This window comes from Macaca fascicularis, chromosome 5 (genome assembly GCF_037993035.2).
Source record: "Macaca fascicularis isolate 582-1 chromosome 5, T2T-MFA8v1.1".
NCBI lineage: Eukaryota > Metazoa > Chordata > Mammalia > Primates > Cercopithecidae > Macaca > Macaca fascicularis.
Window position 1 is genome coordinate 141439779 of NC_088379.1, and position 144179 is coordinate 141583957.

Here is a 144179-nt window from a genome sequence, read left to right on the forward strand (position 1 = left end):
ATTCATATGGCTGCCTAAAATCTATAGGAGTAAAACTTGTCCATACTTTTTTAGAAAACAGTAATAGTCTTATGTTGTTTAGGAGCAAAGTGATACATTTGAGATTTTGAAATTTTATGCTAGCAGTCTTCCTAACACACAAACACACAAACTCACACACAGACACAGACACACACACACAATTGGCAAAAAGAAAATTTAATCTGAGTCACATCTAGGAAAATATGGCCATATTTAGAATAAATTTACTAAATCGTGAATTACTAGTCCACTAGCTAGTCCAAGACAATATAATCCAGATATCTATATACAGCAATCCCTGGAGTGATTTTTTACTGGTCTTTAAAGACATTCTGAAAATGAAGATGACAAAACACTTAAGTGAGAATGTCTGAACATGAATTTCTAAATTCACATAGAAATTTATCTTTTTTATTTGTCTTTGAGACAGAGTTTCACTCTTGTTGCCCAGGTTGGAGTGCAGTGGCATGATCTTGGTTCACCACCACTTCTGGCTCCCAGGTTCAAAGGATTCTCCTGCCTCAGCCTACTGAGCTGGGATTACAGGCATGCGCCACCATGCCCAGCTAATTTTGTATTTGTAGTAGAGATGGGGTTTCTTCATGTTGGTCAGGCTGGTCTTGACCTCCCGACCTCAGGTGATCCGCCCACCTCGGCCTACCAAAGCGTTGAGATTACAGGCATGAGCCACCACCTCCGGCCAAAATTTATCTATCTTTAAAACTAAAATAAATAAATAATTACAATATTAATTTGTGACTCTATACAGTGTTTAATCATCAATTTGTAATTTTCACTCACCAAACATGGCCTACCCAGTACCTGGATTTGACCTCATTTGGACCATTAAGTGAGAGAGAGTTGGGCTTCATTGATTCAGTATAGTGAGGTGTTGAGCAGGGCTTGGGATTTGCTGCTACTCTGGTGCTCTACAGTGACTTGCAATGTTACTATTATAGGATCCTGGGCCCCGGGACTGTTCTCTGTCCCTTCTCCAAGTGCAGGGTTATAGTTGTTTATTTTTTATTTTTATTTTTTTCTCTTATTCTATGAGAGAAGCTTCCAGGTAAGGCCGAGGTCATGTTCCTTTCCCACAGCTGCAGGCATTGTTCCTTCACACCTGCACCACTGACAGAGGCTTTCTGCATATTTCTTCTTCCCTGTGTCTTTCCCATGAATACTAGGTGGACATTCATGAGAACATGATCTGCAAAGAGCTCTTTTGTCTGCTGCTCTAAGGGATCTCATACTGTCCCACTGTCCCACACCTGACCTTTAGCAATTTGTTTAAACTTTATCTGATTTCTTCTTGCCTACTCTTACAGTGGCCTACACTATGTTCTACCACGTTGTCTCGGGAGTCACTGCTTGTGCCTGGCCATTGGTTGCCCTAGGACCTCAGCTTTCTGTCATTTTTAAGAACAGTACTGATTTTGCATGTTATTCAGCTTTTTTTTTTTTTTTCCCAAGGTGCAGAGAAATATTCTTTTCAATTTTCTACATCCTAGAGAAAAATGACCTATGCATTTTAATCAATGAAACCTTTATTTTAAAAGGCTTTTGAGTTAAATTAGAAGAATTTCATCTGGAATTCCAATTAATGTGACACTTGGTTCGACTGTAAATCAATAAAGTATTAAATAGCCTCATGACAATTTTAATATTTATAATATATTGTAAAGATAACTTGAACACTGGCTTTATATACAATACTTTTAAAAGCACATGAGAATTGTGTGATTTTATTAACCTTTCTACATATGTTGTTTTGTGTGGAAATAGAACACATAATTTTTCGAAACAATTTCTGTCATTTGAAATGGTCTGACTTAGTTGCAATACTATATTTCTCTGAGGTGTTAAATACTAAGTCTTTAGGATGGAAACAAATATGTGGTATAAATACACAATGAAATATTATTCATCCATAAAAAACGAATGAAATTCTATCATTTGCAGTAACATGGATGAGTCTGGAGGATATATTAAGTGCAATAAACCAGGGACAGAAAGGCAAACATTGCATGTTCTCACTCATATGGGACTAAAATACAGTTACTTTCATGGAGATATAGAATACAATGGTGGTTACCAAAGGTGAGGAAGGGTGGTGGTGGAGATAGGAATAAAGACAGGTTGGTAAATTGACACAAAAATACAGTTAGATAGAGAGTTCTAGTGTTCAATAGCACTATAGGGTGACTATAGTTATCAATAATTATTGTATAATTCAAAATAGCTAGAAGAGAAAATTTAGAATGCTCCCAACACAAAGAAATGATAAATATTTGAGATGATGGATATCCTTATTACCTTGATTTCACCATTCTACGTTGTATTAATATAACAAATGATCACATGCAACTCATAAATACAATTACTATGTATTACCAACAAAAAAGATTTCCACCACAATACTTCTGATACAATATTTTGACTAAGCTTATTGCACTTATGAACCATTTTATTTGTTGAATCGATTTAAGACCATCTATTATATGGTACTATACTGCTTAATCATTCTCATTCCTCATAGTTCCTCTCTATATGATCAAAAAACATTTTTTCTTTGCAATCTAAATACATCCTTATCATTCTTATTTTGTATCTTTGTTAAATGTTACACATTCTTCCCCACCTAACATTATTCCTTTTCTCTTTATTTTTCCTAATATTTTCTCTCAGGATTTAACTAAATTATAATATGCTTCATAAATATTTCCCCAATTATTTTATTTCACAATATTCTCTCTTGGCTAAGTTATCACTTTAGTATTCTGTAGTTCATAGTTTCTAATTAGTAATCTAATTTGGCATATTTCTGTCCAATTGTTGATGTGTTAATCATGTCTCCTCATGCAGAATATGAGGCTCCTGGAAAGCAGGTAATGCATATATTTTAATTAAAGTATATAATTCCCCAAGAGTATAAGTACTAACATAAACACTCAGCACCATTTAATAGCCACTTATTAATTAATCATTTGTTAATTATATAGTAAAATTACATAAATATTTTTATTGTGGCATAAAATAAAATTTGTGTCTGCACACATAAAAAATTTAGTAACTGTAAGGATCAAGGTCAATTCAGCGAGAAAAAAATATATATATAATTGGATCAGCATACTTATAAGATGTATAGCCTGAATCATTGTAACTTTATTGTTTTTAATCACTGATTTAGTAACATTGTTCTCACTCATATGTGGGACTATAACTGTTATTTGTGAATAAGAAAATATACCTATCTTGATCTAAATGAACAAAAGTTCACAGATTAAAAGCTGGTTACCAAAGAAAACATATAACAAAGCATTAAAATGATCTAAGTAAACTCAAATTCTTCTAAGAAGTGAGTCATTGCTTTCTGAATTGATAACAGGAATTACATTTAAGATCAACTTTGATGTAAGCTTGACTACCAAATCATAAATTAATATCTCCCAAATTTTACTTCATATTTTATTAAACTCATTTCTATATAGATATTTGAATATCTACAACATAAATTCTTTTTTTTTTGTATTTGTAGTAAATTTTTTATTTTTGTATACCTTTATATTTATAGAAAAGTTTGACAATGACATGAACCCGGGAGGCGGAGCTTGCAGTGAGCCGAGATCGCCCCACTGCACTACAGTCTGGCAACAGAGCCAGACTCTATCACAAAAAAAATAAAAATAAAAAATAAAAAGACTAAAGAATCCCCATACAACAAAAAGCCTCGTTATCTGAACATCTTACACAATATCAGGCATGGTTTTTTAAACTACAACTATTTTTCCACAAAGTTCGATTCTCTAAGCTTTTGTAAGTTTTATTTTGTTAAAAAAAAAAAAAAACTAGTTGATTTTTGAGCCACAAATTTGTCTTTATATCAGCATAGATTTTGTACTATAATATGCAAAGTTAAGACTGTGGCAAATCAAATAGATTAACATGCATTTAATAATGATGAGTACATTTATCCAAATGTCTAAATCATATCGTTAATAGAAAAATATCTTTGCCTTAACATTTCTTTCTTTATATTATACCTTAGTGTGTATTTTCAGTAGTACAATTGTAATCATATTATAACAATTGTAAAGGTTTAGCATTTTTGTAAACTGTGACTCTGTAAACTCTGACTGTGGACAGAGAGAAAGAGAGAGGGTTAGAGAGAGGTAAAGTTAAAGATGGAAGAAGGACTAAAGAGATACAACGTTGTTGGCTTTAAAAATGGAAAAAGGAAGCCATGAGCCAAAGAATGCAGAAAGACTCCAGAGGCTGGAAGAATAAATTGCTTCTCCCCTACAGCCTCCAGAAAAAATCAAAATAAATAAAAAATAAAAACCAGTCCAGCTAACACCTCAATTTTAGCCCAAAGAGGCCATATCATACTGCTGATTCGCAAACAAGATAACAAATTGGTACCATTTTAAGCTTTTAAATTTATAGTACTTTAAGGCAGTAAGAGAAAACTAGTATTCTCTCATTTAATAGATTGTCCACAACCATCTAAAGTTGAATTGAACAACAAAGTGAAATAAAGTCCAAGAAATGTTCAATTTGATTGCTATTGTTAGCATGACTTAGCACCAGAGTGCTGGTTGGATTCATTTTACGAATTCCTAAGAAAATAACTCTATCATTGCAGGAGATCTCTCACTCACATATTCATATAAATAATTGTTTTTGCTTGCTTAGTCTTTGTGGCTTTCCATAGGCATCAGTAGTGCCCTTCCATGTTTTTTTCTCCTAAGTTTTTTTTTTTTTTTTTTAATTGCCCTCGGCAACCTTGAAGCTGATCTGAGGGAATTATAGGCTATCATTTAAATCATGTAGTATACTGCTAATTAGTGGGAGCCATCCTCCTCTCTCTTCCTGCCTATGAGAGAGTATAGAGTATGAAACTAACTGTTACTTGAAAGTTTGCTCAAAACTCATCATTTGATCTCCTACTTAATCATTTTGTATCTTCTATGAATCTTTCTTTCACAATCCTGCATAATGGTCAATTTAGATTCTAAAGAAAATTCTTATCTATTGTTTTGAGATCAGGTCTGGTATTTAAATAGTATCAGTTACAAATGATTTTGGTTACAAATAACAGAGTACTCACCATTGCAGATATTAAAGGAATTTAATAATTTTACACAATTAGCGATCACAAGATAGGAAATGTCATACTTGGCACGGTGCCAAAACAATGTTATTAAGAACCTTGCTTTTTAACTTTTTTTATTAAATTTTACTTTATATGTTTCTTTTTTAATAATTCAGAATGTTTGTCTGTAGGATAAACTAAGCCAGAAGAACAGGTGAAGAGATTGAAAAGCTAGAATATTCTTATGCGTCTGCCTTTGCTATCAGGAAACTAAATACATTCCAGAAATATTGCCGTGTGAAACTTCCTTTTATAACTAATTAACAAAAACTATGCTATATGACTGCTTTATCAGAAAATGAATGAATATATTAAACTTCTAATTGAGACTGAGCTAAAGTTCACACCTCTATAATGGTTAATTTTATAATAAATACTGACTGAGAACATAAAGGAAGAATAATTTTGGTGAAAGATTAATCCTCATCATTCAATTATGCAAAAGGTATAAAATATAATGTTTCAAAATATGTGATACATGGATTAGATAGGACATAAGAAATTGTTCCTAAAAAATCAGAAAAATAAATTACATGTTCCTATTTTCGAGATACTATAAACAACTAAAACCAAAATTCATTATTCATAAATTTTTATATATTCAAAACATTGTCATTATTATTTTGTGATAGCTAGACTACCAGTTATACTATCAAGGACACACAGAAAATATCTTTTCTTCAAATTAGCTTTTATCAAGTTGTCTATAGCTCTAAGACACACATTAGTTTACGAGAAGATGATTTATATAGATTCCAATAATAGTCTCGCTGTCCTGGATACCAATCAATAGAGACTCTTTCTATTATTATTCACTTGACTTTGTCATTTATGCTGACATACAGCCAAAGATCAGTGTGCAAGTTCTTAAAGAGAGTTTTGGCATGTGAAAATAATGCTTTTAAAAAGAACTTTCAATGTTAGTAAAGTATATTTTAAGAACCTAATAGAATCAACTTACAATGTTTTAAATAACAGCAAGATATCTATCTTCTTTACCTCATTTAGATATTCCCCCATAAAGAATCTTCCTCATTAACTCTTTGCCAGTTTGAACTGGTTACCTACTGAATACAATTGAGTGCAATTTTTAAATTAATAGTAGTAGTGAAAAATATGCCTATTGTGTGTGTGTGTGTGTGTGTGTGTATATATATATATATATATCACAGAAACAATAATATTCTGTTACTGAAATTGTTTCAAAATTATTATTATTATTATTATTATTATTATTATTTTGAGACAGAGTCTGGCTCTGTCGCCCAGGCTGGAGTGCAGTGGCATGATCTCCGCTCACTGCAAGCTCCGCCTCCCGGTTCGCACCATTCTCCTGTCTCAGCCTCTCAGTAGTTGGGACTACAGGTGCCCGCCACCATGCCCGGCTAATTTTTTGTATTTTTAGTACAGACGGGGTTTCACCATGTTAGCCAGGACAGTCCGGAACTCCTGACCTCATGATCCGCCCGCCTTGGCCTCCCAAAGTCCTGGGATTACAGGCGTGAGCCACCATGCCCCACCTCAAAATTATTTTTAAGCAAAGTAAGTTGTATTGTTGGGGAAAAGGAAGGGGGACAAACTGAAGAGTTTGAGAATTACACTCCCAATAAAATATATTCTCTTGTACTTCCATACTTCTGTCCACATTCCTACTCAATCATCGTTTTTCAGATAAGTCTCTTACATGAGGTCTTCATACTTTAATAAATCAACAAAATCAATTTTGAAGATAAAAAAATTAAATATTGTTAAAAATTGTTCAATTTGCTAAGCTTATTTTACATGGAGGTAAAATAAGCAAAAGTACAGAAAAAAAATTACGTGTGTGTGTGTGTGAGTGTGTGTGTGTGTGTGTGTGTGTATTGGTTATTGCCATTATTTTATTTTATTTTGAGACTGGTTTTTGCTCTGTCACCCAAGGCTGGAGTGTAGTGACATGATCATGGCTCAATGCAGCCTCAGCCTCCCAGGCTCAGGAGCTCCTCCTGCCTCAGCCTCAAAAGTAGCTGAGGCCACAGGTGCATGCCACCACACTTGGGTAATATTTTTAATTTGTACAAATGAGGTCTCCCTGTATTGCCAGAACTGGTTTTGAACTCCTGAGTTCAGGCAATCCTCCTGCTTCAGTCAGCCCAAAATGCCAGATTTTAAGCATGAGCCCTGGTGCCCAGCCTTTGTCATTCTTTTATAAAATAATTTAAAAAGCAATGTATTTCACCTGAGGTCCAAAATATTCCAGGCTCCTTCATGTAACTCCAGGCTTACTTATAAAAAAAAAAAAGTCTAATAATGGCTCCTAAGAAGATTCTAATCATTGAATTAAAAAATTCATGTATGTTATACAAATTTTATTAACATAAAAGAATATAAAAATTATTTTTGCAACCTGAAATGCAGTAGATATAAAACAAACCCACAAACAGAAAAATACCCAATATTTTCCACATGGAGGCATAAGACATTGGAAAACTATTTTATAAGGTAACTTCCACAAGCCTTGAGAAATACAAATCTCATAATTTAAAAAAATGTGAATACACTCTGTGGCTTTGGGATGGAATCATCATAACTTAATGCCTTAGGCCAATAACAACTACAAAATAAAGCATTGTATTCAAGTCTAGTTAGCAAGTAGCTGTGCATTTTTACTATAGTGTTTTAATCTTCATCTCATCACAGCTGAAAACTTGAAATGTTTTGACATCACAATTAGTATATCAGGAAAGGAAATGGGTATGATACTAAATCCACTACGAAGAAGTTCACAAATAATTGAGAAATCCCCTGCCTCCATTTTTTATAATATAGTACACCTGCTTTTTTCAAGTATCGAGGAAATAAAAAATATAACAGATTATATATATTTATATAATGTAATATGAATATTATATATAATATATTCTACCACCCAGAGATAATTACATTTTACATTTCATAAATTTCAAAATATTTTATGTTTTAAAATATTTCATATTTCAAAATATTTTATGTTTTAAAATATTTCATATTTCAAAATATTTTATGTTTTAAAATATTTCATATTTTAAAATATGTTATCTTCTCTCTTATAGACACACATAATCTTTTTGTTCATAAATTGCTTAAAAATATTTTTGATATGTGTACAGAAATTCTTGCTTGTTTCTGTGACAGATCTTATTTTAAATTAGTGAATAGATATCTTAAAGGGTTACTCAATGGTCCTAACAAGACTATTTTATTTCCCAGTATACTACTCACTTCCCACTCTGCCAAATGACTGTTTCGCATATCTTCATTTCCTTTTAAACTTTCCAATACACCTTAAACTTTCCTTATATCTATCTAATGTTTGTTCCTCATAATTAACAGAGAAAATATAAGCATTCAATTATCATCTAATCATGTAACTGCCACCAAATCAATCAGCAAACCAGTATCCATGCTCAAAATGAATAAATCTCTTTTGTCTTTATCAAAGAGATGTCCCACCCCAAATCCCATAATAGTTTAAAATTTTTTTCAATGCCTAGAATCAAATAGACGCAATAAAAAATGGTAAAGGGGATATTATCATCAATCCCACAGAAATACAAACTACCATAAGAGAATACTATAAACACCTCTACACAAATAAACTAGAAAATCTAGAAGAAATGGATAAATTCCTGGACACATACACCCTCTCGAGACTAAACCAGGAAGAAGTTGAATCTGAATAGACCAGTAACAGGCTCTGAAATTGAGGCAACAATTAATAGCCTACCAAACAAAAAAAGTCCAGGACCAGACAGATTCACAGCTGAATTCTACCAGAGGTACAAAGAGGAGCTGGTACTGTTCCTTCTGAAACTATTCCAATCAATAGAAAAAAGAGAGAATCCTCTCTAACTCATTTTATGAGGCCAGCATCATCCTGATACCAAAGCCTGGCAGAGACAGAACAAAAAAAGGGAATTTTAGACAATATTCCTGATGAACATCGATGCAAATATCCTCAATAAAATACTGGCAAACTGAATAAAGCAGCACATCAAAAAGCTTATTCACCATGATCAAGTCGGCTTCATCCCTAGGATGCAACTCTGGTTCAACATACACAAATCAATAAACGTAATCCATCACATAAACAGAACCAACAACAAAAACCACATGATTATTTCAATAGATGCAAAAAAGACCTTTGACAAAATTCGACAGCCCTTCAGGCACTAAAAACTCTCAATAAACTAGGTATTGATGGAAGGCATCTCAAAATGATAAGAGCTATTTATGACAAACCCACAGCCAAAATCATACTGAATAGGCAAAAAACTGGAAGCATTCCCTTTGAAAACTGGCACAAGACAAGGATGCCCTCTCTCACCACTCTTAGTCAATATAGCGTTGGAATTTCTGGCCAGGGAAAACAGGAAAGAGAAAGAAATAAAGGGTATTCAATTAGGAAAAGAAGAAGTTAAATTGTCCCTGTTTGCAGATGACATGATTGTATATTTAGAAAACGCCATCATCTCAGCCCAAAATGTCCTTCAGCTGAAAAGCAACTTCAGCAAAGTCTCAGGATAAAAAATCAATGTGCAAAAATCACAAGCATGCCTATACATCAATAACAGATAAACAGAGAGCGAAAACTTGAGTGAATTCCCATTCACAACTGCTACGAAGGAATAAAATATCTAGGAACCCAACTTACAAGGGATATGAAGGACCTCTTTAAGGAGAACTACAAACCACTGCTCAATGAAATAAAATAGGACACAAACAAATGGAAGAAAATTCCATGCTGATGGATAGGAAGAATCAATATCGTGAAAATGGCCATACTGCCCAAGGTAATTTATAGATTCATTGCCATCCCCATCAAGCTACCAATAACTTTCCTCATAGAATTGGAAAAAACAACTTTGAAGTTCATATGGAACCAAAAAAAAGCCCACATTGCCAAGACAATCCTAAGCCAAAAGAACAAAGTTGGAGACATCATGCTACTTGATTTCAAACTATACTGCAAGGCTACAGTAACCAGATAGCATGGTACTAGTACCAAAACTGACATATAGAACAGAGGCTGCAGAAATAACACCACACATCTACAATGATCTGGTCTTTGACAAACCTGACAAAAACAAGAAATGGGGAAAGGATTCCCTATTTAATAAATGGTGCTGGGAAAACTGGCTAGTCATATGTAGAAAGCTGAAACTAAATCTCCTCCTTACACATTATACAAAAAAATAATTCAAGATGGATTAAAGACTTAAATGTTAGACCTAAAACCATAAAAACCCTGGAAGAAAACCTAGACAATACCATTTAGGACATAGGCATGGGCAAGGACTTCATGTCTAAAACACCAAAAGCAACGGCAACAAAAGTCAAAATTGACAAATGGGATCTAATTAAACTAAAGAGCTTCTGCACAGCAAAAGAAACTACCATCAGAGTGAACAGGCAACCTACAGAATAGAAGAAACTTTTTGCAATCTACCCATCTGACAAAGGGCTAATATCCAGAATCTACAAAGAACTTAAATAAATTTACAAGAAAAAAACAAACAACCATTTCAAAAAGTGGGCAAAGTATATGAAGAGACACTTCTCAAAAGAAGACATTTATGCAGCCAACAGACATATGAAACATGCTCATCATCACTGGTCATGAGATAAATACAAATCAAACCACAATGAGATACCATCTCATGCCAGTTAGAATGGCAATCATTAAAACGTCAGGAAACAACAGATGCTGGAGAGGATGTGGAGAAATAGGAATGCTTTTACACTGTTGGTGGGAGTGTAAATTAGTTCAACCATTGTGGAAGACAGTGTGGCGATTCCTCAAGGATCTAGAACTAGAAGTACCATATGACCCAGCCATCCCATTACTGGGTATATACCCAAAGGATTATAAATCATGCTGCTATAAAGACACATGCACACGTATGTTTATTGCGGCACTATTCACAATAGCAAAGACTTGGAATCAACCCAAATGTCCATCAGTGACAGACTGGATTAAGAAAATGTGGCACATATACACCATGAAATACTATGCAGCCATAAAAAAGGATGAGTTTGTGTCCTTTGCAGGGACATGGATGAAGCTGGAAACCATCATTCTCAGCAAAGTAATACAAAGACAGAAAACCAAACACCGCATGTTCTCACTCATAGGTGGGAATTGAACAATGAGAACACATGGTCACAGTATGGGGAACATCACACGCTAGGGCCTGTCAGGGTGGGGGACTGGGGAAGGGATAGCATTAGGAGAAATACCTAACGTGAATGATGAGTTGATGGGTGCACCACACCAACATGGTACATGTATACCTATGTAACAAACCTGCAGGTTGTATATATGTACCCTAGAACTTAAAGTATATAAACACACACACACACACACACACACACAATTTTTTTTTCAATGGATTAAAATAACAAAGTTTATTCTTCACTCTTACTATAAGTCCATCAAAGAACTGCTGGTTCTTCTGTTTTCAAACCATAATTTTCCTTACAGAATCCAAGCTCAGAGTATCTAGTATCTGGAATATTGTCTACCAACATGGAAGAAGAGAAAAAGAAGATACAAACATGCACTAACTCTTAGAGCCTTTGCTCATAGGAAACACACATCACTTTCCTTCACATATCATTGGCAGAGCAAGTTACATTGCCACATATGACTTCAAGAAGATAGTGAAATATAACCATAAATCATGTACCAGGATGAAGAGAAAGCTGAAATACCTGTAAATATTTCTAATCACTTCTCCAAGTATCCCAATACATCTCCAGGAACTTTGCAACTAAACTCCTTCCCCAGCGGGTGCCACCTTCTTTATGAAATTATTGTGTATACATAAAACATATATTAGTAGTTCTCATCTTAAATAAAACAATAAAGGGAAAAAAGATGTACAAGAGAAAAATTCTTACTTTCCCTAAATTACACCATAGCATCATTGCCAAATTTATTCTGCTATTATGCTAAACTAAATTTTTTGAATGCCGTATAACTTCCTGTCACATATCTTCATTTCCCCTTCTCTTCAATCCTTTTAATCAGGTTTCTCTTCCTATCATTCTAATAAAAATGTTGCTTACCACAGTCAACAATGCATTTCTTTGGAAATTTCAATAATTTATATTTTATCCTCACCTACTTGAACTCTTACAGGTTATGGAAAGTTCCATGTAGCCTTGCAACGTCTCACCTCAGTTATGAGTCATGTTTTCGTTAACTGGTTTGCCTAAAGAACCCATGTATCTGCAAACTCAGAGTTCAGCAACATTGGGATTTACTATCTCAAGGTCCACCACCAAAAAGTAAAGATGGAAATGGTGAATAAATGCCCCAGTTTCTCATATTTTAGATGAACTATTCTTAAGACCATTATGGATGATACATAGGGTTCAAATTTAGTTAAACCTGCATTATCTGCATTATGACACAGTATTCATATCTACCTTATCACATAATATTCATTATATAGGTAATGAAGTTTTAACTAAATTTGAACCCTGTTAGGTTATTAGTGCACCTGTTACTGGCTTTTTCTAAGTCTCTGTTTCACTCTTCCTATTACCTCATTCGATAATACTTCTAGGTTATTCCTTATGAAATAATTATTCCCAAACCCTTAGCTCAGGAACTGAGTAATGCAAATGAAAACAATTGATATTAAGAGTGACCACAGAAAAGAGACACTCAGAATGGCACTCTGAACCTGGATCTTTCATTCCTCAGATAGAAGCAAGGGCTGACTGTCATTGACATGGCTAGAACTCCTAGCACACTGCAGCATCAGCGTGGAAAGGAAAGCATTGGTGGGAAGGAAAGCATTGGCTTATGCAGAAGCTCTAGTACTTGAATGATATGGGGACAAAATTAAGGATTGTGAAGATATGACTAAGCTGACTAATTTAGAATTTTTGGAAAGAGAGAATGATATGCTCAAGTTAGCCAACTATTACCTACAACATGTTTTCAGACTTGGAAGGTTTGAATGGAAATATATAAAGATATCTTCATCTCCTCCAACTATACAACAAACTGCTGAAAATCAGGCATGAACAATTATAATGGGAATAGCAGAGTTGCAAACAGAACTGAATTTTAAGTCTTAAGTGCCAATATATGATAAAATAAGAGTTCTGAAAGTTGGATATTTAAATTAGTTTCACAATATGTAGTATAGAAAATAATAAAACTGTGCAATTAAATATGTATAATTTTTAATTGTCAACTATATCTCAACAAAGTTGGAAAAATTAGATTTTTGGAGTGCTTTATGTAACATTGTATCTATATTTCAATTTTTAGATTAGCATCAAATGAAGCTACAACTAGGCAGGGACCTATTTGTAATACTGAGGCCATGTTTGATAATAATTGATGATTGATGGTGATAGTTGTAATTAAGAGGAAAGGCTAACATTTACTGAAAGATGATATATGCCATTTTTTTCCTACTTTGTATGCAAGAGTGGTTATTTTAATACAATTCATGGATGGAAACATAAAGCAAAGAGCCCTTACAATTTTTGTCCCAAAACTAAACAATTTAGAAAAATTGGAGTCAAGATTTTTACCCAGGTATGTTTGTTCCACTGCACCGTCTATTAAAAAATGATTTGTGTCATGTAAAAGAGCATGGACTTTGCCTTAAGAACGTTTGGAACCCTACTGGAAAATTTCAACAGCCTTGATTTAGGAATTTGGAATTTATTTTAGTATTGAGAAAGAGAATATTGTCCTGTTTTTGAATATTTGTGTGAATATTAATGTGAAGATAGAGAAAAGTAGACATGTAGCAGTGAGGCTTATGAATAGAAATTATAGTTCTTGAAGATTGATTGGATATGGAACAGGATGTAATCAGGTATAATATTCACAGTATTATTCAAAAACCAACACAGCATTAAGTACCAATCAATCAGATTGAATGTCAGATCAATCAGAATAGACAAAAGCAGTTTTACAGTACCAGTCTATTCTGGCTCATTATCAACTTAGATAAAAGAAAGAGACAGGAAGTGTGTAGTTCATGTTTCTGACTTAAATGAGTGGGTGGACAGTAATCTAGTCTTTCTGACTGGGACGTACTTTTGTACTGAATTATAATGTGAGTTTATTTCCTTCAAAGAATAGTTTCTTTGTCTTTACCATTTGAAAAGAAGAAAATAGTATTAATTTGTTATAGATTTATCATGAATATAAAATAAAATACAGCATTTTCTCTATCAATTGCCTAGAAAAATTAATCCTAAGTGCTTATTTTTTGAAGAGCTTTACTTTATGCAGAAAATCTGTATTTAAAATAATAATGTTCTTTCAAAATTTTTAAAGATTATACTCTGAAATATATTTACCTGGAATTAAATAGAGAATTTATTTATAACAAAGGCATGTATTAATAGTAATACATATTAAAATAGATGTGACTTCAATGCCCAAATATAGAATATTTTAAAAAATTATTATAAATTAATATAATGCTATATAACCACACATATTGCTGGAAGTATAAAATATATATGTCCACACCAAAAAATATGTATATTCATTTCATAGCTATTAGTGCATGCACTTATTATCTTGCAGATTGTCTTAATCCAGCTTTCTCTCCTCAACAGAGTATCTAAATTAGATATTGACAGCAGATCACAAAAGAGCAATGGAAATGCAACGAAAATTGATACTGCACAACTTTCTGGGATTTTTTCACTTCAAATTTTTCTTTACAACACTAATAAAATAAAAGTGTGCATAAGAATCCAGGAGAAACATATATTTTTATGGAATAAAAAAATGATATAACATTTCAGGATAGTTGATCTATAACAATAAAAATTAAATGTACATACATGTATTTTTAAGTGTGCTCAAAGACACACATCAACAGACACCCATTACATTATTATTTTTAATAGTATACAATATTAAAATCAACTTAAGTATACATGGGTAGATAACAAGTGATAAATTTTGTATGTTCCAGGATGAATACACAACAAAATACGACCCAGCAGTTGAAATGAATGAGTTAAACACAATTGCTGACCTGCGGAGATGTTCACAATATATTGTTAAGTGACAAAAGGAATATTTTAAATATTAGATAGCGTGAATAATTCCTTTAGTGTAGCTGAGAAATAAATTCTATTCTTAGGACTCCAAGGCTGCTCTGTGTGCCACTATACTCCATTGCCTTCTAGCCATATTAACAAAATTAGCATAAATATAACCCTTGTGCCTTAGATTCTCCTGATGCTAAGAACCCCTGATTAATTTCGGATTGGGGCATGGGTGCCTAGCAATATAGATCATCTTTAATTTGACTTGAGCTTCTGCCCAATACCCCAAAGAATAAAATAAACCAACAGACTTATTTGTTTATCATGTCAAATGCATCCATATGCCCTTATAAGGGAATGCTTACAACATAATTTAAGAAATAATTCTAACTACAGGAAGACAATATAACTAAATATTATACTTATAATGGAATAGTATGACAATCTTTTAAATAATTAGATGTGTAGGAAAACACTGGAGAAGGAAGGGGGAAAGGAAGAATGAAAGAAGGGAAAAAGCAGGCCGAGAGGGAGGTAAGGAAGGATGACTAATTTTAGTTTTTAGTCTTCAGATATGATTCTCCCATGCCTTTTCTAATTTATTCCACACCTACACTTTTTTAAAAACATGCTATAAGCCAATTAACTGAACTCCTCTCACATTTTCTGTTTCCATGACTTTGTTCTTGTTGTACCCTTTGTAGAAATATCCTTTTCCAAATTTCTGAATATGTTAATCTTACCTGACCTTGAAGAGCAACTCAGTGTCTACCCATTTCTCAAAGCCATTCATGATTGATCTCTATCCCAACCAAAGCCTCACTGTAACAAATTCTGAGTAAACACAATCATACTTTATCTGATCCATTTAATAATGTCTAACTTGTTCTACAGGGGCTGGTGAATGAGTTGTTACTTTTCTTGGCCTCTAAATAAATAAGATTTTTCAATATTCATTCTAGGGATATTAATATTTTTTTTCTTTGGACTGTATGTTTTTGCCTTTAAAATTTTATCTTATTTGAAATATATCTGATTTGTATTTAGAGTTTTAATGAATTGCCCCAAAATTCATCTACTTTCTGCCTAAGTTGTCACAAAGCTGTACCTAAGCAAAGTTTAATTTTTGCTTATTGAAACAACAGTTTTTTAGTATTGTTCATATATATGTGTGTGTGTATATATACATCAAATTAAATTATCTTTGTTAGCAATACCATCATCACTGATTGAAAGATGTTTCACACAAAATTTTAACTTTATCTTATTAATCCCATAAATGTGATAAATCTATGCAAGCGGCTCACTGAATCTCTGCTTTGAGGAATTCTAAAGGTTTAATATAGGCAAAATAAAGGTTATCTTGTACGTTATGACAGAAAATGGGTTCAAAGCTTGCCTCTAAATGCAAAACAGTTTTACCTAATTTATATATGTATATGTGCGTGTGTATATATATGTGTGTGTATATATATGTACATGTGTGTATATATGTGCGTGTATATATATGTATATATAGGTGTGTGAGAGTAATATATATGTATATATGTGGAATGTGTTTGTGTGTATATATACTATTACTTAGAAAATAAAATGAGGTTTCTGCTGGCTTCACTCTGTGTATTTTAAAGAACTATTTTTCCTGAGGTACTGGAATATAGGATTTATATTGTAGATTGTTAGGAGATTTGCTCTATTTTTTGTTTCATTTTTTTACTATCTAACAACATTTGGTTACTATTGCCAATACCCCCTTTATAAACATCATAGCTACCCTAATAGTTCCCATCCCACCAAATGGCACTCCTGTGCACTCTGTGCAAGGCCTGCAGCATCTGACCCTGTCGTCTTCTAAGCTTATTTTTTAAACTATTTTCTATGTCACTATGCTTTAGCCACACTAATCTTCCTTTCACTTGAGCCTGAAAATCTCCTTTGTATATTAAATGATTTGCACTTGTTGTGTGTATTTTTTGATGCTTTACTCCAAATGAAACATTACACTTCCTTCTTTGCTCTATGACTCAACCATGACTTCCATAGAAAACGTTTTCCTGGAGACCATATCTGATAATCCTCACCCTTGAGGTCATTCTTACTCCTTTTTCTAACAAGTACTATTTATTTTCTTTGTAGGACTTACCACTGAAATAACACTGGTTGCTTATTTAAATATCTTTCAGCTTCATCACAATGCAAGGTCCTTTTAAATAGAGGTGTGTATTGTTTATTGTTGAAATTCCAGTGTCTAGAATAGAGTCTGGTACAGAGTAGCTGTACAACAAAAAAGTTAATGTCTAAAGCCATCTATCTATCTATCTATCTATCTATCTATCTATCTATCTATCTATCTATCTATCTATCTATCTATCTGTCTGTCTATCTGGAAAAGTTGTAGTGTTTTTGGTATTATTGATGAGGGTGAGGAGCTGTTGTGATGCAGAAATTGGAACAGTTCCGCATGTCAAAATATGTTTTTTAAGGTATAATACTATTTCTTATTCTAAATCTTACATTACCCTATTCTAAAGATAGCACAATTAGTTTTAGATTGTTATACACAGAAACACTTAGATATAAGGAGAGCAATATAATTGTTTCAGTAAATAATATTACCACATTTGCTGCTTATTGAGAACTATCTACTGTAGATTGCACAGCTTTTGCATAGATGATAGTGAAGGGCACCACCATTTGGATTATTCCACAGACAAAGGAAAACATACTTACTGCTCTGTAATGATGGAACAGCTGCTGGAGAAGACTAATCATTGCTAGTTATTGCAGCTTTTCCAACTTGAATAGGAACCCTGAAAGAAAAACGGGGAAAGTGAGAGAGCAAGAGAGAACAAATTACTTGTAAAGAATTCTAAGTCTGAAATAATGTGATTTCAAACAGGAGTGTGGTTGTGAAAAAGAAGACATAGATATAATGTAGAAACATGTGAATATTTACTATTTATTCTTTTCTTTATCAGAGGATATCTATCTTCATATATCTATGAAGACACAATAAAAGAGAAATTTAACTAAAAAATCACGTCTCTTTCTTTCATCATCGCACACAAAGCAGAGGAGGGAAACATAGACCCTGCAATGAAAATTATGAGCTATACTACTGCCAGCTGTCTTGAGTGGCTTGCCCAGTTTTTGAGTGCTTAAAAGAAAGTTGTAAACAACACGTCACCTGCTTATTCACATGGGACTTTGATGTTGGAACACAGTATCTGTTTTGGCATGAATAAAATTCACAGGTTTACTTCATTAAGCTCCTATGGGAAGTTGAGCTACTAAAATTATTTTGATCTTAGTTGTATGATTTTAAAAATAAGAGCACGAGAAATACAATGAATAAATGTACAGTTAATCCTTTGTATTTTTGGGTTCCACACCCACATTTTCAACCAACAGCAGAATAAAAATATTTGAAGAAATTGTAGGTAATATGTACAGGCTTTTTTTTCTTGTTGTTATTGTTTACTTGTTGTTAAACAATACAGTATAATTATTGACACAGCTGTGCATAGGTGCAAATTATACCATTTGATATAAAGAGCTTGAGTATACTCAAATTTTAGTATACAAAGGAGGTCCTGCAAAAAATTATCCAAGAATACTGAAGGATGAATATATTTCACTTATAACAAAAATTCCTGTATTTAAGTCACTCCTGAGCACATGTAGCTTGTTGTATGGTTGCCAACAGAAAAAAATATTGGTCTAATTTGTCCACTAAGATGGTTATAACAACCATGCTACAAATAAACTATTTTGTTAATCAGAATAACTATCACTGAATAAATAAATTTGGTTCCTATATTAATTTAAATAAGTATTATCTTTGAATTGACTCGATACCTTTTTAGAAATATTCTTTTTCCCTTTCACACTATTATCTATGAAGAATATTTGTCCATGTACTACTCTAATACATCTTCTTTGGTGGAATTTTCTAAGAAGCTAAAAACACAAATCTAATCACACAGACTAATTTGCACTGTTCCTACTTAGCAAATATTAACTAAAACTATTAAATCTGTAGATTGCCAGCAAATTTTCAGTAAGTCATTTAATTCTAATAGCAGTAAGATAAATGATTACATTTCTTTTAAATTTTGAGGTGTTTCCTTTTTTTTTCCCCCTCAATGACTAAAATATTTCTTTTTTAAAAGTCAAGAGGAAATAAAGTACACTTATGGTCCAGGCTTCTGTTCTTTAAATTGCATTTATTTTAAAGAGAAATGCTTATAGGGCACATTTCAGTTACATGCGGCATCAATGTTAATGACATCGATATTTTATAACAGCTCAGGTTTAAGATTAAAATAACAGCTATTAACTTAATTTTAAAAATATCAATTTCAAACATTTTTCTTGCAGCTTGTTAATAACACCCCAAGGCATATATATATCAAAAAACTAAGAGATATCTGTAAAGTCAATTTTCTTCATTTGCTTCACACAGTCAATAAGCAATTCCTGTTGATTATGTGTCAAAAATATATAAAACACATAGATGTCTCTGCTTTTTGGTTGTCATATATCTTACCATCCTGGGCTCTCATAATAGCATTCTAACATGTTTCTCCTTTCCCTCTCATGACTTTCATTTATTTTCCAAATATACTAGCCTTATAAAAATAAATTGTGGAATATTATCTAGGACAGTTTGCACAAGTTTTGAATTCTCTGTTTCTTTATAGTTGCATAGAAAATACCTGTAAAATATTTATATATTCAATTCCTTTTTTTATTTTTCTAATAATTTATTGATGTAAAATCATATAACATAAAAATATTATTTTAAAATAAACAATTATGTGGCATTTAGTACATTGACAATGTCATACAACTAACTACTTTCTAGTTCCAGGCTATGTCAAGTACAGCAAAGTAAAACCCTTTAACAATTAAAGAGCTAGTTTTTTGTTTTTGTTCTGTTTTTGTTTTTGTTTTAATTCCCTCTGTCCCCAGCATCAGGCAATCACTAACTGGAGTTCTGTCACCATGGATTTTCTGGATATTTCATAAATGGAATCATGGAATACGTGACTTTTTATGTCTCACTTATTTCACTTAGAATGTTTTAGAAATTCATTTATGCCGTAAAATGTATCAGTATTTTATGTCTTCATTCATTATGGATAAGAGATATTCTATTGTATGTATATACCATAGTTGCTTTTTTCCACTCAACCACTGATGGACATTTAGGCTGCTGCTAGCTTTTGACTTGTAAATACTGCTGCTGTGAACATGAGTACACAAATATTTCAAGTGGCTGCCTTTCAATTTATTTAGACATAAACTTGGAAATGGGATTGCTGGATGATATGGTAGTTCTATTTTAATTTTTTGAGATGGCTCCATACTGTTTTTCATACAGACTGCCCCATTTCACATTCTTGACAACAGTGCACAAGTTTTCCAAATTCTCTACATCCTCATCAATGCTTATGACGTGTTTTTTAGTTTTGAGGTGGGGTGGGGGTTGGTTGTTGCTTTCGTTAAATACTAGCCATCCTGAGGGGTGTGAGGTTTGGATCTCATGGTTTTTATTTGTATTTCTCTAATAATTAGTAATGATGAACATCTTTCCATATATTTGTTGGTCATATATATCTCTTTGGAGAAATGTCTATTTGAGTCCTTTGTTAATTTTTAAAATTCAGGTTATGTGATGTTTTGTTGTTGAAATTTAAGAGTTCTTTATATATTCTACACATTGAATCCCATATCCCCATTATAAATGCATGATTCAAAAATTTCTGTCTCATTTTCTACTTGAGAATTCATTCTGTTGATTGTGTTTTTTGATGAATAAAAGTCTGTACTTTTCATGAAGTTCCAGTTGTCTATGTATTCTTTTGTTGCCTATGCTTTTGGTGTTTTATCGTTGCCAACTCAAATGTTATAAAGTTTTTCCCTATGGCTTCATCTAGGATTTTATATATACATATATATAAAATGTTCTTCATAGATAATAGTGTGAAAGGGAAAAAGAATATTTCTTAAAAGGTATTGAGTCAATTCAAAGATAATATATATATATGGATTATATATATGGATTAAATGGTCTTTAATCCATTTTGAAGTAATTTTTGTATATGCTGTAATATCTGTAAGAAAAAGGTCAAACTTTACCTTTTTGTATGTGATATCCATTTGTTCCCAGTACCATTTATTGAAGGAATTGTCATTTCCCCATTGGCTGGCAATTTTTTTTTGAAGGCCATTTTGCCATAAACAAGAGGTTTACTTCTCAGCTTTGTATTTTATTCAATTGTTTAATTTGTCTTTCTTTAGGCCAAATCATATTGTTGTGATTACTGTATTCTTGTAATATGTTTGAAATTAGAAAGAGTGAGTCATCCAACCTCTTTTTCAAAATTGTTTTGGCTATTCAAGGTCACTTGAGATTCCATATAAATTTTTATATTTATGAAAAATTGCTGATAAACTGGTAATTTAATAGACATTCATTGAATCTGTAGATCACTTTGGGTAGTGTGGACATCTTAATTGTTACATCTTAACAATGTAAATTCTTTTAATCTATGAAGATGGGATGTCTATTTCTACTTATTTGTGTCTTCTTTAATTTCTTTCAACACTCTTTTGTAATTTTCCATGTACAAATCTTTCACCTCCTTGGTTATGGTTATTCTTAAATATTTTATTCTTTTTCATAATATGTAATATTATATAATATTACATAATATAATACACACACACACACCCCAAATCCTGGTCATCATAGCAGATATTTTGTAAATGTCAAGGGCTAGGGTAGGGGATGTGAGTTTATTACTCTTACAGAGTAGGAGAATAAGTTTATTATATAATATATTATGTAATATTACATAATATTGTAAATAAGAGAACTACCAGATGATATTAGAACACCTTGCTATGTTTCAAGTAAGGAAACACTAAAAATAAAAATAAAAAATAAAAAATAAAAACCAGTAATAGGTGCATGTCACAAGGACAAAGGTACGACTTTAAATAGGTTTCTGGAGGCCAAATCTGGGATAATATAACCAATGAAAGTGATGCATTATAAACTTTGAAATAAGATGGAAATCTATTTCAATATATAGATTTCAACACCTATTTCAATACCTATAACAAATCATAGATAGATAGATAAGTATATGGATAGATAAAAAGTGATTTAGTCCATTTTCTGCTGGTATAACAGAAAACACACTGAACAATTTATAAACAATAGAAGTTTATTCGGCTTATGGTTCTGGAGGCTGGCATCTGATGAAGACCTTTGTCATGTTATGACAGAAGATGGAGGAGAAAGAAAGCACATACAATAATGGAGAGAATATGAGATAAATGTATCCTCTTATCAGGAACTTTAATAACTAGTGTACTCCTGAGATAATGGGCAAAGGGCTAATGAATATTCTTTGTATTAGTCTTACAATTTTTACAAGTTTAAATTTATTGAAAAATAAAAGTAAAAACAGAAAAGTAAATTTGTTATAATTTTTCTATTCCACAAGTATTTCACAAGAGTTGATCTTTGATTTTGTTTTGCTTTGCTCTTTTTTTAGGATTTCTTTTAGAAGTAAAATATTTTTATGTTTCACTCTATATATTTTTTCTTAATTTACAGTATAATTTTTTTTCTAAAATAGGGTATAGAAAAATTATTCTAAAGGTGTTTGAGAAAATTTCTCTTACTTTGGCCTTGATTATAAACTTGTGTTTTTTTTAATGATACTCTTTTCCGTTACTAATTCCATAATCTTCCTTTCTAGTTTGTCATAATCAAACCAGATTAATTATGCATTTGTATTACTCATCCAATTTTGAGCTAATTAGATTGTAAATAGCTTGATCTCTTTCATATTTTAATCTCTATTTTAAAAACTTATGCATAGTTAATTAATGTAGAAACACTTACTGATAAATTAAAATTACGACATTGTACAGATTTTTCAGATGCGTAAGATACTGTTTCCTATCTTCTGAAATTATCACAAGTTGAAGGATGATAATGTTAAAACAGGTGCACTTATTACACTTATTTCACCTTCTAACACAATGTTAATGCTTTTATGATGAACACTATTTATGCAAATACCATATGTTTCAAGCTGATATGTTTGAAAATATAGTCATGGGCAGCCTCCAGTAACGAAAAATGATCTGCATATGCACAAATTAATTGAAACACATATCCACCTGTGTTTCAATTGGCTCCACTCTTACATTACCCTAACACAGGCTCTGCTATATTCAAATAATAATCAATTTTTGAATTAATGGAGGAGGATGTATGTTTTAAGCAGCAGAAGGTAAAGATTTCTACCATGTTGATCAATTATCTTCACATCTTTTAGCTTAAGGAAAAAGGAAAGAGAAAAAGAAACACACACACACACACACACACACACACACACACACACCCCAAATCCTGGTCACCATAGCAGATATTCTGTAAATGTCAAGGGCTAGGGTAGGGGATGTGAATTTATCACTCTTCCAGGAGTTGAGTCATGGAATGTAAGGGAATGTCAATCTCTATTTAAATTTTATGTATTCTGCAAAATATAAAAAATATCTGCACAAAGTGAAATCATTTAGTATACTGTTTTTCCTCTTTGAAATACTTTACCCTTCTCATATCTTATTCTTGCAATCTACAACCTATTGCAAATTCAATCTCAATTCTGCAGCTTTATTGACCCTCACCTAAACTTTAATATACTTTCAACTCTGCCCTCTGGGATTATACTCCCTAAGCAGTATGACCTTCTCTTAGAGTTTCATGCTTTAACTGAAGCACACCGCTTTCCTTGAGCATTATTTTACCTTTAGTCCTATCATCACTATCAATACCACTGATGATTATTCTCAGCCAAATTTAAGCTGTCTTTTTCTCCATCAAAACAACATTTACTCTTACACTCCAAACCTTCTGGAGGTTAATTCAGAAACATAATTTTAGGTTTCTCAATTATCCTCTACATTGCTCCCCTATTTCTTTTTACTTTTTTTCTTTATTCTTTCTTCCTTTTTTTTATTGAGACAAGGTTTTACTCTGTCATCTAGGTTGGAGGGCAGTGATGTGATCACAGCTCACTGCAGCCTTGACTTCCAGGCCTCAGGTGATCCTCCCCTCACCTCAAACCCCCAAGTAGCTGGGACTACAGGCACACACAACCACACCAGGATAATTTTCCTATTTTTCTTAGAGACGGAGTTTCACTATGTTGCCAGGGCTGGTGTCAAACTCCTGGGCTCAAGCAATCTGCGTGACTCAGTCTCCAAAAGCCCTATTACAGGTGTGAGCCACCCCGCTCATCCACTCCCTTTTTGAAACAGTTTCTTGAATTTTGCCACCTAAGCTCTATTTACCTTATTCTGTTGTTTCTGACTCCAGCTTCTTGATCTCTTGTCTCGATTACCACCTCTATCTTTCTCAACATTGCCTCTCAAGACTTAGTGCTATGCTTTTCCTTTTCAATTTCACCTCTTCCATGTTAACAGCTTTCATTACCATCTATATATCATTTATATACCAGTGGTTTTCAAATATGTATTTAAACTTCTTCATTGACTTTCAGATTCATATTCCCAACTGTCTACTAATACCTAGAGGAGCTAAAAGTTTTTCTGACACAAGATGGAAACTTAAATATATGTTAAATAAAGTCCAAATTTACCTGAAACTGAACGCATTCCAAATTTGGGATGTCAACTGCGTATCTTCACAACGACAAAAAATTAAATATATATCCTCTGGTGTCTCCTATCTCAGTGACTGACACTACTATCCATCTTTATAAGCATGACAGATACTGAGAAGTAACATTTATCCTCACATATCGTATGCTATTTTTCACTAAGTCTTATTTCCCAAATGCCACTAAAAAAAACTTTATATTTTTTGAACTCTCAGCACGAGTTCAAACATTCCTCACACACTCCGCCATCTTTTACTATTGACCTAGGTTATAACTTTGCCACTTTCAACTCCTGTACACTACAAAGACAATAATATTTTATATTTTTTCCCCAAAATTCGATGTTCCTTTTTCTTTTTTTCTTTTTTGAGATAGAGTTTTGCTCTTGTTGTCCAGGCTGGAGTGCAATGGTGTGATCTCGGCTGGGTTTAGAGGTACGCACCACCACTTCTGGCTAATTTAGTATTCTTAGTAGAGACTGGGTTTCTCCATGTTCGTCAGGTCGGTCTCGAACTCCGGATCTCAGGTGATCCCCCTGCATTGGTTTCCCAGAGTGCTGGGATTACAGGCATGAGCCACCGCACCCAGCCTCCGTATTTGTATTATTTTGCCTAGGAGACTTTTCTATTGTTTTCTCACACTCTTAATTATTTTTCTACTTAAGTTCCCTTCATTCTTTAAATACCTGCTCAATATTATTTACTTAAGAGCTGTTTCTTACCTAGCAAGACTAAAATGGATACTTAGAATTCGTGAGATCACAGCTTTGTGAACTTTCATTCATCTAACTTGCACCATTTACTTTTATGTACTCATTATACTCTAGTATTCACAAAAGAATGGTGTCTTATCGGACTATTTTATCCTCAGCGACTACCACAGTTCCTGGCACATAATGGGAAATTAACTACTGTTTATAGCATCAATGAATAAATGAGGAGCCATAAATGCTTTGTTATGGGAGGATATAAATATTATATGTAGTTTATATTATCCAATAAAATGGAACACAAGATTCAGCTAGATATAGCATTAACAGAATTCTAGCTTTGAATACTAGCAAAATCCACTATGTAATTTTTTAATGTTTTTATTTATTATTTTTGTTGTTTATTTGAGACAGTGTCTCACTCTGTTGCCCAGGCTGGAACGCAGTTGTGCGATCTAGGCTCACTGCAACCTCCACCTCCCAGGTTCCAGCGATTCTCCTGTTTCAGCCTCCAGAGTAGTTGGGATTACAGACACCTACCACCATTCCCAGCTAATTTTTGTATTTTTAGTAGAGACGGGATTTCACCGTGATGGCCAGGGTGGACTCCTGACCTCAAATGATCCACCCCCCTCGGCCTCCCGAAGGTTTGGGATTACAGCCATGAGCCACCACACCTGGCCTTGTAATTCTTATATAAGAGGCACACAGGGCATAGTTACATGAAGAGTATAAGGGATATAAGATGCAGAGGTTTATTATTATTATTATTATTATTATGTTTTGCAAAACAATTAGATATGTTCTTTATATTGGAAGCTTGCAGATATTGAAAATATACCATTAATTCAACTCACTGAAGGTATTTCTACAGAGAATTAGGATTATTTTAGTTGTTTCTTGCAAAACTTAATATAGTAACTGAAATTAGAACATAAGTTCAGAATGCTAAAATATCAGTAACCTGAAGTAGAACAAATTAAATCTCCTAGGATTAGGAAAGGGATTTGTTTCAGGATCTGGGATGTAGCTGAGTCTGTAAGGAGTGTTAATATTTTATGTGTGTGTATTCGAAAATACTAAGAATAAATAGCCAGGTAAATAATTACAGATTGTTTCAATGTCTTATGCGAGGTTTATAAAAGTCTTATTTGTAAATAATTCATAGTTAAATCCTTTGATGCGTATCTGAAATGTAAATGTTTGGGCTGTTTATTTAAAGTGATCCACATGGATTACATACCAGATGTTCAGGTGACAAGAGTAGATAATTCTGCTCTAAAATTTAGAAGCTCATATCAATTTCTTCTCAGTGTGAATGATGGCCTCAAGATGTTAGGCCAGAGAAGTCCCTATGACCTAAAATTAATTATAATGTTTATAAAGCCTTATAATGGTGCCTGATATAAAGCAGCTGATTTATAATAGTAAATTGATGATGCTGATAATTATTAATATGCTCTCAGCCAATAATAATAATTAACGTAGAAAATGTACATTCATTTACATATTACATCCTCATTAAAAATATTGGATTTAATTTTAATTGTATGCATCTGAACATGTTTGTATGTAATTTGAACAGGTTTATTGTAAAATTTATTGAAAAAAGTTCATGGAGTAATTATGTAATATTCTACAACTTACTTTTGCTGATTATATGTGTCATTAAAGGTTAACTCTGATTATTCAAGACATAAATAAGTCAAGAGTATAGAGTAGGTCAAGAAGTTTTACAGTTATTTACATGTAAAAAGCTAAGCTTCTTACTTCAAGGTGTCTGGATTATATTCATGAATTTAATTCCAAAATATATTTTAGACTTTCACTATATTCAATATGTAGTAAGAATAATTGAAGAGTGGGAAAATTAATCAAATTGTATCTTTATTCTCAAGAAAATTCAACATCAATCAGAACAGTCAGGCTTCTGTAAACCTGTGAAACTGGCAATTAATCATGATGCTCCTAGAAGTGAAATACACAGAAAGGTGCCTTAGCCTGTTTTTGCTCCTATAAAAATACCATAGACGGGCTAATGTATAAAGAGCATAAATTTATCTCTCTCAGTTCTGAAGGCTGGGAAGTCCAAGATCAAAGCACTGCCAGTTTCACTATGTAGTGAAGGCCCATTTCTCATATAGGGCAATATATAGGTGCCCTCACATGGCAGAAAAGATAGAAAGGGTAGAAGTGAATGAATGCTGTATTCTCATATGACAGAAAAGCAGCAGTGCAAAACATGGCCTAAGCTAGTACCCACCAGCCCTTTTATAAGCACTAATATATTCACGGGGATGAAACCCTCATAATTTTATCACTTCCCTCAAAGCCACACCTCATTATATCACCACCATGAGGATTAAGTTTCAATATAAATTTTGGAAGAGACACATTTTCAAACATAGTGGAAGCCTACTGACATTTTTCTTGATTTGTATAAGCAGAAAGTTTTAGGTCAAGTGAATAAAAATGTAACCTGGATTATAAAAACAGAGTCACAGCTACTCAGTCAATTCCCAGGTTTGAGCCACTTTATAGAATGAGAAACTCTTTAATAAAGAGGAGGCCAGATACTTATAAGAAAAGACCCAAGTATGCTACCATAAATTTATGCTGTTATTCTTTGCCAGGATAATGGTACACTGGGGAAACATATAATAATTAGGCTTAAATGGATACTAATTTTAAGAGTCTCTGTACATCATTGTGGCCTACCAGTCAGAGTAGAGGCTCATGAAGGTCAGGTGTTCCATGGAGTTTTAGCTCAGGTTTAACTTACAGTGGACCTAGTAGGTCCCCAAATCTACCCTGTGATTAGTTCTCCAACTCCTGAAAGCATAAATGAATAGGTGTATTAAGCAAATGGAAGAATCTCCATATTGGTTCCTTGACTATGGAAAGAGGGCTATTATGTTGGGAAAGGCCTTGTGTAAGGTCCTCAACCTGCCTTTATCTAGAAAAATAGTAAACCCAAAACAATGTCATATTCCTGGAGGGACTGCAGAAATTAGTGCCACCATTAAGGACTCGAAAGATGCAGGAGTGTTGATTCTCACCACATTCCCATTTAACTCTACTCTTTAATCTGTGTACAAGACAGAATTTTGTAGCATCATAGTGGATTATTGTAAACTTAACAAGATTGTGACTCCAACTGCACCTCTCTCCAGATGTGGCTTCATTGCTTCAACAAATTAATATATTCTCAGGTACCTGATATAAACGTTTGATCTGGCATTTTATTTTCCTCTCAACACCTGTTAGTAAAAATTTCCAGAAGCAGTTTGCCCTCAGCTGGCAAGGCCAGCAATACACTTTCACTTTCCTACCTCAAGGGTCTATCACCTCTCCAGCTCTGTGCTGTAATTTAGTTTGCAGACATCTTGAACACCTTTCTCTTCCACAAGATGTCACACGAGTCCATTACATTGATGAAATTATGCTCATTCAACCTTGTGAGCAAGAAGTAGTCACCAGTTTAGAATGACAGGTAACATATTTGAGTATCAGAAAGTGAATAATAAATTCAATGAAATTTCAGCTGCTTTCTGTCTCAGTGAAATTTTTAGGAGTCTAGCAGTGTGAGGCATGTTGAATATATCTTCTAAGGTGAAGGGCAAGTTATCTGGCCCTTCCTATAACCAAAAGAGAGGTGCAATGCCTACTGAACATTTTGAATTTTGGAGGCAGCAGGCATGTCAGTGTGTTAGTCTAACTCATTTACTGAGTGACTTTAGAAGCTACTTGTTTTTGAATGAGGCCCCGAACAAGGAAAGACTATGCAACAGGTCCAAGCTGCTATGTGAGCTGCTCTGTCACTGGTTCATGTGATCCAGTAAATCCAATGATGGTTAAGGTGTCAGTGGCAAATAGAAATGCTGTTTATGCTGGGCGTGGTGGCTCACACCTCTAATTCTAGCACTTTGGGAGGCCGAGGCAGGTGGATTGTTTGAGGCTAGGAGTTTAAGACCATCCTGGGCAACATTGTGAAAGCCTGTCTCTGCAATAACATACAAAAAGTTAGCCGGGCATGGTGGTGTGCGCCTGTAGTCTCAGCTACTCTGGAAGCTGAGGTGGGAGGATCACTTGAGACTTGGAGTCAGAGGTTGCAGTGAACCAAAATTGTGCCACTGTACTCCAGCGTAGGTGACAGAGTGCGACCCTGTCTCAAAAAAATATCAATATAAAAAGAAATGCTGTTTAAAATGGCACTTTTTAGACCGCCAAAGGTGAATTGCAGCACAGGTCTTTAGAAGTTTGGAGCAAGGCCCTATCATCCTCCACAGGGAATCACTCTCCTTTTGGAAAACAGATCTTGGTCTACTACTAGGCCTTAGCAGAGACTGAACCCTAAACCATGAGCCACAAAGTTAGCATGTAATATTAGCCGCTCATCATGAACTTGGTGTTATCTGACTCACTAAGCCATGAGGTTGAACAGGCGTAGCATACTCCATCATAAAACGGTAATGGTATATACATGATCAGGCTGGAGCAGACTCTGAAGGCAGAAATAAATTACATAAGTAAGTAGTCCAAATGCCTGCGCTCCCAGCTTCGTTACTCTGCCTTTTCTCTTTCAGCCTGCACCTGTGGTCTCATGGGGCAGTCTCTATGGTGAGTTGACAGAAGAAGAGAAGACTTGGACCTGGATTACAGATGGTCGTGCATTATATGCAGTCACCACCAAGTGAACTGCTGCAGTGTGACAGCCCCTCTCTGGTATATCCCTAGAGGATAATAGAGAAGGCAAATCCTCCCATTGGATAGAAATTTGGGCAGTGCACCCGATTTTTCACTTTACTTGGAAGAAAAAATGGCCAGATGTGAGATTATGTACCAATTCATGGGCTGTAGCCAGTGGTTTGGCTGGGTGGTTAGGGACAAGACAGAAACATAATTGGAAATTACTGACAAAGAAACTTAATGAAATGAAGTGCTACTCCACAATAGAGGTAAGAATAGTTTTTCCAGAATATAGGAGATTCTTTAAAATGTCTCATAGTATTCTCATGCCCTGTGATTAAGGCCAATAGAAAACTACAACAACCCAATCCAAGAAGGACTATTCCTGACCTAGAGCCTTCAGTTATAAAGATGTGTGTTAGTCCACCAGCTAAATAACCATATCCAGCTGGGGTACTTTCTGAAAGTAAAAGGAATACAGGACGGGTAGTGGAAGAAGGTCCCTATAAACCCTAGCTGCAACCACATAACCAGTTACAGAAATAAGAACTGTTTAAGTGTCATGGTATTCCTCCTTATTTTGTTATGAGCCTATATGTTTAAAGTATATGGTATATATACTTACAAATCGTATATATATATATATATGTAGGAATATCATAATTTTCTTTCCTCTCATATTCCCTTATCATGTAAAGTGTGTTGAATTTTTATCACAGCATGTAAGTATCATTAATCTCATATTATAACCTGTAAGTTACTAAAAAATTTAACCACTCAAGAGTTTATCTCCAATTCAGGGAAGTGGTTAGTGCATTCTAATTTGTAGGCGAGATAGTTGTATCATGTTATGTGGAATTATGACCTTGTTATTGCCTTTCATTAGAATTTAAATACGGTTTAAGAGGGTGTTTATTGGTGCCAAGTTAACAAGGTGTAGTCCTGTGATGGTTAATTTTATATGCCAACTTGGGTGGGCCACAGGGTGCTGATATTAATCACAGCTTCTGGCATGTGTCTATGAGGGTGTTCCTAGATAATATTAGCATTTCAAAGGGTGACTCAGTAAAGCAGATTGCCTTTCCCAGTATGGTTGGGTATCATCTAATTGAACACGAATAAGCAAGTAAGATGGAGAGCAAAGAAATCTGTCCCTTTTCTTATGCCTCACAGCTTGAGCTGGATGTCTCACCTCATCTTCTCCTGCCCTTGGACTGATTGTTATAACATCTGCTCCCCTGGTTCTCAGGTCTTCGAACTCACTGAATAATACTGCCGCCTTTCCAGGATTCCTGTTTGCCAATAGCAGACTGTGGGAATTCTCAGCCTCCATAATCCTCACAACTCCATAATCCAATTCACCATAGTAAATGTCCTTTTACATATATGTATGTGTTTGTCTGCCTACACACATGCGCATATTTAGTCATGTGTCACCTATCAGTGAGTATGTGGTCTGAGAAATTTATTGTTAGGTGACTTTGTCATTGAGTAAACTTCATAGTGTCCTACTTACACAAACATAAAAGGTATAGCCTATGACACAGTTAGGCTATATGGTATAGCCTATTACTCCTAGGCTATAAACCTGTAGCAAGTTACTCTACTGGATATGGTAGGCAATTGTAACACAATCATAAGTATTTGTACGAGTAAACATATTGAAGCATGAAGATACAGCAAAAATAGAGTATTATCATCTTATGAGACCACTCTCATATATGCAGTTCATTGGTGACCAAAGAGCCATTATGTGGTGCATAACTGTATGTGTAGATATGTACATACACACACGTATCCTCTAGGTTCTGTCTGAAGAACCTTCACTAGTATATAAAGAGTCCTAATAATAAGGAAACGGAGAAGAGTGAAAAGCACATGCAAGAACAAAGCTTTATGCTCATCTATTCCCCTTCCAAACAGCACCTCATCCTATCATTTTGTAGCCACTGTTGTCTATAAATGTGTGTCATTTATCTGGACTGACTTTTACAAGTATTTTATGAGCATGAACAAGCCACTGAACACTCCCAAGTGCAAGTAAGTAAAATAATGTCTTTTCTGTTTACTAGCCTGGAAAGCTGGAAGGGCCACATGAAATAATATTTGAGGGCTTTTAGGATTATAATGTGATTGATTTCTAAGCTCTGTTCTAGTTGAAATCCCCTCTGCCAAGCCCCATATTATTCTTAGCAATTACACTTTGATACTTCAAGAAAACAAAGGTATTATTAGACACACATATTTTTAAAAAGATAAAAATGACATATGAAACTAGTGAACTATTTTATTGAGTCCTGTTACTTTTCCCTCCAATATGACACAGTTATTAACAGATTCTATGGAATGCTTCTTTATTCATTATTATTTTCAATAGACACGTCACATCCACAAACACATGTACACACAGACAACATAGAAGAATGATTAAGAACACAGATTCCAGAACCAGGTCGTTTGGGTTCAAATATTGATTCTGCCACTTAATGTGTGATGACTTAGGCTCAATTATTTATCCTCTGTGTCTCAGTATTTTTTTCCATAAAATAGGGAAAGTAAAATTGTCTAAAATACAGAGTTGTGAGAAGTCAATGATTTAATGTATATAAAGTATCAGAACAATGCTCAACCCACGGTAAATATTAGCCAATAATCTAATAATTATTGTATAAAGTGTGTAATTTTTGCATGTAAAAATTACATAAATTATCTTATTATGTATATTGATGTCTGTCTCTCCGTATGTTGTTACTGAAAAATTATTCCCATCTATAAATATAGAGTGCTAATTATTTACATTTAACTGCAACATAATATTCTATCTTGTAACTTTAACACTAAAAAAAGTACAAATAGTTTTCAGTGTATTTTACCAAAAACTTGCATAATACGCTTTGTATTGATATATGAAATATTTCTAACATAAAATGAACTGGAATTGTTGGCTCAGAATTTAAAAATGTAATTTCTTTAAGTAAAAACAACTTGTTTTTAAATTTACTACATTATTTTCCTTTCTAAATGTTTGGAAGGATTTTTTAATTGCAAATTTGTTATTACTTGATATTATACCTTAGAGTTATTTAGCTGATTATTAAAACATGTCTTGTTTTGATCTGCTTTTCAAAACTACTAGTGAGGTTGGGCAAATTTTCATAAGTTTCTGAATTACCTGTCCATATTAGCTACCAAAATTTAATGAGTTGTCTGTTATTTGTAGTGATTAGAATTTGTTTTTATATTATACATATTAATATTTTGTGGGATATATTTTTGTGAGAATCTTCTCTAAATAGTTATTAAAATTAATTTGGCAGTATTAAAACTATACAAAGAAATAAAAAATGTGTTCAATAAATACCCAGATTTCCCACATCTATCATATAATATACAACATTCTGGCTGGATACATTGGCTCACACCTATAATCCCAGCACTTTGGGAGAACCAGGTGGGAGGATCACTTGAGTCCAGGAATTCAAGACCAGCCTGGACAGAATGGTGAAACCCCATCTCTACAAAAAATTAAAAAATTATCTGGGCAGGTTATGCACGCCTGTAGTCCCAGCTACTTTGGGGGATGAGGAGGGAGGATTGCTTGAGGCCTGGGAGGTGGAGGTTGCAGTGAGCTGAGATCACTCTACTTCACTCCAACCTTGGAAACAGAGGGAGATACCACAACCGTCTCCAACAAAAAAAGAGACATGCAAGGGGTTCAGGGCTGCTCCATCCAGACTAAACTGTCAGAGTGATATCAGTAAGAATTTGCCAATTATTTCCTTCAAAGCTACCAAGAGAAAATTATAGAAGTCAGTGTTTCTCAAATTTTAATAATATACAGAATCTTTGGAGGAAAAAAACAAAACAAAACAAAACAAAACAAAACAAAAATCCCCGAAATTCCCTTGAGCCCAAGACTTCGAGGTTGCAGTGAGCTGCCATCATGCCACTGCACTTCAGCCTAGAGGACAGATCAAGACTCTATCTCTAAAAAATAAAAATAGAGATAAAAATAAAATAGAACATCTAGCCAGGTTCGGTGGCTCATGCCTATAATCCTATAATCCCATAGGCCTATAATCCCAGCACTTTGCAGGGCCGAGGTGGGTAGATCAACTGAGGTCAGGAGTTGGAGACCAGCCTGGTCAACATGGCAAAACCCTGTCTCTACTAAAAATACAAAAATTAGCCAGGTGTGGTGGTGCATGCCTGTAGTCCCAGCTACTAGGGAGGAGAGTAGCTTGAACCCAGGAGGCAGAGGTTGCAGTGGGCTGAGATAGCTCCATTGCACTCTAGCCTGGGCAATGAGAGTGAAACTCCATCTCAAAAAAAAAAGAAAGAAACTAGAACATCTCAACACATTTTAAGCCTCTCGTATACCTCTTTCTTCCATCAAAGGTAGCACTATCTTGAATTTTTAATATGTTTAATATTTTAAATTATATTAATATCTCTAAAATGTGTAATCTTGTTTGCATTTATTTAAAATTATAGAAATCATAAAAATGCATTTATTTTTCTGGCTACTACCTTTTTATTCACCTGTATGTATTTAAGATTCATCAGTATTAATATTTATAACTGCATGTAACTATATCTATGTGGTTTTACTGCTCTATATGTTATTTGAGCTTATTGAATTTACTGATATATTTGAAATTGCTGAACCATCTATTCCTATCTTTCTAGATATTCTTGTTTTCTCATCTTCTTCTTTGTATTATTTACTTCAGTTTATTTTCTCATGTGCTTACTTATGTTTTACTTTATATTGATAAAATTTTATTTACCAAAATTTTTATTACACATATTTGAATCACTATTTTTATTTACTTTCCACTCTAAACCTGAAAAATCCAATTCAAATCACCTTAAATGTATTTATTTCATTATGTATTTTTTATTGTTATTATTTTTATTTTACTTTAAGTTCTGGGATACACGTGCAGAACGTGTAGGCTTGTTACATTGCATACATGTGCCATGGTGGTTTGCTGCACCCATCAATCCGCCATCTATCCAATATGTATCTTCAATATTCTTACTATTTAAGATTCATTCTTACAATATCATATATCTAAATATATTTTGGTAAATATTTGCTAATACCTATATTAGGATTTATATACTAACTTCATGACAAAATTAATTTATATGTATTTATCTTATAATTTCCATGTCAGCCTTTGGAATTCAAATCAGAAAGAGCCATATAAAGTTTCCTTCTTTCCTATTCTTGAGAAGAGTTTATTAAAGTTTAGTGTAGTTTCCTTACTTAATAGCTGGTGGGAAATAATCACTGTTGATGTCATCTATGTCTGAAAATTACTCCGTTAAAAGAATTGAAGATTTCGTAAGGGAGATAAAATTTTATGTTTTCTTTTCCTGTTTGCGAATTTCAAAAATATTATGTATACTGTCATTTAAAAACAATATTATTTAAATTGTCAATCTTCATAGACTTGATAATCAATTTAATTTTTACTATCAATATTTTATTTGGCCATATCTCTATTTTCCACTTTTACTTCTTCTATGCCTTGTTTTGCACTAATGTTTTTTTAAATTACATTTTCCCCTTCTATTCACCAGTTAATTGCTTTATCCTTTAATTCATACTATTCTTCTGATCCAGCATCCTTGATTTATCATGGTCTACCACCAATGATTACTTTACTCAATTTTCTGATATTTCTAAAATATTAGAACATTGGAACATATAAACTATTTATTTTCCTGTCATTTTAATTTTACTTATTTTAGTTCTACATGTATTTTAAACTCTATAAAACATTAAATTATTTTGTATAGTCAAACAATTTTTACATTTGTCCGAATGCTTACCATTCCCAATATTCTTCATTTTTCTTCTATTTTTGCGTTATAGATATTAGTTACTTCTGCCTGGTTTCCCTATAGGTTTTTCTCCCTACTAATAACGAATTCCCATGGTTTCATTTATCTGAAACCTCTGTATTCCAACTCAAATTTGGAAGGTACAGAATTCTACATTAGCAATTATTTCCTTCTTACATATTGCAAATGCCATTCCGTTATGTCTTGAATTTCATCGTTTCTTTAGGAAAGTCAGCTGTCATGCTGTTTTTACTTTTTAGGCTTTTGTTTCCCAGTTCTACAAATACCTGGCTGTTTTGAAGATTTCCTTCCATTTTGTCATTGCTTGTCTGCAGGTTTACTACAGTGTTTCCATGTGGGTTCTTCCTTGTGTATAACCCATGGGACTTTATGAAACTTCCTGAACATGTAGATTTATATCTTCTATTACTTACAGATAATTCTCATACGTTATCCCTTTATATATTGTTTCTGTCATTCTTAATCTACATTTTCTTCCTCTGTTTCTTACCATATGTATGTAAGTCCTTCAGAGCATGTATAATACATCTCTTTATTCTTTTTTATTTTTCAGTTAATTTAACTATGTGATGCCTTGAAAAGTTTGTTATAGCCAGTGTCTAATTGCCTGATAAGCCTTCTTTTATGTTATTCATTAGTTATAATTTTGAATTCTATAATTTTAAGTATTCTTAAGTTTTTAATATTTAAAAATTTCCATCCCTTCCAGTTTTTAATTTTTCCTCAAATTTCTTTAATATATTAATTACAGTTATTTTAATATTTCTACCTGCCATGTCTTCTAACCTGATCATCTTTAGGTATGTCATAGTTGTTTCTTCATTTTTTGATTAGCAGTTCATATTTCCTTGCCTCTTTGGCACTTATAGTGCATACAAGCACGTGCACATGTGTGTGTTGCAAAACAGTTGTTTTTATATTTATATTTGCTATTGCCAAATTTATTAATATTTCTGTTATTTTTTGCTTATTTAAGAAAGAATTTCTTTTTGTTTTTTCTTTTCTTTTTGAGACAGAGTCTCGCTGTGTCACCCAGGCTGGAGTGCAGTGGTATGATCTTGGTTCACTGCAACCTCTGCCAGGTTCAAGCAATTCTTCTGTCTCAGCCTCCTGAGTAGCTGGGACTATAGGCACGCACCACCACACCCAGCTAATTTTTGTATTTTTAGTAGAAATGGGTTTTCACAATGTTAGTGAGGCTGGTCTCAAACTCCTGACCTCAGGTGATCCATCCACCTTGGCCTCCCAAAGTGCTGGGATTACAGGCGTGAGCCACTGCGCCCAGCCAAAAAGTCTTTTTTTAGTACCATATCACAGAACTAGTTCCTTTGTGTTACCTGTAGTTTTAAATTTTACGTTTTCACAATTAGACCATTGACCTACCTAGACTTCTGTTTTGTGTAGGGTATAATTCTGTGATCTCATATTAATGTTTTTATTACATTTAAAATGCAAACAGTCCTAATACTATTTATTGGCCAATTCAATTTTTTCTTTTATTTTAATGCAATTTTATATTATACAGAGATATGTGGTTTATTTCCTTAGCTCTCCCTATTCCACATTTTGTTAGTGTTATTTAAGTGCATTCATAAATTTGGATTTCTTTGTGAACTATAAAATTACTTTAGAAGTCTGTTTTTCAGAAGATGTTCTCTTTTATGTGCTTCTCAATACAGAGATTATAGAATTACTTCTGCAGTATCTTGACAGCTATTGAGCTTTAATTTGGTCCTACTTTGGAATCCTGGCTCTGGACACTTGGAGTATATATTTAGCAGAATTTTAATCCCTGAACACAAATGTGATGTAAACTGTGATGTGATTGATTCTGTCTTTGATTGAGACAAGGAGAAGGCTAAACCCACAAAGCTGTTCAGAATTATGAGAATGTTTTTCCAAAAAAGTGGGACTGTTCTCACAACCATCCTCAAAATATGGCCACTTGACCTCAAAAATAGATTGATAGACCATATCTGGTCCTTGGTCACAATGCCACTACCACTATATCCTTCCTTTTTTGTCATGAATAGAGAATTTGCATTATTATGGGTGTTGCTCCATATTAGTGTAATGATGTATGTGTTCTATGTGTGATTAATAAACATACAGAAACACAAAATGGCTACTCATGTACTTGATCTTCCTTTTGAACAAGATTTCTCTAAATGTGTTTTCACTATAACAATGAAATAGAATCAAGTTTCATATACTGATCTCATGATTTCATTAAAAAACAAAAAAGAAGAAGAAAATAAAGAGAACTTTCAGTATTGGGAAAAAAAATAAAACATTTAAATGTAGTATTAGTAAGACATTTGTCTCCTAATTGGAAAGTAAACGAGGTACCAAGATTATTTAAATAATTTTTCAGTAATGAAAAAATTGCCAAGTGCAGTGGCTCATACCTGTAATTCCAGCACTTTGGGAGGCCGAGGAGGGTGGATCACTTGAGATCAGGAGTTTGAGATCACCTAAACTATATGGTGAAACCCCAGCTTTACTAAAAATACAAAAATTACCTGGGCATGATGGCATGTGCCTGTAATTCCAGCTTCTCAGGAGGCTGAGACAGGAGAATCTCTTAAACCCGGGAGGTGGAGGTGGCAGTGAGCCAAGGTCACACCACTGAACTCCAGCCTGGGCAACAGAGTGAGACTCCATCAGGAGAAAAAAAAAAAAAAAAAGAGAGAGAAAGAAAAAAGAAAAAAGAAAAAAAAAACTGCATCTATATTTACTCCATGTTGTATATTTATTTCTATAATAGATATAATTATTTATATTCAGAAGCATTTCAATTTCTCCTGAAAGAAAATTGTAACTTCCTTGTATACAAGTAGAGTATATACTACTTTTTTGAACTGAAAAGAACAAAATGACTGTTAAGGAATGTATTAATCTGCATAAAAACCACATATATACTGACTGCTTTAATTCTTTAGGCACACAGAGTATGGACATGTATTTTAAATGGAGGAAGTCTTGGAAGCAAGGTAAATGTAACTATTTGAAATTCATTTAGTAGTTTAGATTTTATCCTGAATCTTTGTATATGAGATATATTGGCTTATTCTTGTTTCAACGCTGACAATCTTTAAGCTTTTTCATGTTGCATGTACAAATTGAGGATATAACTGGCAGGCAGCCAAGAATATGCAACTATGGTACTGTATCTATTAAAATAGTACCATGAATAGTCATTTAAAATTATCCTATTCATGTAATCTTTCTCAAAAAAGAACATAAAATGTATGATTACTTCTACCAGAGATGGACCAATATTTTAGTATAATTATAAGTAAATGCAAGAATGTAAAAACAAATCATTAAAATTTGTCAACAATTAAAATGAAAACAAACATTTTTTTCCAGAAAAATTTTCAGCTCTATTTGCAATAAAGACTATCTTTGACCAAAAGAAGAAAAGAAAGATAAATAATAGTAGTTTAAACTGGTGTTCAGTATAATCCAGATTTGTGGGACTACCAGGGTTTTTTTTTTTTAATATTTCACAACCATTTGAATAAGTTCCATTTCAAAACTATCAATGCTGTTTTTGTAAGTTTCCTCTATAGTATTTTGCCTAATGTCTCTCCTTCTAAGACAGAAAATCTTCTCCTTTGCCAAATAGAATCACATGTCTGGAGGACAGTGTTAAACAAAATTTGGAAACCTAATCAAGGCCTGAGGGCTGACAGTCATGAAACAGAAATAAATGCAATATATGTGAGTAGGTGTCATGGTGACAGAAATCAGGAAATACATATGTAGTATTTGCTGACCCTGGTTTCGGTCATTACATGAGGCATCAGGCATTTTATCCACTGTGTCAGTCAAGTAAACCTCAATGGATGCACATATCCAAACTTGACAACTATGTTTATTCCTGAGCTATTTGGGGGAATATTTTAAAGTAAAATATAAAAGAAAGGAAAACACAAATTACCAATCATCCTAAAAAATATAGGTATCCACTCATTCCTTTTAAAAATTTGTATATGTAAATGCGTTCTTTTTTCAACTTTGGTATAATTTTAAATTTGTAAAAAGACTTTGCAAAAATACTGTGTGTGTGTGTTTGTGTGTGTGTGTGTGTGTGTGTGTATGTTGAGTAGAATAAATAATAGTAATGTATCAATGCTAAGTTTCTGATTTTGCTAATTGTACTGTAGTCAGATAAAAAAATGTGTACTTGTTAAGAAATACATATTAAAATATTTAGGGAAAATGGCATTAGGTGTTCAACTTACTCTCAAAAATAACATATAATTCACATATATAAATATATAACATATATGTATATATTTTAACAATACCAGGGTTGTTAGGTATGTCAAGTGATTTAACTTCTTTCAAAATTTGTATTAACATGTATACATTAAATATAAATATTCCAAATATAGATGAGCTGCACGTTTTCATGTTTTACTTGCTGAATATTCTATCCTTATACTGTAATTTGTATCATTTGACATATTGTTTCCAGTAGTTGACATTCGTCAAAAATAATAATAATTTTTCTATAGTTATTTTTGGGGGAGTAGATTCTTAAAGTTAATATAACCAAAACAGTGTGACAATTGACTATGTTAAAATTATTTGCAACGAATATCTAGCTGTTCTCTGTTTTTGATTTCTTCCTGAGCTTCATATTTTTTCAGATAATTATCGCCAGAGTTTTTCATCATTCAACAAATTTAATTAAACACCTTATTAAACATCTACTATGTACTAAAGCAGTGTGCATTATTCTAAGCACAAGGTTACCAATACAAACAAGAAATGATCTTTATATTAAATTAAACTTAACAGTTCTCAAATGTTGAATTAAAAACTATTAGCAGCATAAAAGTCTCAAATACATCAACTTTGCTTGAGAAAACAATGCAAAACATTTTGGAGTATCATCTGAGGCCTCTGTTATTTTAAACTTTAAAATTTTTCACAATCTTTTTCTAAGCAAGTCTTACATATGTTGATAAGCATAATTGTGATTACTAGAACTAAGCACACTCATTTTTGACTTTTTATCTTTTCTTAAACCCTGCATAAAGCTTACCATTAAACATCCTTGCATACTTAAATTGTCATCTTCCCTTGGAATCTAGTTCATGTTCACCAAAATAAATGTTCTAGAATATTTATTGTAATATTATTCTAATAGGCCCAATCTGGAAACTACTTAACATATATCAACAAAAGTAATTATGGTTAAATAATTTTTATTATATCCATAAGGTGGAATAAAATGCCACAATGGCAACAAACTATTGATAACTATATAAAACAATGGGGATGAATATCACAAATATTATGTGCTACTTCTAAGAGAGAATATATTGGATGGTTTCTTTCCTATAAAGCCCTCCAAAAAGTGAAACATATTATAATGTCAACAGTCTATATAGAATTACATTGTTGAAATAGTGATTGGAAGACTGCATGAAGGATTTTCTGCAGTGCTGTTTAAAAGCCTATACTCAATTTTTGAAAATTCATTGTGCTGTATACTTATGACATATTTTGCGATATATACTTGTTTCTATTTTTGTATGCATAATATACTTCGATGATTTTTTAACTAATTTTTACCTAATTCGTTCATCCATTCATTCATCGTTATTCCCCTTTAGCAATTGTACTATGCTTTGCATTGAGAAATTAAGAAAGAGACACCCAAGCAAGACCGGCCCACAGCCAGATAATTAGAACACAGAGTAGAAAACTGAGTTATTTACAATATATTATGGGAATACAAATGGAGAGAAATTAACCTGTTTGAAAATCAGAAAACACCAAATCTTAAAGAAGCAATCAAGAAAACACAAAATAAAGAACAGTTTCGTATATCGCACAGCTCACAAAACCAGTGAGCTTAGTAAAAGCAGATATGCAAGAAATACTTGGCATTAAAAAGTCTGAACCAAGTATTTCTTGCATATCTGCTTTTACTAAGCTCACTGGCTTTGTGAGCTGTGAGATATATGAACCTTTGTTCTTTATTTTGTTTTTTCTTGATTGCTTCTTTAGGATTTGGCTTTTTGTGACTTTTCAAACAGGTTAGTTTCTCAGGAAACAACACGTGCTGGAGAGGATGTGGAGAAATAGGAACACTTTTACACTGTTGGTGGGACTGTAAACTAGTTCAACCATTTTGGAAAACAGTGTGGCGATTCCTCAGGGATCTAGAACTAGAAATACCATTTGACCCAGCCATCCCATTACTGGGGATATACACAAAGGATTATAAATCATGCTGCTATAAAGACACATGCAGACGTATGTTTATTGCGGCATTATTCACAGTAGCAAAGACTTGGAATCAACCCAAATGTCCATCAGTGACAGACTGGATTAAGAAAATGTTGCACATATACACCATGGAATATTATGCAGCCATAAAAAAGGATGACTCTGTGTCCTTTGTAGGGACATGGATGCAGCTGGAGACCATCATCCTCAGCAAACTATCACAAGAATAGAAAACCAAACACCGCATGTTCTCATTCATAGGTGCAAATTGAACAATGAGACCACCTGGACACAGGATGGGGAACATCACACACTGGGGCCTATTGTGGGGAGGGAGGATGGAGGAGGGATAGCATTAGGAGATATACCTATTGTAAATGAAGGGTTAATGGGTGCAGCACACCAACATGCCACATGTATACATATGTAACAAACCTGCATGTTATGCACGTGTACCCTAGAACTTAAAGTATAATAATAATAATTGAAAAAAGAAAGAAATAGTTGGTGCAAAAAAGACAATTCCAGCAAATCCAGTTATAATCCATGGCAGGATTTCTTATAGATGAAACTGAGAAAACATGTAAAATGCAAAAACACGCAAGTCTAAGAACTTCATGGGTAGAAAAGAGGTGATGGAGGTGAGAAGCCATGCTGTTCCCAAGCAGAGGCAAGAGCATGAGCCATGCTAAAGATATCTGAATTGGAATAACCTACTGGGGAATCAAAATGGAAAGATATATATGAGGCAGAAAAAACACTGAAGGAGGTGTGGAAATTGAAGAAAGAAATTTAGGTTAGGCACGCTGGCAAATGACTCTGTGTGTCATATTAGGCAATGGAGAGATATAGACATAATTTCAATTGGGAGAGTGACTTTAATAGACTTTGCTGTAAAACTATCATCGCGTTTGTGCGTGTGCAGGGTGTATATATTAGGACGTGAACGGGTATTGGAAACTCAGTTTTAGACATGCTTAAAAATTAATTCCTTATCATTACAGTTTCTGTCAATGTCTACACATCCTGTTTTGTAGCAAGAAGTAGTACAAATTTTCAATGTAACAATTGAGTTTCTACATATAAAGAATAATATTATTTTGTGTATTGATAGTATGTTCTCTGAATAAAATAATTTCAGCCCATTAATCCTTCTGAATTTTCATAATTTCTCACTAAATAACTTCTCCATTATTTGTTTATGGTTTCTTATACAAATTAGGTATTTAAACAATCGGTTATAATATAGTATGTGGAGATTAAATAAAGAGCTTTACAAACAGTATTTATATATCTATATAGTTTTATAAGCTCATGTATATGATTACTTTCAAATAGAGACTAAAAGTTTATTCATTGATAATCTATTGGTATGAGCCAATCAATGAATGTTCCCAAAGTCTTAATAGGTTTAAACAACATTGAAAATCATTATTATAGTAAGTGTGAAATATTATTTCTTTATATTTTGGATGACTTACATTGAATTGTTCCCTAGCACAAACCTACTACTTAACTAGTGTGCTGATATTGTTAAAATATATATTTTCTACAGTATTCTCACTTATTAATACTTATCATCCAGATGTAAGGGAATAAATTTATAAGAAAATGGAAGTCTTCAATCACTCTGCAGAGGGGCTATATTCCCTTGAAAGAAAAAAAATCAAGTTAAATCTAGTAATTGTTTAAAATGCTTTAATATTTTATTTTTCTCAAGAAATTTATAGTTTAGTTTTATTATAAATGCACACCATGATTTATTAACTTTCCAGAAATGCATTCTTTCATTCAAAGTCACATCCAAATACCAGCTCTTCAGAGTACAAATGGGAAATCTTATTCATCTTGGTCATGCCCCTTGGTGTTATTCCCTAAATGGAATTTGAAATGACTGTTCAAGAAATCTAGTGTAGCTAGAGGAATAAAAATGAATAAATAGCTAAATCATAATGTACAGAATAAAAAGGTTTTGCTAGGATTGTGGTCATCTGTGGGAAGAGATAAATTATATTTAAACATTGCCAACAGTATTTCACAAATACCTGCCTCTAACAATTGCGACAAATGAACCCAAATGGTTTTATGTGCATGTGTAAATGAACAAAACCGATCCCGTTTCAATGAAGAAAAGGAACAAAGGCACTCAATTAGAATGTTCTCATTGCTAGCACCAGCAGCTTAAAGGTGTCCAGTTTGGCCTTATCATAAAAGGCAGTCAGGTTCCTGCAGTGCAGCATGTCAAGACAAATGGTCTCACCTACATTTCTGTAAAACATCACCTTTCCAATCTGTACAGATATGCAGGTGAAGGGCTTGACAACTAACAATCCAATTATTCAGTATTGTAGGAACTCTTTACATATAACCTTTACATTGTTCCATTTCTATAAGCTCCCTGTGAGAGGCAAGGTATATGTTCAGAAGGCATATAGAAAACTGATAACTGATTTAGGTTCTATATAGTGCACTGAACCACTTTCATTCCATATAAATGAGTTATTCTTAGAGCATCCTTACTTTAAAAAGTAAATATCTTTTAGTATTTTATGACATTGAAATTATTTAATATGTTTTCCTTAGAACAAGACAGACAGACAGGTTGATATAGATAAACACCATGAGTACTTAATTCTCATTTTCTGGACATAAGCTATCTACAAAACTCTGTGTGTGTGTGTGTGCGCGCGCGTGTGTGTGTGTGTAATCAGTAAATTATGAAAGAGAATAAAATTCAATGATTCGTATTTGGATACAATTACCAATTTTTTTTTAGGAAAATAATTTTTCTATCACCCAGACCTAGATTCTGGAATCCAAGTTGCCCAGAAATGTCTCTTAGTTCTATTGTTCTCTAAACAACTATATGTAAGAGTCACACTGAGAGCTTATTAAAATATTTTCTCTGTCCTGTCCCCAAATAATCTGTCACTAGTTGTATAGTTGGGTATAGGTATGTGAATTTTTTGTAAGGCACCTCAGGTGACTCAGACCACCTGAGATCTTCAGACTTTGAGAATCACTCTTCTAAATGCTGTCAGCCAGATGCTTACCTGAACAGAGTTTCAGGAAAGAAAATTGTCGTGTCTATGTCTTTTAATGACATGAAATGTCAGCCTGAATATACAACGAAATGTCAAAATGATCAAAATGATAGTTAACCAGTGGCCCTTCTCTTCCTCATTCATTTACTCTGGCAAACTCTGTTTTCTCTTGGACCTCATAGTCCTCAGATGCAGTTGACATTAAATAACAAGGCAGAAACTGCTCATAACTCCCAGTATCCATCATACCTTTCTTCCTTAGCAAAGTAACCCAGGATTTTACCTTGGTCTTGGATACACAAAATAAAGACCGTATTTCCTTACTTCCTTGTAAATGGTGAAGTCTCATGACTAAGCATTGTCCAAACCACCATGAAGAGGTATGATATTGCAACTCTAAAACATCCTGTAAAAAGTGGTCACCATCCTTTTTCCTTCCTTTCTGCTTTCTGATAGATAGAATAAATATGATGACTGGAATTCAGTGTCTTAGTCTTTGAGTATAAGCTACATGTAGAGGATGCACCAGGTTTCTTGAAGACAGATTCTGATTGTTTTCCCTTTTTCATGGCCTTTATTTTCAAAGGCAAGTTCACATCATGAAACATAGCTTCTTAATAAATGTTTTTTGAATAAAGAAATAAATCTTTTTTCAGATCAGATTTCACTTAAATATTATTTTTTTGCTTTCAAAATTAAATTATTCCTCGACTTTTGTACTTTTCACTGAAAGAAGGATAGTAAATTGCCAATGCTTTTGGAAATAAAATAAACCCCTTAGTGATTTTTTCTTCTTTTTTTTTTTTTTTTGCTGGTTATGACTGTCACTACTGTTATTAGATTGAAATTGTGAAGATAATTATAGGGTACTTTGCTGGCATGTTAACTGGTAATTCTGTCACAGGTAGGTGTTATTATTTGGGAAGAAGCTTACAATTATTAAAATGGGAATTTCAGCTGTGGCTTCACTCTAGCAAATATGTAATTCATATCTATATTCAAGTCAAAGAAAGGGAGGGTGGGAGAAATCCATTTAGTATTATAGTGTGCCATTAATAATTTACTTAGCAGATAAAATTAAAATGAGTATTTCATCTGTGGCAATTAAAATTCTTACCTCTGAGAAGGCTCTATTTTCCCAGCTGTTAAACATAGGAATGTTTTTCAAATTCTGACAGCAAATTTAATTAGACAAAAAATAATATGGTTAGATATTTACCTATCTCTAAACTACTTCTTCACATTTCATCATTTTCTATACAATGTAAAACCTACTGGTCATTGATATCCAATAGAGGAGATTGTAAAAATCTTTATATTATAGCATAATATGCAAAAATATAGTTAATATAGTTTTCAGTGTTTTAGAGAAGGAGAAATGAAAACATAAAAAGTTGTCAATTTCCTTTTCTCTCACTTTTTACCTTACCTGAATGAATTTCTCTTTCCTGGAATTTTCTTGCTAATTAAGTTTGTAATTTCTTAGAATTGTGTTTACAAAAGTATAAGCTGTCATAAGTCATGCTATGAAAAATATAGTGGATTATTCTATTTATGTTATATTTATATGAAATAAAATATTAAAGATAACAAGGTAGGCTAAGTTTATTACACAAAATTGGTTTTGCTTTTCTTTAAAAAGAGAAGAATGATGACACATACAAATTATTTATAACTACTTCAGAAATTATTTTTCTAAGAAATTGTATTGCTGCTTTTTCCCTCCTCTTGCAATTTTGTGTACTTAAGACCATTTGCCATGCCTTTCTTAAAACCCTTTCTTCCTTAGCATCAAATTACTCTGGTTCTGTACACCCTCTTTGACTGTTCCTCATGCGTCTTAGTTACAGGAGGCACAGCTCCTCAACGTCAGCTTTCTTGAACCTCCTACTTTACTTTTTTTGTGTGTCTTTAAGAATAATTCACATACTGAAACCACAAATGTAACATCTCTCTCAAATTTTAGTATGAGCTTTCTTTTGTCTTGTTCTTTTGTACCAGAATGAAAGCTAGAATTATAAACATATGCAAACGTGCAAGGAATTTTCTTTCCCCCTCCAACCTTCTAAATCAGCTTATCTCACATTGCCAATTTCTTTTTATTCCACTCCTTTTTTAAAAACTGTCTTGATATAAACATTTCATAACCATTTATTTGCACTTACTTCTGCCATCGTTTAATTTTATCAGTTCTATTTAAACTTAAATTCAAAATTTTCAACTTCAAATAAAGTTAGAAATAAAAAGTTGTATCCCCTCCTTTCTTTCATATTGTATATTCAATTATTCCAGAAAACTTGTATTTTTATTTGAAGACTGCCATTTCTAATACTATATTATTTACTTCTGTAATGCATAAATTATTACAATTAGCTTTAAACGTTAAATAAACTAGGCCAAATTTTCAAAGTTATCTGAATTGACCTCTGTAATTTACTTAAAAGATGCTAAGTAAACTATTAGAAAATAAATTATTTGAAAAATAGAGAGAAAATATAATAATCTATACATTTGTAGTTAGGTTAGATCATGTATTCCTTGTATTATGAAAGTTATGAATTTGAGCACCAGGGCAATTTACAGATGAATAGGCATGATAGATTAGATTTGTAAAATGAAATGCACCCAAAATATACTAAGTCCATTTTGTGATATCACTCTAAGTTGTAGAATACAGTATATTCTTGTTTAAGTTAAGAAAGAACTCTTAACTCAGTTCATTATAGCCTCTCTGAGAATATAATATTCTGATGTCCGAGTCACACTTAGCAATTTTCAGTTAATACGTCTAGAATACGAACTGGGAAGCATCACTTTTGAAAATGTCCCCAAAATAATTATTGTTGCATGACCTCCTCCCCGACCTTTCATCTCTATTCTAAAATAACATATTGAATTCTAACTCTCTAAAACTGTCTTCTTTGTATTTCACATTTCATATGCTATTATTCTCTGTAGCATGTTTGATAATTAGACTTCCCCAAAATGAAAAAAGGTATCAAATTAAAAATTTTTTAAATGTTCTCTTAAAATGAAAGATAGCCTACAGCCTACATTTAAAAGTTAAATTTTGGTAGTCTCCACTTTGAGAATAATACAATATTTTAGAAATATTTACTTCTTCAAAATAAAGTTGGTTTGTTGGAAATATTTCTATTCAAGATTTGATGAGACAATTTTTATGTTACCTATAACATCTATTGACTAACATATCTTTGTCCTTCAAAAACGTCATTGAAATAATCATCTTACTCTAATTTCAATACCTCGTTGTGACAGCATGAACTATTAGTTTCACTATTTTCACTAAATCGATGTTCTAGCAATTTGTCATTTAATTTGAAAATATAAGAACTAGACACGTTTCATTGTAAATATATTGATAGTAAAAGAAAAAAGGCATGGTGTAGGTTGACTCTATTTCCCTGACCTTTTGCACAGCATAGGTATAAACTCAAAATATTCTATCACTAATTGTGCAATCTCTGTGAACTTAGGTCACTATTAATATAACAGTGCATCTGCTGAGAAATGTGGCTCTACAAGGGAGAAGTGGATACTGTTGCTGTTTTCTTCTATTTCTTGCTTTAGGCAGTGGAGTCTTGACACGACAATCAGTCAACCTGGTCCAGCAGAATATATTACAATGTCTTTAAAGGACTCCTTTAAATTAGCACTTTATAAAAATATTGAAATGATTTTCTTATAAACTGACACATATTGCTTGTATGGGAGTGTATGCATGCACACGTGTGTGTGTGTGTGTGTGTGTGTGTGTGTAATGTAGCCCTTGATTTATGCAGAGTAAGTACTGTTCCAGTCTAGTCTGAATCTTTCCTTCTGAATCCCATGCTACTTTTACCTTACTTACCTGCTTTTGGCTCCAATAATAGATGGTATTTATTTTTGGCCGACAAATTAGACCATTTGATGGTGTTCTCACATTTTCCAACTTCAGTCCTTGGATGACTGCTTTGTGTCATAATACCAGGGCTCTGATTACCCTGTGGTGTGAAGAACTACTTTAAATCCAAGTAGAGAAGAAATTGTTCAAGGGCTTACATACCATGGTATCCTTGATATTTCCTATGAAATATCACTAAAAAGGCCCCTGCAGCAATGCTTCACCATATGATAAGATTTGGCTAATGTGCAATAATCTATAATCTAAATGTTTTAAATATTTCTTTGTTCAGTAATGGCTAAATTTGTATCAATTTTTTAGTTTTCACGGTGTCTAAAAGACCTTTAGCTGGTATCAATAACGATTCCAGTTAGTATATGTGGTGCTGAAGCAAGCACAGTATTCCATTTAAGAATGGAATTTTTCTTATTGTGATATGTGTATTACATATGAAAACAGAAAAAAAAATGATATTGTGAGTCTTTAATATTAGAATGTTTTTTTATTTTAAACTAAACTTTTTGATTAACTTTACTTAATATATGAATCTGCTTTTATGTTAATAAACCAATTGAGATAAAAATAAATACTGAAATTGTTTATAGCATGTTATAAAAGTAGTGTCTTATTTACTAAAAACATAGTTCAATCCTCAATAAAACAATATTACATCACTAATTTATATCTGTCTATTATAAAATAAATACTGCAATCACAACCCATATTTTCTTAGGTTTAAAATATATATTATATTATAAACCCTTGTTTATTTTAATTTCAACAAAATTTACTCCACTTAAGCCAAACTAAATAAATGAATCATATTTAATGCTTGATTAACTAACTTATACCATCTGATCATGAATTTTGATATCTGTAGATCAGTCACTCTTAAGAAGCCACATTCTAGTCAGTTTAATTGAGGTATAATTTATATAATTTATATGGCATAAACTTAGCTTGTTCTATGTACCTAATGTTCTATTTATATAATTCAATGACTTTTAGTAAATGTACAGTGTCATATAGCCATTGCCACACTCCAGTTTTAAACATTTTCATCACTTTAAAAGATTCTTTGTGCTCATCTGCAGGGTTTTCTAGTTCCGACATCTCTGCTACAGGCACCTACTCACCTGGTTTTTGTTATCTAGAGATCTGCCTTTTGTTATAAATGGTATCATATAATATGTGGTGTTTCCTATCAGGCTTCTTTCACAAAAATAGTTTTTTTAAGTTCATTCATATTATAGAATGTGCTTTGTTTCTTTTTACTGCTGAATACTATTTCATTATCTGGATACACCACTTTTTTTTTTTTTTTAACTGTTCACCAATAGGTGGACATTTGTGTTATTTCTAGTTTTTGATTTAGGAATAATGCTGCTATAAACATCCCCATAACATATTTTCATAAACATGATTTTACTTCTTTTAAATGGATCTTTAAGGTAAAATTGCTTACTTGTATGGGACATTTATGCTTATCACTTTAAGAAACTGTCAAACTCTTTTACAAATTGGCTGTATCATTTAATTTCCATCTGCAATGTATGAAGCTTTCAGGACTATGCTGCTGGAGAAATCACATGGAGTACAATTTAAGTTTCCCAGCCAACTGACCCAGTTCACTGCCGGACATATGAATGAGACTATCTTAGCCTTTCCACCACCAATGCCCCCACCAGTCCATTCATCGAATGACTGCAGCTCCAAGCAGGATGAGCAGAAAAACTTCCAAGCTGAGCCCAGTCCAAATTAGAAAATCATGAGTAAATAAATGCACACAAATCTGGTTTTAAATATTATGTCATTATGTCACATAATACCTTGTCACTAACTTACAAAAAGAATGTTGGATTGCATGACAGATTTGTTTTATTATGAATGGCAAGTTCTACTCCTAAATAACACTTCTGCTTTTAGACTATCGGCCTTTTTGCTGGACATTTCGGTAACCACCACTACTGCTAATTTAAATAACAGGGACATGGAAAGGAGGCCATTTTGTCAGCTGTATCTTGGTTGGCTTTGTCAGTGGGAGTCACTAGTGCAGTATCGAGGGCTGGAAAGGTCAACGTCATTCTAAATCCTTCAGTGGCTACAGTGTTGGACTGTAGTGTCATAGCTCACTCCTGTGGTGACAGCAAGACAGAATATGATGCTCTTGCAGCAGCCAAGAGCATCTTAGATGCAGAAGGCTAGGGCCTCTTGTCACAGTTGCAAGGCCTTCTTTCCTATATTTTCTGGTGTTTGGGCAAGGCCATTCCCGACTCCTTTTTATACCTCTACCTTTTCTGACGATTCTGTCATCCAACTCATTGCATGAAATTTTTTGCATGAAATGTCAAGAATGGATTGCAGGGTTTTCCTGACCAATTACTGACCATTAAAAGGCCCCTGAGAAGCCCATTCAAAGAAGCTGCTCTATCAAACGCTGAAGGTAGGGAATGAATTTATAGATACTTGTTTTTAAATTGTACAGAGTTGTAGTCTAATTAACTTGTTTCTATTGAGGAAGAATGCACCTGGGAGCCAGATTAGATAATGTTGAAAGAAGAAATGACCCCTTGGCTTCTACTCTCATCCAGTTATCCCACCTGCAGAAGAACATGAGTTCTTTTTCTTTTAAACTGAAATAATAGCAGAGTGTTATGGTGGGGGCAAAACAAAGAGTTATGCATTCTTTCAGGTCTCAAATTATCTCCTACGTTGAGAACTTTAAGCATTAAATGCTTATCTTCCCCCTTGCTTGGTTTACTCCTTCGCTCAAAACTTAATCACCACTTCATCAGAAAAATCCTTCTTCCTTGACTTCCCTGATTAGGTGGGTGTCCCCATTGAAACATTTGACAGAACCAAAGGTCTTTTTTCACTACTGAAAGGTAACTTTACAGTTACACATGTGATTATTGGAATCAAAGCTGTATCCACAACTTACCTGTCAGTTCCATGAATACAGTGATATTAACTTGATCTTTTTTATTGTTGTTATTCTCACCATTAAGCCTCCTGGCTCTAGCCTTAGTTAACTTGTGATTTGAATCTTAGGTCTATTTTATTTTTTTTTACTCTTTCCACTTTAGGAAGTTATTTTATCTCTGTACTTTAGTATCTTCATTCACCTAATGTCTGCAATACTTTAAGCAAGATATGTAATTTTACTAAGCCTTAATTTACTGTTTTTATTGTCAATGTAACATCGGGCTAAATTAAAACCTTCCTATGTGTCATTGTATTCAGAGTAGGACAACAGTGTTATTTGGAGGATACATAAGACGGTGCACATGAAGTACCTGCAGTGTTCAACATTTAAAAGAGGCTACTTGTAAAAATGGAGGTAATACCCTAACATGGTTGCCATAGTAATTAAATTGCATGTGATATTCTGTGTAATTCATATTACATATAGGAGATGAAGAAGTCATGAAAGTTATTATAATTTGCTTTGTAACATATGGGGAGTGGTCTTTATTATTAAGCAGAAGCTTACTGATTGAAGAGGCTATCAGACAGAAAACCTTATTTTCTGGTTTTGCCACTAACCATCACTTATCAGATAAGAGTTTGAGCCCATAGCTGTCCATTTATTAACATTATATCCTTGGAAAATATAACATATCTCACATTCTGTTTCTTCATTAATAAAACGAGACACAACAATACTTATTCTATTAAATAGTTATGAAATTTAAGGGACGTAATTCACAATTAGTTCTTAGGATAGTTTATGTAACACTGTAGATACTCAATATATGTTACTTGATATTGGTGCTGGTATTCACTTCACTATAATATGCTTTATTTTAGAGCCTTTTGAGGTCTTACTTGATCTATTTAACCATATTTTCCATACCACTAGTATAAATGTTTTTCCTAAAAGGTGATTTCTTCATTGCCCTCTTAACATGTCATCTAATTTCCATGTTAGAAAATTTGCCCCAACCTATACCTTCACTTAATCTGACTCTCTCTCTTACCAATTTTTCTGTCCTCGACTGCCAGCTCAATGCTATTCTATTGAAATGAGTTTATCTTACGATTTCAACTAATTTTCATGAGAATCTTATACTCAGAAAACGTAATATAACACTTAATTGTCTTTGGATTTTTAAAAATAAATAGAGATATGGTCCATATAAGATGGTAAACAAATTACATTAATCTGAGTAGAAAAATTTTGCCATGGCATTTTTTTCCACGTCACATGTGTGCTTGTCTTTGTAACTTTTTCAGTAAAATAAAAATAAAACTTAGTGACAATTTTAAATGTCATTCTTATCGTCCAAATATTAACTTCTGACTAGGGCATAAAATATTTATATTTGGGCATCCTTCTGCTTCCAGCCAGTAGAGGTTTCTCCGTGAATGTGCCTGGAACATTGCTCTGTCTATGAGGCTGACTGGGAAAATTGAGAATTAGAGGAAACTCAGTGAAATTGCAGTGTCCAGTTTAAGTACAACTTAACATAGAGTTTGCTTTGGGGCACAGATATAATTTTTTAAAATACCACTTTCAACCTGATTTTCCCCAGGCTGATTTAGTTCTCATCAATTTTTGAAGTCTGGAGAAGCATAAAATAGTGAAATCTCCTCTATCAAGTAAAGAACAGAATGAAAAGTGGAATTCCATTGCTATGCTTAAATAGAGTATCATCTTGTTATAATAATGAGAAATTTTTGAAGAAGAGTACTCAGCGATGTGAGCCGCAACTCATCTGTTTGATTTGCAAATATCATTCTTTTTAATGGGAAAGATTTGAACAAAGTAATTTAAAGCAACAAGAGCACTTTAGCTATTTTCATCAAAATTAAATTTAAATGAAAATTCAGCAGTCATTTCAAACCATAGTTTTTCATTGTTATTAATGTATTTTGTCAACAGTGTATTATAGATTAACTCAGTGGTGCTTTTTAAAAATAATATTAAGTAAAGGGTCTATTTTATTTCTTCTTCTTCTGATTACATAATGCAAACCACTTTTGAAAGCTTAACAGAAAATTACAGAGAGTGTCCAGGCCAAGATAGGGTGAACTAATTCAATTATAATAAAAAAGAATTTAAACTCAAGCTACAACAGTTCTTGCATTCATTGACTATTTTCCAAGCCTTATGAAGATTAGAATCAAATGACTTTTAGGCAGGGTTATAGACAGAGCTAACAATATCATGACAACTAGTCAAATCAACAGTGTCCATACGAATTGGAATGTTAACAAATATAATTAAAATTTTAAGCGCCAAGTCTCTGACAGTGAACACTCACAAAATCCAATAGTTCCATAAAAGGAAAATATATAGCAAAGGAAAATATGTAGCAAATCACATCATTTATGTGTGTGTGTGTGCGTGTGTGTGTGTATACCTCAAGGTTTAATATAGCCCAAAAACCAACTGAAGATAACTGCTACTGTTCAACCAAAGCCAGGTTGAGTTTAATAATTTTAAAATTTTAAGAAAAAACGGTAAAGATGCTTAACATTTTTTTAAGCATACTTCTGATTATGTCACCATCTTGTTCAAAACCTTTAAGCTCCTATTACTAACACAATAAGAGTTAAACACCATTGTATAACTAATGTGTTGTAAAGCAATTCTATTTATTTGGTTTGGGTGCAAGAGAACCATGTGTAGGGCATGAGAATACTTGCACCGAGGTGAGATTGACCTCTCAATCCTTATTAAGTTTTATTTGAGCTGCATTATTTGGCTGGCTCAGTTACTTCCAGGGAAAAGCAGTAGAGAATACATTGAGAGGCTTGATTTCTGTCTCCTGGAATTTGTAGGAATAATAATAATAAAAAGAAACACTGTCTGAAATTCCTGTAAAAAATCTGAAGGCAACACAATGACTTCAGGTGTTCTGATGGCTGAATGAAGACAGATGGCTATGGAGGAGCAAGTCGTACTCACGTAGATGATAGGGAAAGGTGTTTGGATCTATAGACCACGTATGAACCCTGCAGAAGGAAGCCAGGACTTGAATTCTCTTGAAAAGATCTGTGGTAGGCCGGGCGCGGTGGCTCACGCCTGTAATCCCTGCACTTTGGGAGGCCGAGGCGGGCGGATCACGAGGTCAGGAGATCGAGACCATCCTGGCTAACACGGTGAAACCCCGTCTCCACTAAAAAATACAAAAAATTAGCCGGGCGCGGTGGCGGGCGCCTGTAGTCCCAGCTGCTCGGAGGCTGAGGCAGGAGAATGGCCAGAACCCGGGAGGCAGAGCTTGCAGTGAGCCGAGATGGTGCCACGGCACTCCAGCCTGGGCGACAGAGTGAAGACTCCGCCTCAAAAAAAAAAAAAAGAAAAGATCTGTGGTCAAGAGGCTAGATTAGAGGGTTGAAGTTTCTCCAGCAGAAAGACTCAGCATGGAGTGGACCATAGAAGTCAGAGTTTGGCAAGGGGAGTTGTGAGTAGCCAGTAAGCAGAAGCATCACCCCAAACTGGAAACTGAAAGTGAAAGATGAGGGAAGCCCTTGCAGAACACTCAACAATGAAATTATAGAACAAAAATGAAATAATTCAACAGCCTCAACTATATAGGACCTGCCAACCTTTATTACACTACCTGTCTATCCTCTCATTTTCAAAATCATGGGGGAGTAAAAGAAAGCACACAAATGAGGGGTAGGAGAGGAAAAAAAGACCAAGAAGAAAGTGTGAAATGAATACCAAAACCAACTAATAAACAAACAAAACCTGATCATATCTACCACTCTCCTACCTTTCTCACTACAGGCTTTTGATATAATGAAAATAAAGCAGAAGTTCTAGCTTATATCAGACAATAAAAGTTTGTTTAGAGTAAACCATGTATTCTTTTGTTATGTGTGTTTAAAAAAAAAAAAAACCCTGGGAAAATAAGACTAATGAGATGTGAAGGTAAATGAAAATGCTTTGGGATTTATTTGATATATCTTCAGGACAGGAGTGTTAAAAAATGGTGCTTAAAATGCAATTGCTCTTGCTTTAAATCCCACAAGTCTAGTTTGTTCATTAAAAGATATGGCTACAAGTCTTTGCTTTCTATATTTTGAGTCCCATATATACACACACACACACACACACACACACACACACACATGTATTTCAGTTATGGTACTCATAGAATATATATATGTGTGCATGTGTGTACATGTGCATTTAATAAATGTTGGAGAACTGAGCCAATGGCTCTTTCACATAGTTCAGTAAACATACTTCCAAACTATGCATACATCTTCTGTTAGAATGTCATGCTACAAAAAGATTCTTTGATGAGTGCTTAGTACATAGTTGACCCTCAATAAAAACCAGTTTTATAGCTATGTATTTCAGTTATGGTACCCATAGAGTATATATATGTGTGCATGTGTGTACATATGCATTTAATAAATGTTGGAGAATGGAGCCAATTTAATTAATAACATGGCATGTGCTCATGTTTCCATGAGCACAGGGATTATGCAGAATAAATTAGCATAGTTCTTTACTTGGCGTATGTGATACCAGATATATACCAGATATGTAAGTATGTATACATGATATTATATAATGTATACACATACACCCTGTATATATTCACATGCATATACATAAACATATACATATATGTGTTATGTATGTGTGTGTTTCTGTGTGTATACAGTCTCTTGACTTTCTATTTGGTTTCATTCGTCTGTTTATCTAAATATAGAATCTCTTAATTACTGCAGTATATAATGCCTTGATATCTATAGCTTCTCCTTTTCCAGAAATCTTTGGCTATCTGTGGTCCTTTATCCTCAGAGGCATCTTAGAAACAGTTGGGCAACCACACTAGTAATTGTGCAATCAGTTATTTCCCTAAGGAGCCTGGGTTTCTTTTACTGGAGAATAGATATAGAAACCAAGTAAAGATATGTTTATTGCTAAGGGGGTGTCATTACATCCAGCTTCTCAGTATACACAGCTAGGAAATACAGAAAATATGTATGTGTGGGAAAATACATACGTGCATCCATATCTATTTTCATATTAATCTGTATATTGACTAAAACTTATGAGCTCTTACTGATACCTCTGATTCCCAACTAATGCCAAAAGGTTCAATCAAGTCTTTTCTCCTTTCTCATCTGTTTCTCTCTGACAGTTTCTCTCACAATGAGAAACTGGCTTTCGTTATCTACTATGTATTTACTGATTTACTCAGTCTGGAATACCGACAAAGCAACATCTGATTGCTGTCCTAAAACTCTAAGACAAATACACTAAATGGAGTACAAAATTGGTGAACTTTTAAAATTTTAGTATATTTTATTTATAATATATGTTCAATATTTTCTTACAGCTCCTTTTCCTTAACTGAAGAGTAGCTTTCTACAGATATTCTTTTGCACAAAATGTTTTTTTTCTAAGCACATTGCCTGAATACTAGGAAATCGAATGTAAGAGAATAAGCTTAAAAGTTTTAAAGTAACATGGAATTTGTAATTCTCAAACCTGGACATTAAAGACTTAAGTTTAAGAATAAAATCTAGAGTCGTAACAAATCCTATCAGTTGGTGTAGCAGAGAATTACTTGCTTAACCATGGGAAATCACAAATGTTCTATTTTTCTTTTTTTTCAGGGCAGAGAAAATATCTTACGTGCAGCAAATAAGCGGAATGCTATTTGAAAATGCATATCTAACATTAACATATAAATTATTTCAAAGGTTTAATAGGGGATAAAAAGAGCTGACTATACCCATTGAATTTGTTGTTAGGGATAACAATCACTGCTCTGTGGTACTTGCATAAGACTACACAATTCATGTTAAATTATTGTGCGGACTTATTTTTTCCAGGGAAAAATGAAACCTGAAAAGTAATACACATTGGTATGTAGAAGCCAAATCAACCAAGAATTAGCAAATATTTTCATGCATTTTGCAAAAGAACTTACATCTGCTAAAATTCTCTTTTCTCACTTTTACTTATAATCACCCAGGCCCTATGCTGATATGCCAATATTTTTATATGAATAAATAAATAAACGCAGAAATGAAGGAGGAAAAAGGGGCATCTCATTTCTCTCTGGAAAAAAATAAGCAATTTAATAAAATGTCATTTCTAGTGACCTTACTCTTAGGTTTCCTGAAGTTGACTAAAGTCTAACAGCAACAACATGCAGAGTGAACCTCCACAGCAAATGGAGGGGTTTTCTTTCCTAAAATAACAGTGTCTCTAGAGGCCATTCTTATTCTCTTACAAGTTATTTCTTCATGTTTTTACCACAAGCACTCCAATTACTAAAAAGAAAATCCACATTATACACACTACATAGTTTAATCCCAAATTGGATCTACCTTATCTCTAAAGTAATGTGAATATATTTAGTTTTTCACCTGATATGAAAAGGTGTCAGTTCAGTTCTTCCTCTCTGATTTCTGTCTTTGACTAGGGCATTATTACAAATTGCCCTGAGGCATATCTTTCTTTTTAATACCATGTCTCAAATGCAAACTTTCAGCAGGTGGTTATTGTTCAACTTTATGTAACCAAAAAGAAATGCCACCTGGTTATTAAACTGTCAGAACATTAAAAGTGAATAAATCATAACAAAGTTTATAGTATATAAAGCCATAGCCACAGTCTATTTTCTTCAGAGAGGCCCACGATATACACAGAGAACTAAAGGATGAAATCTGAGAGAAAAACAAATGTATTGTCTTCGGATATTTGAACTAATGTCGTGAAGAATAAGCATATCCATGGCTCCACAAAACTGGTAAGTATACAGAATTTTTCTTGTACTGACCGGCTTTTGATTACTTGATATGTGAGTCAGATAAGGGAATATTTCTAACTATTAAAATTTAGCTTTTTGTTGAGTAGGCTCTCTAATAACAGGCAACCACAATCCAATATGTGATTTTAATTTGAAGTCATCCCAGATATACACTTGTAAATGTTTTATTTTAATAGCCTCACATAAGTTTCAATCACAAGTAAAGCATATAGTGTTTTATTATGAAATAGTACAATGTTAGTTTATTCCCTCGTGATCACATTATTGACCCATATCATCCTTAGCTGCAGAATAAATTATTTTCTAGATTGTGTAAAAGTATACACTTTCATCACAATTCCACTTGTGACAAAGATAACAGAAATATTTGTATATTAATTCAAACTGGATTTTGTTGAGTTAATATAATGCACTATCGAGCTTTCACTGCAAATCAAACAAGCATGGGAATAGAGCCTATGAAAGAAAAAAAGATGTTTTGTATAATATGTTTATAATATCCTTAAAGATGTTCATAAAATCATGAAGTAAGGCCGCAAATTTCAGAGCTATTAAAGCCAAACGTAGCATGGCATTGAGCAGCCTAAGTGTCTATCCTTCCACAAAATAAATAGGGATTTGTATAAAACTCTGCATATTCATGGAAAACATCTTGCCATGACTTGGAGCTTCATTTATTTTGGACTCATTTATTTGGACTCAATAAGGCCAATGGAGATTGTCAACAAGTGCTGAAGTAATATATTTCTACTCCATCTGACTATTTAAGAAGACAACACAGTTGGGCATTTCCAGTTGAAACAATTTATCATCAATAATCTCAGCTAACTTCCTCAATAAGTTCTAGTGCTTATTTCTGCCTAACAATAACTGTTGGTGGATCCCCAACTCCTATTAGCTTCCTATCAGAAGCAATCAATTTCACAGGTGATAATATTCATTATATTCATATTCAATATCTTGCTGAGATGTTAACAGTCCATGCTTTTCTTAGTATAGAATGATTTGACTGGTGATAGTTGTCATCCTCTTATCTTGAAAATTTATCTTAGTAATGGGACAATATTTGGCAGCTTTCTGTTACCCAACTGACTTCTAGACACAAAAGTAGGTTACAGAAAGTGTCAATTCACATATATAACTATTCCATTTGCTGCCAAACAATAGTAATTGTATTCAGCTATATTCTAAACCATAAAATTTCAAGTAAGATTGGTGCAAAAGTAATTGCAGTTTTTGCCACTTAAAGTAATGGCAATTACTTTTGCACCAACCTAATAACATTTCCTAGTGAAAATTAAATTCACTCCATTCTTTTGCTTATGATCATGAAGGAACCTATGATCTGTAAATGTTAGAATGAATGGGAAAACACAAGCCTTTTATATTTTCCTTATCCTGATCACACTTAAAATGAAAATGGTTCATACAGATAAAAAAGAGAAGCCCAGGCAAAATACAAAAGAATGACAAGAAAAAGATATATCTGAAACTGATTTCTAGATTTCAAGTATTATTGTATATCCTTTCAGTGAATAACCTAGTGTATATTTGTTAGTAACAAAACTGTTACTATTCCTGTCATTTAATAGCTCGTGACTCCACTGTCAACAAACACGGTGGAGCTGGTATTCCACAATTAAAAAGAAAAGAAAAGAAAAAAAGTAAGGAAAGAAAAGAGTCAGTATCAAAAATTTGGATTTAGTTTCATTATTTCATCTCCATGTTCTTTTGGTAAAAGGATACCTAGTTTGTCTCTTTTTTTATACATATTTAACATATTTATTTTAAAACATATAATACCATTAACGAAAAATGCACATATTTGTTTTTTTGAAGACTGTTTTCATTGCTTGGCACAGAGCATATTTGTGAGGTGGGTCTTTAGGGAATGCAGCAGGAGGATTTTGCATACTTGGAACCCTTCGGTACTCCTTTTCAGTACTCCACTGTAAGAAGCACCACCTAGATAGATAACCTTGGAATAAACGTTCCAAGTTATGTAAAAAGTCATTGATGGATAACAGGTCAAATAGATTTAGGAAACCGTGAGGCCATCACAGGTAAACAAGTTTTTTTCATGTAGAACTCCCCAAATGTGAGGATGGAAGGGAACACTTCATGGAAGGAAACACAGAGCAACCAGTGAAAAATGTGACCTAAGGGAAGTATGGGCATCAGTCAAGCTTGGGGTTTCAGATCTATCATACAGCATGTTAACTTCAATACAGATTTTTCTCTATTCAAACTTCTAATTAATAAAATTTGACAATTATACCCACCTTTTGGGAGTATTTCTAACAAATAAGAATGAGCTTTTTTTATATATATTAAACAGTACCATCAAAAAAGAATAAACATGTTTTTTCTATTTTTCACTTTATAATGTTGGCGCCCAGTGCCTAAGAGTACACAACGAGTCTAAGTAATTGTTTTAATGAAGTAAATGAATAAACTGAGAAAACACTATTAAAAATCTATGCAATGGCCAGGTGCGCTGGCTCACGCCCTTAATTCCAGCATTTTAGGAGGCCAAGGTGGGTGGATCACTTGAGTCTAGGAGTTATAAACCAGCCTGGACAATATGGCAAAACCCTGTCTCTACAAACAAAAGTAAACTTTAGCCAGGTGTGGTGGCACATGCCTGTAGACCCAGCTACCAGGGATGCTGAGGAGGAAGGATTGCTTGAGCCTGAGAGGTGAAAGTTGAAATGAGAAGAGACTGCCAGTGCCCTCCAGTCTAGGTGACAGAGGGAGACCCCGTCTCAAAAAAAAAAAAAGAAAAATCTATGCAGAATCTGTTATCTCAACTAATATTTGTTGTAGATTTCAACAGTTGTTTTCCTTTTTGTTTTGTTTTTGAGACAGTATAGATTTTGAAATCAGAAATATTGTAAAACTATAATAATGTGTTTTAATTTTCCTGCTTCTTGAAATTCTTACATTTATTTATTTATTCAACAACCATTTATTAAATGCTGACTGTGTGAGATACTTTGCTGATAATAGAAAACTTTGTACAAAAATGAAAAAAGACAAAGCTTTGCTGTCAACTCCAGCATAATGGAAAAGAATAATGTAAGAACAATTGTTTATAAACATGGTAAAAAGGCTAACTTATTCATTAAGTGTTTACTAAGGACTCCCACTGTTTCAGACATTGAACTAAGAACTGAACTGATGAGGTAAAGATGAAAAAAACAACTAAAACTTGTGATGCGCTTTGCACAAGAAGAGCAGAAAGCTTTGAGGAGGGAAACAGGTAATGCAAAGATCACAAGCAGCAAATTCATCAAAGCAGGTCAGTCATTTCAGAAAACATCTATCACCGCATACTGGGAGTCCAGCAAGAAAGAAGAAAACTGTGCCTGCAATTATTGAGTACGGAGTGCATGGCAAATAGTGAGACTTCAAAAATATTGCCTTATAAGTAGATAAATGATGGCATGAAAAAAAAAATCCTTTTAGGAAGCTGGAAGTGGATGGGGTTTAGATGGGAAAGATAGCTTTCAATTTACACATTGCTTTTCTTTTTGAGGAAAAACCTTACATACCTTAAAAGTCCATTCTCAATTATATGTTTAATATCTGTCAGAGTACATTAAAATGAGAAAAATTAATTCTGAGGTGCCAAATTTGATATAAAATGGTATCTATTATATACATGTTTTTCTAAATGAAAAATAGATTAAAGAATTACCTAGGGATAAAGAAACTTGAACTGACAGGATTTCTATACAATGTAATTTATTTTAAAAATATTGTTGTATACTAGGAAACATCTGTCTAATGAGTCATTTGGAAAATAAGCATGAGTTTAAAAAAAGACACAATGGTAAAGTATGCTGCAATCTACCAGGCAAAAAGTGATGAATCAAATCTGAGATCAAGGGTAAAAGCGGACTCAATAGAATGGCACACTGCCATAGCTGATTCTCTTTATTTTTCAGCTGTGATTGTCATTTTATAGATGAAACTAATACATAATGGTGCAGAATTTCTCACAGAAAATATTGTGTAGTCAAAATAATTTTACAATTTTAGTAAGCTGCAGAAATTTAAATATCAAAGAAATTTATTTTCCAGTCATTCGAAAACTTGAATGGGATGGAGTGTTCTTGCCTGAGCGACTAGCAAACCAACCCTAAGGGCCTTTCAGGGTCACCTTGATCACCTTGAGTTTAACATTAAATAGTTGTTTTCCTCATGCTTTCAGGAATAACAACTAATTTTCTCAACACCTAAAAGTAGAATCTGTCTTTCCAAAGACAGTCCTATTAACTGTGCTCTTAAAATTAATTTATAGAACTAAAATGACAATTTATGTACTTATATCTGGGAATTACTGCCACAGATTCAAACTACTAGACTGATTTCTAAACTATGTAGAAACAAAATAATGTTGTGGTAGGAACCCCAGGGAGTGATGGTGGAAGTTAACTGAGTAGCTGTGATAGATTACAATGATGACATCGTTTCATTATATTTATGTATCATATATTATCTTTATATCTCTATATTATCATGCCTATATATTATCTTTAGCCATGTCCTTTACATTACAGTTTCTCAAAGTTAAGAAGTTGAGTATGGTTACCTAAGTCTGTGCCTATGGTGTCCTTTCAATTTGTCTTGAATAGGAGATTGAAGCAAAAATGATGGTGTGCCAGTTTCAAAACCAGGCTTCAAAAGATATTGCATGTTCTCATTCCATTTAATTTAGATGTGTAATACCACTTCTAAGCTCTTAGCTCATTAAAAAACTGTTTTTTTAAAAAATATTCCACTTTGCTCTTCTCCTTGTCTTTCATTCTGTCCCCCACAAATAGAAACAAATCTATACACATAACAAATAAATAGTGTTTGTGAACATCAACTGATTTTTGCAAGTTAACTTGGTATATACTCTGAAGAATTTTTACCTTGGATTTTGTTATTTCCTGGTAGATGAAACTCACATGATAATAGGGCAGGCTAGCCTGCTAGAGGATGAGTGAGCTGTAGAAATGAAGGTGAGGCAGCCCAGATCATCCAACAGACCACTAATCTCAAGTCATGTGAAAAAGTCAAGCCAAGATCATCCAATCTGATTTCAAATATGACAGTCCTGAACTCATTGTTGTAAGTCACTGAATGGCATGATTGCGGCAATAGTTAACTGACACAATATTGAAAAGAATTAGATTAATCTATACTTAAGACTCCACCCACCCACAGGCAGGTTTGTGATCTCATTCTCTTGCACCTGTCTCAATGTCCTAGTGGCCCAGCAACTACACTAGGACCATGTTGGCTGAGATATCTCCACACACAGCAATATACAATAATGTACACCAATAGCATTTGTTTCTCTAAGTTTTCATCATTTATGCATGTGTATTAATAGATTTGATATATATGTGTACCATTTATGCCATGTATATATTTTTAAAGACATAATTATTTGGAGAAAATAAATTATAGACACACACAGACATGCTGTATGCTTGAAATACGCTAGTATTTTCACCATTTCCTAAAAATGCTATCTATTCTCAAACTATGTTTCAATCATATTCATGCTTTCCACTAATCTGCACAACTTTATACTCATTATTTTGTCCTTTGAAAAATTTCTTACATTCCAACACTAATTTTAAAGTAAACATCCCAATTGAATGTTATTTAACAATTACATAATTCTGAATTTTACAGTATTTAACAATTTAGCTGCCTAATATCACTTCTAAGCTCTTAGCTCACTAAAACTGTTTTTTCATATTCCACTTTGCTCTTCTCCTTGCTTCTCCTTCTGTCCCCCAGCAATAAGAATAAATCTATAGACATAGTAAATATATAAGTATTTTTAACCTCAAGTTATTTTTACGTGTTAATTTGGTAGATAATTTGAGGAAGTTCCGCCTTAGATTTTGTTATTCCCCAGTAAATTAATTATGAAGCTGATGTTGCCACTGCATTTCACTCATGTATTAATATCCTAGGATTATCTTGAATGTTACACCAACTGGGTGGCTTAAAATAACAAAAACATTATTGTCTCACAGTTCTATAATCTAGAAGTCTAAAATCAAAAGGTCAGCAGGGCAATGCTTCCTGTGAGATGCTGGGTAGAATCCCTTTTGCCCCTTCTTAGCTTCTTGTGGTGCCAGTGTGCTTTGGCATTCCTTGCCTTGCAGCTGCAATACTCTAATCTCTGCCTCTGTTGTCACATGATGTTCTTTTCCCTGTATGCCTCTGTCTTCTATGTGTATATAGAAATCAGTTACATTGAATTGGTGTCCATGTTAATGACCTCATCTTAACTTGATTACATCCGCAAAGGCTCTATTTCCAAATAAAGTCGTGTTCACAGGTGTTTGGGATTAGGACTTTAAATCATTTTGGGAAATGCAATTCAACCCATGACGATACCTAAGTCCCAGCTGACTTTTTTTGCACAACCTAATATTGATAATTATCAAGAACAAATCTTGTGTAACAAAATTCTAGAAAATGTTTTTTTCTTTGAAATATAAGGCTATGTTGTTTCTCTTAGTTCCTAGCAAACTCCACCTATCAAACCAGTGATAGTATTTATGAGCTTGAGAAACCACTAACCATTATATTAAAAAGAGAGGGTCCTAGAGCTGGAGAATTGTCAATCGCAGCAGGATGACCATCATTTACATCTTGGCATATAGGAGGTCTCACAAGCAGCCACGTGTCTAGAGCAGTTATTTGATTAAAAACTCACAAGCTAATTGCATAGAAATGCCTATGTAAACTTGTCAATCAAATCTTACTGACAGAATTCTCTAAAAGAACACCAATGGACTTAAACAACCTTAGCAATCAGACAACCAACTAGTTCGCACATTAAAAATTTATCAATTATTTTATGAGCAATCAGTTCACAAAATTGATTCATAAGCATAGCTTATGTACAAGATTAGAACACGGTATCCCACAACCAATTCAAAAGCACAGTGGTGCCATCGTAGCTCACTGCAGCCTTTGACTTCTGGGCTCAAGCAATTCACCCACCTCAGCCTTCCAAGTAGGTGGAACTACAGTCACATGTTAACATGCCCAGCTATTTAAAAAAAAAAAAAAAAAAAAAAAAAAAAAAAAAAAAAAAAATTTAGAGACAGGCGCTTGCTCTGAGGTCCAGGCTGGAGTGCAGTGGTTTGATCATAACTCTCTTCAGCCTTGAGCTCCTGGCCTCAAGGGATCCTCCAACCTCAGCTCCCGAGTAACTGAGAGCACAGATGCAAGCCACTTTGCTCAGCTAGCAGATAATGCTAGCAAAATAATCAGTCACTCTTGGAATTAAATCAGTGTCCCGAATGGACTAACTCTTATTAATATTTTTACTACATCATTTAAGATATATGATGTATGAAATTTGCCTTGTTATTTTTAACATTCATATAAAAATATGTACATTGAAATTTAGTACATATATTGAGTTGCAGGATATCTATACCACTGTTTTTATAAGAAAATATTTAATAAAGGCACAAGGCCATGGTATATTATCACAGTTAAAACTTTAATGTGTTAAAATTTAAAATGTAATGAAAGTGACAAAGATAGGTGAGTTTTACCACTTATACAGTACAAATAAAATTCATTAAACTCAATAAGCAAGGTGTGGAAAATACTACGACATTCAGGTTCCATTCTAGGTCAACCAAAAAAAAATGATGTATATGATTTTAGTGAAAAAATAAATATTAAATTAATTACATAATTTCCAACTTTACTGGTTAACTCTGGAGGTTTTTGAAAAGCTTATAATCACAATAACCATTGGATATAATTGCAAAGAATAATATGGTTAAAATCCCAGTAAAAAAGGGAAAATTTGAACATAAAATCTGAATTTCACCTACATAAGTATTTGAATATCTACTTGTAGCTATTATGTAATATGAATAACTTATTATAGTTATTATATATACAGTTATAAACATCATAAATAAAAATCCTCATATATATCTATTTAGCAAGCCATTACACACCTTTAAAAATGAAGCTGTTTTTCAGTGAAAAACTTTATGTTTTTGTCTCTTTGATCTATCATCCAAAGTTGGTTTATATTCAAATTAAAATACCATCTGTCTCATAAATAGAGACATCTTAATACCTTGACAGATAGGACAGTCTTAAGGGAAACTCAATCACCCTTGTCCATAATTACTTAAAAAAAAAAATCTACTCAATCTCCTGTTATGACATAATGAAGTATCTAAAAAAATATCATTTTAGTTACATGAACATGTTGAGCTAAAAGTTGTATATTTGGAATTGTTTAACATAGTGATTTGTTAATTTCATTTTTTCCTAAACATTATATATGTAAGTATGACTATTACAAGATTCTGATATTTCGAATGTGGAGGTTGTTTGTTATCCAAGGTCATACTCAAATATCTTCCATCTGTCTTACCATGGATGACATTTTCTGCAATGAACAGGCATTTATAGGTGTTGATTTATACATTTCAAATTCACTTAATTAACATGCAACTCAAATTTAATCCAGCAAACATATTCTAACATTGCTATCTGTCTAATACTACCTTAAACAAGGTTAGGCCACTGTATGGGTGGAAGAGGTGATGGCGTAACAATGTCATTTGTTGTCAATAGAAAACACTTTAAAAAACAACAAAACAAAAGTCCAAAAAAAAAAAAAAAAAAGAAAAAAGAAACATTCACCATCTTCCATGAGAGGTGAGTTACTATTCAACAGGGAAATTAGTATTTTTTAAATTTCTACTATGAAAATATGGACAAGCACAATATAAGAAACTGTGGGAGAATACAAGCACACACAAATGTTCCTATAGTCATTGTCATTAAAATCTAATCATGAAGGTGGAAATGCTAAACATAAAATAGTCATATGACAATGTATAATTAAATCATAGAACAGACTAAAATTAGTTTCATTCTATAAAGGAATTCTGTTCAGTAAGTCCATTAAAATGGATATGGCTATTTGTTAGAGGATATACAATTCTTAACTCTACAGTCAAATAGTTATCATTGATGCTGTTTTAATATTTCTGAAGTTATTAAAACAAACGTAAATATTTGTTGAGATAAGGTTTCATCTTTGTTTAGTAAACCTAAGAATGAGGACACACTCGAGGCTGATACTATCCATCCAATAACAATTAAAAATTGGAGAAGTCTGAGCACATAACTATTGAATTCACTAAAAAATGTTCTGTAGAAATGTCCTACTGAGTCCCAATCTGCTGAACTCTGCTGTGATGGTTGAAAATAGAGTTTGTGATTAAAGTCTCCTAACTCACTCCAACACACAAGAAAATCAAAGAAATAGAGCACTTTGTTTAAAGTACAGAAGGAGGGTTAAAATGACTGGGCCCAAACAATTCAGCAGCACATGTATATTAATATATTCTAAACCTTAAACATCTTCAGAAAGCTGATTCTATGCAAAATAAAAAGCATCTACTCAGTACAGATTCAGCTGTTGTTATCTAGTAACAGGAAATTACTAATATACAGGCAATGCTATCATCTAAAAGATAAAGGTAATATAGTTTCCATATTCTTCAAACTGGCAACTCCATTGAAAAAAGTGAGGGTAACAAAGGTTTCTTTCATATTCACTACATTGTAATAACACCTTTATGCATACAGTTTTAAACTACTGAGAAAATAATGCTGCAATTTATTATTTTTAAATATTAAATTTGTATACAATTTCCTTAATAATAAGTTGATTTCTCCAGTGAAAAATATGTCTGGTGGTGTACTGGAATTCTTGGTTAAGGTTTAGAAGAGAATGTTTGCCTAATTAGATGAAATTTCAGTAGACTAAATTAGAACCAAAAAGAAGATAAGCAGTGATGCTTTTTAAATTAAGCTGGTCTCTCTCTCTCTCTTTCTCTCCCACCGTCTCCTCAGACAGGGTACTGAGTATTTGTCTCCAACTCTCGTTTAACTGTTCTAAAGTTTAAAAGATTAAAAGTTATTTAGTTTTAGTCATTCTAGAAAGGAATCTAGAATAATTAAAACTAAAAGGAAGACATTCTTGGCAGTAACGGTAATAGGTATTAAAATAGATGGATGTATGAGGCTGTGCCATTTCTTCCCCTTTAGAGAAAAAGAAATAAAGACTGAAATTCATATTTTCCCCTCTATGATTTAGATACAATGCTGACAGGAAACTGGATAATGAATAGAAAATTTCTTGAAATCCTTTTGTCTCTTCAAAATTTTAAAATTGTCTGCTCAACAATTAGTAGTAAAATATGGATATGATTATGTTAATAGACTGTTTAAATTGAATAGCTAGGCATATTTGAAGTGAGGTTTAAAAAAGTGAACTTTTTAGTGTCTTCTCATAAATGTTTTATGGCTCTGTATAGTTGAAGTAATATTATATTAGTAAAGGTTATCATAACTGCACAAAGAATAAATATGTAAAATAAGAAGAATGCAAAAAAAGTTTGATTTAAGTACTAATTATTGATATGTGGTAGAGGCCTCACCTGAAAAGGATACTGATAAATAAGGTCTTATATCTTCCACAACAATTACAAAGCAAGTTTACATTTGAAGACATTTTTGGCACTTGATTATAAACCATGTTTTATTTTATCTATTGCATACATTCCTTTCACATAGTTCACAATTACTATATGTACTTGCTAGATATATCAGAGTCATTCAAAAAGTAACTTTTCAAAAAATAAAATAGTGCACTATTTAAAACTAACTCCATGGATCCATCCAAGCCAAATTTGGACAAAGAAATTTTTATTGAGCAAGCATTTAGGGATGTGTGAACACCCAAAAAACTCATACAAATTAGTTTCCCTAAATAGCATAATTTTTGTCAACTCAAATGTATAGAGGGGACATGAGAAAGCTAGAGTGTACAGTTGGAAGGAACAGGGACCTGACAGTAAAAGCAGCAATACCTTTGAAATTTCAGAGAATTTGTTCTTGAAAGAGGAAGAACAAAGGAAAATCAGCATGTCTTTATTTGATAAATAGTACCTCTTACCAGACCACATTTGCCTTTCTCATCTACCTTCTTTATCAGCAGCACAACTTATATTCTCCATATCACACACAGAAAAAGGAAAGTGCAGTATTGAATAAAGCTTCTGAGCAATGACTGGAACACTGCCATAAAAAAGTCAGTGACAATGAAGAGCAAAGCTATTTAGTGGTTTATACAACTATATAATTTTAGTGTTGGCATACTCAGAATAGAAAATGTACAAATTTAACTTATCAACAATACTAAGAAAACATGTCCTGATATTCCGAAGTTATGATAAATTTTATGCCTTGGAGAAATTTATGTTATACTACATGCTACAGATAGAAAACATATAGTTGACTTTTATATAATGTTTCTGTGTAGTGCACTTAACATTTGCTTAATTTTAATAGTACACCTGTAGATTTTTGGAGTTTTTAGGTACAACATAATTTGGCTGCAAATAATGATAGGTTTGTTTCTTCCTGTTTTTATAAATATTGTTATTTTGCTATGGTATTATTATTAATTTATCATATTGCAATGGGCTAGATCCCTCTACAAAAAACTGAAAGAGGTGTTGGTGGCATATATCCTTCCAGAAGAAACTATTCCACTATTTTACTATCAAACATTTTACTTAATACTATCTAAAAGTGTTTTGTAGATATTATCAAATAAAAAAATTAATTTGGTATCCAATTTAATAAGAAGTGTTTTGTTATAACATGAATTGTTGCAGTATATTTTCTTTAAATAAGTGTTAAATTATTTTCTCCTTGCATATTGAGTTAAGCATATACTTTTTCATTTCTTCATTCTTTATAGTGGAGAATTACATTGTTATATCAAACTTGTATTTCATTTTATCTTTTGGTTTTTGATCGGGTCTCTACTTCTATGCCTGATTTATTTGAATAAGTTCCGGAAATTGTGTATAAACAATATTGGAGAGAATTTGAGGCTCCAGATGATGTAAATTTACCTCTTAACATTGTAAAATAACAAATATACTTAAAAACAGAGTGCTTTCCTGAAATCTAGATAGACAGTGGAGCAAGTGCAAACTTAGTAGGTTAGGTATGGTTACTAGAATCAAAGATGACACAGTACTCAGGCTCCAATTCATTTTCTGAATTATGATTGGGTATTGCTAGAAAAAAAAATGTTATTTTGGTATTCATTAAAAGAGACTAGAACTATAACCACCTCAACAAGTGATGAATATCAAAGTGTAAACAATTTCTGAAAATATCAACACACAAAAAAAACTGTGAAATATAAAAAAAAAACAACAACAAAAACCTATGGCAACATTTGAATTGACAATGGTTGTTAAAATTATTATTTTAAGCTATAATTATATTTAAATTTAATTTATGTGACTATTTTTAATTCACAAAAGTTGTAGGCTTCTGAATGTATTTTAATTAAGGCTGAATTGGTGCTTCTGTGTTTTCCAAAAGAAAAGTGAGTATAGCTACACAGAACCAGAACCTCTCTTGAGACCAGCAATTTTCCAAACTTTGCCAATGTCTCTCTTTTCTATTGACAGACTATAAATAAATGTGATGGAAAATGCTACTCATATTTTTTAGCTTTTATAAATAAATGACAGATGATTTCACAATCTTACTTTTAGACAAAGACTACCTAGTAGGAACTTACTGACAAAATTATTTAAAATAACCACAAGAAGGCTTATAAATTAAAACCAATATATTGAAATATTATAGCCAGAAAACTGTTAGCAACATCAAAAGCATGTATTACACTTGAAAAAATGTAGGTAATTTTAATTCACTCAGTTTATGAAATGGACATTGATTAGTACATCTGTATTTGCTTCAATTGGTCATCATGTTCAATGTTATATCTTTACTTTTCCAGTATAATTATATTAATGAGATTAGTTCAGTCTATCAAATATAACTATGAATATGTCAATAGTTAAATACTAAAATGTTTACAGCTTTTAATTAAAATTGATGTTTATTCATCTTGAGAAACATTAAAATATATTAATAATGTGAGTAAAATATGGAATTAATTATTCTCACATACCCCACCCCACATTCTAATAATTCTATTACTCCCAGACCTACCCCATGTGGGGAAATAATTACATTTTTTAACAATTTGTATATAATTTCAGTAAAGTTTTTCACTGTCATTAATTTATATATCTAAAATAACTGTAATTGTTGTTAAACAACATTCCGCATATATTTCCCAGTTATTTGCCTAGTTTTATTTTATTATATGTCTTTTTGATCTGCCTTTCCAAATTGATTGGTCATAAGAATGACCTGGGATATTTTGCTTTTTTTCAGTCTTCCCTTTCATCAACATATATAGTGAGTGCCTGCTATGAGCCAGGAAATATTACCTTATGCAGGAAACATCAGTCAAAAGATTAAAGATAACTTCCCCTCAAATACTTTCATAACTCTAGGAGTGTGGTACAAGAAAATAATTGAGTAAGAGTGGTGCGTGTGTGTGTGTGTGTGTGTGTGTGCACGTGTGCAATGATGAATTGTGTTATATGGCAAAGCAAGTAGAGGGATAGAGACTTCTGGAAGGAGACTGTAGGCAGGAGGGATAATGTTCAATGCAGTATATAGTATTCAGAAAACACATCATTTGAAATGTAAAATTTGAACAAAACCTGAAAGAGGTGAAGGAGTGAGTCATGTATTTGATGGACATGGAAGAGAATTAAAGACAGACTTATGACTGCTGAAGATGTCCTGAGGCATCAATATGCCAAACATATTTGATGTGCAGTAAGGTTTCCCTTGCCAAAGCAAAGTAATGTGAAGAACTGAACAAGATATATGCAAGGCCTCATTGGAAAGATATTGGCTTTTAGACTGAGAAAGTCAGAGAGAGACCTATAAGAACATTTTGAGTAGAAGACTGATATAATTTGACTCAAGTTTTAATAGAATAACTTTGGTTGCTGTGAGAAAACAGATTTTTAGCTTTGCCAGGACAGAAGGAGGAAGAAGAGAATGTCTTATTTAAAGATACAGTTGAGACATAGTGTTGTTTTGGGCGTGGAAGTACTGGGCCTGGCAAGAAGTAGTCAGATATCGGATATATTTTTGGAAAGAGAGGTATTTTACTGCTAGATTGGACGTGGGGCTTGCAAGAGTAAGGGCTTTAGCATCACTCCAACTATTTTGCACTCACAAACTGAAGGACACAGACATTAACACTTAAGATAGGAAAGAATGTTATAGAATTAAGTTGGTAATGTAGGTGACAAGGGATAAATAGGAACTTGGATTTAGATATTTTAAATTTAAGAAGATTATTTGACATCTAATTAGAAATATCAGCTGAGCACAGTGACTCACGCCTGTAATCCCAGCACTCTGGGAGGCCAAGGCAGGCAGATTACCAAAGGTCAGGAGTTTGAGGCCAGCTTGGTCAACATGGTGAAACTACTAAAAATACAAAAATTAGCTGGGCCTGGTAGTGGGAGCCTGTATTCCCAGGTGTTCGGGAGACTGAGGCAGGAGAATCACTTGAACTCAGAGGGCAAAAGTTGCAGTGAGCCAAGATACCATCATTGCACTCCAGACTGGGCAATGACAAGAGTGAGATTCTGAGAGAAAAGAGAAAAGAAGAGAGGAGAGAAGAGGAGAGGAGAGAGAAAAATTTAAAAATGGTTATGTAAGTCTGAGGTTCTAAGAAGATATACTGGTTATAGAACAAAATTTGGAAGTTGTCAGCATACAGATGCTACTTAAACCCATTTCTGTATCCGGGTAAGATTATAGAGGAAATAAAAACAGGAAAAGATAAGAAGTGGTTGCGGGATATTCATTGCAAATGTGTTCCACTTCTTTACACTCCCTTTATTCATGCCCTCGCTAATGATACTTCATACATTCTTTTCATCAAGAATAGCACCTTTACAAACCCCTTTCAATCTAGGCCAGCCTGTTAACTTGCTTTGGCCAAAGGAATATGATGGAAGTGTAATCTACCAGCTGCCTTAGGTGCTTCTCTTCTATTTTGGAAGCCTGCCACTGCCATATAAACAAAGCCAGCCTAGTCTGCTAGATGCAGAGAATTGAACTCTATTGCCCAGGCCACCTAGTCTGACAATCTGCAGAAATCTAAGTGAGGCTATGCAGATCAACCACCTACCAGACAAAACACCAGTTGAACACAGGTGTATCAGTCAGCAGTTAAAATCTGCAGAACCTGTCCTAGATCAGCAGAACCACTCAGAGGACCCATGGATTCATGAGCAATAATAAATACTTAATTTTTACTAATGCATGACAATAAATACCTGTTTTAAGCCACTGAAGTTTGGGGTAGTTTCTTACACCACAATAATCACAAGATTATTATTAAATAAACAAATCCGCAGGGCACTCTAGTTGTTAAGAGCTTAGGAAGATGAAAAGGAACCAAACAATAAAAGTGAGAAAGGACGGTCACTAGGGTTTGAGAAAATTCAAGAACAAATAGTGTTTTTTGACCTAGAAAAGAGGTGTTTCCAAATAAATAAAATTGTCAACTGTGTCAAGTACTGCTAAATCAAGAAAAATGAGGACTGTAGTTGACCATTGTGTTTAATAAGGTAGAGGTGATTGCTGATGTAATTTTGAGGATCCCTTCTAAACCACACTGATAAAATGAGAACAAAGTAATTTTTTTGAAAGACACTAATGACTACCACTAATAATTATAAATTATAAAATTTTGAAATTCTAGATAGTATTTTTTGGTTGAATATGTATGTTTTCTAATATAACAAGAATATATAACCCTTTTATAAGATATTAGGCTAAAGAGAAAAGATCAGCTAAGCATTTAAATTATTGTTATAGACCTATTTATATTCTTTATACATAAAAATAAATATAATAATAGAATTCAGGCATTGTCTTACTGTATAAATCAAAATATTTGTGGCTTACATTGTACATGTCTTTGTTAAGCCAAATGACAGTTTCAGGTACAATTTCACGCCAGCATGTAAGTGAGATTCCAAAAGACAAGAAAACATAGAACGGTTTTTTCTTAACAGTTTATATTTAAGGATATAAAAATATAATAGTGATTTTAACCTCTTAGTTACATTCAAGATGAAATATCTACGTATGAAAATAGTTTTCCAGACTAATACATACATGTTATATACTCAATTGTTGTATTAAAAGAAAATAATCCATTTACTTATTAATAGGATTTAAATTTTTCTGGGACTGAGATTGATGGATTATTTAGGCAGATACAGTTTTAGTGATATTAGCTTAACCTTCTATAAGATTAAGAAATGGAATTATACATACTGGGTGTTCAACTTTATCCTTTGTTGCCCAAGAGACCATATTTATCTTCTCTGCTTCCCATGATACCCCCACTGAAATAGAGAACATGGTCCTGTGAGCCTCTCACTTGGTATTTAACACAGGCTTGAAGAGAGATTGCTGACATACTCCAAGTAACCTTTGTGCATCCAGGCCCAACAGTGGTCAGAAAGAAATAATTACAACTACTTCAAGGTGATTAAAAGCAGTTCTGAAGAGAGGGGAAAAATCATCCTAATTGTGCCCTGGGGAAGAACTGCTTTAGAGGTATACTTATGATTGCTTTGAAGCAAAAGTAACTACTTTCGCCCTCTCAGCAGGCTTCGCTAAGTAGAACTGTATAAGCTCTCTGGGACTCAGGGGAGAGAATAAGCTGAATACCTAGTATGAGCATTGATTTCTTAATCTCATGAGGTAAACCCCTGCAGAACATGATGCACAAACAAACCATGTGATTTCAACTGAGTGACCCACTGCATTAAAACTAAATTAGACCAATGTCGATGAGCTACACGAAATGAATGTCCTTCTAAAGAAGGCAATGGCTTACTTTAAAATTCTGCCTAAAGGTTTCTCTGCTAAAAATAATCAACTAGAATAGATCTTATGTTTTCCGTTTAATTTAAAACAACATCAGATGAATGCTCTTATATATAAACACTTTGATTAAACAATATTTTAAATACTCCTTAACACATATAATTTTTACTCAGTTTATTAATAACTCATCATAAACATGCTAAATGTACACAACTGCTGATTTTAAGCTGAAGTTTACAAGCGTTAAAATATTGAGATTGTTATGTCTTATGTTTAAAAGGTAAAATTTTAATTTTTATATATCTTTTGTTTTATATTTTACAAAATAATTGTCTTAAAAATTGTTTTTAATTAAACTCTGAAATATGACCATATGTATTACAAATATACATTCCAGAAAACTAGTTAAATGTACAGCTTTAAAATTATATGTAGATGGTTTATATCTTCCTGTCTTAATCGTTGAGACAAATGAGAAGTATGCATGGAGAAGATGCAAGTGAGTTACATTGGATATGTATATAAATGGTATTTATTTATATGAGTGATTGAGCCATGACGGCTGCAATCTATAATCACATATTTCATGTTATCAGTACAATTTGTTTGTTTGTTTTACTATTTTCCTAGAAAGGTTAAATATTACTCTGCTTTAGTACAAAAAACAAAAGAACCATACAAACCCATAGTTTAACGGAATTATAAATCCGAAGAACAGAATAATATTTGTTTGCTTTGTTTGTTTGTTTGTTTTGCATTCTCTAATGACTATGCAGTATCTCTTATTTATTTATTTCTCAGCAAATGCTAACAGGATAATACATGTAAATGGAATATATTACTTTTTTTCTTCCTCAAATTTTTACTAGTTGTTGACTGCTATGTTAGACCATATGGTGTATAAAAAAAAGATTTCATTTTAGCATGCTACAATATGTTGTATTCAAAGAGTAAGAAAAGCAAAGTTGCATATAAAGGTCATAAAATTGCTGGAATATACTATATGGAAAAAGAAGTTGTTATTAAGTCATCTCATGAATGTAAAGATGTATATTTTAATGTGTGCACTAAATAAAATAGATTTAAATTTTCTCGAAGATGCCTTCTTCATGTAAAAAAAAATATATCATAATAAACCAAGCAGAATGGCAAACTGGATATTTAGGTCTCAAAATGAACATTTAAGTGTTTGGGTCCATTCACACATTTAATAAAATTTATTGATTACCTCTAATATAGTAACCACAGAGTAGAATGATGTACAAACTCAGAATCAGTTCTCCGGGGGCTTATAATCTACTAATGGTGGTTTTAGACATATAATCAAATAACCATAAAAATGCAATAGGTTCTATTGTTAGTAGACATTTGAAAATGATGTCCTGTGGGCCTAGAGAAGAAAGCACTTAACTCTGCATAATAATTCAGTAAAAACTTCCCAGAGGAACTATCATTTCAGCTATAAGTTTTGTTTCCATTATTCAATACTCCCCAAATGCCAAATCTATATGTCCATAACTTTAATACAAAACATAGAATAACTTCACATCTTTCACTCCTGCAACCCACACAATCCATTTATGTAAAAAGCGATCTTTTCAAAATGTTGATCAAAACAAACCATTCTCTTGATTAAAACATTTGTAGTCACTGACCATCACACTGTGGTCTAAACAGCTGAACATACACCACATCCTTAATGATTCTGTGTGCTCATCTTTTGTCAATCTTCTCTTCATTTTCTCTACTCTAGACATGTCTTTTCTACTCTTATTTAATGTACTTGAAGGCATTTAATCAAGACATTCACACATGTAAATTCCTCACTTTATTCCAGTATCTCCCTAAAGGTAATTTTGTGAGAAAGGACTTTCCTGATCTCCCTATGAAAAATGGCATTCCCTAGCTTAGTGTAGTAAGAAAATAATAATAAATCATTTGTCTTTATTCCCAATTCCTGGCACATATCTTCTAAATTCCTGGTGTCCATAAGTGATAGGAGTGTCATTCATATGCTGCTGAGATGACTCCTTGTGGGAGCCTTAGATAGATTCAAAATGGCAGCTGGTGGTCAGAAAGGCCAAGCCATGATCAGATGGTAGGAAATTTCAACCTCAACCCAGACCTCTGGGGAGATTGGAGGGACTGGATATAGAGTTTAATCACTAATGGCCCATCATTTAAATAGCCATGACAACATAATGAAACCTCCATAAAGAAATCCTAAACATCAGGCTTAGAGATCTTCCATTGTTGAACACATAGAGTGCTGGGAGGGTGGTATACCCAAGCCCTATCCCCATTCCCTATCCTATGCATGTCCTCCATTTGTCTATCATGAGTTTTGTTTTTTGTAATAACTAGTAAATGTAACAAAGTGTTTTCTTGAGTTACATGAATCATTCCAGGAAAACTGAACCTTAGGAGATGATCACAGAAATTCCCAATTTATAGCCCGTCAGAAATACAGGTATCCCAGGACTTAAAACTGGTGTCTAAAGTGGGAGCAGTCTTGTAGGACAGAGCCCTTCACCTGTGGGGTTTGTGCTAATACCAGATAGTATCAGAACTAAATTGAATGGTGGGATACCACGTTGGCGTCAGAGAATAGCAAATCTATTTATGATGTATTTCTTTTAATCTGCTCTATTTCCTCCATAGTACTTAAACTTATTCCTACCTAAAATCATAGTAAAAGTAATTGTCTTTCACAGTCCCATGATGACAAGTGATGTTTCTGTATTGCTTATCACAGAATCCCTAAAACTGAAGCATTAATGATATGTTTTGTATCTGTCCTTTCATCCAAATTTCCTGTCAAATTGTGATCCACAATATTGGAAGTGGGGCCTGGTCGAAGGTGACTGGATCATGGCAATGGTTCCTCATGGATGGTTTAGCACCATCCTGTTGGTGCTGTTCTCGTGAGTTCTCATGACCTGGTTTTAACTTGGTTGTTAAAATTGTGCAGCACCTCCCACCTCACCCCCTCTCTTGCTCCTGCACCAACCATATGATGTGCCTGTTCCCCCTTTACCTTCCTTCAAGATTCTAAGTTTCCTGACACCTCCCCAGAAGCCAAGCAGATGCCAGCATCACGCTTCCCATACAGTTGTGGCACTATGAGCCAATTAAACCCCTTTTCTTTATAAATGACCCAGTCTCAGGTATTTCTTTATAGCAATGCAAGAATGGACTAATACAATTACCTTGCACACATTAGGTGTGCAATAAAATTTACAAATTCACAAATGAATAAATGTGTTTTTGACATTTGGGAATGGACTAGTATATTGTTGTTTATTAATGTTCACATATGTTGTAATAAATAAATTTTAAAAACTATGTTTTGCAGGGTGGCACTAGTCTTCTGAAGAAATATTATCAAATGAATAAAGATAAATGAAGAGATATTAAGTAAACCAACTAACAAAGAATCAAAACTAACACGAGAAACAAACTGGGAAAGTCAAATATCTGGCAAAATGATATTATGTGTTCCCTAATGTCAGAAAGTCCTTTTTCTTCATTTTGTGTTTTATTATACAAAGTCTATTTTTTGCAGTGAAATAAAAATTGTGTGGCTTTCCTTCTTGTTTGCTTATAAGCTGTAAGATCTAAGCATCCCAGCAGGCTTTAGTTGCAAAAACGAAAGGAGAAAATTCCCCCCCATATGGCTGTTGCATTATCCATATGAGGGTAATCAAACAAACCATCCAGGGAAATCAAAAGAATCAGCTGGAGACTTCCTTTTGCTACAGCTAAACAGGCCAGCTCAAACAGTATGCTCCCATAAAATGACATTTTGCAGAACTAGTTTTATTCTCCTGAAAATTAGAATTTTTTTATGAAAAAATATTTAAATGTATTATGGCAATTATCTATAAATACACTATTTAAATGTAACTAAAATATTTTAAAGATAAACATTACCATTTTTGTTACCAAATTGTCTCTGCAGCAGATCAACGCTCAACAGCAAACTTTGAGTTATTTCCTTAGTGAATATTTTCTGTTTTTCTGACCAACCGCAGCAGATTTTTAACAAAAAATAATAAATTAAGTGGTAATTCTAATACTACTTTTCCACATAATTCTGAAATGAAAATTTTACTATTCAATATGGAAAAGTGGACACAGCAGAATAAAAGTTGATATTATCCAAAACAAAACAGCACAGAGGAAAAAGCTTCAGTAAAAATGAACACACTTCAGTGGCTTCTAGGAAAACAGCAAACAGATGAAAATATACTTGTATTCCCCCAAAATGAGAAGAAACAATAAGGTAAGATAACATTTGAAGAGTTATTTCTGAAGTTTTGATAAATTTGGCAAAAAAACACAAACTTAGAGAAGTAAAAAGACCAGAGAAACACAAAAAAAAAAGAAAAAAAAAAGAAAAATGTACCTATGCACACCATTGTCAAACTGATAAAAGTGAAACAAACAAACAAAAATTTGAAAGAAGTCAGGTAAGCATATTTCATTCAGCAGAAGAAATATGTCTACAATGACAGACATTTTCAGAAGCAATAGAGTCTATAAAGCAATGGAATTATATGTGCTTAAAAGAAAATAAAACCTGGTAAACCAGGATTCTATATCTAGTGAAAATGTCCTTCAAAAATTAGTGGGAAAAAAAGTAAATAAAACTTTTACAGATAAACAAAAGCTAAGAGAATTTGACACCAATTGACCAGCAGCATAAGACTTGCTAAATGATTTTTTTCCAGAATGAAAGAAGATGGTATTAAATAAAAATGTGGATTTGTGGAAACAAAATACATGAGTTAAATAACTGAAGAAAAAATAATTATATTGCATGCTCTAGTTTTTAGTAACACAAATGCAAAATTTGTGACAAGAATATCATGAATATCAGAAATAGTAAATGGAATTATATTATTCGAAGGTTCTATTTTTATATGAAGTAGAGCTTTAAGTCTAAACAGATTCTGATGTATTAATAATGCATAGTGTAAACCCTAAAGCAACTACTTAATACAAAGAGATGTAGCTTAAAAAGCAATTAGAGGAATTAAAAGGGTATATGAAAAATATTTAATTAACACAAGGCAAGAAATTAAGAAGAAAATAATTCAATTAGATGGGACAAAAAGAAAACATATAGCACAATAAGAGCACTTAAACCGAATAATGTAAATAATTTCATTAAATACAAATGGACTAAACATTCCAAACAAATATGTAGAAGTACACAGCACAATACATGTCGTCTACCAAAGAAAAACTTTATAATGCCATTGACAGGATTAAAGTAAACTGATGGAGAAAATATATATAGTCAAACAGCATATATTAAAAGACTATTGTGCATATACACTATTAATATTAGACAATGTAGACCTCAGAAAGAGAATATTATAAAAAATAAAGAGGAACATCTTATAATGTGAAAAATATTACTCAGAAAGACATACACTTCTAAATGTGTCACGACCAAACTACAAGAAGCAAAATCTGGTAAAAGCAAATAAGCAAATCCACTATCAAAATTGGAGTTTTTTTACTCATTTGGTAATAGATACTTTAACTCAACAAGACCACACACAAAAAACACTAAGGATATAGAAGAATCAACCTAATAAATGTTTGTACATCAGTAATATAACAAATTCAAAATACTTTTTCAGGGACACAGAAAATTCACCAACAGAGACCATATTCTGGGTCTTAAAATGTATCTCTACATACTTGAAAAGATTGAAAGCTTACAGAATGGGTTATTTGACCACAAAGAAATTAAATATGAAAACATCACAACATTCTTTTTGTCCTATCTTTCTATCCCTTTGTAATCAGAAGTGATTTGATAAAGATGTTTGTTACTACGGGAGTCCTGAAATAAATTTTAACACATTCATATAGAGAGAAATGCCCTGCAAACATAAAAAAGACAAGGTTCTCTGCGGTTTAGCTCATTCTAATAAGAAGCACCTTACAAAAAAGGAAACTTCACAACGCTAAGAGCTTAAGCACGCTGTCGTCGCCCGTAAGGAAGAAGCAGTTACTCTCCAAGCTATTTTCTGGTTGTCACAATAAACATGGAAAATAGACCCCATTCAGCAAGGTTTCATAAACTTCTTCTGGCCAATAGCCTAAATGACACTTTTCTTATTTTCTTCAATAGACACAGTATTTGGAGGGCAGGGGAAGAGTAGGTGGTAGAAATGAAAAAACAGAAATATGAGTTTTACAATTTTTCCTTTCTGACCTTTAAATATTTGAACATTGACCAAACTATCTTACAGATTCATTTTTAATGTCCACCTATCTCAGCTGTCAATCACATGATCTAAAAAAAAGAGTATGTTTACAAAAATTTCATTTACTTCTTAAATAATAAACAATATTTTTGAACTGTCATTATCTCCTACATTTATCTATTTGACAAATCCACTCAAATATTTAACGTTTCACAGATGTGAATTCTACACAAATATTAAAGATATGTCTTATATTTCTTATTGCTAAGATGGGCTTTGTATTACAACAGTGTGACACTGAGAAATTTCATATCTCCTTATTTTAAACATGTAGACACCCTCAAAGGAACTCCAAATCGTGCTAAAACAGAGAACATAATCAAATTTGCATCAATCAGATTTTCTGGCTATATGGAAATGGTTACTATTATCTTCTTGTTTTTCAATAAAGGAACTAATAGGCTGGGCGCAGTGGCTCCTGCTTATAATCCCAGCACTTTGGGAGGCCAAGGCGGGCAGATCGCCTTAGCTCGGGAGTTCAAGACCAGCCTGACCAACATGGAGAAACCCTGTCTCTACTAAAAATACAAAATTAGCTGGGCGTAATGATGCATGCCTGTAATCCCAGCTACTCGGGAGACTGAGACAGGAGAATCGCTTGAACCCAGGGGGAGGAGGTTGCCATGAGGTGATATCACGCCATTACACTCCAGCCTGGGCAACAAAAGTGAGACTCCGTCTCAAAAAAATATAAATAAATAAATAAATAAACAAAATAAAGGAAATAATATTTGCAATATTAATATATATGCTATGCATAATAGTTTTATCTAAATGAATTTATTTGTAGCTGAATTTTTTACAAAGCAAAATATATTTATTTTTATTTTCTACTTATATATGACTAAAAGATTGTGATCAAAACATTCTGTGCTTATTGAATGGAGACTTGGGAACTTGCTGCTCTATAGGCTCCAGAAGATTCAGGATTTTGCAAGATTTGTAAAAGATAGCTATAGGAACACTGGTTTTAGATTGCCCATTTGCCCCAATTCTGTACAGTGACTGTTAACTCAGGATTGTTTAATCTCTTTCTCTGTCTCCACATAAACACACACATATGTACACATTTAAATGTATTCAAAATTACCTTTCTCAAACTCAAATCCTTAAGAACAAATGAATACTCTGAAAGAAAGTAAATCCAATGAATATGAAAAATAAAAGAATATAAAAGACTGGGAAATTATTTTTAATCCAGTATCATTATAAGTTAAAAATTGATTATGATGAAAATGATCACTTTGGTATAATTTTAAAAAGTGACAATACACATTGGAGAATGGGTATGACTGCTAACCTTTTCATATACTTCTTGGGAATGATAAACTAACAGCTGTTTTGAGGAGCACTTTGGCTAAATGTATAAAATCAGTCAAAATGTAGAATTTTTGTCATAGTATTAATATCTAATGAGAATTTATTCATAACAAATAATCACATGGACAAATAGCAATGAATTTATGTTTACAGCAATGTTAACTGTAATGCCATAAAATAGAAATTACATTAGAGTTCAGTAATTTTGTGTCTTTGTTTTAATACATTCAGGTACATTTTATCTTAAATTTTTAAAGATTTTGAAGAGTCGGGGTCTCACCATGTTTCCCAGGCTGATCTCAAACTCCTAGCCTCAAACAATCTTTCTGCTTCAGTGGCCCAAAGTGCTGGGATTGCAGGTGTGAGCCACCACACCCAGTCCAGGTACATTTTTAATGCAATACTATTAAATGAGATAGAGTTGTTAAAATGAAAATATATTTCTGAGATTTTATATTCGTATGATCTCACACATAAGCCACATGCGAACACATAAATAGGAGGAACATGGATCCTGTTTGGCCCTGGGTGGTTTATGCTTGTTTTACTAGAGTAATTAAAAGCACTCTCAGATTATCCTATTTTACAATATAAATTTTAGGGTAAATCTATGTATAAAAAAATTCATAATACTTATTTCTAAATGGTACCATTACTTATGATTATTTTCAACCTTTTTTGCATTTTATCTTTTACCACAGTAAAATTTATTATTAGTATGAGAATAATAATGCATTTGTTTTGCCATATAAACTCTTCCTGCTGTTAAATGTTAGTTCTCTGGGGTGAATTCTCTCCTTTTTTCTTCCCTGTGAGGCATAGCCTAGTTTCACCCTTGTTACATCAGCCTCCGAAGTAGAGAGGTTTGATACAATTCAAAGTCAGTCACTGGATGGCAATAGGAAAACAAAGAAACTCTAAGTTCATAAATCTTTTCCCCCTACTTGTGGGGCATCTTTTTATCTTAATTATAAGTTAAAAGAATGGGTATATGTAATTTAACATTATAAGTTTAACTTCTCTTTTGGAAAGTGTGCTGATCAGCAGGTATTCTTACATAGGAAAAAGAAAATTCTCCTAGTCCTCAGATATTTTTTGTTTGTTTGATTTGTGTTTGTTCTTGATCTATATGTTGCCTTCTAGATATACCCAATTTCCTTAGTTTCTAATCTGGTTATTATGAGGCTGGGTTTTATAGATTCATGTTTAATATCACATTAGAAAACATTTACATGAGTTGAGGAAATACCAAATAAAAAGCAGGTGATGAAAATAAACAAGAAGAATACTTTATGAATTTACACATCTCTTCTTCCATTCAAATACACATTTTTAAATGCTTAAATGTGGATATTTCTGATTTTCTTTATTCTCTGGGGTTCAACAGATGCATGCAATAGAAGCTGTGCCTGTGTATGGCTCAAAATCCAATGCAGTACTTTAGGTCTCTATTACGGTACACATTATGTTCACGCAGGACTGCCTGAAGTACATTATGTATATGCAGGATTTAGAAATCATACAACTTCTACTGAACATATTTATAGCAGATGAAATACTAGAAATAAGACAAGCTAGCTAACATCTCATATCCTGTAAGAAATTTAATTCAATAGAAATCTAAACTTCACCAAAGAGAAAGAAGAAGGGGCCTAAAAGAAAATGTTTCTTTTCTAAAAAGAAAATGTTCCCTGGTGTTCATTGTTTCAAGGCCCAACATACATAATTCATCAAAAGTTAATGACATCTAGTAATAAACACAATTTTGTGAGGGGTTGCTATATATTTTCTACCTCTCCATATATAATTGTATTGAGTTCGTACACAATTCCAAACCCCCTTGTACATTTCAGCATTGAGAGTGAAAACTAACTGAATTAAACAACTCAAGTTAAATTTCCTTGTGAAGCCACTAGAGAAAATTATTGTGAACCATTTTTCAAATTTCAAATAAAAATATAACCAATGAGTTGAATTTAAAATTGCTGACATATAACTAGTCTCTCTCCTGTTGGCTAGGCTATAGTAACTATGTTCCATGTTTTCTCATTTTCTTGATATGGCTTATTATTTTATAAAATATGTGATTTCTTGAAAATGAAACAGCAGCTACTCATCAGGTTCTAATAACACATGTAGTAACATGGTTTCTAGCTGAAATCCATCCAAACATTCCTGATAGCTGCAGCATATTCTGCAACTTCCTACTGAATACAATACTATATTTAATAGTAATACCATGTCTTGTAAATTTACGACATAAAATACAAAATAAAAACTTCATGCAAGATGTAGGCTATTTCTCTTTCACTTTGCTTTTGTTTTCAGCATACATATAAGTAAACATTTAAAATTTTCAATTAAAGGCTATCAGTGAGGTTATATTAATTGAATGTAAAATGTGTTGGTTTAAATTTGTTGAAAGGAAAAACTATTAAAATGTTAACTCTATAATTTTATATCAATTCAGTATAGTGATAATGCTAACTTCTTTCACCACTGATTGGATTACTACTGTTGTAGAACAAAAACACCCAAAAACCTCTGTCACTTTTGTTTCCTCTTTGTTATGTCTAGAGCTTCAGGTGAGATTATATGAAATCTGAAACCCTCTAGGCTGGAATAACTTAAAAGACTCAACTCAGCTAGAATTCTCCATCAGAACCTTTATACAAAACTTTTCCTTGTGGCTTGGAACCCTCCTAAGATGTCAGTCTTAAGATAGTCAAACATCTTACAGCTAGGGCTACAGCATGAACCCAAGATGAGGCAGGAGCTATATGGCTTTTTATGACTTAGCCTTGGAAGTGTTGTTAGTTCTATTATTCTCTATTGTTTGCAACAGTTATAGTCCACCTACACACAAGGACAGGAGACACAGACACTGCCTCTCAATGATAGGTCAGTGTATTTGCAGCTAATTGTTTTAAAAGCCACAATTTTAAAATAATTATGTCCTTTAGATTCTGCAGCCACATACTGAGGAAAAATTGTCAGAATTAGTAGAATAGGTAAAACTGATATGGAATTTCAGAGACTGTAAAATTCAACCTACCATATTTACATGTGGGAAAGCTAAAGACAAGAGAAGGAACATTACTCAGCTTTGGGCCTAGGTAGATAGATACATACATATGTAGATAAATACTTTAATTTTAGGTGTCAACTTGACTGGATTAAGGGATACCCAGATATCTGATAAAGCATTATTTCTGGGTATGTCTGTGAGAGTGTTTCTGAGAAAGGTTGGCATTTGAATCAGCAGACTGAGGAAGGACGATTCACCCTACCCAGTGTGGGTGGCCACCACCCAATTTGGGTCCAAACAGAACAAAAAAGCAGAGTGACAGCAAATTTGTTCTCTCATTTTCTGGAATTAAGATATCCTTTTTCTGCCCTTGGATATTAGAACTACAGGTTTCTCAGCCTTTGGACTGCACTAGTGGCTAAGAATTGCACTAGTGGCTCTCATATTCTCAGGCCTTCAGGATCAAACTAAGGGTTATATCATCGGTTTTCCCAGTTCTGAGGCCTTTGGAGATGAACTGAGCCATGTTACCAGCTGCCCTGGCTCTCCAGTTTGCATATAGCCCATCAGGGAACTTGTCAGTCTCTATAATTGTATGAACCAATTCCCCTAATAAATCCCTCTCATGTCTATCTATGTGTGTATATATGTGTTATACAGTAGACATATGTATATATGATACTATATATGAATCATGATACACATGATCCATCATGTATATATATCCATATTTACACATATATGTGACTATACAGTTGACATTTGAACAAGGCATGTTTAAAATACACAGGTCAACTCATACATAAGTTTTCTTACCTCTGAGATAATGAGATCAATCCCTCCTCTTCCACTTCTTCCTCAGCCTACTCAACACGAAGTGGAAGAGGATGAAGAATTTTATGGTAATACACTTCCACTTAATGAATACTAATTATATTTTTTCTTTGTTGAGATTTTTAACAGCATTTTCCTTTTTTCATTTTCTTACTTCATTCTAAGAATACAGTGTGTAATACATATAGCACATAAATATATGCTAATCAACTGTTTATGTTATAGATAATGCTTCCGGTAAACAGTTGGCTATCAGTAGTTAAGTTTTTGAAGACTCAAAAGTCATGCATTGATTTTTGACTGTGTTGGGGGGTTCAGCACCCCTACCCCTGTGTTGCTCAAGGGTCAGTTGTATATAAATCCTACTGCTGTTGTTTCTCCAGAGAATCATGACTAATAAAGACGGATGGATGGGTGAATAGACGGATGGATGGATGGATGGATGGATGGATAGATAGATAGATAGATAGATAGATAGATAGATAGATAGACAGACAGACAGACAGATAGATGGTAGATAAGTTGGTAGAGCAAAGACTATAAACTAAATCTCCTAATATTTTGAGAGCTATATATTATTTGGATTTCACAGATTACATCCTTAATAACGTTATTTCCAGTATCAATCCAGAATTGCCTTGAGTGAAGAAGCCAATCACATAATTGGCAAAATAGTGACGTCTTTCCTTGTACCAAGCTCATTTTATCAAATCACTTGTCAGAATTCCTATAAATAGATAACAACAATGTACTTATGTGTTATTCATAAGACCTTTGTGTTTCTTTTTAACAATTAAAGATACTTTAGTTCTTTAACATCATTTGGGTATCTAGCCCAGGTGGAATAATAGGAACCAAATATACTGTTCCACATAAACAAATAAACAAAAATATTAAATTTATAATCTGTGGTATTCAAGTTCTGCACAGGGTCACCACTCAAGTTTTTATCACAGTGGTGATCAGAACCTGAGTAGTTAAGAGGAAACTACCCATGGCTCGGGAAGAAACCATCCAAAAGGATTAGAGGAAAAGTACTTGGAGTTTGCACAGGGCCAGGAACAGTGTCTTTTCTCACCAACCACACTGGAAACCTAATAATACAAGGGGCATTGAGAGGAATACATAGATGAGTCTTATCTCCTAGTGGTGAATAATTAGCCCTAGATTAATCATTGTTGCCCTCTATAACAAATCTTAAAAGCCTGACTAAGAATAATCCAAGGTTTGCAAGTAATTTCACTGCATATCAAAACACAGCTTCTGAGTATAGAAATCCAAAATTGTCTAGCACACACACATAAAAGTCAAAACATGTAATCAGTTCCCTAATGGCAATTACTAGGCATTTAAAGTTGCAGGAAAATTGACCTATAATGAGAAGAAAAGTCAACTAATTAAACTCAACTCTTAACTGACACAGATGTACAGATGTTAGAATTAGCGGGCAAGAATATTAAAATGTGTCACATTGCATTTCATGTGTTCAAAAGTTAAATAGAGCTATATGAGATAGCAAAAAAAATGATTCAAATTGGAATTTTCAACACAGTAGCTATAATATCTGAGGTGAAAAATACACTGGATGGTGTTAAAGACAGATTCAATAATGTAGAGGAAAATACTAGTGAACTTGAACTAAAAGTAATAGACGGTTGTTATGATTATTAACTATATTTTTCTCTATTGTGAAAATAAAAATAAAAATATTAGATGGCTACAGCACCACAGAAGAAATTAGTCGTGTTCTGAAACATAAAGTAGAAGAAAACCACAACATTCATACACACAATATAAATATATATTGTTTTAAACCATTAAAATATTGAAGTCTCTTATTTCCAAAATATTACAAGCATCTGAACTAACATAAGAACAACATTCATAATAATCTTTGAAATTGTTGGCATTATTTTGAAAAACTCATATGAATTCAGGCAATTTACTTTGCAATTTTTACAGAGAAATATTAAATTATTCAATAAATTTTATTTTAAATTTATGATTGTAGATAATGCTTCAATTAAAACACAAGAGCTACCAGAACCTGTGTCAGAGATCAACCATATTAGTGAAAGACAAGATGATATACTCTAATTCTCTATAGTTTTAAAATTCTGAGGAGGAATGCAAACAGATATATAGAAGCATACTGAAAATGTATTGAAATAGAGCATAAAATTCTAGCAGCAAACTGTGATCTTGCATAAATTTTCTTAATGTCTCTAACCCAATTTTTTTAATCTGTACAATGAGGAGATTGTATATACACATGTATAAATAAAACAAGAAAGGTATTTCATGCTAATACCATGTGATTTAAATGCAACCAAAATCTTAAATAATTTGGAGGTTGGAAACGAGTAGTAATGTTCATTTGTTCATTCAGTTTATTTGATTGATTTTTTTTTATTTTAACAAAAGAATATTGTATACTAAGCACTGTGATGGTCGTTAGGAAGCAATAAAGAAGATGATCTTCTCTGTATCTACATAGTTGGTGACAAAGTAGAGCTAATTACAACACAATGTATGCAGTCAAAGGATGCTAGAATAGTAGCATCTAGCAAGATTAGTCAACCTTGGAGACAAAAATGTAGAACTACAGAAACAAAAATTGTTTCCATCCATATAAATACCATGTAGAGTAAGTTGAGCATAAGTCAACAGAATTTGAGTACCTCAAGCCATCTTTTAGAAATGGAATCAGAGTAGAGTTTGGAGAAAAGATAACCAGCTTGAAGAAGTAGGTAATGAAAATGTGTGAAACATTAAGCACAGACAACTATACAAAAGGCCTGAAATGTGATTATATTGCTTTGAGCAACAGAAAATTGTTTAGTATAATCAAGGTTTATAGACAAAATGGCAGTGGAAGCTGAATAGAGCTCATAATAGGCTTTTGTGTTAATTCCTGGTCTAGGGAAAAATCAAGACCGTTTCTTTGTAACCTACAATTCTGCTGTTCATGTATATCATTTAATCTTGTTGTGGCATCATTACTTTGAGAAAATGTGGCAATTTATATTGTGATCCACTAAAATCCACAGGTCATGTTGAGCACAGACAGTGATATTTTCCCAAAGTTTTAGAATCCCAGTGAATCTGAAAGGCAGTTTCTGTTTCTCACTTTGGTGAAATACAATTAACATAGAACTTTTATGACTTAATATTAAGGAACAAAAATTTCAAGAAGAGTATACATGTAAGTAACTGGATACATTTTATATATATATGTATATATATAAAATATATATATTTCTCTAAATAATATTGTGACCAATCCATTTTTTAAATTCCAAAATATTATAAAACGTAAACAAGAAAAATTAATATAAGACTTTTCCTTCACTTCTCATCTTTATTCCATACCAAGATATCCTAAGCAGGGGGAAATTTATCTGTTAAATCTGTCTCTAAAATTATATTCCATCCTGATTTCATCTTTGAATCTGTTATCAGCACTTTGGAATTTCAATGGTGCTTTTCTCTAGATTTTGCATAAAGATTGTATTCTAAAATCTGCAAGATAATTATACTATGAACAAAAGTTGATATAGGAAAATTATCTTATAGAAAGATAACGATGGCAGCGACTGGCCATCAAAAATGGCTGCTGCCACCATGTCAGCTGCAGTGGAGAGGTGTGAGTGATGGTGACAGAAGCAGCAATGGCAGCTGTGGGTCCCCTGTGCCCTGCATCCCCAAGGCAGCCGATTGCACCACCTCCACCCTCACACAGCTGGGTAGAAATGTGGAACTTCCCCCAGGCCCAGAGCCTCCTCGCTCTTGCCTGCCTCAGTTGTGGGGAGGGTGTGGGAGGAGGAAGAGCTGGGCTTATGGGCCCCAAGGAGTCACTGGGACCCAGAGACAAGCAAGAGCCCACTGCCCTGGGGGGTACCATGATGAGCCAGGGGGAGCAGCACAGTTGGGCATGGAAGGACAGGTGGAGAACAGCCAAGCAAGGTCCTGGAGTCCCCAACCCAAGCTGCCAGGAGGCATAGCCAGGGCTGCCTGCATGCTCCATGGAGTAGGCAGGAGTCCTGCCCTTCCAAGCACAGGGCCCTCCTAGGCCCAGAACCTCTCTGCTCTCTGCAACCCTGGGGACCTGGGAAGGCTCCCTTGCCCCTGCAGGCTTGGGGCTGTCTGCTCCCGCTACCTGGCCTCTCCTCACTCCCAGTGCCAGCTCTGATCTTGGAGCAGGGTTGGGGCCAAGCCAAGGTGCTCTCACAGTCTAGCTGGATTTGTGCATGCTTGGGGGAGTGCTGACACACCAGACCCCTGCCACCTCAGTCCCCTCTGGATGTTGGGCAACAATGAGCATGGTAAAGGGGGGCAAAAGGGGGCTGAGGACAGCTCAGTGCAGTCCTGCAGGTGCCCCTTGGCACAAGCAGCCTGCACAAAATGGATGGTGGCAGGAGGCAGACAGGCTCCTGGGAAGAAGGGCGCAGGTCCCTGGTGAGGCCTCATCTTCAGGCCAAGGAGGGTCCAACAGCTGGGCCTGGGCTACCCATCCAGTCAACTGGAGTGCGAACTTATGGTGCCTTTTCCAGGCCTGCCCATGGCTACTCACGTACCCAAGGATGTGCACATCCTCCTCTCTAAAGCCCATAAAAGCCCAGGGCTCAGCCAGACAATGGGATGACCAGCAGCAGAGAGGAGCTGCCCTCTCTGCTTGGAGCTAAACACTCGCTGGGTCACCCTAGCTGCAGAAAGGAGCTACCTCCTGCAGGTCCCGTCTCATCAGTTCTCTCACTCAGTAAAGCTCCTCTTCCTCTTGCTCACCTTCCACTTGTCTGTGTACCTCATTCTTCCTGGTCACAGGACAAGAACTTGAGGCCCCCCAAATGGCAAAGCTAAAAGAGCTGTAACATAAAACAGGACTGAGATACAACCCTTGATCACCACATTGTGGGCAAAGAGAAGAGAAGAGCTGTGGCCCTTCGGGGATCCCAGACCTGGGAGCTCCCCAAGACAGAGCTGTGACTCCCTCATTGGATCCCTGTGACTCTTGGTGTCTCCAAGCTTCTGGGCACCACTGCATTCCCCAGTGCTACCTGTGGAAGCTGCTTATGGTGCACGTCATCCAAGAGAGCCTCACAGACAGCTGGCACACATGTTGGCCCCTGGAGTTCTCCACCCCACTGCAGCTGCTGCATAGAGGTTTCCAGCCAGAAAAGCAACACCTCAAAGACCTCATAACAATACTATCTAATTTTACACAATAGACTGCATTAACGTATTGGAAAGTAATGTATCATGCACAAAGATTAGTCAACCTTGGAGACAAATATGGAGCTTTATAAACAAAAACTGTTAACATCTACACAAATATCATCTAGGGTAAGTGGATCACAAGTCAACAGAATTCTAGTATGTCAGTCCATCTTTGAGAACTGAATATATATGAGTGTGTCATTAAAATGTTGATATATTTAGCTCCTCTTGTCTAATTCCAAAAATTAGAAGCAAACAATCTGCTAATTTTAAATTAATTATCATAAAGATCTGCCTACAGAGAGAGAAAGATCTCATAAAGATACACCTACAGAGGTAGAAGGTTTTGATTGTAAAGAAAAGGATACTTACTTCTCAGTTTTGTTGATCTGGCTACATTCTTGTTACCATCTCTAGCCTTTACAAGCAAGAGAATATAATGATACATTAAAAAACTTGAAGGAGAGATCATAGGATATTCTAAATAGAAATTTGGCTGTGCAAATATAAAAAATCTTCTGTGCTAGTAAATGCCACACTGCTACCAATAATCTGATTATTATTATGGCCTACACAAATTGTCATATAGACATTCACAGACATTTATATAAAGTGATTTATAATACTGTTTACAATAGCAAAAGAAAATTTTAAATCTAAATGTCTATTTAAAAGAGACTTGTCAAATCATTACATTATGCCAGGCACAGTGGCATACAACTGTCATCTTCTTGGGAGACTGAGGCAGGAGAATGGGTTGAGGCCAGGAGTTCGAGGCTGCAGTGCACTATAATCAAGCCCGTGAATACCCACTGCACTCCAGCTGGGAATCATAGTGAGACTGTTTCAAAAATAAATACATAAATAACAGTATAAAAAAGAAAAAGAAAAAAATTACATTGTATGAAACAAGATATTTTAAAAATAAGGTGCATCTAAAGGGAAAGATATGGACATAGAAAAGATGTATGTATTAGTAAAAATTCATATTGTTAAGTAATATATTTATGATATATAAAAGAAAGATATTGGCCTAAAAATATACATATATATATATATATATATGTCTTACTACAAACACATATGATATAAAATAAATACGATAATGAATATTATTTTTTGTATTCATCTATACAATAATACCATTGCTAAAAAAAAAAAAAAAAAACTCTTGGCTTTGTTGTAAAATTTAATTCAAAATATTTTTCACTTGCCATGGGAACTTTTCTCAAATTTATTTAAAAAAATCATAATTTAAAAAATCCTAATCAAGCCTAAGGAATGTTCTGTTTGAAAAGAACCATGAAAAAAATACAATAGATATGTATTTTTTACAGTTTTTCACAATGACAATGATTTCCCTTTGCCATTCACCTGTACTCCAGTCAACTTACTATTAATGCAAGTTGATATATAAAATCTGAAGTATTTAGAAGACTCAAACTCTATCAAACTATCAGTGTAGGCTATAAAGTGAAAATAATCAACTTTCAAAAAGTTGAAGTTTTTTGTCCAATAACTAAAATCAACATAAAATAATGTCCTCATTCTTAGTGTTCAATGTCAAATAGCACCTGTTCTGAAATTTTATGTCTTCTAAATAGTTTTATTAGGTTGGTACTAAAGAAATTGTGGTTTTTGCTATTACTTTTAATGGGATAAAACACAATTACTCTTGTACCAACCTAATAAAAACATTAACCTCCCAATATAAACTCTTTCTTTTTTCTAATTACTTTTCTTCAACATTCCATAGAGTTACAAAGAGAATACACTGATACCAATTATTAAACTTCATATAATTGTGCTGAATATTTCATTATAATTGTAATAAACTCAACATTTTATAAATGTTAAAGCTATAATGGAAAGTTTAATTACCATATTTAAAATTGGACACATTGCTTCTTCATCTCCCAACATGATAATTAAATTTATTAGAGTATTTATCCAATAATGTGTTTATCTGCTTAAACCCATAAAATTTTATTTAACATATTAAATAACATTATGCATTTCAAATAGTTGTTCAAGTGTTATTGAACCTGGAAACAAACTAAAAATATTTTTAATAGATCTGTTATGAATTTAAATGATAGATATTTTTCTGGACAATTTCATAGGTGTTCAAACATGCCTGTACTTGAGTATCTTTATGACATAATATTTACATAAATAAGAGTAGTCCCAGTGCTCTTCAAAGTATAAATACAAATTATCTAAATTAATAAACCTTACTAAGAGCCAATTTTGCAGTTTTGGAATGGTTTGAATATTATGAAGAACTTGAAAATGGTAAAAGTAGTGTCATTATATTTAATAATATTTTAATAACATAACAATAAATTTATAAATTTTATGATGACTAGATGCTGTTTCATTTCAAGTTTGTTCTGATATTTTTGAGGGGGCACCAGAAAGTCACGGTGACACGAGAAAGTACATAAAATTAGGAAATACATTAATTCTATAATTAATATTAAATATATGAAATTAGGAAATACAATTAGAAAACACATGAATAATATAATCAATTAAAATAGTTAATTTTTTGATGGTCCATTATCCTATCATTTACATACATGTGCTTTCTTCTCTTACAAATATTCTATGTCTTGGCTTGTTTTCTCCCTCTCTGTGGTTTGTGATTTGGAAAACTTACATTTTCTGAATCATTGTTTGTGAAAAAAGAGTATCTGTTCCACAAATACAGGTTGTACTACCTAATTCACAAGAACTCACTCATATGCTTTTCATAACTCTTCAGCAGACTTGAAGATATTTAATGGAAATATCTAAGTTTATTAAAGCTATAGTGCCTTCCTCTATATACATTACATTGCACTCTGTTGAAACAATGAGTCAGTAACTATAAATATGTAATTAAATTATATAAATCTTCATTTTCTCAAGGTACCTACTAGGAAAAAATGTCTAAAGTGACAAAGCCAACTGCCTAAATTGGAGGATCATGGAAAACAAGGTATAAAACAAAGAATTAAAAATTTAAGAAGACTGTGCTTGGTTACAGTAAAATAATAAAAATGAAATAATTATTGCATTTATTTACTGCTTATTAGAATGAATGTGTTAGGATATTTTTAAAATTTTGTTGATTTTATTTTTTGAGCAATTACATGATAGATACTAGCTTTCTCATTTTACAAATCAGCTCCAGAAGAGTTAGATGAGAATACAAGCTTTAACTACCACCAGTAAGAGGAGCAATTGAGATTCTAATCCTGAAAATTTTACTGTAAAGATAAAACCGCTTAAATGAAAACAAATTTATTTTTCTGGGCCTAGGACAGTAGCTCACGCCTGTTATCCTGGCTACTTGGGAGGCTGAGGCAGGAGAATTACTAGAACCTTGGAGACCGCAGGTTGCAGTGACCCAAGATTGGACCACTGTACTCCAGCCTGTAATCCATCTCAAAAACAAATACATATATTTTGCTTAATATTGTATTATTTTTGGATTTACTTTACATTTAGATGATTTGAAAATGTGTATATATATACACATACATATGCTTTCCTAATAATTAGGTGATTCAAATACATATTCTGAAAAAATATGGTTATTAAATGTTTTAATGTAATTATAAAGTAGTATTTTAAAATTAGAAATTATTTTAGAATTATTACTGTTCTTTGCATTTTTAACAGTATGCCTACAAAAATTTTTTTTTTTTGAAACAAGATCTTTCTCTGTAGCCCAGGTTTAAATGCAGTGGCACGATCTCAGTCCACTGCAACCTCCGCCTCCCGGTTCCAGCGATTCTCCTGCCTCAGCCTCCCTAGTAGCTGGGATTACAGGCACCTGCAACTGCACCTGGCTAAGTTTTCTATTTTTAGTAGAGACGGGGTTTCACCATGTTGGCCAAGCTGGTCTTGAACTCCAGACCTCAGGTGATCCACCCGCCTCAGCCTCCCAAAGTGGTGGGATTACAGGCTTGAGCCACCATGCCCGGCCTATGCCTACAAATTTTAATAGGTAGTTTATTTTTGTTTTAGAAAACGTGTTTCAAAAACAAATTTATTGAGGTATGATAGGCATATTATAAAATGCACACACATTGCTTCTTGTTCTTTTGGCCAAAATAAAGTATAATAAACTGTACATATTTTACATGTATAATATGATACATTTTCACATATCATCACAATCAAAATAATAAATATATTAATCACTTCCAAAAGATTACTCCTGCCTCACTGCAATTTCTCCACACTGGTCCTGACTGACCTATCCCACAGTTTTCAGGCAACCATCAGTTTACTTTCTCTTTTGGTTTTTATAGATTGTTTGTATTTTCTAGAATTTTATATGAATGGAGTCATTTAGTATGCACTCTGTTATTGTCTGGTTTCTTTCACTAAGATTATTGATTGTGGGATTCATTTATAATGTGTATGTATCAATACTTTATTACTGTTATTTCTTGGATAGGGTTTCATTATATGGTGTGTACACCCAATCTCATGTTGAAAGTTAACTGCCATTGTAATGGTATTCAGAGATATTTTACAGTTAATATTTTGAAACTTGCAAAATGTTTTCAAAGTACATTTTATGTTTCTGACATCAGTGTATGAGTTTCAGTGCTGCAAAATTTTTACCAACGTATGTTATGGTTAGTCTTTCTAATGTTAGCTATTATAACAGGTGGACAGTGGTGTGTCACTATGACTTGATTTTTCATTTCTGTAATGACTATGATGCTGAGCATTTTTTCATGTGCTTATTTTCCATTTTTCTGAGCTCTTGGCCTTCACAGAATCAAACATGCCTAAGAAAAGAGCTGACATTAAAATTTTATATTAATGCTCTCAGGTATCCCCCGACACCATGAGATTAAGAAGGAGCTAAATAGAAGCTTGGAAAGTTTGTTGCCCTTGAGACTCTGAAGATCAATGATATCTGAGGGCCAGGGCAATTGTTTCATGGGTCACAGCTGCAGAATGGATATGTGCCTAAATTTCATTACCAAGTAATCATACTTACTGATACTTACTGCTGAAGAGGTGAGATATAAAAATATTTTTAGTGATATATTATTTTCGGATAGCAAAAGTAAAAAAAAAAAAGCCCTTATTAACATGCATTAGTGAACATAGTATAATAGTATAATATCAATAATACTACACATGTTATATAACTATAAAGTGAGCTTAAATAAAATTACATAATTCTAAATAATTGGGTTATCAATATGGACTATCTTGAGAGATATAATATTATGCAAAAGTGCTGAACTTAAAAATATTGATCTCATTATAAATTTGTATTAAATTATATGTGTATACATTTATAGGGGCCAAGAGAAACTTGCCCTTTGCCCTCTGAAGGTTTGCTGAAAAATCAACTGACAGAAGTCAGATTAATAAGAGAAAAAGCATACACATATATTAGTGTGCATGGGGTAAGAATCATAGAGTGATTACAGCAACCCCCAAATGGGATACCAAAGCTTATATACCATCTTGATGTTACAGAAAGAATGGGGATTCAGAGCGTGACCCAAAACAGGCTATGGTGGTGAATCAGGCAAGACAGTTTATAGGAGGAAGAGAAGAGGAGGCCTAGCTAGGAAAGGAGGTTTCGTAGCTGAAACTTTGCAGGTAGCAGCCCTCAGAAAAAAACAGGTATTAAGTATTTTTTTCAGACCTTTAAAGATATCAGACTCTCAGACAATAATCCCCACATCTGGATAAGGGAGGGCCTTAGGAAAAGTCTGGCTGCATCAATGCAGGTTTACTCTATGCCTGCAAATCTCCCCCGCAAACAAAGACTTTTCAGTTATTTTTTACCTTCTGTCCTTCTTAATAGGAATCTTGAAATATGACAAAAAGTATATTTTGGGGTGAAATATTTTGGTTTCCTGCATATTCATAAATAAATTTCAAAGTAGAGAAAACAAACAGTGACTATCTCAATTCATCTCAAGCCAGACAGTGTTAGTCCATTATCTACCCTTCTGATATGATTGCTGAACACTAAAGTATGGAGGGAAATATCACATAAGCAGAAATATTTTGTTAAATTGATTAAAAACAGCTTTATTCAATTCCTTTTGAGATCAATAGTTTTTTCTCGTATCTCTGAAAACAACTGCAAAATCATGTTTTTAAAAATCACAAAACATATTACCTTTTTTGCCCTTTCAAAAGGTTACTTTGCTCTTAATTATATCTAAACATGTTTATTTTTGTCTTGAAATAACCACTTATTGAAGCAATTAAATTAACATGCAAATATTGTTTCATCTAATAAGAAAGCTTTGACTTGAATATATTTTATCAATATGTCTCCAAACATTAAACTAGCAAGTGGAGTTTAAATACATGACTTCATTATGTACGTTACTAATAATTTTTTGAAAAAAATCACTGTCATACTTGCATCAACATTTTTAATTGTTACTAATAATGAGGAGTTTAGCTCAAATCTACTTTTAAATTTAAACAAAAGTTTAAAAGAGATGTATTTTCTTCCTTTAATTCTATACATTTGGATTAAAGTAATCTAATACGCATTAGCTTAATGAACACAACAAGTACTGAATCAAACCACATTTACTTCAGTTCACTTATGTACAGGCTCACTCATTTGTAAAATCTAATGAAACTCTTCCAGAAAAAAAAAAGAGAAAGAGGCTGTAAAAAATTGTGAAGAAATCTGAATTTTTGAGACAATAAGAAAAAATTTTAAGAAAGCACATGCTTTCTGTCAGAAAACTTTATATCAACTAATTCCGCTAAATTCAACGCTTATTATTTCATAAAATTGAGTTCCATGCTTAATCAATATGGTTGAATGTGTTAAGGAAACAATGTTTCATTGTTATTAAAATTTGGAAGTACTTACCTTCATCTATGCTTAGTCTTAGGTGGAAGTTTGTAGATTACTGTTCATTAATTGAAACTGACAACTGCAGAAATCCTGCCACACAGTGACTTTGAGAGGTGACAACGTCCAAGCAGCCCTCCCTCTGGGCGCCTCCTCGGCCTCAGCGTCCACTTTGGCGGTGCTTGAAGAGCCCTTCAGCCCGCCACGGCACTCTGGGAGCCCCTCTCTGGGTTGCCTGAGGCTAGAGCTGGCTTCCTCAGCTTGCAGGGAGGTGTGGAGGGAGAGGCGTAAGCGGGAACCGAGGCTGCGGGGGGGCTTGCTGCCAGTGCGAGTTCCGGGTGGGCGTGGGCTTGGCGAGCTACACACTCGGAGCTCCCGGACTGCGCTGCCAGCCCCGGGAAGTGAGGGGCTTAGCACCCGGGCCTGCAGCTGCAGAGGGTGCGCCGGGTCCCCTAGCCGTACCGGCCCGCCCGCTGCGCCGGCATTCTCGCCGGGCCTCAGCTGCCTTCCCGCGGGGCAGGGCTTGGGACCTGCAGCCCGCCAGGCCCGAGCCTCCCCGCTGTGGGCTCCTGCATGGCCCCAGCCTCCCTGATGAGCGCCGCCCCAGCTCCACCGCGCCTGGCCCGATCCACCTCCCAAGGCCTGAGGAGTGCTGCGCAGGCGCTCTGCACTGGACTGGTGGGCCGCTCCCTCTGTGGCCCCGGTGCGGGATGCACCAGGTGAAGCCAGCTGGGCTCCTGAGTCTAGTAGGTACTTGGAGAACTTTATGTCTAGCTAAAGGATTGTAAATACACCAATCAGTACTCTGTATCTAACTAACCTAATGGGGACTTGGACAACTTTTCTGTCTAGCACTCTGTGTCTAGCTAAAGGATTGTAAAGGCACCAGTCAGCACTCTGTGTCTAGCTCAGGGTTTGTAAATATACCCACCGGTACTCTGTATCTAGCTCAGGGTTTGTGAATACACCAATCAGTATATCTAGCTAACCTAGTGGGAACTTGGAGAACTTTTCTGTCTAGCACTCTGTGTCTATCTAGAGGATTTTAAACACGCCAATCAGCACTCTGTGTCTAGCTCAGGGATTGTAAATGCAGCAGTCAGCACTCTATTGAAATGGACCAATCAGCTCTCTGTAAAATGGACCAATCAGCAGGATGTGGGTGGGGTCAGATAAGGGAATAAAAGAAGGCTGCCCGAGTCAGCAGTGGCAACTCACTTGGGTTCCCTTCAGTACAGTGGAGGCTGTATTCTTTCGCTCTTCACAGTAAGTCTTGCTGCTGCTCACTCTTTGGGTCCGTGCTGCCTTTATGAGTTGTAACACTCACTGCAAAGGTCTGCAGCTTCACTCCTGAAGCCAGAGAGACCACGAAGCCACCAGAAGGAAGAAACTGCGGACACATGTGAACATCTGAAGGAAAAACTCCAGACGCGCCGTGTTTAAGAACTGTAACATCGTCACGAGTGTCCGCGGCTTCATTCTTGAAGTCAGTGAGACCAAGAACCCATCAATTCTGGACACAACTTTGTCCACAAACATCTGCACTAAGGGATGAACAAACTGGAACATGGCTTCTAGCAACATACAACTGTGTCTCTAGGATGAACCTTGTCTCCCCATTAAAACACCTGCCTGAGAAAGCTCAGTGTTGTGGGACAATTTACTGCTTGTTCTAGCCAACATCTGACAGAGTCCCCTTACCCCTCTTTCTTAGAGCATTTACAAAAAAGAGTTTACAATTAAGAATTCTTCTTTCCCCTCTTTGAGATGTATGTGCATCTTCTACAACTCAGAAATGTCTTTCTCAAGGACCTGAAAGCCATACCTTTGAAATATAATCATGAGGAACGACAGAGACTCTGTCTCCTCATCTTGTCTTCGTGGAAGGATGAAATCTTAACTTCCATGATTGCTAGCCACCAGACACAGGTGACCAAATCACACTCACACTGAACAATCCTTTATAATTTCCCATTTCTCTAATTTTACTGAGCCTCTGCTCACATACCTCCTTCACTTTCTTAAATTGTGCAATGACCTTTGCATAAATTGCAATGGAGCTCAGTTATTACACTATTGTCAGTAGTTACTTGACTAAAATCTATTTTCACTGCTTAATGTCTAGCTGTGTCTATCTTTGACAAAACAGATTTTAGTTAATCATTCACCTGGAAACCCATGAAGAACCCAGATCACTTAACCTCAAATGTTACTGTAATTTAAACTTTTAAAAATTTTCAACTACTTAAAAATACGAATGTGAAGGGGAAAAAAATCACAAGATTTAATTATATAATAATTTCAAAATTCTGGGTGATTTAACTGGTTATTTGAGATTTTGAGTCTAATTCAGTCTTATGCCACTAGGACAAAAAGTAATATATATACACACACATTTATGTATAAAATTCTCTCTCTGTGTGTATGTATATACCTTTGAAATGTATGTGTGTGTGTGTATATATACACACACATATATATATACACACACACACATAGAGTGTGTGTGTGAGAGAGAGAGAAAGAGAGAGAGAGATCTTTCAGTTCTGGAAAATATTGATAAAAAATTAGCAAATTCCAAATGTGGTTGGGTATAGATACAAATTTTGAAAGACATGCATTTAACAAACCAGTAACAAATCTATAAATAGAAGTCTGGTGGAAAATTTAGTAACATAAAATCATCTAGTAATTCTCTAATTCTCTCTCCTTTTGCTCTCAGTGTTAAATTTGTGTAGGAATGCGGCAAAATAATATTTTATAAAATTTGGCAATTATGTGAGACAGAAAATCATTCCAGAATCACGTTTCTTACAAAACTCAATTGCCTATATAATGAAACACACATGCACAACTTGTTTTACATATTTAGGGTATTGTTTATTATTCTTAAAAACAGAAGATCATGCACATGCTTTTCTCTGACACTTGATTTATGTACATAAAAATGTGCATCTGGTATGTATCTCTAAGTAAATAAAAATGTATATGATTTAATCCTTTTTAAGTTGCATGTGAATTCAAAATATGGAAATTTCACAAGAATTTTAGTCATTCTCTTTTATATGGACAATCAGATAATCACCTACAAACCTGGTGAAAAGAAGCATGCTCATTTTTGTATTTTACTAAGTAAAATACTTGAGCTTTTACTTCTGTAGAATGCACAGCCAAAAAGTAAAAGTCCTGAGTCTAACATTATTAGCATTTTAAGTGTAATTGGTTTTGCTAGATAGCCTGCCAACAATATCGGGCAATTCATCTTTGCAACAGTAATGGGAGTCCTCTCCACAATCCCTTTAATGCTGAAAGCTATTTTCACTGTAATATTTATTATTCTTAATGATTAACAGTGGCAACTTTTTGTTGCTAATATTTATCTCCACCAAATATTCTTGTCTATGCTCTTTTGACCCATGATTTTGCCCACTTTTCACAGTGGACCTGTAGAGGGTCTATTTCCCTAGTTCAATCCCCCAATTCAAATCTTAAATTTTGTTACATTGTTTAATAATACTACTCCAGGTCATTATTATCTTGTTACTTAGAGTAAACATTCATAGCACTATGTATTTATTTAAATGCTGAATAATGCTTTCATTAACATCTATTAAGATACATAGGTGTCTGCAGAAATTAATTGGTCATAATGATGTTCTCTCCCACTTTTCCATACCTGATATTTCTTAGTTTATTCACCATTTGGTCAAATTCATTTTTCAATTATTTTCTTCTGATAAAATGTGCCATTAATATACTCCTTAAAATAACTTCATTTTCTTAAATATTTCTCTTCTACCCTAATACATATATTATATATGATAAATAATATATCATATATTAATATATAATATATATTATATAATATAATCTTAACTTCCATAATTGCTAGCCACCAGACACAGGTGAGCAAATCACACTCACACTGAACAATCCTTTATAATTTCCCATTTCTCTGATTTTACTAAGCCTCTGCTCACACACCTCCCTCACTCTTTCTTAAATTGTGCAATGATCTCTGCATAAATTGCAGAGGTCATTATATTATATAATATAAAAAATATATAATAATATATAATATATAGTATATATTACATATGTTATATTATATATCATATATATGATATATAATATAAAACAATATATCATATATCATATATCATATATCATATATATGTTTATTCAACTAAATGAGAATGTATGTTACATATTATATAATATATATTACATATAAAATAAATATAATAAATATTATAATATAGTATATATATTATAATATAAATATATATTATATATTATATAACAATATAGTATAATATATTATAATGTAAATATACTATATATGACATATAAATATATTTATATTAACCATGGCAACTTTTTGTTTATATATATTTATATAAAAATTTTTGTATAAATACAAATATATTTATATAAATTATATAAGTATATAATATATTACATAAAATATAAAATATATATAACATATTTAAAGTATGGGCAGCACAAGATAGAATAGATCTCTGCAGCTATTGTGTCCCTACAGAAACAATGTTTACAACTATGCATGAACAAAAACAACTCCACAAGAACTCAGAAAACCAGATAAGAAATCACAGTATCTAGTTGTATCACAATAGTAAGAAAAGATACATTGGATAAGGTAGAAAGAGCAGTTTTACATTACCTATGTAACCCCGCTGTAAACCCCAGGCAGCACAGCACACAAGAAAGTAACATCTGCTTAGGTTACAGAGAAAGAAGTCAGTACAAGACTTTGCCTTGGATCCCAACAGTGGGACTATTCCAACAATGGGCCTATTCCAGTAAAATCCAGCACCAGGCAGTCCCCTGTGGGCCGAGACTTTAGGCTAGTACCCATTAACTGAGACTCCAGATATACTTTGGCACCAGACAGGATCATGCAGTCACAGGCTCCAGATTTGTGTGACAAACTGAATTCCAGATTGCACTGCTGCTAGGTTGATGCCAAGGGCCCTGGAGTTTGGACAGCCCTCAGCAAGAGGCATACCTCAGTGGCTCTAGGCTTTAGACATACTCCAGCATCCCATGCACACTGGTGTATCCCAGCACCATGCACACTGCAGTAGACTCTAGCACAGGGATCATGTAGACAGCCTGCTCAGAATTCCTGGACTGTCTGACTGTTGACGGGGATTCCCAGACAAAGGCAGGCTGCACAAACTAGAATAAAGACCCACTTTATTTATTCAAATGCATAGTCAGGAGAAAGGAAATTAAATAGACAGGTTGAAATAATAATTAAACAGTCAGACAGAAATCCTGGAGCTGAAAAACAAAATGAATGGAATTAAGAATGCAATAGAGGAAATCAACAGCAAAATTGATCAAGCAAAGAAAGATAATCTGTGACCTTGAAGACTGGCTGTTTGAAAATATACAGTCAGAGACAACAAGAAAAAATTTTAAAAAGTAGAATGATGAAAGCTTAGGGAATATATGAAGCAACATTGAAAGGGCAAATATTTGAGTCATGGGAATTAAAGAAAGAGAAGAGAAAGATAAATAAGTAGAAAGTTTATTTAAACAAATTATAGCAAAAACACTTTCCAAACCTTGAGGAAGATGCAAATATTCAGGTAAAGGAAGGTCAAAGTTTACCAATTGATACGGTTTGGATTTGTGTTTCTGCCCAAATCTCATGTCGAATGTAATCCCCAGTGTTGGAGGAAAGGGTTGGTGGGAGGTGATTGGATCATGGGGTTGGACTTCCCTTTTAGTGTTCTCATGATAGTGAATGAGTTCTTATGAGATTTGGTTGTGTAAAGGTGTGCTGAACCTCTCTCTTCTCTCTCTTCCTCCTATTCCAGCCATTTAAAATATGCCTCCTTCCTCTTCACCTTCCACCATAATTATAAGTTTCCTGAGGCTTTCCCAGCCATGTTTCCTGTACATCCTGTGGAAATGTGAGTCAATTAAAACTCTTTTCTTTATAAATCACCCAGTTTCAGGTGAAATATATAGCAATATGAGAATGGACTAATTCAAAAATTTGTACCAGGAGTGGGGCATTGTTATAAACATACCTGAAAAATGTCAAAGCAGCTTTGAAACTGAGTAATAGGCAGAGGTTGGAACAGTTCAGAGAAATTAGAAGACAGGAAGATGCGGGAAAGTTTGGAACTTGCTAAATACTTGTTAAATTGCTGTGACCAAAATGCTGTTAGTGATAATGCTCACAATGAAGTCCCATGAGGAGCTGAGAGAAGGCCACTGTCCTCCAGACACCAGGGTGAGGTTGTCTCTAATGGGAATGAGGAACCTATTGGGAGCTGGAGCCAAGAGCACCTTTGTTACACATGAGCAAAGAGATGATCTGAAATTGGAACTTATTTTTAAGAGCAAAGCAGAGTGTAACAGCTTGGCAATTTGCAGCCTGGCCATGTGGTAGAAAAAGAAAAAACCTATTTTCTGAGGAGGAATTCAAGCCAGTGGCAGAAATTTGCATCAGTATAGAGGAGCCAGATGTTGATACCCAAAATAATAGAGAAAATGCTGCAAAGACATTTCAGAGGTTTTGAGGCAGCCCCTCCCATCACAGGCCTGGAGGCCTACGAGGAAGGAATGATATCATGGGCAAGGCCCAGGGTCCCACTGCTCTGTGCAGCCTCCAGACATGGTAACCTTCATCGTGGCCACTTCAGCTTCAGCCATGACTGTATGTGCCCCAGGTACAGCTTGGCTTGTTGCTTCAGAAGGTGCAAGCTGTAAGCCTTGGTGGCTTCCACATGGTGTTAAGCCTGTGGGTGTGCAGAGTGTGAGAGCTGACACTTGGAAGCCTCCATCTAGATTTCACACAATGTTAAAAAACACCTGGAAGTCTGTTTTTGGCAGAAGTCTGCTGCAGGAGCAGAAGTCTCATGGAGAAACCCTACTAGAGCAATGTGGAGGGGAAATGTGGGGTTGGAGCCCCCACACAGAGTCTGCACTGGGGCACTGCCTAGTGGAGCTGAGAGAATATCGCCACTATCTCCCAGACTCCAGAATGGTATATCCACCAACACCTCTCACTCTGCACCTGGAAAAGCTGCAGGCACTCAACAGCCTGACAGCCCCTGAAAGCAGCCACATGGGCTATGCCCTGCCAAGCCACAGGGTCAGAGCTGCCCAGGGCCATGAAAGCCCACTCCTTGCATTAGTGTTGCCTGGATGTGACACATGGAGTCAAAGCAGATTGTATTGGAGCTTTAAGATTTAATGACTGCTTTGGTGGGTTTCAGATTTGCATGGGGCCTGTAGCCCCTTCGTTTTGACCAATTTATCTCTTTTGGATTGAGCATATTTAGCAAATGCCTCTACCCCCATTGTATCTTGGAAATAGCAAACTTGTTTTTGAATTTACAAGATCATAGGGAAAAGGGAACTTGCATTGTCTCCAGTGAGACTCTGAACTGTGGACTTCTGAGTTAATGCTGAAATGAGTTAAGACCAGGGGACTGATGAAAAGAGATGATTGTATTTTAAATGAATTTGTATGTCTCTTTTCCTTTTAGTCAATCTGCCTTATGCTGTTATAATAGGTAGTCAGACAGAAATGAGCAGGGCAGGAGAGGCCCTTCCCTCACTACGAATGTCAGGCAACTGTCAGGTGATGATCAGGAGGTTGCTAAAACTGTCTTTCTAAAATAATAATTGGTTGTAGTTGGCAACTGGGAAAGACAGTCTCTTAATTGATAGAAAAAAACCTCAAAGCTGGTAATCAGCAGCTTCCTAGTAAGATTTCAGGACCTGGGTGAGTGGGCTCAAACATGCATACTAAGAGACAAAATGGTGGAGGTAACTGGTATGCGACCCTCTAGAAACACTGTACAGGTATGGGGGAGCACCTCATATGAACGTGCATGCAACTTCAGGAAACACACTGTGCATGTGACTCCTCTCAAGTGCTGGTGGGCCACTGCACATGTGGACAGCCCACCCTAATGGAAAGATTAGGGGAGAAGTAATGCAAGACCCCAGAAGCAAGCCGGTATATAAAACCCCAAGTCAGAGGTCAAACTGTGCACTTGACTCTCTCAAATCTCTTGCTTGGCTTTCTTCCAAGTGTACTTTATTTCTTTCCATTCCTGCCCCAAAACGTTTTAGTAAATTTACACTCCTGCTTTAAAACTTGCCTCAGTCCCTCACTTTGCCTTATGACCCCTCAGTAAAATTCTTTCTTCTGAGGAGGCAAGAATTGAGGTTACTTGACACCCCTATGGATTTGCCACTGGTAACAATGCCAGTGATTTTTTTTTTTTTAAATGGGCTAAGAGCCTGTGATACTCACAAAGAAAAAAACCATCTTTAAAACAACTAAAAAATAATTAATTAAGGTCTTACCTATCAATATTAAGGTCTTATCTATCAATAATTAAGGTCTTACCTATCTTATCTTACCTATCAATAATTAAGGTCTTACCTATCAATTTAATTATCTTAAATTAAATTCTACAATCAAAAGACATAGAGTGTCTGAATAAATTTAAAAATATGAAACCTAACTATATGTTGCCTAGCTGAGTCCCACAGTACCTATAAGGAAATGTATAAACTGAAAGTAAAGGAAGGAAAGAGATATTATATGCAAATGGAAACCAGAATACAGAAAAAGTAGCTATGTTTATGGTTAATAAATTAGGCTTTTGTTTAAAAAAGGACATAACAAAGTTATTATATATGGATAAAGGGTCAATTTGGCAAGAGGATATGACAATTGTAAATGTATATGCACCCAACATTGGAGCACCTAAATATTCAAAGCAGGTATTTAATGATCTCAGAGATGTACTGCAGTACAAGAAATGGTAGGGACATTTAAAATCCCACTTTCAGCAATGGACAGATCATTCAAACAGAAATCAATAAGAAAACATCAAATTTAAAGTACATTTTAAACCAAATGTATCTATTAGACATATACTGAACATTCCATCTAAAAACTTTCCATCTAAAAAGTACAGATTTTGGTACTAGATAAATATTATTCTTAAGTGCATATATAACATTCTCCAGGATAGATGATATATTAGTCCACAAAACAAGTCTTAACAAATGTAAGAAGATTGAAATCTTATCAAGTATCTTTTCTGAACATAAGGGTATGAAATTAGAAATCAACAATAGGAGAACTACACAACTTTATGAACACGTAGAAATTAAACAACATGCTCCTAAAAAAAACAGTGGGTAAATGAAGGATATGAAAAGGGAAATTAAATAAAAAATTATTGTTATGGTTAATACTGAGTGTCTACTTGGTTGGATTAAAGGAGGAAAAATATTAATCCTGAGTGTGTCTGGGAGGGTGTTGCCAAAGGAGATTAACAATTGATTCAGTGGGCTGGGGAAGGCCGGCCTATCTTTAATCTGGCAGGCACCATCTAATCAGCTGTCAGTGAATACAAAGCAGGCAGAAAAATGTGAAAAGGCAAAACTGTGACATCTTTTGCCCATGCTGGACGCTTCCTGCCCTCAAACATCAGACTCCAAGTTCTTCAGTTTTGAGACTTGGAGTGGCTCTCCTTGCTCCTTAAGCTTAACAGACAGCCTATTGTGGGACCTTACGATCATGTAAGTTAATAATATATATTAAGTAAATACTATCTGTGTATGTGTGTGTGTGTGTGTGTGTGTGTGTGTATAGCAAGTGTTGGCAAGAATGTAGAGAGAATCCTAGCAAACTCTTGGTGGGAATGTAAATGAGTACAGCTATTATGAAAAACACTATGGAGGATTCTCAAAAAATTAAAAATCAAACTCCGTATTATCCAGCAGTTCTACCACTGGGTATATATCCAAAGGAACTAAAATTAGTATGTTAAACAGATATCTGCACTTTCATGCTTATTACAGTATTACTCACAACAGCCAAGATAATGATATCAATTTCTCTGTCCATCAGTGGATGAATAGACCTTTTAAAATGTGGTATGCATATGTAATGCAATACTATTTAGCCATAAAAGTGATCTAAATTCTGTCATTTGCAACAACATGGATAAAACTGGAGGGCATTATGTCAAATGAAATAAAGCAGTCACATAAAGAAAAATGCTGCATGATCATCCTCATATGTGCAGTCTTAAACTATTGATCTCACAGAAGTAGAAAGTAGAATGGTGATTACCAGGGGCAGGAGTGGCTCCAAGATGATTGGAAAGATGTTGGTCAGAAGACACAAAATATCAGTTTCATAGGAGGAATAACTTAATGAGATCTGTTACACAACATGGTGACTACGGTTAACAATATATTATATTCTTGAAAAAAAAAAAAAAAAAGAACTGTATCTTTGATGTATATTATTCTTGAATTAAGCACTTTCCTCCAGGTCTCATGAGCTCCTGCCAGGAATGGTTACCAATGAGAAGCTATTGCTAGCATGTTTCTTTTTATTCTATAATTAATTTGTTGTTATTGACTGAAAGGTCTGGATGATTGTCTTTGCCTTCAGAATTCAAGATGTTTGCAAGAATGGTAAAGGCATTTTTAATTAATCTTGCCTGGGACTTTATGAGAAACAAACATTTCTGTGGATCAGATATTTTGCTTCCTTTGATTCAAATAATTATTTCTTCTATATAATCTATTATTTTTCTTTCTTCTAAAAAGCATACTACTTTATATTATATCTCTGACAACTTTATCCTAAAAAATATCTTACTGCTTCCACTACATGTCATCTTTTATTTTTTTTCCTCTGGTTTCTTAGCTATCAATTTCAAAAGACCTTTCAATCCACTAATGTGGTGCTGAACAGTGATGTCTCAGTCTTCCAAATGTTTCAATGAGTTTTTGCAATGGTAATATCATGATTTTAATAACTGGTGCTCCTCTAAGGCTCATATTATCATTTTGTTAAGGCTATTGTCTGCCTACTCCAATGACTATTTTAGTGTGAGCAACATTACCTCTGGGTTCTTTGTTATTCCTTCCTGTGGTTTCTTGTGCTCTTAAGAATATCACTATTTTTTTTTTTTCTTTTTACATCCTCAGATTAACTTACTGGGATAAATGGACAAAAGGAGAGTCACAAGTAAGCACAACTCTTTCTATGCCTGTGACCAGACAGGAGATGATTTCTTAACTGCCAACTCCCTGCTAAGGCCAGAGAAAAATCCTCTTTGCTCCCAGAAGTACTGATGGCTGCAGTGGGCCATCTGGAGCAGCCACTGCCAAGACACCAGCTGCAGCAGGGAGCTGAGGCTGGGGCTACTTGCTGCATGTTGCCAGCAGGGGCCGGGGACAAGTAAGAACGCAGCTCCTTCTGAGTTGGTGGGGCAGGAGCTCCCTGGGCACAACTGCAGCCAACCAAGTTGCAGCTGCAGAACCAGGTCTTCCTGTGCTCTTGGGGGCTGGACTGGTAGAAGCCCCACCCTCCTAGGTGCAGCTGAAGCCGCCCAAGCCACAACAGCAGAACCAGGCATCTCCCCACTCTTGAGGGCCTGGGAAGGTCTTTCTTTCCCCCATAGATTCAGAGGTGTCTGCTCCCGCTACCTGGCCTCTCCCTGCTCCTGGCATCCACACCAATCCTGGGTGTTTTCTAGCCCAGCCAAGTGTGCAGATGCTCAGGGCAGTGCTGACACACCAGCCACCTGGTGCCTTAGACCCCTCTAGACTTTGGGCACCTATGGGGATGGTAAGGAGGCCAAGGGGAGTCTGAGGACAGCTCGGTGCTGCCCTGTAGGCATCCCTCAGCACAGTCTGGGCACCACAGAAAATGGTAGGAGGAAGACAGGCTTCAGGGCAGAAAGGGGCGGTCTCCAGTGAAGCCCCACCTTCAGGCCGGGGAAGGCCTGGAGCCTGGGGGCCATCCACCAGTCCCGCAGACTGGAGTGGAAACTGGTGGTGCTTTTTTCTGAGCCCACCAATGGCCACCCATGAACCAATCAGCATACACTTTCTCTCCTCTGAGGTCCACGCAAACCGCGGACTCAGCCAGACTCAGGGAGATGATGGAGTGATGTGCCTGCAGAGAGCAGCTACCCACTCCTGGGCATCCTCTCTGCTGACAGCTGAACACTCAATGGGATGACCTGCCTGTGGAGAGGACCTACGCACTCCAGGATCTCCTCTGATCTAGTCTGTCACTCAATAAAGCTCCACTTCACATTGCTCGCCCTCCACTTGTACACATAGCTCACTCTTCCTGGGTGCAGGACAAGAACTCGGGACCTGCTGAATGACAGAGCTGTGACACAAACAAGGCTGAAACATGTCCCTTGTTTGCCATGTAGCAGACAAAGAGAAGGAAAAGAAAGTTGGACCCCTTTGGGGAGCCCATACATTGGAACTCCCTGAGCCACTGCTGCAACTCCCTCTTTGGGGGCCTGTCGTTCCTGGAGTCTCCAAGTCTCTGGGCACCACCACATTCCCTGGTGCCAGTCATGGAAGATTCTTGTGGTGTCCCTGGTCGAGCCACACCCTTGTAGTGAGCCAGCACCGGTGCCAGCAACTGGAGCTGCCCTCCTGTCTGCAGCAGCCAGTGTGCTTGAGTGTGTGCAGTGGTCAAACTCCACACTGACTCGTACACACACCCTTCACGGCTCTATGCCTGGCTTGCCCTTGGCAGGCATGGGATCCAGACCAGTAGTGTGAGCCAGGCCAAGTGGGCAGAATGAGCCCAGGAGGCCCAAGTGAAACTTGGGCAAAGGTGTCACCAGCCACAGAGGTTTCTGGCCAGAAAAGCAACACCCAAGTAACCTGTGACAGTATCTCACCAATGGCATTTGTCAGACCTCTTTCAGCCTCCAAACCTGAAAGTCACTCAGCTCACTTTGGCAGCTCCTTTCCAGATCCAGAAAGACCAAAAAGGCCTCCCCCAGAATTTATGTAGGCAGGCAGATACAGACCATCCTGAGTATCTCAGTGCTGACGCATAGGCCATTAGAGTATCCAGTTCTTGTCCTTGACCTAGTACCAAAAAGTCCAATGCTTCAGTGGATCCAGGCAGAGCCCTCTGCCTCAATACCCTCTCCAGTTTTGATGTTAAGGATGCTACTTTCCTATTCCAGAGAAGAAGCCAACAGATAGAAGGTTGGGGTTATGGTTTTATGGGTTTATTTTCAGAATCATCTTCTCAGTAGGATTGACTTTTTAAATAAACAATTCTTTATAAACACTATAATTCTTAGATATTATAATTAATACAATTTTAGTCACTTTTTGTAATGACTAATATTTTAGTCAGTTTTTTTTTTTTTAAATCTATGTGCAAACTCCCATACCAAACTATGAGATTTTATGTGTGGCCTATTCATTATGTTTTCAGCCAAATGGGGCAGGCAGCATTGGAAAAAGACAGCCTGTTCATAATCTAAGTCCTTTATTGTTTTTTTTTTTTCTCTTGAGAGAAACTGTATAGGTCAATCTAGCTTTTTGTAGAAAGAAAATAATACTGAAAATAAATAAGTTGTAATTTATTTGGGGAATAGCTAAATCTTTTCTTTATTATTCTTTAATAGTAGCACTTCTCTTCGAATTTGCTTAGAGAAGTCTGCCATTGCAATTTGCCACTGCACTTAGTTCTTGTTGGAACAGTATTACCAGAGTTGCTCCAATGCTATGACCCAACTGAAAGTCTAGCACGTGCACAAATCATGGTAATCACAATATATTCCTTGGCATTAAAATCATACATAGAATTACACAGGAAAGAATGTCACAGAAAACTAACTCTGGTTAATTATGATGTAAATGCCTTGAATTAGAAACATTGAGTTCTGCTGCTACTAAGATTGATAAGCTGACCTTCTTCTTTTCCTAACAGCAGCTTAGTTTTTCATCTTTAAATAAAAATTAGTGAGTGTTATCTCTCCAATTCCATGTCCATTCTTTCTTTCTTTTTTAACTGAGTTTTGCTTAAGTTCGATTCAGGATCTTTTGTTTCTATCAAAGGAAATCTGACTCAAACATCACCTGAAATCTCCCTGGCTAGAATGGTCCATAAACATTTTAAGAATTAGGCCCACACTTGTAGACTTTAAAAATTACAATTTTAGCAATTGTGATCCCCTAGTCTTATGCAAATAATTACTAAATAAATTACTAAAACAAATTTTGGGGATATACATTTTTAATGGTACTAGTTGTCATCCAGGCAGGCCAAAGCATGTTAGGATTCATTAGGAAGAAAAAGTGCTCCTCTCTGAAAAGGAACATGCCGCAATTCTCAATGTATGCAGCATTCCTCCTATGCAACTCTCAGATTTCCAGTCCACATAAGGTTTACAAGAATAAAAAATCATATTTTTGGGAATCAGAAGCTTACCAGGTTCATGGCTTCTGCTTCTATTCAGAAGGATACATCAGTAAGTGCTGTTGACTACCTGTCTACTTACTCTCCAGAGACTTGTTTTATGACCTTCAGGGCATATTATAAAACCTAACTTTTCAGACCAAGAGACATCCATTGGTAATTAAAATTCTCATGATGCAGCTATTTATATTTTTATGGTCTAAAAATAGTTAATTGGCATGTGCCCTAAGGCTTTTTGCAATGGGTTTACCTTTACAAATAATTAATAATCAGCATTGAAAGTAGTGTTTTAATTTTCTAACCAATTTAACTCTCCAACATGTTTGTCTACTATGGTCATATGTTTGTCAGACAACTAAGAAAAACAGATATAAAAAATGAATCTAATTAGCATTAACATAAAAAAACCTAAGAAGAATAAATCAAATTGATTAACCCAGTGATTTAAAAATTACCATTGTAAAAGAAAAGGTGAATACTATAATTTTATTTTATAATTAGCCTATCAAGTATTCATTTTGAATATACGTTTATAGCAAAAGCTTAAGGCTATCATATACATATGTCAATCTCAGATATGACAATGTTAACATCTTACACTCATCAGTGCCATCTATATAACACACATGACAATGAAACTACCATAAATCCTGACTCCACATTCAACAACTCTTAGAACTCAAGGAAAAGTAAGATTTTTGAGGTTTTGACAGAATCATTAAAGTGGGAGCTTTGTATATGGCATACTCATTCAAATTTGATTGTTACCATTTCCATTCTGAAGATAATAGTGCTGATTTAAAGACTGTCTTTCTCTTTCTCTCTCATCTGTAAAGTCAGTCTGGATAATTCAGTGCTTACTTTTAAAAATCTGTAATTCTAACATTTGCAATTTTATTAATTCCTGTGATAATGTACATTCCTCTTAGTAATGCATATCTATTAGGTATTATATCAATATGTCTACATTGATCTATTTATATTCTTGAACAACAACAGAAAACAAGAAAACACCCAAAGAAATTTCAATTTCTATTTTGTGGTTGGTATACTTGATATGCTAGATTAATATGCTCACATTATCATTTAGTTCCATGAAAGTTAGCTCAATTAAAATTACTTCAATGAAGAACAAAAAAGTGGGTGGCACAGGCCGGGCACGGTGGCTCATGCCTGTAATCCCAGCACTTTGGGAGGCAGACGTGGGCGGATTACCTGAGGTCAGGGGTTTGAGACCAGCCTGGCCAAAATGGTGAAACCCATCTCTACTAAAAATACAAAAATTAGCCAGGTGTAGTGGCACACACCTGTAATCTCAGCTACTCGGGAGACTGAGGCAGGAGAATTGCTTGAGCCCGGGAGGCAGAGGTTGCAGTGAGCCGAGATCGTGCCATTGCACTCCAGCCTGGCTGACAGAGTGAGACTCTGTCTCAAAAAAAAAAAAAAAAAAAAAAACACATAAATAAATAAATAAATAAATAAATAAATAAATAAATAAAAGCGGGAAACACATATAAACATGTATTATAGAGACAATCAGAATAAAAGAGAGCCCCGAAGTATTCCTACTTCAACCCCTGTGCTATGATTTGAATGTCCCCTCCAAAAGGCATGTTGAAATTTAATTGCCATTGTGATGGTATTGAGAGATTGGTCTGTTAAAAGGTAATTAGGCCATAAAGACTTGACTCTCATGAATAAATTAATGTCATTATCATAGAAGTGGGTTAGTTATCACAAGAGTGGCTTCATTATAAAAATGAGTTTAGTGTCCTTTTGCTCACTCTTTCTCACCCTCACTCACCCTTCCAAATTTCTGCCATGGAATTATGCAACATAAAGGCCCTCACCAAATGCTGACACCTTTAAGTTTGACTTCCAAGCCTACAGAATTGTGATAAATAAATTTATTTTAATTATAAATTACTCAGTTTGTGGTATTATTATTACTGTTATTATTATTACTATTTTGAGATTTAGTCTCACTTTGTCACCAGGCTGGAGTGCCATGGTGCAATCTCGAATCACTGCAATCTCCACCTCCTGGGTCCAAGTGATTCTCCTGCCTCAGTTTCCCAAGTAGCTGGAATTACAGGTGTGTGCCACCACGCTAGGACAACCTGCACTGAAAAGACCTCATGATAATCTTTATTATAGTGAGGAATCCACTGGTCTCTAACTGGGGTAAGTTCAGATTAACTCATCCTTTTTACTTAAACCTTTGTTTTAGAGAGATATACCAGAAAAGAAGCAATTACATTAATGAGCAGGGAGATGAACAGAACCTCAAGATCTTGGTATCAGAAATACGCATACCAAACATAGGTGAAATAATTATGACTCAGTGAGGCCTTTGGCTTGGGTTATTGGCCAGCAAAATTCAAATGCTACAATCATGAAGAAATTGATTGAGGAATTCCACGATGTTGACACCTCAAAACTTTGTATCCGAAAAGGGAAGAGTCAATACTTAGAGTTATCTCTAGAAGTGTGCTTGGGACTTTGATACTTTAGAGTGAAGCATCTACAAAGAAATTTTTTTTGCTGATAAGAATTATTTTTTCTATAATGACATCAATGTGTTATTGTGCCAATGTATCCCATACCACTATGAAGAGAGTGAGGAGAACAGAAAAGCATTTTGGTTCTATGTGTTTCCATTCAAAAGTTTCTTTAATTGTCTTAAATAGTTTTAAAGTCAAAAGTACTGCCCCATAGCACTTTTAGGGCTAAGGATGATAAGCGCTTCCTATGATTGAGAGTCCCAGGGTAATTCATAATTCCTTTGATATCCCTTTAATTTTTCCATAGCTTTGCAAATTGCCTCTTGATTAAACTCCTTTTTGTCCACACTTTTGAGCCTTCCATCTGTTTCCTATGTGGACTTGGACTGATTCCATTATTATTTTCTCTTTTTCTTTAAATCCCACACTGAAATGATCAATAAATGCAGATAGCCTTACCTTCATATAATATCTGTAATTTAATTGTATTGTATCTTCCCATATTCACTGCTAACCACTTCCCTGTGTTTTTCCTTTTATGTCATGGCTTAGAGAAATTGATACTATTAATATCAATACTGGTTTGAAAAGGCAAGGCTGCTTACAGCTGAAGTGATAGGCAGTTTGGGACAAGTGACACCTAACTCCACAAACTGCCCTTGAGATGTGAGAGGACCATTGCTTCCGCACATGACTTGGGAAAGTCTACACTGATCTAAGTCACCATTATCAATGCCTAAACAGCAGTCAGAATCTTCCACCTGTTCTTTCAAACCCCTACACCCCCTTGGTCAGAGAAGTTTGATATATCTTTAGGATCATACTTCAGATCATATCATTCTCAGTACTAATATTTTAGGGAGGCTTTCCATTATAGGTAGAATAAATGAAATCTACAAGAACCTATAAGGAACTAACTTCTGAGCCAAGCACAGTGGCTCATGCCTGTAATCCCAACACTGTGGGAGTCTGAGGTGGGTAGATCACTGAAGGTCAAGAGTTTGAGACCAGTCTGGCCAACATGGAGAAACCTTGTCTCTACTAAAAATACAAAAATTAGCCGGATGTGGTGGTGCACCTCTGTAATCTTAGCTACTCTGGAGGCTGAGGCAGGAAAAGCACTTGAACCCAAGAGGCGGAGGTTGCAGTGAGCAAAGATTGTGCCACTGCACTCCAGCCTGGGCAACAGAGTGAGGACTCCATCTCAATAAAACAAACAAACATACAGACAAACGAATAGTCTTCTTCCAACTCTCCCCAACTGTTTTCTTTTCTTTCCTGGTGTATTTCCTACATTCGTAGTTATACTTCAGAAATCCCTTGCTTAAACCACTTTTAGCAAATTTGCCATTGTTTCTTTCACTTAGAATACTCTCCCAAAGTTTTGCTACTTTATGTAGTTACCATGTACAATTTACTCCAAGAAAATTCCTCTACAGTCCAACCTAAAATAGCTTTTTGTACCAGTCACTCTCTACCATATCATCAATCCTATTTTCTTCGTTGCTCCTATCAACCACTGAATTTATCCTGTATATTGACTTATTGATTTTTCTGCTTTTTACTAGTGGATTATAGGTTCTTTGAGGGTAGAGACACCATCATGAACCTACAGCAAGGAAAATAGCAAGCTGATTCATAGCAAGTGTTCAAAATGATTTGTTCAAAATGATATGCTGACAGCTACTGTCTGACTTGAGCAACTTGTCTACTTAGCCTTTTATTTCTTGCCTATGAATTAGAACTAATTGCAATGTCCCTTTATCATTGTGTGGATCTGAGGATGAACTGACATGTTTAGTGCAGCTCATAGGGTCAGACGTGCAGCATCACTTGGCAGTGTGGTGTGCTGGAGCCAGCTCCAAGTCTGCAACAGCTGACTATTAAATTTCTAGGGTCTGTGTGAACTGTTTGATTCATGTTGTAGCTTGAAAATAACCATAGTGAGAAATAAATATGTCATGAAAATCAGAAAATACTTCAGGTCAGAGCCTTTTGTCCTCGAGGAGTTGGTCGTTAGATATGTATGAGCATATCACTGAATTTCAATCAACATTAATAAATATGATCTTTACAAAGGACATGAACAGACACTTCTCAACAGAATACATTTAGGCAACCAACAAACATGTGAAAAAAAGTTCAACATCCCTGATCATTAGAGAAATGCAAATCAAAGATACCATGGTACCATGAGATACCATCTCATGCCAGTTAGAATGCTGATTATTAAATGGTCAAGAGACGACAGATGCTGGCGAGGCTGCAGAGAAATAGGAACACTTTTACACTGTGGGTGGGATTGTAAATTAGTTCAACCATTGTAGAGGAGAGTGTGACAATTCCTCAAAGAGCTAGAAACAGAATACCATTTGGCCCAGTAATCCCATTAATGGGTATATACCCAAAGGGATATAAATCATTTTATTATAAAGATACATGCATGTGTATGTTCATTGCAGCACTATTCACAATAGCAAAGATATGGAATCAACCCAAATGCCCATCAATGATAAACTGGATAAAGAAAATGTGATACATATACACCATGGAATATTATGCAGTCATAAAAAGGAATGGGATGGTGTTCTTTGTAGGGACGGGGATGGAGCTGAAAAGCCATTATCCTCAGCAAACTAAAGCAGGAACAGAAAACTAACAGATACTGGGGCCTATTGGTGGTGAGGGTTGGGGAGTTGGAGGAGGGAGAACATCAGGAAAAATAGCTAATAAATGCTAGGCTTAATATCTAGGTGCAGCAAACCACCATGGCACCCATTTACCTATGTGTAACAAACCTGCAGATCCTGCACATGTACCCTGAAACTTAAAATTAAAAAAAAAAAATCAATACTGCAATCATTGTATCATGAAGTGGAAAACTTAAAAGCAACTGCTCCATGGGCTAGGTACCAAAATAATATAGAAATCAGTTTTCAATTATATTTTATCTATATATTGGATTTATAGTAACTGAAAATCTCTTACTTTAAAATCTATAATTTCATATTTTAAAACACATCTAAAGAAGATGGTACTAAGTGTTTAGGCACAGTTGTTTCAATGGAACATTTACAAAATCTAACATGCTATCCTTTTTCTTCAAGCTTTCTTAAGATGCTAAGACTGTAGTTCTACAGTTTCTTGGGATATTGAGATCCCTTGGAAAGCTTTTAAAAATTGCAGTGCCCATGAACCAATGCCCATGACCAATTAAATATAACTTTCTGAGGATGGAACTCAGATATCAGTATCTTTTCAAGCTTCCCACGTGATTCCAATATGCAAAGTTGAGATCCACTACCCTAAGGGTGAGAGTCTTTGCAAATGGGCAGTTTGCCTAATAGATATGGATGTGGATGGATAAAGATATGAATATAGATGTAAATGGAATATTTCTACTTAAACCTTATGCCAGTCAAGTTTAAGTTTTGCAGTTGCATTTTGTCATTATCTGTGAAATGTGTTTGGTTGAAATCCAAGGAAGATAAATGAGCACTCTTCTTAGAAATGGTTTAATTTGGCAGACATCACCACTTCCATAAACAAACTGTTCAACAAAATTAATTCTTGGAATCATTATAACTTTAAGAATAGGAGTAAAAGAACTATGTGACAGGTGTTATATGTAGCTGCAGTAAATATAATGGAAACACTTGCACTGGTTTCATTATAAACAATATTATTTCTCAAGGTGCCTGGTCATAATTCTAACCATACATCACAACTGGTTGACTTATCTATTTTCCTCTACCATTATTGAAACATGTTCTCCTAGGATAAGAATGCAGTGCCATTATCTATACGAGGCAATCTACAATTATGTCAGTTAAAATGTAGAGCATATCAATCTTTTTATTAAATAAAAGTAATAACATGCCACAATATTCCAGAAAGCTATTCACAGCTACCTCAAAATGTGTTTATTTAATAGGATACATCCATATGTACATTTTTAGCAATCTAGCTAGCTATCATCTTTCTCTTATCTACCCATCTAATCTGTCTATCTTATCATCTATTATCTATCTACCTACCAACTTTCTATATATCTACTTAATGTCTGAATTGTTTCAGGGGCAACCGTATTTCAAGAATGTAAACTGAGTCACTAGAGACCTGCAAGTTAAGAGTCTTAGCCTCCTTACTCATTCCTTGTTGATCTTACAGAAAAATTAAATAGTATTTTTTTCTATTTTTTGCCATTCTCTTTTTTCTAAACAATATAACATTTGTGTGTGTGATAAAGATTTAGAAAAATGCTGCACTGCAAAACTGTCTACCTTGAGAATGTCCAGATATATAAAATTTAGTTTGTCTTCAATTAGTTTCTTATGATTGATTACAATTTTGCTTTAAAAAACATTTAGTTTATTTGAATTATTATTTAGAAATTCTTGTTTAAGGAGTAAACATATTTATAGTTTTATATAAAGTAGATTTATATATTTTCTCTATTTTAAAATGATCTTCTTTTACATTATTTGAAGTATATTCTTCTGGAACTGTTTTGGCTCCTCCCAAGGTGAAAACAGAGAAAGTATAAACTTTTACAATGGTAAGAAATATCTTAATATGTTTAGAGGACCAAAACTGATAAATTGTTAATAATTTTCAGCATATTCTGGAATACAAAAATACTGAAAACTTTAAGATTTAAAAAAGATAGTTATTTTAAAACAGTGTATAACAGGGATCGTAAAACAAATTTGTGCAGTCATTTGACTCTGTAAATCCACTTGCCAGGTTACATAGGTCAAACATTTTCCAAACGTATATTGAACTTCTGTTGGACAGCAGACTCCAAATGCTTCACAAACACTTCAAATAATAGTCCAAATCTAAACACATATTTCTATTCAAATATACTTCTCCTCTTGTTTTCAAATTTATTCAGAAGAGGACTAATGTCACAAAATGGATCCTTTACATTAGCATATTCAATTCATCATGAATCCTAGAATTAAAAAGATTTAATTCTATAAAAATATTTTATTAAATTATCTGTCTCAAAAATCAAACACAAATTTCAGGGTTATCTAAGTAATTTTAATTTAAATTTTGAATGTCATTAATAATATTTATTTTTAATTATAATCAATAAGTTTTGAATATTTGAAATAACATTTTAGAAAACATTGGAGATTATAATTTTAATGTTTATATTTACTTTAATTTACATATTTTATAAAACTCTTTTCAAATTTTGTAACTTGGGTGTATGTTTACTTATTATTTATAGTCTTTCACATCTTAACATTTTAAAGATACTTTTAGCATTTTAAAAGTTTATACTGACAGTTATTGCCAATAGAACAAAAATTAAGTAAAATCTTGTTTATGACAGTATAGTTAGTGATTTTGTCAAGACGAAGATAAAAAACTGAATTGAATAAAAAAACATAATTTGTAATAATATATAACTTCAAAAATAATTTTTGAATGAAGTATTCTTTCACTCATCCAAACATTTTTTGCCCATCAACAGAACAATGGAGCTTGTACAATAATAATTGTATTCAGTTGACTATAATATGTTGCTAATTTTTGTTATTTAAATAAAGATAGTTTTCCACATATTTGTTTCCTGGGACTGCTCTTAAAAACAATGCCACAAACTTTGTGGCTTTAAGCAATGGAAATTTCTTCTCTCACAATAAGAGGCTAGAAGTCTGGAACCCAAATATCAACAGGGCCATGCTCCCTCCAAAACCTCTAGGGGACGATGTTTGCCTCTTCTGGATTCTGGTAGCTCCAGGGACCCTTGGTTTGTGACAGCATAACCCCTTACATTTAAATGTTTAATCTATAATGAGCTAATTTTTGTACATGATGAAAGGTAGGGGTCCAGTTTCTTCTGCATATGACTTGCCAGGTGTCTCAGCACCATTTATTGAAATGGAAGTTCTTTCCCCATTGCTTATTTTACTTTAACCTTTTTAAGAAACAAGATCTTATTCTGTCACCCAGGCTGGAGTGTAATGGCACAATTACGGCTCCCTGTAAACTTGAAATCCTGGCCTCAAGTGATTCTCCCACTTCAGCCTCTAAAGTGCTGAGATTACAGGTTTGAGCCACCATGCACAGCTTCTCATTGATTGATTTTGTTCATCTTGTCGAAGATCAAATAGTTGTATAAGGACAACTTTATTTTTGCATTCTGTATTCTTTCCCATTGGTCTATATGTCTGTTTCTCTACCTGTGCCATGCTATTTTGATTACTATAGCCTTATAGTATAATTTGAAGTCCAGTAACGTGATGCCTCCAGCTTTGCTCTTTTTGCTTAGAATTACTTTAGCTATTTGGGCTCTTTGTTTGGATCCATATGAATTTTAGAATAGTTTGTTGTCTATGTATAGGAGCAAAATTTGACAATTTAAGTTGAACTTAAATTGATTGTAACTTCAGATTTTAGACATATGATATGTGAGATTTTATTTGTCTTCTTTTCCTTGGCCCCAAAAATATTTAGGATGGACTTTACAGTTAATAAAATGAATTACACTTTTTAATCTACAATCAAATAAACAGTTTTGATTAGTTTGTAAAATTTTTGATGTAGAAATGGGTATATTAATATTTTATTCTTATATATACATAATAGATGTAAATATTTTCAGGGTACCTGTGATAATTTAACACATGCAAGTATTTGGTAAAGATCAAATCAGTGGAATTGTTATATCCATCACATTAAATACTTGTTTTTCTTTATGCTAGAAAAATTTGAATTATCCTCTTCCCACTGTATTGAAATATGTAGTAGGTTATTGTAAACTATAATCACCTTACTGATCTATTATTTATTCTATCAAACTGTATGTTTGTACCCATTAATCAACATCTCTTCATCCTCCCTCTTCAATACCCTTCAAGACCTCTGGTAACCACCAATCTACTCTCTATTTTCATGAGATCTACTTTTTAGCTCCCACATATGAATGAGAACATGTGACATTGGTCTTTCTGTGCTTGGTTTATTTCAGTTCACATAATGATCTTGAGTTCTACCCATATTGCTGAAAATGACAAGATTTCGTTCTTGTTTAAGGGTGAATAATATTCCATTGTGTCTGTTATACACCATTTTTTATCCATTCATCCATTGATGGACACTTAGGTTGATTTCATAATTTGGCTATTATGAATAGTGCTGCAATCAACATGGGCGTGTAGATAATCTCTTCGATGCATGGATTTTCTTTCTTTCTTTCTTTCTTTTTTTTTTTTTTTTTGAAATCTACCCGGTAGTGAAATTGCTGCTTTCTATGGTAGTTTTATATTTAATTTTCTGAGGAAACTCCATACAGTTTTCCACAGTGGTTATACTAATTTACATTCCCATCAAGAGTGTACGAGGGTTCCCACTTCTTCACATCCTCACCAGCATCCATTATTTTCTATATTTTTGATAAAGGCCATTTGAACTGAGGTCAAATGATGCACCATGGTGGTTTTCATTTACATTTCTCTGATGATTAGCGTTCAATCATTTTTCAAACACCTATTGGCCATTTGTATTTCTTCTTTGGAGAAATACTTATGCAGATATTCAAATAGTTATTCCCCATTTTTCAAATTGGTTATTCGTTTTTATCTAGCTATTGACTTGTTTGAGCGCGTTACAACTTTGGTTATTAATCTCTTGTCAGATGGATAGTTTGCAAGTACTTTCTCCCACTTTGTGGGTTGTCTTTTTCTTTCTTGATCGTTTATTTTGCTGTGCAGTAGATTTTCAATTTGATGTAATTCAATTAGTCTATTTTTGCTTGGGTTTCCTGTGCTTTTGAAGTCGTACACAAAAAAAGTCTTTGCCCAGGCTATTGTTATGGAGTATTTATCTAACATTTTCTTCTAGTAGTTTTATAGTTTAAGGTCTTAGATTTAAGTCTTTAATCCATTTTGACTTTTCATATAGTAAAAGGTAAGTGTCTAGTTTCATTTTTTTGTTTGTTTGTTTTGCACGTGGTGATTCAGATTTTCCAGCACCATTAATTGAAGAGACTGTCCTTTCCCGTTGTATGTTCTTGATGCCTTCATCAAAAGAGTTGGCTGCAAATGTGTGGATTTTTATCTCAGTTCTCTATACCGTTTTGTGGACTATGGGTCTGTTTTTAATACCAGTACCATGCTGATATGGTTACTATAGCATTGTACTGTAGTTGGAAGCCAGATAGTGTGATGCCTTTTGCTTTGGTCACTTTGCTCCGAATTGTTTTGGCTTTCCAGGGTCTTTTGTAATTCCATATGAAGTTTAGGATATTTTCTATCTGTTTCTTTGAAGAATGTCATTGGTACTTTGAAAAGGATTGTATTGAATCTGTAAAATACTTTCGGTAGTATTGTCATTTTAAAAATATGAATTCTTCCAATGCATGAGCATGAGATATCTTTTCTTTTTTTTTGTGTCCTCTTTAATTTCTTTCATCTGTGTTTTATTGTTTTCCTTGTGTAGACCTTTCACTTTTTTGGTTAAATTGATTCCTGGGCATATTCTTTTTATGTGTTATAAATAGAGATTGCTTTCTCGATTTCTTTTTCATATTGTTCACTGTTGGTATACATAAATGCTGCTAATTTTTGCCTGTTGGTTTTGCATTCTGTAACTTTACCACATTTGTTAATCAGTTCTAACAGGCTTTTGGTGCCATCATTCAGTTTGTCCTTCATGTTTGTCCTTTAACCACTGCCTCTCCTGAGGCTTATGGGCTGTTATCACACCATACTTGAAAGATAGCACACATCTCATCCTTTTCTTCTTTTCTTTTATGTTGTTTTCTTTTGCTTTCTTTTCTTTTCTTCTTTTTAATCCTATCTAATGGTTTTACATATATAGGAAAAATAAGCTTACATATGAGCTCCAAACTTAATGAAATGAGTTTGTTAATGAATGAGCTTCTCATAAAAGCTTCTTTCCTTTAAGGGAAATGAATATAGCACTGAGGAAGAGCTGGCTCAATCTGTAATAATAATTAGGTCAACTGGCAACATTTTAGGTCTGTAATAAAAAGAAGTAAAGAAATTGAAGAAAAGGTCACATATTATTTTAAATTTTAATTGAACCATATTTCAAGGAAAGTATCAAATATTTACCTGCTCACAGTGTTTCATTGTTAATATGCTTTGGGCAAAGATATGGTAGACTATACTTTTTAATAACTTTTATGATTTAAACTGGTTTTAGATTTACAGAAAAATTTCAAAGATATTACCGAGTTCCCATAAACCCTAAATCTAGTTTTCTCTATTAACATCTTACATTGTACAGCACATTTTTGTATAATTAATGAACCAATATTGATAACAGAAGTCCATAGTTTATTTAGATTTTCTAATATTTTACCTGATATCCTTTTGCTATTTTAAGATATTGAGATTAGTACATGACATTTAGTCATTATGTCTCTCTAAGCTTCTCTTGGCATAATAGTTACTCAGATTTTCCTTGTTATTAATGACCTTGACAGTTTTAAGAGTACTGGCCTGGTATTTTGTATAACGTCCTTCAACTGGGATTTGTCTAGTCTTTTCCTTTTATCATGATTAAATATAGGTTTTTTAAGTGATAGACCACAGAGATAAAGTGCCATTTTATAAAAAGTATTATTACCTTATGTCAACAGTACAGTGTGTACTACCTGCATTAATTATTACAACTGATGTTTACATTGATCACCTGGCCAAGGTAGTGTTTGTCAGGTTATTGCACTACAAGGTTACTCTGTTTTTCCTCTTCCATACCTTACTGTTTGGGAGAACGTTATGTGCAGACCACAGTCCAGGAGTAAAACTTATGCTTTATCTAGCAAATGTCCAAGTAGCTATATAAATAATTTAAAGTTATTCTGCATCAGAAAATTGTCTATTTTCCTTTATTTATCTGTTCAAAAATTCACATATGTCATGATGAGTTTGTGGAAATTTATTGTATACTTTGAGTTATAGTATAATTATACTTTGTTTTGTTTCCTGCTTAACTTTTTCTAGTTTTATCAACTGAGAGCTCCTTCAGTTGACTCCTGTTTCCCTTTTACATATTCCTATCATTACGGGGTTTGAAGGAGTGTGTGTGTGTGTGTGTGTGTGTGTGTCTTAAGTACTTTCTTATTTTATGGCACTACATGATGATCCAAGTTTATTTTATATTCTTTCTGTTTAAGTCCCAGAATCGGCCATATCTCCCAGGAGTCCTGTTTCCTAATATCGGAAAGTGGTATTAGAAACCTGGATTTGGGGCCGAGTGCGGTGGCTCACGCTTGTAATCCCAGCACTTTCAGAGGCGGAGGCAGGTGGATCACAAGATCAGGCATTTGAGACCAGCCTGGCTGACAAGGCGAAACCCTGTCTCTACTAAAAATACAAAAATTAGCTGGGCGCGGTGGCCTGTAATCCCAGCTCCTCAAGAGGCTGAGGCAGGAGAATAGCTTGAACCCGGAGGCAAAGATTGCAGTGAGCCGAGATCGCACCACTGCACTCCAGCCTGGGCGACAGATCGAGACTCCGTCTCAAAACAAACAAACAAACAAACAAACAAACAAAGAAAGGAAGGAAGGAAGGAAGGAAGGAAGGAAGGAAGGAAGGAGAGAGAGAAAGACAGAAAAAGAAAGAAAGAAAGAAAGAAAGAAAGAAAGAAAGAAAGAAAGAAAGAAAGAAAGAAAGAAAGAAAGAAAGAAAGAAAGAGGCCGGGCGCGGTGGCTCACGCCTGTAATCCCAGCACTTTGGGAGGCCGAGGCGGGCGGATCACAAGGTCAGGAGATCGAGACCACGGTGAAACCCCGTCTCTACTAAAAATTCAAAAAATTAGCCGGGCGCGGTGGCGGGCGCCTGTAGTCCCAGCTACTCAGGAGGCTGAGGCAGGAGAATGGCGTAAACCCAGGAGGCGGAGCTTGCGGTGAGCCGAGATCGCGCCACTGCACTCCAGCCTGGGCGACAGAGCGAGACTCCGTCTCAAAAAACAAACAAACAAACAAACAAACAAAAAAGAAAGAAAGAAGGAAAGAAGGAAAGAAGGAAAGAAGGAAAGAAGGAAAGAAGGAAAGAAGGAAAGAAGGAAAGAAAGAAAGAAAGAAAGAAAGAAAGAAAGAAAGAAAGAAAGAAAGAAAGAAAGAAAGAAAGAAACCTGGATTTGGGTACTAGGTGTGCTTGTCGCTACTGAAGTGCTGTTGTTTCTAAGTCCTCTCTGCTGACAGAGTAAGAATCCACTAACCCATATATGCACATATGTAAGTAAATATTTCTATATCTAACTATCTGTAGCTATATTAACGAAACAGGAGTTATTTTTGCTATCCCCAAATCTGGTTCATTACTACATGCATCATTCTGCTTCTTCTCCTTGCTTATTTGTAAACTTCCACTCCAACAGTGAGAAACCTGAGTCATCACATCCACCCTCCATTTATTTAATTGTTCAATTCCAGTATGTTATACATGTAAAGTAGTGTCAGTATTGTTAACCTGTAACCCTAAGGGAATAAACTTTGTCAACTAGAGTACAGTGGTTATGTGCAGTTCCTTTAGCGTTTACTTGTACAGACAGCATTCATTTACAAATCACCTTATCTCCCACCTCCTCAGCGAGGTTGTTTTATAAAGTTAAGTTGTGCTGTCACATTCTGCATTCTAACCCGGAATCCCCCAACCTCTCAAATGACTTTAAAAATTTACCAACATTAAGGTTCACTCTTTGTGCTATAAAGTGCTATGGGTTTCGAGAAATTTGTAATGGCACGTATCGACTGAGGCAGCACGTTATCGACTGAGGCAGTGTCAAACAGATTAGTTGCATTGCCCTAAATTAATCTTCTTGCTTCCCCTATTCAACACCCCCACAGCCAATCCACGGCGACTACTACTGATGATCCATTTACCATCCCTCTAGTTTTGCTTTATTCAGAATATCATATAACTGAAATCATATAGTATTAATCTCTTTAGATTGGATTCTTTTACTTAGCAAAATGTATCTGAGGTTTCCTCATGTCTTTTTGTGGCTTGAATGTGCATTTATTTTTATAATTGAAGAATATTTTATTGCATGGATGCAAAGTTTCTTTATCGATTCACCTATCAAAGAACATTCTGGTTGTAATTATTATCAAAATATTGTAGTGAAAATAAAAACAGTATAATAAAATGAACAATTATACACAATGGCAGAGTTTTATTTTTCTTTACACATAGTAATCTGCTCCCCATCTCCCTGTGACATAAACTGGTAAGGTGTGATTCAGAACTTTTAAATCAAGCAGAATTAAATTAATATTTAAATACACACCAATGAGATACAGCAAGCTTGTTTTAATGTGGTGCCTTTGAAATATTTGTATTTAGTAACACTGGTTTAATGGTTCGCTCTATGAAACTATTTACTCACAGCAACAGGGAATATTTCAAATTAGATTTTTTCCAAAGAAAATTTATTTTCACATAATTAAATATGTAGTTAAAATTAACTGAAGGAGTTTTCATTTGCCCGAAGATCATTTCATAAATAAGCTTCACTCTCATCTATGCACACATAGATGAACTCAAAAAATATTGTGGGTACTTTATTTTAAGACCTAGCAGACATGATGTTATAAGTCAAATTCTTTTTTGCCCTTAAATAAATGCATACATGATTTATATAACTAAAATGTTTCTTATGATTTATGTATTAATATTTTGTTTCATTCATTTAGTTTGAAAACAATTTTTTATTAAAAAGTTTATTTTTATTTGTATCATTTTGCTTTCACCATTGAAGGACCGTAACACCAGTTGTTATGGTTTGAATAATCGTCTCCTTCAAAACTCATGTTGAAATTTATTCTTCAATATCGCAGTATCGTAGGTGGGGCCTTTAAGAGGTGGTTAAGTCATGAGGGATATACCCATTCACAGATGAATGGTTTAATGGATTAATAGGTTATCATGGGAGTGAGACTGGTGGCTTCATAGGAGGAAGAGAGGGTGGGGCTAACGCACTCAGTCCTCTCACAAAACGAGGCCCTGCACTACCTTGGGATTCCACCAAGTGCCCCACCTGCAGGACCCCCACCAGAGGCAGCCCCCAAGGGTTAGGCATTTCAACCTCCATAACTGTAAGAAATTCATTTCTTTTATTTATAAAAACCCTGTTTTCGGTATTCTGTTATGAGTAATAGGAAAGGGACTAAGATACTAGTCATGTTGTCCCTCTAACACAGAGCATTAGAAGAACCTGGTAGATTAAATACTATAATAACAATGATTAAAAACAAATATGATATTTTATCATACTGGTATATGCATGTATAATTCTTAATAATCTGATAAATGTCGTTGTATAAAATTTGGTTCCTAAGAGTATTTAAATTTTAGGTTCTAAAATATAACTTCAAGTTACAGAAATATTTGTTTTAAGAAAATTGACTCAAAGAAGGAATAGGCCAAAGATCTACACATGTTCTTTAGTATTGCTACTTGTACTTAGAATCTACACTAAAATACTTAAATAACTAAAAAGCAAATTTGTTACTAAAGTATAAATCAAAATACCAGGCTTCTATTTTTACATTTCAACTACCTAAATGTTTATGTCATGTGGACATAGCCTGGAGTTTGTCTACTAGCAGCATTACATATTCCTTCACAGCATACAAATCAGACAAGTAGAAATCATTCTCGCATTGATGTGGGTCCTTGATGTTGATAGTGTTCTTTGTGCAAATTTGAGATATCAGCCCATTGATTTCATTCCCAGTATGATGTTTTTAAAATCAGCTTTATTCTCTAAAACCAAAAGAAAGTGAATCATTTTTACTAGAACATCAAAAGCACAATTTAGCATCTATCTGATGATATTCAGTTTAAAATTCTAATCAAAACATATTTAGCACAGTGATGAGAAAATACAAATGCATTGTTTATAAGATAGGAACATATGTACATTTAATATAACCACAAATAAGACAATGGGACAAATATATGTTTTCTTCTTATTACATAAACTCTGTTAGCCATAATTAGAAGGGGCAATTTTTTTTACAGGCTTAATAAGAAATTATAAAGTTTAATAATAAAGAGCTTTATAATAGTTCTCTCAACACATGTATTTAAAGGAAAAAATAAGGCTCACACATTTGAAGGAAAAATATCCAGAGTTACACAACAATAAAAGCCAGACACAGGTTTTAACAAAGAGCTATCTAATTCTGAAATCTATGCTCTTTGATTACACTACACTTTCTTCTGTCAGTTTAATTTTAATAGTAGGAAAAAAATACAACATTACATACAAGAAAAGCAAATTCTGGAGAGGTATACATGACCTGTGTAGGATAAAAACAAGCATGTTATAGATTGAAGCAGTTAGCAGTGGATGAAGACAGCTTAAGCAAGAAATGTACTAGTTTTTAAGCCTACTTGGCATTGTTTTCCACTAAACTATAGCCACAAATTAAAAAAAAATCTTATTACACACCAATACATTCCCATTTCTTCCATTTTAACAATATACAGTGCCTCTGTGAATTCTCAGACCACTATATGAGATAAAGAAATTTACCCCAATTTGTAAAATTTCTGCTTTTATGCCTAGCATTTAAATTGGATCAAGAAAAACATATGGAGTTTGAAGACTTTGAAAAAAAAGAATGTGAATCTATCCAAGCCAGAGAGTCAGGGAGGCAAACTACTCTGTGGTTTTTCAGTTTGTAAACTTTATGGGCTATGATAATTCATTTGAGGATGACCTAATTTTCAATTTCTTTAGCACATTTTACCCATTTCATCACCATATGTTCCTAATAACTTATCTAACCTAGCTAGTACAAGTTTGCATTACTTCTGGAAACATTCTGAGAATGATAGCATTTCCACTGAATTAGGCATGCCTTTTATTCTTAGGGGACTTATGTGTTTAAATGAATACTCACACGCTTCATTACAGTATCTCTAAAATACATGCAAACCCCGAGGCATACCAAATTACTGAATTAAGGTGACATAATTCTTAGAAAAAGAGTTCAGTGCTTCACTCCTAAAATATACCTATGTCTCAAAGGTTCTGACTAATTTATACTGCTAGGGGAACTGCCCCAATTTACTTTGGCTTTCAATAAAATACCTACAGCTGCCTCTAGGTATAGCACTGATTTGCAACAGCAGTACCAGTCAAATTAGTGTTATCATAGTATCATTATTTTTAATAGATCTTCATTTCATAAGAGTGAAAAGATTAGGACCCAATCTAACTGGTTACATTTGTGGTTATTAGGAGAGTCTGCCAGGCTTTCAAATGGTAGATTAATATTAGTTTGCAGCTGCACTAAAGAGAGCATGCTCTTTTATGTATAAATAATAGCAACTCTAAAGTTGGGATAATATTTTTCTTGTCTCACTTAGTGGTCTGGCAATTCACAGAAGTGCTGAAAATAGTTAAAATAGAAAAAATGATGAAATGTTATTCTGGAGTAAAATCATTTTTCATGTGTCCATTAAGTAACAGAACTGAATCCTTACCTGTTGAATAAAATGATGTAGCATGATATATATGTATTTCTAAGGAAATAATAGATGTATAAATAAGCCAAGTTATGGAATAATATTAATGCTGGCTTTCTTGATATAGAATGAGTGAGACAATAGTAGAGAAGTTTAAATGCTGAAGAGAAAGACTTCGTTCAAAAAAACAAGAGGCAGAAAGAGATTGAAAAGAATTAGTTCTTGGTCTTCAGTTGATTCAAGCCAAGTGTTTCAAACTCTGATTTTAAATTTCAAATTGAACTATGTGTTGAAACACATAACTTGAAAGCTATACCTCCCAAAATGGCACAGGGTCATTTATATCTGCCAGGCAACAGAAAATGTATGTATGACCTTCTGTGGTGTAGATACAATTTAATCCACAAAGTATTTCTTCTTACTTTCATTATCTAAGCCCTCATGAAAAAGGAACTACACCAAACATACAAACATTTATATTTTAACAGTGTTTTTTTGTTTTTTGTTTTTTTTTTAGACGGAGTCTCGTTCTGTCGCCCAGGCTGGAGTTCAGTGGCGCGATCTCGGCTCACTGCAAGCTCCGCCTCCCGGGTTCGCGCCGTTCTCCTGCCTCAGCCTCCCGAGTAGCTGGGACTACAGCTGTCCGCCACCACGCCTGGCTAATTTTTGTTTTTGTATTTTTAGTAGAGACGGGGTTTCAACATATTAGCCAGGATGGTCTCTATCTCCTGATCTCGTGATCCGCCTGCCTCGGCCTCCCAAAATGCTGGGATTACAGGCGTGAGCCACCGCGCCTGGCCCTATTTTAACAGTTTTAACAATATTCTGAGCCTTTCTTTTTCTTTTTCTTTAAAAAGATGGGGTCTTGCTATATAGCCCAAACTGGTCTCAAACTCACCTTGGCCTCTCAAAGTGCTGGGATTACAGGCGTGAACCACCTACCTGGCCTGAGCCTTTCTTAAGCAGCTAAGGGGTTCTGGGCATAAAAAGATACCTCAGCAACCATTTTGGTTAACGTTCAGAAACGGAGAAAATAGTGTGATATTCCAGAAGTGAAATGTACTTCCCCTTATAATTTAAGGGTTAAACTTGTGATTTGCCTCACTCCCCCATTCATATGTTGTTTCTGTTACCCATGAATTGCAAGTAGCTATTCCCTCTCTCATTATATTCAAAGGTAAATTTCGTTTGTGATAGAAATTTATTATTTATACATTAAAATATTTTCCTCCAAATATTAAATCTCTATTGTGTTCATTATACACAAATTTTAAAACTTAAATTATTAATTTTCTACCACTAATATTTAAGTAGTACTGTTTATAATTTCTGGTTTATTCTAATTTTCCTGTTAAAATACCATGAAAGTTCAAAAAAGTAAAAGGGGGTAAAATTTTAAGAGCATCATTAAAAAAAGATAGTGAGAAATTGCCTCTTGGATCCCAGATGACTCACTCAAATAGTACTTAAATCTTTAAGGCAACATTGTAAAATATTAAATAGAAAGCAATCTAAGGTACTTCCATCTTCACCAGTTCACCCCTTTGATGTGCGTACCCAAAGGTATGTATTTTTTTAACCAGAGGAAGGAAAGTCAATCAGGTATATATTCATTATAAAAGACACAGTGAAATAAAAATGTAGATCTCTCAAATATCAAATAGCATAAGAACAGGCGTTGGGATATTCATACCTGCTATAGTGTGAAATGCATAAAATAGAGCAAAGACCCTTCCTTCCTTCCTTCCTTCCTTCCTTCCTTCCTTCCTTCCTTCCTTCCTTCCTTCCTTCCTTCCTTCCTCTCTCTCTCTTTCTTTTTCTTTCTTTCTTTGAGACAGGGTTTCACTCTATTGCCCAGGCTGGACTGCAGCCTTGACCTCACAGTCTCAGACGATCCTCCCACCCTAGCCTGGGACTGTAGGCACACATCTCTGCAAACTGCTAACTTTGGGTATTTTTGTAGACTGTAGATTTTGTTTTGCCACGTTACCCAGGCTGGTCTCGAACTCCTGGGCTCAAGCAATCCACCTGCCTCTGCCTCCCAAAGTGTTGGGATTACAGGCATGAGCCAGTGCACCTGACCTGTATTCTTTTCATTAATCACACAATTACAATGGAGATTTTGTAGTAATGAACCACTATATCTATCTTAAAATTAGGAACACTTTGACAAAGACATATTTTACTGTGTGATTTTAATAGAGGCACAGTTTACATGTTTCTATTTGAAAAGAAAATATATTTACATTGGTTAAGAGCGAGGACCCCGGAGCCAGATAACCTGAGATTGCATCTAATCTTCAATTTACTAGAAGCGTGACGATGTATGAATTATTCCAGCTCTTTAATTCTTAATAACAATACCATGATAATATTATTGTGGCGATTAAATAAAATATACCAAATGTGCCTACTGCCTTGGCATTGTTTAAATGTTAAGGTTTATATAAGATATTGATTGTCAAAAATTAGAGGAATCCACAATTCTCAAATGTCGGTTTGTATAAAAATTACTTAGAAATGTGGCTAATGATGCTCATCCTGATTTATGATACTCATATCCACAGATTTTGATTCATTAGAAATAACAATGCCCAATTCTAACCACCACCTTAAGTTTATTAACTACGCTTTTAGAAGCTTAGAGACATCAAATAAAAAATACAATTCATAAGATTGATTTTATTAATATATTTTTTAAAATGAACATTGCAAAGAGAGGTATATCTTATTTTTTATTAATCTATGAAACATTTAAAAAACTGATGAAAGGTGGCACACAGACACAAAACAGCTTATTTTTTAAGGTGAAATTGTGAGAGAAACAGATTGCCTGGCAGAAAATTAAAACACATCATGATGAGAAATAAATAACAAAAATAACAGCAGAAACCAAGTATAAATACTTTTAAAAATATAATTTGTGATATAAATCAATTTTGTTAACTATTAATTAAATGAAAATTACAAAATCATAAAATTTCTGAACTGTATGCTAAAATACAGTCAAAATTGTATTCAGTTGTTTTAAGTGCTTATATTTTAAGAAAAAAAATATGATGTAAGATTTAAATTCTGCAAGTTAGAAAATTTAAGTAAAAAAATTTATAAAAATAGAATGAAATTGTCTACACATGTAGATAAAGGACTATATAAATATACATGGAAATGAATCTGCCAGATGTACAGAAAGAAGGGGTGTAGGGAGGGAGAGAGAGAGAGACAGGGAAGAAGAGAGGAGAAAAGGAGGAAGAAAATCCTTACTTTCATGGACTCTTCATCTTAGCAACATACAAAGATGAGAACAACTGATTAAAAAAATTTAGACACAAAAATATCAAGCACTGTTCACCATCAAAACAGTCCACATGGTACATGTTATCTAACTTAATTACCTTAATAGCTATTTGTAATGAGGCCTGTCCTCATTATTTAATTTTTCTCACGGAGAACTGGCACTTGTGGATAAATTGGTAGGACCTCAGTTTTGGTCCTTGAACAATGGAATAAACTTTTTCCATATGGGTTAAGATAAAGAGAGTATCAGACCTGTTCAAAAGTACACCTGAACCACGCATGGAGATGTCTCGACACCAGCGTTTTTTCAGTTTTTCTTTTTAGAAACATTGCAACAAATCAGTTTTCTTAGTTGAGCATAAGAAACACAATGTATGAATTGCTTTTAGGAGCCATTCTTTCTCTCTCTTCAGAGATGTAAGCAAATTCATACACACATATATCCATATTTATATACGTGTGTGTTGACTTCATAAGAGTTTAGCGGGGTGGGGTCCGGTGGCTCATGCCTGTAATCCTGAAACTATGGGAGGCCGCGGTGGACAGATAGCTTGAACCCCGATAACAGATGAAACCCCATCTACTAAAAATAAAAAAATTAGCCAAGCCTGATGGTGCATGCCTGTAGTCCTAACTACTGAGGAGGCTGAGGTGGAAGAATTGCTTGAGTCTGGGAGATGAAGATTGCAGTGAACCAAGATCGCACCATTGTACTCCAGTCTGGGTGACAAACTGAGACCTTTTCTCAAATTAAAAAAGTTTGTAATTGGTTTATACCTTCCATTTCTACATAGTCAATATTTTTAAAACTCTTGTTCATACTCCCTTCCTTCATATACATATTTTTGAAGTAAGTCAGTCAAAGCCTATAATATTTCTTGTTCATTAAGTGTATAATATGTTTTAAAATAGTTGTAAAGTGCTACACATGATATCTCACATAATATCCAAAACTATTGTTTTTTCATTATTTCCATTTTATAAATGAGAAAAATTGAGTTCAAGGAAATAATGTAGTATTCCTTTACTAGACCCTAGACATTTTATGTGGTCTCCATGATCATTTCAAAGTCATCTTCTTCACTAAAAATTGCCACTGCAAAATAATTAAAATTGATAATCCAAGAGCAGATTTTGTTTTAAGAAATCAAGTATAAAATAGGTAATTAAATCTTTATCAATTATAGTCAATTAAATTATAGGAAATATGAAGAAGTTTATTCTGCAGGAACTGAAGTACAAATGTATTTTGGCGTTTTCTGAACCAAGTAAAGACAAGCGGCTATGGTCTTGATATCCATGTAAATCAAGGATTCCAGAAATCAAGACTCAAATAAAATGGAACTTGAAACTAAGCTACCAACATAACAGCAGACGTCATAGTGGTATATAAAAAGGAATGTGAATTCCACTCATCAGTTTAGGAAAGTACCAAAGAATCTTGTACCCCTTCAGGTGCTAGGCTAAAAGAATACATAAAAAGTTACCCTTGAGGGGTCAGAAGTTTCAAGCAGGTGTGGTTATCAAATTCACACCTCTCTAGTATTTTGTGAATAGTAAGTTGAGAAATTCATATGAAAAACTATGACTTCAAAAGCTGAGGGCCCTGGTGTTTTCATCATGGAAAAAATATAAACTTTCCTTTATAGATCTTTCAAAAGCCAAGACTCATGGGGCTCTCATGAAAACTGCTGTCACAGTGAGTGCACAGTCAATGTTTACAAACCATATGAGGAGACATACAATGAGGAAAAGTTAACAGATGGATGAAATGGGAGAGTTTGTTCTCCAAGTTAAAAAGTCCATTGGCATTCTAATCAAAATCTCACCAGGAATTTTAGCATAGCTTGACAAGTCGATACTATAATCCTAATGGAATTGTAAAAGTCAAAAATAGCCATGGAACTTTGAAGAAGTTTATTACCAAGCCAGTAGTTTAAACTGGCTAAATGGAATAGAACTCATAGTTCATATTCCTCCAAGCACATATGATGTATGATACATGGTGGAAATAGCACTGCACATCAATGGGAAAATAATTGAATTGGGGTTCTCCAGAGGGAGAAGAAAACAAACAATAGGGTGTAGGGTGAATATACACATCTGTCTGTCTATCTATCTATCTATCTATCTATCTATCTATCTATCTATCTATCTTCTATCTTCTATCTATTTACAAAGAAAGAGACAGAGGGATGAGGATTAGTATTTATTTTAAGAAATTAGTGGCCGTGTGCAGTGGCTCATGCCTGTAATCCTAGCACTTTGGGAGGCCGAGGTGGGTGGATCACTTGAGGTCAGAAGTTCAAGACCAGCCTGGCCAACATGGTGAAACCTCATCTCTACTAAAAATATAAAAAGTAGCCAGGCATGGTGGTGTGTGCCTGTAATTCCAGCTACCTGGGAGGCTGAGGCAGGAGAATCACTGGACGGGAGGCAGAGGCTGCAGTGAGCCGAGGTCACACCATTGCACCCTAGCCTGGGTGACAGAATGAGACTCTGTCTTAGGAAAAAAAAGAGAAAGAAATGAAAAGAAAAGAAATTAGCTCATTCAATTGTGGAGGTTTACTATTCCACAGTTTATAGGTAGGTGTGCAGACTGGAGACTCAAGGAAGAGTTTATATTGCAGCTCTAATTCAAAGGCAGTTGGCTGGCAGAATTTTTTCTTGGGGAAAACCTCTTGAGGAGGTCAGTCTTTTTCTTTTTAGGCCTCCAACTGGTTGGATGAGGCCTACCTCCATTATAGGTGGTAACCTACTTTACTCAAAATGGCCACTGATTTAAATGTTAACCTCTTCTAATACATACCTTCACAGAAACATTTAGAATGTTTGATGAAATCTCTAGGTACCATGGCCTAGATAAATTAACACATAAAATTAACCATTATAAGTGCACCCTTTGTCAATTTGGTACCCATATACAACTACTTAAACCATACCTCATCTTCAAATAAAGACAATAGCAAGGTCATACTTCCACCTAACATAATATAACTATCCTACGTACAACCAGAAATGCACTAACTCTTTCCCCAGAAGAGAATACAAAGCTCGCCGGGCGCGGTGGCTCAAGCCTGTAATCCCAGCACTTTGGGAGGCCGAGACGGGCGGATCACGAGGTCAGGAGATCGAGACCATCCTGGCTAACACAATGAAACCCCGTCTCTACTAAAAATACAAAAAAAAAATTAGCCGGGCGTGGTGGCGGCGCCTGTAGTCCCAGCTACTCAGGAGGCTGAGGCAGGAGAATGGCGGGAACCCGGGAGGCGGAGCTTGCAGTGAGCCGAGATCGCGCCATTGCACTCCAGCCTGGGCGACAGAGCGAGACTCCGCCTCAAAAAAAAAAAAAAAAAAAAAAAAAAAAAGAGAATACAAAGCTCTTGGTGATGTTTAGTTTTCTCTATATCCCATAAATTAAATACCATAATATAAAGTTAACAATATTTAAATACCAAGATATAAAGTCAATAGATGTTATATGATAAAGGGATAAGTGAGGAGAGAAAACAAAGATATTTGATATATATGTACACACAAACACAACCATATGCCTAACAAAATAAGAATGTAATACTCATAACAGCTAAAGTCCTCACTTCTGTTATTGCTCAGGTGGTCTTAGCTTGAATGCAATATTTATAATTACCTTCTTCCACTATCCATTCCATATTACCTTTCCCCCAGCAAGTACCTTAACAGGTTCTGGTTCTTTACCTGATGGGGTAAATTAAATCCCCAAATCTTTATTTCTGAAGGGTCTGGGCCACAAGTAGCTCTGTCTAAATTACATGGTTTTACTTTTCCGTTGACCTTAATCACAGGGCATGGCAATTTAATACTAAGAGATTCCATAACGGATATGTTATATTTCAGAAATACTCTTTCTTACCTCCATTGTACAGTAACAATCCAATTTGCCCTTAGTAGTCACGAACACTTACTCAATCAATGCAGTAACTCCCTTCTTTCCCTGTTCATTTAGAGGTGTGAGGAGTCCAAAGTAGATGGGGATCCGGGAGAGTCTTAATATCCAGTTCAATGTAATCATTGTGTTTCTTAGTGGAAGTATTCCTCTCTGTATGCCAGTAGAATGTAAGGTATAGGGACAAGAAGCAAACATTCCTTAGCAGGTCATTTTGTGGTAATACTGTGTATTGCCACAGCCATTTCCACTTGATTCCTAAACAAGTACATTCTGGGTATAAGAGAGACAGCACCATATACCATGACAGCATGCTGATTCAGTTTATACAACCTCCTAGAGAACTTTGCCCTGCCCTGCAAGGAATGATACCTAGTTAGTGCTATCACTGAGTCTTCAAAAGGCCATTCCGTTGTTCTATTAAGCCAGCTGCTTTACAATAGAGAGGACATGATAAGATCAGTGAATTCCATAAGCATGAGCCAATTGCCACACTTCATTGACTGTGTGGTAAGTTCCTTGATCAGAAGAAATCCTGGGTGGAATACAGTAAAATTGGATTAGACATTCTGTAAATTCAAAGATGATAGTTTTGATAGAAGCATTGCATGCAGGGAAGGCAAATTTGTACCCACTGTTAAGTGTCTATTCCTATAAAAACATAACACTTTCTTTCCCATGATGGAAGTTGTCCGATGCAATCAGGTAATCCACCTGCCACTAGACAGCTGGCAGATCACTCTGGGGAGTATTGTCATTTCCGGGACTCAACGCTGATCTCCACTGCTGGCTAATTGTCCAGAAGTGCATGTAGCCAGGCAGACTTTGGTGAGTAGAACCATGTTGCTTTCCTCTTATCTCCTTATCTTGTAACATAAGATGTGTTCATCTTTTATGACAGTTTTTACGTATTTGTTCCACAGTGATCAGGTTTAAGCAAACCTCCCCCCAAAGGTCAAAGCCAAAGAAAGAGGCTGACAAATTCAGTTTCTTAGAAACATTTAACAAGGACTTACAAACAGAAGCCATAATCAGGGGGTCATTAGATAAGATGATGGATCCTTGCACTATTACTCCTTAGACCCAGGACTTATATGGCATATGGACAGAGTATATGTGCTTCAGAAGGGATGTGTAGGACTACTGCTTAAGGGCAGGATTTATGGTAAGTACAATGACATCAAGGTTGTTTTGACCTAAGGCCAGAACTTACGGTAAATACATGCTCTTACACAAAGAACAGTAGATAAAATAGAAACATAGGGGCATTCCTGGAACTGAGCTTAGTTGAAGTCAACATGGTGGATTAGCATCTGAGATAAAGTTGCCTCAGCCTCCACAGTACTGTTTTCTTTACATCACAGTATTTCAGTTATGAGCTATCAAGAAGAAGACTAAGCATCCCCCAAAGAAATTTGCATTGTCTTATGGGAGAAAGGGTTTGTTTGTTGCAGTTGTATGCATGATAGCTTCATCATGTTAGGTGGAAGTAGAACTTTGTTATTGTCTTTATTTGATGACTAAATATGTTTAAGGAGATGCATATGGGTGCCAAGTTGTCACATAAAATTAACTGTACAAAAATGGTCAAGAAATGTTTCCTCACAGATTCAGAATCCTGCTCTCAGCTTCCTGCTAGACATCTTTTCTTGACTGCCTCAAAGCACTTCATACTCTGCGTGACCAAGCTGAACACATGATTCTGTACTTCAAAGTCTGTCCCTTTTCCATTTTTGTGCTTCTGAGTAAAAGGCAGCCCCATCCACCCGCCAGAGATAAAGGTGTCACTTTATACAATAAAGATGAGAGGAAAATGTTAATTATTAAAAGCCCTTTATTAATCCCATGCTATTCTACTTTCTTCAACAAGTTTATAATACTTAATTTGGGTTTCCTAAAGTTGATTAAATTAAGTAGCCTAATGATTTAAGGTATTTTTACAATTTTGTAAACTCATTAATCCAAGCTTATTCCTAAATCATGCGCATTTAAAATACATTTTTGTTTCATTAAAAAAAGTATTTTAACATTTCATTCAAAATATAAACCTATAATCCACAATTTTAGTGCATTAATATATATTATGCCTATAAAAGTTTTATTCTAGAAGGTTTTGCCTTTAAAATCAGTGGTCATTGTAGAAAATAATGTAATTTAAAATCTGACATCAAAAGTATTATTGAATATAAATCACTCTTAAGAATAGCTTTTGGTAACATGTCTTGCATTTTAATTGAGAGAGAATGGTCATTTCAGGAATCGCGCTGGTTGCTCTCTTTGGTCATTTGCTTTTATTTTAATCTATTATCTTTAAAAATTTTAGTACCTACTCGTGCCTGCTCTGATCAAACTATCAGGCAAATTTGGGATACATATGGGATTTCCTCTACACATACTTTGAGCCTTTAATTCCAAACGTATATTTTATTATTTAAGATGGTCTAAATATTCTGTCTGAAGCAACAGAAACAAATGGGCCATCTAGAGAATGGGTAGGAGGGATGGACCTTAGACGCTTCAGCTTACCATGGATCTAAGAACCAGAGACAGAAGCAATAACAGAGGGTGCTGATGGAGCTGCTACTGTTATACAACTGCTAATACTTTGTTGCAATTTTACAACACGTGTAATTTGTGTATAATTAGTTCCTCTACCTCTGTGTTTTGGGTGTTTTGGGTGTACCTGTTTCCCTCTAGCACATTTGGCTCTGAGTTCTTTGATGAAGGAGATTTGCTCATCTCTGTATCCTCAATATTTACATAAAATACCTTAACCAAAAAACTGTATATAAGTGTTTGTAATAGAGTGCTATAATTATTTAAACACACAGAAATGTGAAAATAAAGGACATAATTATGTGTGCTCTGAATTTTTTTGTGTTTCTTTTCAGACATAAATGCAAACCTTAAGTCTTATTAATAGCACACTATTAGAAAATAGACACTTTGAAATATATGGATATTATTTTAGACATGGTGCTCTTTTATGCAATAATTACTAAAGAACAAGAGTCTATCATGTTTAAATATATTTAATTACTTTTATACACATATTATGTGCTAAAAATTATAAAAATATTATATTGATGTATTATGTCATTCTTGTATTGCTATAAAGAAACACTTGAGACTGTGTAATTTATAAAGAAAAGAGGTTTAATTGGCTCACAGTTGTGCAGGTTGTACAGGAAGCATGGCACCAGCATCTGGTCTGCATAGCTTCTGGCAAGGCCTCAGGAAGTATTTACTTATAATGGCAGGTGAAGGGGTAAGCAGACAGGTCACATGGTAAAAGCAAGAATAAGGAGGTGGGGAGGTGTCACACATCTTCAAAACACCAGATCTTTCTTGAACATGCTCACTATCACAAGGACAGCACCAAACCATGAGGGATCCGCCCCCATCACCCAAACACCGACTACCATGCCCCACCTCCAACACTGGGAATGTCATTTGTACATGAGATTTGGAAGGAGACAAATATCCAAATCATATCAATTTACATGTGTACTTATTAGGTAAAATGATCAAATGTAAACAGTTTTATAGTTGTACTTACAAAATAATTTCCAGGCAAAATTTTATCTTTCTTAGAATTATATTTTCTATTTTTTATAAATAATTTTGTGGCACAAATATTAAGTTTAGCTCAATATTTAGACTTCATAAAGGAGAAGTATGACTCACTCAAAAGGGATAATTTGTCAGAGTTCGATGAAGAACAATTTTAGAAAGATCTAAGGGAGACCAAGAAAGAATGATGCATGTCTCTGGTCTAGCAGTCATGGGTAGATGGATGGGGACTCTCCACCATGGAAGACATTGGGAGGTAGCAAGTGGCAGAACTTGTAAGAGAGAGCACTTCGAAGAGGGCTACACAGCATTGGCTATGGCCGCACTACGCAGTCAGGAACCAGGGTGTAAAGACTCTGGCTCTCCTCTCCTCCTGCCTTTTAGAAGATCTGCTGGTGCATCTCCCAGGCTCGGTGCAGCCCAGATGGTGTAGTCCCTTGAAGGACAGGGTTCCAGGTCACAAAGCAGGGTGGAGGAGAATGGAAAGACAATCTGTGGGGAGAGGGGGAGGGGCTGTAAGAAAATGTCCAGAACAACATGCTTATGTGACATTATCTTAATGTAATAACAATAAAGTAAACTTCTTGCTTTTGTTCTGTTGCACAGAGAAGATAAAATTATATGAATTTCTTTTAGAGTATGGAACATAAGTCGTAACATATATATATATATATGAAACCAACATTATATATATACACACATATACACACACACACATATATATACACACATGACATTGACTGTCTCATTCATCTCAATGACTTTTTAAAGTTCAGATTCTACTCTCTGTAATGATGACTAGTTCACGGAACATAAACCAGGTATATGTATTTCTGAGGTTATAGTTGATAAAATTTGTAAACTAACCAGATGTCATTGGATTAAAACACAATTAGAACCAGTGTTTTAGTTTAATTTCTTTACAGCTACTCAGTGGTGGAAAACTTCACACATTAACTCACAACAAAGTACAAAGTTCCTGTGTACACTGCAATATTTGCTTATACTATGGAAGACATAAATTCCCCCCTGTATCTTTATATATAACCTCATTTTTTTTTGGCAGGTGGGTGTGGTGGCTATGATACCTAGAATTTCATTTTCATTTCCCTGGAGAAAACATCACTGTAAACTCCTATCTTTATTTGGAAAATTTAGATATCGTTTCAATATATTGATTCGGTAATAGAGAGATTATTTTTAAAGTCCACCAGCAGCTTCTCTACATGAAAATTAATTTTACTTAACAGAAAAAAATATATATGCTCTTACCTATTGGAAGTGGTTTGAACCACTTTTTTTCTTTTTTCTTATTTTTTTCTTTTTTTTTTTTTTTTTTTTGTTTTAGACCAAGTCTTGCTGTCACCCAGGCTAGAGTGCAGTGGTGTGATCTCGGTTCACTGCAACCTCTGCCTGCCGGGTTCAAGCAGTTCTCCTGCCTGTCTCCCGAGCAGCTGGGACTATAGGCATGTGCAACCATACCCGGCTAATTTTTTTGTAGTTTTAGGAGAGATATGGGGTTCACCATGTT

At 34.4% G+C, this 144179-nt stretch overlaps 1 long non-coding RNA gene across 1 annotated transcript; it reads right to left on the bottom strand.

Moving 5' to 3' along the window:
* Positions 1-16245: 16245 nt before the first annotated feature.
* LOC141410368 (uncharacterized) lies at positions 16246-100001 on the bottom strand. Its single transcript, XR_012435296.1, has 2 exons — positions 99617-100001; positions 16246-18045 (listed from the first exon to the last, which is right to left on the bottom strand). It is a non-coding gene; the product is annotated as an uncharacterized lncRNA (long non-coding RNA).
* Positions 100002-144179: the final 44178 nt, after the last annotated feature.